The 120,501-nt window shown below is 33.7% G+C and overlaps 7 protein-coding genes and 1 non-coding gene across 10 annotated transcripts in view; 7 read left to right on the top strand and 1 right to left on the bottom strand.

The window, feature by feature from the left end:
* Nucleotides 1-35,321: 35,321 nt before the first annotated feature.
* On the top strand, nucleotides 35,322-37,244 carry LOC133031682 (CBL-interacting serine/threonine-protein kinase 5-like). The gene has a single exon (XM_061105211.1). The coding sequence runs from the start codon at nucleotides 35,723-35,725 to the stop codon at nucleotides 37,082-37,084; it is 1,362 nt and encodes a 453-aa protein (XP_060961194.1). The 5' UTR covers nucleotides 35,322-35,722; the 3' UTR covers nucleotides 37,085-37,244.
* A 9,906-nt stretch (nucleotides 37,245-47,150) lies between these two features.
* LOC133031681 (uncharacterized) lies at nucleotides 47,151-54,717 on the top strand. 2 transcript variants are annotated; one of them, XM_061105209.1, is made up of 8 exons: nucleotides 47,151-47,705; nucleotides 48,614-48,663; nucleotides 52,516-52,605; nucleotides 52,689-52,930; nucleotides 53,004-53,219; nucleotides 53,307-53,399; nucleotides 54,022-54,126; nucleotides 54,207-54,717. In XM_061105209.1, exons 3-8 carry the CDS (start codon nucleotides 52,518-52,520, stop codon nucleotides 54,567-54,569), a joined length of 1,107 nt encoding a protein of 368 aa, XP_060961192.1. In that variant the 5' UTR covers nucleotides 47,151-47,705; nucleotides 48,614-48,663; nucleotides 52,516-52,517; the 3' UTR covers nucleotides 54,570-54,717. The 2 variants fall into 2 exon arrangements, with proteins under 2 accessions (XP_060961192.1, XP_060961193.1); XM_061105210.1 differs by lacking the exons at nucleotides 47,151-47,705; nucleotides 48,614-48,663 and having other exon boundaries at nucleotides 52,509-52,605.
* LOC133032393 (uncharacterized) lies at nucleotides 48,894-52,422 on the top strand. Its single transcript, XM_061106322.1, has 2 exons — nucleotides 48,894-51,418; nucleotides 51,513-52,422. The coding sequence occupies exons 1-2, from the start codon at nucleotides 48,894-48,896 to the stop codon at nucleotides 52,420-52,422; spliced, it is 3,435 nt and encodes a 1,144-aa protein (XP_060962305.1).
* Nucleotides 54,718-66,599: 11,882 nt separating the features above from the next.
* LOC133032392 (uncharacterized) lies at nucleotides 66,600-69,517 on the top strand. The gene is made up of 8 exons (XM_061106321.1): nucleotides 66,600-66,982; nucleotides 67,109-67,429; nucleotides 67,528-67,710; nucleotides 67,796-67,906; nucleotides 68,012-68,355; nucleotides 68,452-68,578; nucleotides 68,723-69,108; nucleotides 69,316-69,517. Exons 1-8 carry the CDS (start codon nucleotides 66,746-66,748, stop codon nucleotides 69,515-69,517), a joined length of 1,911 nt encoding a protein of 636 aa, XP_060962304.1. The 5' UTR covers nucleotides 66,600-66,745.
* Nucleotides 69,518-82,763: 13,246 nt separating this feature from the next.
* On the top strand, nucleotides 82,764-82,870 carry LOC133032834 (small nucleolar RNA R71). Its single transcript, XR_009685422.1, has one exon. It is a non-coding gene; the product is annotated as a small nucleolar RNA R71 (small nucleolar RNA).
* Nucleotides 82,871-97,075: 14,205 nt separating this feature from the next.
* Nucleotides 97,076-99,294, top strand: LOC115712527 (probable WRKY transcription factor 40). Its single transcript, XM_030640816.2, has 4 exons — nucleotides 97,076-97,254; nucleotides 97,388-97,831; nucleotides 97,946-98,062; nucleotides 98,724-99,294. Exons 1-4 carry the CDS (start codon nucleotides 97,183-97,185, stop codon nucleotides 98,991-98,993), a joined length of 903 nt encoding a protein of 300 aa, XP_030496676.2. The 5' UTR covers nucleotides 97,076-97,182; the 3' UTR covers nucleotides 98,994-99,294.
* Nucleotides 99,295-114,528: 15,234 nt separating this feature from the next.
* LOC115701185 (probable WRKY transcription factor 40) lies at nucleotides 114,529-116,824 on the top strand. The gene is made up of 4 exons (XM_061105163.1): nucleotides 114,529-114,729; nucleotides 114,837-115,157; nucleotides 115,257-115,373; nucleotides 116,233-116,824. Exons 1-4 carry the CDS (start codon nucleotides 114,700-114,702, stop codon nucleotides 116,725-116,727), a joined length of 963 nt encoding a protein of 320 aa, XP_060961146.1. The 5' UTR covers nucleotides 114,529-114,699; the 3' UTR covers nucleotides 116,728-116,824.
* A 636-nt stretch (nucleotides 116,825-117,460) lies between these two features.
* The window catches only part of LOC115698823 (formin-like protein 18), a 7,954-nt gene continuing 4,913 nt past the window's right edge, over nucleotides 117,461-120,501 (bottom strand). Inside the window, exons 9-18 of one of the 2 annotated variants that reach the window (XR_009684750.1) lie at nucleotides 120,342-120,422; nucleotides 120,195-120,245; nucleotides 120,014-120,095; nucleotides 119,368-119,462; nucleotides 119,084-119,155; nucleotides 118,746-118,862; nucleotides 118,592-118,660; nucleotides 118,420-118,486; nucleotides 117,921-118,322; nucleotides 117,461-117,819 (exon numbers count right to left, since the gene is read on the bottom strand). Coding sequence is in view for 1 of the 2 variants with exons in the window: in XM_061105162.1 (XP_060961145.1) it covers nucleotides 118,135-118,322; nucleotides 118,420-118,486; nucleotides 118,592-118,660; nucleotides 118,746-118,862; nucleotides 119,084-119,155; nucleotides 119,368-119,462; nucleotides 120,014-120,095; nucleotides 120,195-120,245; nucleotides 120,342-120,422 (822 nt within the window). In the remaining variant the exon portion in view is untranslated. Of the gene's footprint in view, nucleotides 118,323-118,419; nucleotides 118,487-118,591; nucleotides 118,661-118,745; nucleotides 118,863-119,083; nucleotides 119,156-119,367; nucleotides 119,463-120,013; nucleotides 120,096-120,194; nucleotides 120,246-120,341; nucleotides 120,423-120,501 lie in introns of both variants that reach the window. The other variant, XM_061105162.1, reaches the window with a different exon arrangement.

Raw genomic sequence — 120,501 nt, 5'->3', positions numbered from 1 at the left:
ACTTTTACAACTTAAACAACTCATCTCAAAGTCCAAATTGTTATCTCAACTACATTTATAAGACTTCAAATTAACCATTCTATATATCTCCAGTGTAATCTTCCGTTCTAACACTTTCAACTTATTTTTGGCAATATATTTTATGGTCTATACACATGAATTAATAATTTGTATTTTATGGTTCCAATGACAATTTCTATTCCACTAAATCTGATAAACCAACCCCACTAACATTGCTGAAAAAACTTTTTTCCTGAACCTTGTCATCTTCACCCGTGAGATCCATCTCAAGAGACTAAGAGCATGTTTGGTATTGTTTTCTGTTTTTTGTTTTCAAAAAATTGTGTTTAGAAATGAGAACAAAAAATAGTTTTTGAAGGTTTTAAAAACAAGTCATGTTTGGTTAGTGTTTTTTAAAAACAATATTGACTAAAAGTGAATTGGTTTTTAAAACAGAAAACAACATTTTGTTGTTTTCAAAATTCTTGTTTTTTGTAACTTTGTTTTCTGAAAACTGTTTTCAAAAAACATGGCCAAACAAGCCAAATTGTTTTCAAAAAATAATTTTCTGTTTTTAAAAACAAAAAACTGTTTTTTAGTTATTATGCCAAACATGCACTAAATCTTAGAGTTCTTATACAGGTCATTACCAACTGTATAAATTTCCTAAAAAAGTTGAGAGCCATTAACATTTCTTCGATGAATCCCATTCTATCATATCATAAGCCTTCCACTATAAAAATCTTATTTATAGTCACAACAAAACTTGTCACTAAAAGTGAAAGTGTTGTGATTAATTATAAATTACCATTCCTATATTATCACTAAAAGGTCCATATATGCCTAAATGTATTAGTTACAAAAATCATAATTAATTGTAATTAAAAATATTTTTAGTTAGATTTGTTGTGAATATTTGAATACTATGTTTTAGTTATAAGTAACTTTTTATTGTAATTAAAAGTACATTTAGTTATAATTTTTTTTTTGTTGTGATTAAAATATATTGTTTACTAAAAGTAATTTTTTTCTGTAGTGTTCCTCAAATCAAGCTTTATAATACGATTTGACTTAGAAAACTTTCAGCTATAATGTTTGACAAGATCTTGACAAATATTATGTTTTACAATAAGCTAGCTAGTGTAACTCATCAAGTTTCCGTTCAGCTAGAAATTATATATAGAATAGTATTTGAAGATAGATAACATGCATGACTTATTTGCTTTGATATATATATATATATATATATATATATATATAAATGTATATATATCGATATGTTAGATATAAAAAATTCTTCAATAAGGTCTATATATCATTTTGTGCTATATATGAAAATTGAGTGATTAGTTCGTTTGGTAACAACAATGGCTTACTTGGAATAATCAAATTGAGTAATTTATGGTATAAATATTTAAATTTAGTTTCCGATTATAAAGAAATACTTAAGTTTAATTTTTGGCGATAATAATACCTAAGTTATAATTCTGAAACTTCTGTAGATACCTAGCTGTTAAGTGTTAAATAAATTGCTACTTGGCAACAAGGCCGGCCTTGAGTTGAAATGGACCATAGGCAAAAAATTTTTTTTGGGCCTTACTATAAAGATAAATGACATTTTTAAAAATTATTAAAAAAATATGTATATTTTCTAAAAGGTATTTTTTTTATTTAGGCCCCTAAAATGAGTGGGCCCTAGGCGCGAGCCTAGTCCACCTATGCCTAGGGTTGACCCTGCGTGGAAATCTCTAATTGATTCAAGTTCTCAAATTTTTAATTTTTTTAAAAAATTAATTTAAATATACCAATGAAAAATATGACACGTGAATAATGACTTGATATTTAACGACTAGATATTTACGGAGTTCTAGAAATATAACTTAAGTATTATTACCATAAAAATTTAAACTTAATTATTTATTTACAACTGAAAGTTAAACTTATTTATAGTGAAATTACTCAATCAAATTTGTTCATCGATCAAATAAATCTATATAGATTGGTTCTCTCACTAGAAGTCTATATATATAGAAATTAAATTAATATGCTGTAAATGTTGATAATATTTGTACAATATGGATTTTCGATCTTTTTCATTTTAATTTGTTTTTGGGACCTTGTCTGTACCCTTCATCATATTAATTGATGATATCCAATTAGTAGCTATGCATATTCAATATCGTGAAGCAAGCTTAACTAATTTAATCGAATATTATTTTTCTGTAGTCGAGATCGTGACAAAAAAATATAATTTTAATTGAATTAATTGCATGATGATTTTTGGTAGAATAAATATTAGTTAAACATCATTATATATATATGTTGATAGATCGATGAATAATGATATCTATATATATGTTGTTGTGAAGGTATTAGTAATTTGTGACAAAACTCCCTCAACTATCAATTTACTTGCAAAAAACCATCTAACCTCATAAGTCCTAATTTTGCCCACGTGGCAATGACAGGTCACTAAAAAATTATCCTACGTGGCCATATTTTACAAAATAAAAATTAAAATAAAAACAAAAAATTTAAGAGTAATTTGCGGCAAAACTCCCCCAACTATCAATTTACTTGCAAAAAACCATCCAACCTTAATGTTTTTTGGATGGTTTTTTGCAAGTAAATTGATAGTTGGGGGAGTTTTGCCGCAAATTACTCTTAAAATTTTATTTTTATTTTGTAAAATATGGCCACATAGGATAATTGTTTAGTGACTTGTCATTGCCACGTGGGCAAAATTAGGAGCTGGACAGACGGCACCTTAAAAATGTAAATGTAACAGTATTTTGGAGGATTTTCTCACCAAAATATGAGATTGGATGGTTTTTTGCAAGTAAATTGATAGTAGAGGGGATTTTACCGCAAATTACTCTGAACGTAATAATAAATAACATCATAGAGTGAAGATTGGGATGATATCTCATGATAACATTTATGCTAAAGTTAAACATTGATAATTTCAACATTTGTTTTATAATAGAAAAATTATATATAATTATTATAAAAAATAAGGCTTGTTATTAATTTAGAAGTTTATATATATAGTACAGTGTTTTCGATCTATTTATGAAGATATACATATAAAAATATATATAGATTCTCCAGTACTCCAGTGCAGTGTACCGTGGGAGGGGAGTCAATAGTATGTATTATTCAATGAATGGCACACGTAAAAATCATTTATATATATCTATATGTATAAACTAGTCTTTTTTTAGGCTATAGGAAAAAGACGATGCATTAGATTGTAGTACTACTAGGAAATTAATGTTTTTGATTATTAACGTAGAAGGAAAAAAAGAAAAGAAAAGAATGATGAAGGTACACAGTTACAGAGAATTTGATTAATTTACTTTCAGTTCAATTAATTGATCACATATTACAAATCAAACAACAACAAGTACCTCTACCTCTACCTATAGGCTATAGCTCTAGCTTAGATTATTTATATATATATTTATGAGTGATTGTGTCATGTCAAAACAACAGATTGGTAAGAGTAAAATCTGATGGATCTCTATGTCTCTGTCTCTTGCATCTAGGTTGATTGGATTTATAATCCTTCGTCCATTTCGCATTGCTATTAGATACCACTAGTGTTTAATACTTTTAGATATGTTGCTTTACGATTAACTAACGATATTCCTTAAAAAATTATTACATCGAACTATATAAGACCCGATACTTAATTAGACTAATAGTGATATTAACACATAAGAAAGTACTAGACACTACTGGTGCCCTTTAGCATTTCTCCTTCTTTTATACTCCTCTCTTTATTTTTTTTCATACAAACCACCATTTTTCGTTGCTTGTGCACTTGGTGAATACCACGACCTTATGCACCATGCGTAATTTTTTTTTATCGAGTTTACCTTTGTTTTGTTTTTTTTCTTCTTGTTTTCTTAAATTTAACTTTCCTTTTCATCCAAATAAGTCTTATTTGGCCACACAAATCACAACTTTTTGTTACTTGTGCACTCGGTGGATGCCACGACCCTGTGCACCATGGGCGCTTGCGGACCATGCAGAAGATTTTTTTTGACCAAGTTTACCTTTGTATTGGTTTGTTTTCTTATTTTCTTATTTTCTTAAGTTTAAGTTTTGATTTTTATCCAAATAAATCTTATATGGCCTTACAAACTACGAGTTTCTGTTGCTTGTACACTCGGGGTGTGTGTGGGCACCTGTACACACATGGGCGCCTGCGCACCATGCGGAAGATTTGTTTTGACCAAGTTTGTGTTCCCTTTGTTTTGTTTTTTTGTTTTCTTAAGTTTAACTTTTGGTTTTCATCCAAATAAATTCTATATGGCCATACAAATCACGATTTTTCGTTACTTGTGCACTCGGTGGATGCCACGATCCTATGCACCATGGGCGCCTGCGGACCATGCAGAAGATATTTTTTTAACCAAGTTTATCTTTGTATTGTTTTGTTTTCTTGTTTTCATAAGTTTAATTTTTAGTTTTCATCCAAATAAATTCTATATGGTCTTACAAACCGTGAATTTTCGTTGCTTGTGCGCACTCGGATGCGTGGGCACCTATGCACACATGAGTACCTACACACCATGCAGAAGATTTTTTATTGACTAAGTTTGCCTTTGTTTTATTTTATTTGTTTTCTTAAATTTAACTTTTAATTTTCATCAAAATAAATTCTATATGGCCATACAAACCACGATTTTTCTTTGCTTGTGCACTCGGTGGATTCCACGACCCAATGCACCATGGGCGCCTACATGCGTACTATGCAGAATTTTTTTTTTACTAAGTTTGTCTTTGTATTGTATAGGTTTTTTTTTTTATTTTCTTAAGTTTGACTTTTAGTTTTCATCTAAATAAATATGGCCTTACAAACTGCGAGTTTCTGTTGCTTGCACACTCAAGTACGTGGGCACCTGAGCACACATGGGCATCTGCGCATCATGCAAAAGATTTTTTTTTGACCAAAGTTTATCTTTCTTTTGTTTTTCTATCTTATTTTCTTAAGTTTAACTTTTAGTTTTCAACTCTCCCGACTATATATATATGTATATAACTTTCATTTTCTGTTTTTTTTTTTTAAAAAAAATTCCTTACTCTCCCTCGTCAACTCGTTACCACTCTCCATCGTGGACTCTACCTCTAACGATTCCATTCAGTTTGTTTAAGTCTTCTGCAATATCATCACCAACACCTTTCTTCTTCATCAGAAGCAGGATATCTTGTATATGCCCCAGTTACATTTTTATTGTTTGATGTGTTGCCCCACTACCAATTTTGAAACTTTTGTCCTCACCATAATTGGCAAGCACGATATATAACACCAATAACCTTTGGCTTGATTTGAAGTATAAGAAATGTTCATCAATTTTGCTGCACCATTATCAATTTTGACGTTAAAATTAAAAATTAAATATTAAATAATCTAATTAATTATTCACACTCTTTCTTCAAAGCATTGTTGAAAGAGGTTTAAGTAGAACACTATTGGAAATTAATATAGAAAGGCAGCAAGAGATGGAATGTAGCAATTACCCTTCTTACCTACCGAGTTGTCTTGCAATTTGGCTGATATAATTCTATACATGATAATTATATTCTACGGTGGTAAATGTTCTCATAGTAATTGGGCTTTTCTTATTTAAATTTCTAGAAAGTTATTCATATTTCACATCAATACTCAATTATGGGAATTTTAATGCTTTGTTTAGGCTCTAGAACAAAGGGTGGAAGTTTTCTGCGCTTTAAGGTAGTACTGTCTTTTTTTAAGATTTTGGAATAGTTGAAAATATATATTTTTTTGTTTTATTTCCTTTCTCTAAGAAATAAAAGATCAACCATAGCGATATTGACACATAAGGGGTACTAGGCACCACTGGTGCCTAATAACAATGAGGCGTTTGGTTGGGAGGAATGAAAATATAGGAATAGGAATGGGAATGGGAATAGGAATAGGAATGGAATGGAATAAAATTTAAAATGCATAAAAATAATTGATAAAAAAATAATTATTTTTTTTTCTTGTTACATTGGAATGGTCATTCTTTCCTTTTTAAAATGGAATAGTCATTCCACCAAAATGGTGGAAAGAGCATTCCATTGGAATGCCATTCCAATACTTTAAAATGCAACCAAACAAAGGAATGGAATGAAAATTGTTTCCTTTCCATTCCATTCAATTTCATTACCTCCAACCAAACGCCAAGAGTTGAAATGAGTCATCTCATGGGGAAATTGAAGCTCTTGGAAGAGATTTGCAATTGAATTCTTTTCTTCCCAACTTTCTATGTTTCCTTTGTTTTTTTTTTTTTTCACTTACTTCAGAACATCTGAGGTATGCTGTTGTAATATCTTGATTTAAGAATTTTAAAAATTTAGATGGATATTGTGCTCATAAATGAAGCACCTTTGTTCACTCAGTACTGCTTTGTTTAATTGGTCAACATAATTTTAGATAAATAATAACGGTACTCTGAAATAAAAGAGAAGTTATTTATGAGTTAGTATGCTATTCAGAAATAAGTTGAAGCACTAAGATGCATGCTTTTGATAAACAGAAACAGTACTAGTGTTTCTCAAATTAGTGCTTAGAACATTTTACGGTTCAAACATCTTCTATTTGAGCTATATGTTACGATGAACTTAAAGCTATGGTCTATAGTTTTTTTCTGCAAGTACTTCATCCCTTTGCACCTGAGTTGGATTGTTTAACGTACAGAAATATTCAACGCAATAGAATTACAACCAAGTTTTCTATATCCCAAATTAATCTGCACAATGTTGTACCAAATTTAGTAGAAAAGACAGAAACAATGAATTGACAGGCCATGTGCAAGCGTAATAAAGAACAAACCTTTAGCGATGAATATGAAAATCTAACAGCAACCAATGACCCAGTTGAAAAAGAAAAATAGGAATATAATAAATTGAGGGGTAAAACAACACCACTCAGCTGTACACCATTTCTTAAGTCATCAAAATACCCCATTAAATAGGAACACCATTTAAGAATTGAATAAGAATGTGTTGTGTTGGTCACTAATAGAAGAATGACACATCACCTGAATCAAAATCCTACACAACTAAACATAACTGTTTTACCTAACTGTCTGTTATGACAGTTAGGATCGAACCTTGTGGGATAAGGCTATAAATAGCCATCTGCTGCAACATTGAATGGTGTGGTTTTATGGGAACTTAGAGAGAGCTAGTTCAGTGTTTTCATAGAGATAAATTTTGTGTGAGATGAGTTGTTATTGAAGCATGGCTTCTTGAGTGTATGTGTGTTATGAACACTTTGTAAAACAACTTGTAATTCTCTCTCAATCTAGCATTAATAAAGACTCAAAGCCTTTGGGGCTGTTCTGGCCGAGGAGTAGGCAAATGATCAACAGATCACTTGTTCGAACCTCGTAAATCTATTGTGTTTGATCTCTCTTCTCTAAATCTCTTACTGTTAAATTGATTGTCCATTATTGCCATATTCAAGTTCTTGTTACTGGTTTTCTGCAACTGGTTTTACTGTTCTTGTTCACTGTTGCATTGATTAATTTTAGTTGCTGGTTCTGGTCTTAATCAAGTTCTTTGCTTTGTGTTATTTGCGAGGTGTTTGATCATGCATTGATCACATCAAATGGTATCAGAGCTCAGTCGAAAAGGATCATCAAAGAACTGAAACAAATAACATCAAGAACTTCAAGAACAGAACCAAAAACTGATCTGCTATGGCTTTTACCAGGTTTGAAGTTGACAAATTCAATGGGACAAACGACTTTGGTCTATGGAGAATTAAAATGAAGGCATTCCTGGTACATCAAGGAATATCAGAGGCAATTGATAGAGATGAGCTTGCTGCTCTAGGAGATGACAAGAAGAAACTTAAGGAAATTCAGAACAAGGCACACAGTGCCATTCTGTTGAGTCTGGGAGATGAAGTTCTCAGAGAAGTGTCAAATGAGGACAGTGCAGTAGGGTTATGGGAAAGGTTGGCATCGATTTATTTGAAGAAATCACTGGCCAACAAGCTCTACCTGAAGAAGAAACTGTATACTATGAGAATGGATGAATCAAAGGATTTAAGAAAGCATCTTGATGAGTTCAATCGAATAATCTTGGACCTAAGTAATATTGGTGTCAAGATTGAAGATGAAGATCAAGGAATACTGTTGCTCAGCACACTACCAAAGAGTTATGAACATTTTGTGGACACAATTCTCTATGGAAAAGAATCTCTGTCCATGATAGAAGTGAAATCTGCTCTGAATTCCAAGGAAATTCAGAAAAGAAATGAAGACAAGTCAAATGGCTATGGTGAAGGTTTGTTTGTCAGAGGTAGATCAGAAACTAGAGAAAAGAAAGGTGGATTTCACAAATCCAATCACAGAAACAAACACAGGGGTTCAAGTCAATCACACAAGTCAAAACCTAACTCAAAGGCAGGGAAACAATGCTACTACTGTAAGAAAGAGGGCCATTTCAGGGATGAATGCAGGGCTCTCAAAGCTAAACTTCAAAGAGACAAGAGTAAAGATAGAGGAGATGCTGGTGTGGCAACTGATGGATATGAGTCAGCTGATGTCTTGGTTGTATCTAGCCAAGAATCAGGTGATTCATGGATTCTTGACTCAGGATGTTCATTTCACATGACACCAAGAAGAGATCTGTTCACAACTTTCAAGAAATTAGATGGTGGATCAGTCCTCTTAGGAGACAACAAAGCATGCAAGGTTGCTGGAATTGGAACAGTAAGATTGAAACTACATGATGATCAAGTGAGAAGCATACAAGAAGTCAGGTATGTACCAGATTTGAAAAGAAATTTGCTTTCCATTGGTGAATTAATTGAGAAAGGTCATACCATAAAGATTGATAGTTCTTTCAAAGTCATGAAAGGGTCTTTAGTTGTCATGAAAGGGGAACTCAAGAATGGGATTTACTACCTTAAGGGAAAGACAATCACTGGTGAAAATGACATGGTGGTTAAAGGACCTGATATGGAAAGCACTAGGTTATGGCATCTTAGGTTGGGTCATGTTAGTGAAAGAGGCATGAGTGAGTTGGAAAAGCAAGGCATTCTCAAGGGAAAGCTTGGAGAAAAGTTGGAATTCTGTGATGACTGTGTGTATGGCAAGTGTTGCAAGTTAAAATTCTCACCTGGAAAACACACAACAAAAGGCAAACTAGACTACATACACTCTGATCTCTGGGGGGCTTCAAGAACTCAAACACTAGGAGGTGCAAGTTACTTCATGAGTATAGTTGATGACTATACCAGAAAAGTTTGGGTTTTCTTACTCAAAACTAAGAATGAGGCTTTTAATACCTTTGTCACATGGAAAAGGCTCATTGAAAACCAAACTGGAAAGAAAATAAAGAAACTAAGAACAGATAATGGACTTGAGTTCTGTTCTGATGAGTTCAATAGATTCTGTCAACTAGAAGGGATTGACAGACACAAAACTGTTGTGAGAATCCACAGCAAAATGGACTTGCTGAAAGGATGAATAGAACTCTATTGGAAAGAGTAAGGTGCATGCTAAAGGGTGCTGCACTTGACAAGAAATTTTGGGGAGAGGCACTGAAAACTGCTTGCTATCTAATTAATAGATGTCCATCCACAGCCCTGAAAATTAAAACACCACAAGAAGCCTGGACTGGACATGTTCCAAGTGTTGACCATCTAAAAGTGTTTGGTTGTACAGCCTTTGCACATACCAGACAAGACAAACCAGAGCCAAGAGCTCTCAAGTGCTTGTTCCTTGGTTACCCTGAAGGGGTAAAAGGATACAAACTGTGGTGTTTAGAAGATGGCCACAGAAAATGCATTATCAGCAGGGATGTAGTCTTCAAAGAACATGAAATGGCCATGAAAACTGGTGCTGCAAATCACAAGCAAACTGACAGAGACACAGCAGGTTTAGAAATTCAAAGCATCAGGGAAAATGCAGAAACTACAGATCAGGTAGATACACATGAGCATTTACATTCAGAAACTGAAGAGCATGCAACTGAGGAAGAGAACCTACCAGGTGATTCAGAAGGATACCTACTGGTTAGAGACAGAGAAAGAAGACAAATCAAGCCACCAGAAAGATTTGGTTTTGCTGATTGCACAGCTTTTGCTCTTGCATCAGCAGAAGAAATTGACACTACTACTCCTAGTTCATACCAGGAAGCTATCAACTCAAGGAATAAAAGGAAATGGCTTGCTGCAATCAATGAAGAAATGAATTCTCTACTCAAGAACAAGACCTGGAAAACTGTAACTAGACCACCAGGGCAGAAATTGATAGGCTGCAAGTGGATTTTTAGAGAAAAAGAAGGTCTACCAGGTGAAGAAATCAGATTTAAGGCTAGGTTAGTTGCAAAGGGCTTCAATCAAAGCGAGGGTATTGATTTCAATGACATATTCTCTCCTGTGGTCAGACAGACATCAATAAGAATAATGATGACCAAAGTAGCCAAGTTCAACCTAGAAATGGACCAAATGGATGTGAAGACAGCATTCTTACATGGAAAAGTTGAAGAACAAATCTACATGGAAGAACCAGATGGATTCAAAAGTAACAAACCAAATCAGGTTTGTCTTCTACAGAAATCTCTTTATGGTCTCAAGCAAGCTCCAAGGCAATGGAACTTGAGATTTCATGAATTCATGATGAGCATTGGGTTTACCAGAAGCAACTATGATCCATGTGTCTATTTCAACAATGAACCAATCTGGTTATTGTTGTATGTGGATGACATACTGATAATTGGTGAGAAAAGACAGGCCATTGACAAGCTGAAGCAAAATCTGAGTGATGAATTCGAAATGAAGGACCTTGGTGAAGCCAAGAGAATACTTGGGATTGACATCAAAAGAACTAGACCTGAAAGACTTTCACTATCTCAAAAGAGTTACATTCAGAAACTGATAGACAAGTTCTGTATGAATGAGGCTAAATCTGTTAGCACTCCTCTGGCTCAGCATTTCAAACTGACTCAAAATCAGTCACCAAAAATAGAGGAGGACAAGATGTACATGGATTCCATGCCCTATGCATCTTGTGTTGGAAGTTTGATGTACTGCATGGTGTGCACTAGACCTGATCTAGCCTATGCACTCAGCATGGTTAGTAGATTCATAGCAGACCCTGGAAAGGAACATTGGTCTGCAGTAAAATGGATACTCAGATACCTAAAAGGATCTATGGACATTGGTCTTGTCTATGATAACAAGTTTCAAGAAGGAATTGAAGTAAATGGATATGTTGACTCTGATTATGCAGGTAGTATAGACACAAGAAGGTCTATAACTGGTTATGCTTTCACTGTTCTAGGTGGATGCATCAGTTGGAAATCGAATTTGCAAAAGGTTGTGGCCTTGTCTTCAACTGAAGCAGAATACATGGCTGCTACTGAAGCCATTAAGGAAGCTATTTGGCTCAAAGGATTCACACATGAACTGGGGTTCAAATCTGAAAGTATAACAGTGCACTGTGACAATCAAAGTGCACTGCATTTGATGAAAAACCCCATGTTCCATGAAAGATCAAAACACATAGATATCAAGCTGCATTTCATCAGAGATATCATTGCTGAAAAGGAGGTTTGTGTGAAGAAAATTGGAACCAAGGAGAACCCTGCTGACATGATGACAAAATATGTTAGTTTAGCCAAGTTTAGGCTTTGCCTAGATTTGCTAAACATCCTCAATTGCTGAGTGAGGATTCAAGACCAGTTCAGTCCCTAAGCATCTTCAAATCTTTCTTTCTATTAATGACCAAGGTGGATAATTGTTGTGTTGGTCACTAATAGAAGAATGACACATCACCTGAATCAAAATCCTACACAACTAAACATAACTGTTTTACCTAACTGTCTGTTATGACAGTTAGGATCGAACCTTGTGGGATAAGGCTATAAATAGCCATCTGCTGCAACATTGAATGGTGTGGTTTTATGGGAACTTAGAGAGAGCTAGTTCAGTGTTTTCATAGAGAGAAATTTTGTGTGAGATGAGTTGTTATTGAAGCATGGCTTCTTGAGTGTATGTGTGTTATGAACACTTTGTAAAACAACTTGTAATTCTCTCTCAATCTAGCATTAATAAAGACTCAAAGCCTTTGGGGCTGTTCTGGCCGAGGAGTAGGCAAATGATCAACAGATCACTTGTTCGAACCTCGTAAATCTATTGTGTTTGATCTCTCTTCTCTAAATCTCTTACTGTTAAATTGATTGTCCATTATTGCCATATTCAAGTTCTTGTTACTGGTTTTCTGCAACTGGTTTTACTGTTCTTGTTCACTGTTGCATTGATTAATTTTAGTTGCTGGTTCTGGTCTTAATCAAGTTCTTTGCTTTGTGTTATTTGCGAGGTGTTTGATCATGCATTGATCACATCAGAATGCAAGAGTAAAGGTAAAGGTCTCGTAAGTGCATCATTTCAAAAGCTATTGAAGAATAACGGAGCTTGAAATGCAAATCATAATTACATAAGTGAATGATATAACAGTCTTTAAAATATAAGAAAAGAGTATAAACATTAATTTTGTAAAAGTATGACTCTTGAGTGAGGATAACTAACTAAATCTGCACTTCAACGGGAAAATATTAAGAAAAGGAGATCAAAGCATATAGACTATTGGACTTGAATCACACTATATAATTCACCAAATTAAGGTGGCTTAGTTGTGCCAGAGTGTATTGCATGGGTATGAAAAGTCATAATAATGATGTACCCAAAGTCAAAACCGTCACCAGCTTTTAACAATAAGAAACAATGTCCCCCTTCGAGTAGTGTAAACAAAACTATAGATATTACTTGCGTAAATACTATTTTGGATCTGTGTTTTGCAAAAGTTATTAACTGAATCCTCTGTTTTATTAAATGATAAAATGGATCTTATATTTTTCAAAATGGTAAATATAGGACATTGAGCTTAATTTAACAATTTTATTTTTTAATATAACTAACTTTAAGACAATTTCTAACAAGAACATGTACTGAAAATGTAACCAATTTTGTCATAATATCTCTTGATCAGATTATTATTATGTTTTATTTTGACAAAAAATCAGTTCAGGGTTCTATTTGTACAATTTTAAAAAATACAGGATCTATTTTGTCATTTAACAAAACAGAGAGTCCAATTGATAACTGTTGACCGAGATTTTCGGCAACCAATTAAATAATATATAGAAAAAGCTGTAGGAAGTTTAATGCATGGGATTTTTACGTGGTTGGGGCATTAAAGAGCCTTAGTCCACGAGTCTTTGTTATTAATGAGAGTATTTATTACAGAGAATGTTCTTGGTGAATTTCTCTCCTATTTTCTCTCTTTGATTCCTTTTTTCACCCAGAATCCTCGACCCTTGTCTCAGTGTGTTTGTGGGAGTATTTATAGTGTTTTTCTGGGGTGATCCCTAAGAATGAATCACTTGTCTTTCTGTGCAGGCTTAATAGGGGCACATATTCCCAGTAGATACAAAATAGGAAATACATGACCTATACTGTAGGTATCTTAGGGGTTAGGTGGATTTAATCTTTTATCCCCTCTGGATTGATGTGATTCATAAAGTAGTCGTCACTAGCATTATTAATCATAGCGTAATAGCTGAAAAAGGATGGCTACGCCATCTGTCATATCGTTTATGGTAGTTTCAATACGTCTTCCCCCATGCGGCATTAAATGCGAGGTAATTGTTCAATAGAGTCCAGTACCTCCCGGAGCTTCCTTAGTATGTCCATGGCCTCCGGGAGCGTAAGGATCCTTCTCATGTCTCCTCTGGGAGATACCTTCCCAGAGGCGCTCCTCTGTTGTCTAAGACTTAGTTGATTTCTTTGAAAGCTGGTCCTCTTAGGTCCATGTGTCATTCTTATCTAGGTCCACGTATTTTGGGCAAAATGAAGGGCAACATTTACCCCCAAAGTCTTGTTTGGTGGAGAATAAATGAGGCTTGTTTGGTGCCTCCGGGTGGCTCATCGGTTTAGCGGCACGTGCTTCAAGCGCCTGGGCTGTATTTATGACAGTCATCATTAATATTTATTTCCTTTTCCAAGCAACGATTCCCTTCTCTTCCATTAATGATCCGACGCATTTAATCGATGTTAGAAAAGGTACTCAAACGTTTTTAACTGCCCTGGTGAGCATTCATCCCAATCGTTGGATTTCTAGAATGCGAATCGATTACGATTCCCACTGTACGATGGCGCCTGATCACAGCTGCCTTGCACCTCTCCTGGTCTATAAAAGCCAGCCTTCTTCCTTCACTGGGTTACTTTCACTACTTCACCATTTCACCCCAAGAACACTTCCAAGAGAAAATTCCAGAAACCATAGATTTTTAATTGCTATTTCTCCGTCGCTGTCAATCTGCGTTTTACTGTCGATCAACACCAACCTCCAGTTTTCAACCTTCATGTAAGTCTTCTGGGTACTTTATGTTTTTGTTTGTTCATGTGCATGTTAGGGTAGAACTTTTGGTTAAGTGCTTGATTTCTGGGAAATGGCTTTGGCGAAAACGGTCTCATGGTGCATATGCCCTCTTCTTATTTGTGTTTTATTACTTCCTTTCTTCTATTTTTGCAATCGACTCCTCCGTCGAAAGATTACTTAGGATATGAGACAGTTTTTGTTCCCACGTTCTGTGTTTTTCATTTTCCCTCTGCTTTCGCTGCTTTTGAGATATTTGCACCCGATGTTTGCCTAGGAAAATCCCTAGAATTTCCATCTTTGGCAAACATCTGGAGGGGGCCTCTTTCCAGCGGTTAGGGGACCCCCATTCCCTCTTTTAACATTAGAGCTTGGTTTGGGGGCTAACTGCTGGATTTTTCCTTTTACAGAACTAAATGTCTACTTCTGCATCTGGAACCAAATCTTCCCGTAAGGGGGAAGTTACTCTTGCTACCCTGGAGGAAGTGATAAAGGGTCCTATCGTCCAGGAGAACTATACTTGTCGATCGAATGGCTGGGAGGCGGATGAGCTTCGCTCAACCTTGACTTGTGCCCACTAGTTGGAAAAGATTGTGACCGTGGCTGGTATCAAACCGTCCGCTTCTGGGGTTTTTCACCGTTTGTCTCGAGAGCAAGAGACGCCCAACCACAACTATGGTGGTTTTGGAGCTTGGAGCCAAACCCACCTCATGTCCGGAGCCATGCTCCCGCTTCAAGATTACTTTATAAATTTTTTAGTTTTTGTTGGTCTTGCGCCTTACCAACTCATTCCCCAAGCATATCGCCTGCTTTCAGGCTTGTTTATTTTTTATGTAGCCCGAGGTTGGGCTTCACCTAGCCCGGCCGAGATTTTATATTTTTATGAACTTGTGTCTGTCCCCAAGAAGGGGGATAAATTTAAAGACAATTTTTTCACACTCCGGGCCCATCCTGCCATTGAGGGTCCAGTCCCTTATAATTTCCAAAAGAATGTCAAGGAGTACCGTCATCGATTTTTCTTCTCTTCCGATTTTCAAGCCGTGGAATGCCCAGAGGTGCTCACGGAGTGGGTCAGGATTCCTCCGATGCACCGCACCGCTCCTACCCAACTCTTCCTTCAGCACGCCAACGTCTTCTCCACATATGACAAAAACGGTCTTAATGTGGGGGACTTAGTCACAACGGTGAACTGCAGGAATGCTAAGCTCATCACGGAGAGCCAATCGGTGGACGACTTCAGCCTATCCAAGGTCCTTTGCCCCAACACTCGCACCCCAGATGCTGAAAAGGCACTCCGAGCGGACATTATCACCTCAGCGGAAGACCGGTATCAGAACTACCTCTTTAGGAGGGAGCAGGAGTTAGCTTACATTAAGGCTCAAGCCTCTGCCGAGAGGACCCTCCGGGTAGAGGCTGGTAAAGAGCGCGTGCCTTCCCGGCCTAAGCTGCTGGTCCTGGTTCCCAACACTGGGGCTCTTGACGCCAGCACCTCCGGATCTGGTAAGTCTCCCTTAGTTGTTTGTCATGTCCCTTCTGCTCAAGATTATTCTCAATGTAGACCTATAGAGTTTGATGAACGTCTCCTTAGATTTAAGATGCCCCCTACCCGATGGGGTGATCATGCCAAGGACTTTTATTTTTCAAACCTAGGTCATTTTCTAGGCTGGTCCCGGATGGGGTCTGGGTCTCCCGCACCTATCCTTCTGGATCATTTAGCTTATTTGTCTTCTAGCTAGTTTCTCCCCTCGGATAACTTTCTTGGGGATGACGAAGCTAGTATTATAGTGCAGGACTTTGCTAGGGCTAAATTAGATTTTTTGGGTAGGATTAGTTCTACTCCTTTGTTCTTGTGTGCATAATTTCTTGTGACCATTCTCACACTTGTTTGTTTGTTTCTTGAAACAGCTAGGCAAATGGACGAGCTTTTGGCGACTCTTGCCCAGACTTTCAGTCCCGACCCCGCCTGGCCTCAAGCACCTGACCTGACGGTAACCCCAGGGAGGTCCTCTTCGAGCGTTCCCTTAGGCCAAATCATCTTGATCGATGAGGACGGGGAGGCTGAAGGGGAAGAAGAGGGCGGGATTCTGGCCCCTCTGGACCAGAAGCGCAAGGGAAAGATGGTGGAGGTTGAGTCTACCAAGAAGCCCAGGAGGGTCGATACTCTGGCTCCCAGCTTTAACTCAGGGATCCCACTTGAGGCGGAGGAATATACTGTGCCTCCCAGCATAGTCCTGACTCCCGTTCCTGCTGATGAAGAGAGACAACAGCTCTGGATTGCCAAGCATAACTATGTTATGGCCGAATACACAAAGGGGAACGCTGAGGTGGAGGCCTTGAAAAAGGTCTTAAGGGAGGCCCATGAAAATTCCTCACGCGGTGAGTACTTTGGGAACGCCTGGGGATCTAAACATGGACCCCCTGATGGACTGGTTCAACCGCTTCATCGGGCCTACCCTCGCTCCTTTTGCCTCAGAGCTGACAAGCCACTTTGTCTCCAATCTAACCCAACTCCCGGCCAAGAGATATGCAGCCTGTGCTTTTACGAACTCATTCTACCAAATTCAGGATATTAGCGCTGCCATGACCGCGGTAAGTCTATCTGTTAGTGTTCTCGGGTCTTGTTTTGAGGCGCATGTCCTCCCGTACTTACATATTTTCCCCGTATTTCCAGATTGCTGCCGAGACTGGTCGCCTCTCAAAGACTTTAATTGACCATGTATACATCATGTTCGAGTTTGGGGGCATGGATGAGGCCATGAAGAGTCTAAGAGACTTGGCGGCCGAGAGAAAAGCTATCAGGGAGGAGGCCCAACAAAGGGAGGCTCAGATGGAGCGAAGTCACCAGGAGGCGTTAAAGGCCAAGGCTGAGGAGTTAAAGGCAAAGGACAACGCCCTGAAGACCAGGGATGAGGCCGTGACAAGGCGTGAGCTTAGAGAGGCCAAGGAGGCGGTTGAGGAACTGACTGCCAGGCTAAAGTCCCTAGAGGAGTTGCACCAAGCTGATTTGAAAATGATAGCCAACCTAACTGTTGAGGTGAAGGAGGTGCGTGACTTCAGGGATCATGCTCAAAAGAAGGCAAAAAGAGATGCCCTCCTGGCCCCCGTTACCTGCTAGCACTGCAACAAACGTTTTGACGACGGTGTCTTTATGGCTTGGCAGACTAGTGGTTAGAACCTTAAGCTTGACTTCTATCCCAAGCCTGAAGAGGTCCTCGTCCGCTTCTGGAAGAAGAACAAGAGACTTGATGCCTTGTTGGAGGAGCGCAGGGGTCCTCGTCTTCCACCTCGAATTGATTAAGCCAGCTTTTCACTACCACTATCATTATTATTATTTTTCTTTTTCTTTTTATATATTTAATCCTTCTCCCCTCTTTAAGATAATTTACTTATTATTATTATTTTTAAGGGGAGACACTTAAGGCCCGTCCCCAGGCCCTTATCTTTTTTAGAGCTTCTCTTTGGGTTCCGAACACTTCATATTCATGTTTGAATACATACTTAGCTTTTAACTTTGTTAAATTTGGTATGTTTACATTTGTCTGTGTGGTATGCTTTACTACCCCCTGAGTGACATGAAATTCAATTTTAGGTCACTTAGTTTTATAAACTTTGGATTAGAGGTTGGATATATTTGTCCGGTACAAATTTACTTTACAGAACATAAACTTTTATTTTTTTCAACTATTGGTAATACTTTCGGAGGTGATCAGCATTCCAGGCCCTAGGCACCATGGTTCCATCCACCCTTTTTAGCTTATAGGTCCCAGAGTCGATTTCATCCTCAATTTCATATGGTCCTTCCCAATTTGGCCCAAGTACCCCCACTCCGGGTTCCTGAGTGGCTGGAAAGACCCTTCTTAGGACTAGATCACCAATAGTGAATTTTCTATTTTTGACTTTCGGGTTGAAGTGTTTGGCCAACTTCTTTTGATAAGCTGCCATTCGTATTTGAGACTCATCCCGGAGTTCGTCAATTTGATACAACGCTTCTTGTAATAAAGTCTTGTTTGCTGCTGGATCATAAGTTGTCCTCCTATGGGATGGGAATAATGTTTCCATTGGGACCATTGCTTCACAACCGTATGCCATTGAGAACGGCGAGTGGCCGATTGTGGTTCTTGGGGTGGTCCGGTAGGCCCATAAAACTCTTGGCAATTCTTCAGGCCAATTGTTTTGCAGGCCAGCAGCTTCTTCTTTAGGGTGACCTTGAGGATTTTATTGTCGGCTTCTACTTGTCCATTTATTTGTTGCCTTGCCACTGTAGAGAAGCTTTTTATGACTCCTTGTCCATTTATTCTTCGCAGTCAAACTGCTTCCCGTTGTCTGAGACTATCTTATGAGGCAAGCCATATCGACACACTATGTTTTTGATAACAAAGTCTAGTACTTTTTTAGCAGTTATAGTCTTCATTGGCTCGGCCTCCGTCCACTTTGTGAAGTAGTCTACTGCTACTATGGCATACTTTACCCCTCCCTTCCCTGTTGGTAGCGACCCAATAAGATCTATCCCCCATACCGCGAAGGGCCAGGGGCTAGTCATTAAGGTGATCTCGCTGGGCGGGGCTCTTGGTATGTTCGCGAATCTTTGGCACGAATCACATTCAGGACATAGTCTGTGACAGTCAGTAGTCCCGTGATCCGTAAGGGGAAATACCGGGTAAGCTGTACAATCTCACATCGCCTGGGGAAGGTCAAGTGGGACGATTCTAAGACTGTGTAGGTATGGGACTACACAGTTGAATAGAGCTTAAATGGATTGATTGGTACTACCTATATCAACAAGGTGCATCTTGTTTTTCGGTAGCCCATCTCGAAAGAACTTCACAGTTAAGCGTGCTTGGCCTGGAGCAATTTCAAGGATGGGTGACCTTCTGGGAAGTTTTCCCAGGAAGCGTGTGAGTGAGGACAAAGCATGCTGGAAACACTTGTGTTGGTATGTAGGGTCAGTCATCAATCCAGGAAGCAGCTAGAGTGGCGTACTCGTGTATAAGAGCCATGAGTCCGTGGGTGTAAGGGCCCAATGGAGGCTTGAAGTGAGGACGTTACAAATGGTATCAGAGCCTTGACCCAGCCGGAAGTGTGGTCGACGAGGACGTCGAACCCTGTAAGGGGGGGGTGATTGTGACAGTCAGTAGTCCCGTGATCCGTAAGGGGAAATACCGGGTAAGCTGTACAATCTCACATCGCCTGGGGAAGGTCAAGTGGGACGATTCTAAGACTGTGTAGGTATGGGACTACACAGTTGAATAGAGCTAAAATGGATTGATTGGTACTACCTATATCAACAAGGTGCATCTTGTTTTTCGGTAGCCCATCTCGAAAGAACTTCACAGTTAAGCGTGCTTGGCCTGGAGCAATTTCAAGGATGGGTGACCTCCTGGGAAGTTTTCCCAGGAAGCGTGTGAGTGAGGACAAAGCATGCTGGAAACACTTGTGTTGGTATGTAGGGTCAGTCATCAATCCAGGAAGCAGCTAGAGTGGCGTACTCGTGTATAAGAGCCATGAGTCCGTGGGTGTAAGGGCCCAATGGAGGCTTGAAGTGAGGACGTTACATAGTCTATACAATCTTTTTTCATTATTAGCCAGAAGTATCCTTGTCTCAATATTTTCTTTGAGAGACTCGGACCTCCGGTATGATCTCCACAGAACCCCTCATGGACCTCTAGCATAATTTGCTTAGCTTCAGTGTCCGATACACACCTTAAGTACGACATGCTGAGTCCTCTTCGGTAGAGAATATTATCCATCATCACATATCGGTACGCTTGGTATTGTATCCTTCTGGACAGCGCCCTTTCTTGAGGCAACTCGCCTTTGGTTATGTATCTGATGATGGGGTTCATCCATTTTGCTTATGGCTCAACTGCAGCCACCACGTCTTTAACTTTAATGCTTGGTTCTGTGAGGCGTTCAACGGGCACCACCCCCAGTTTCTCAACCTCGCTGTCTCATGCTAACTTAGCCAAACAGTCTGCGTGGGTATTCTTTTCTCTAGGGATTCTTTCCACTTTATAATCTGTGAACTCATGGAGTAGCTCCCGGACAATTGCTACATACGCAGCCATTTTTCTCCACGCGTTTGATACTCTCCCGAGACTTGGTTTACCACTAATTGTGAATTGCTAAAGACTTCCACTCTCGTGGCTCCCACGGTTTTTGCTAATTTCAGCCATGCAATCATGGATTCATATTCAGCTTCATTGTTAGAAGCCGGGAATTCGAAACGCAGAGCCGCCTAGAGTCGAAGCCCGATCGGAGATATCATAGCTATCCCAGCTCCAGATCCATTTTCGTTTGACGCTCCGTCCACGAACACTTTCCATGCTGGGGCTCGTGGTATTGGTACGTTTGCGCTAGCTTCTGCTTCGTTGCATTCTGTTATGAAGTCGGCTAGGGCTTGTCCTTTTATAGAAGTGCGCGATACGTAGTGTACGTCGAACTGGCTTAACTCCATGGCCCATTTGAGGAGTCTTCCGGACGCTTCCAGCTTCTGTAGGACTTGTCGAAGTGGATGGTTTGTTAATACCTTGATGGGGTGAGCCTGAAAGTAGGGTCTCAGCTTTCTTGATGCCATTAAGAGAGAAAACTAACTTTGCAATCAATGGGTACCGTATTTCAGCCCCTATCATACGCTTGCTGACATAGTACACAGGACGTTGGACTTTTTCTTCTTCGCGGACTAGGGCTGCGCTGACAGCGTTCTCGGAGACGGCCAAGTACAGTAACAAGTCCTCTCCGTGAACCGGCTTTGATAGAATTTGAGGTTTGACCATATGTTCTTTTATTTTTTTGAATACCTCCTTTCATTCTTCTGGCCACTCAAATTTTTGACACTTTCTTTAAAATGTTGAAGAAGGGAATGCACTTGTCTGTTGATCGGGAAATGAATCGGCTTAGGGAGGCAACTTTTCCGGTCATGTTCAGTAAAGCTTGATTTTTTTCATGATTCGCCTCCATTCCCCTTTGGCTGACGATGAATCCTAAAAATTTCCCTGATTTGACCCTGAAAGTGCATTTCTTCGGGTTAAGTTTCATTCCGTACCTTCAGACCACTTCGAAGCATTCTGTGAGATCGTCTGCATGGCTTACGCACACTTTAGACTTGACTAGCATGTCGTCCACGTAAACTTCCATATTTTGTCCCAAAAGGCCTTTGAACATTCGGTTAACCATTCTCTGATACGTTGCACCAACAATTTTTAATCCGAAGGGCATGACCAAGTAGCAGTATACCCCCTTATCGGCCCTGAAGCTAGTGCATTCTTGATCTGCAATATGCATCTTAATCTGGTTATAGCCGGAGTAGGCATCCATGAAGGACAATAGCTTAAACCCGGAGGTGGCGTCCACCATCTGGTCAATTCGGGGTAAGGGGAAGCAGTCTTTTGGGCATGCTTTGTTGAGATTAGTGAAGTCTATGCACACCCGCCATGTCCCATTTGGCTTCGGAACTAGTACCGGATTGGCTTGCCACTCCGGGTAATATACATCTCGGATAAGGCCATTGGTTAGTAGCTTGTCCACCTCTTTTTCCAGGGCCTCCGCCTTTATAGGATCAAGGGGACGCCGCTTCTGCTGGACTGGTGGCATGTCCAGATTGTCATTCAAGACATGGGTAATCACATGCGGACTTATGTCAGTCATATCTCCTTGGCACCACGCAAAAACATCTGTGGCTGCCCTTAGTGCTTTAACAATTTTATCTTTTTCCTCTGGTTCCAGGCTCTTTCCTAGTCGAAGGATCTTGGTAGGGTCGAGGTCACATACTTTCACTGCCTCGACGTCTTCCATAGGTTCTACAATCTTTTCGGATCCCACACGGGGATCCAACTCATCTTCTTCTGCCAATCCTGGCTCAATATTCTCACGGACCATTAACACCGGTAAATGGGCCGCGACATTATAACACTGCCTGGCCTCTCCCTGATTACCACTCACGGTACCCACCCTAGCTTCCTGGGTAGGGAATTTCAGACACAAGTGCCGGATGAATGTAATTGCGCCAAAATCCACCAAGGCCGGTCGGCCAAGGATTGCATTGTATGCAGTTGGGCAGTCTAGCACCACAAATGTACAGTACTTGAAAGTACTCTGGGGTGTATCCTGGCACAAAGTGACTGGCAACCTCACTTTTTCCATTGGGATAAGCATGGTTCCATTGAACCCCGTGAGTTGGGAACCACTTGGTGATAAATCCCGATCCGTGAGGCCTATTTCTGTGAAGGCTTCTTTAAATAACAAGTTCACGAAACTTCCATTGTCGATCAATATTCTAGCCACAATTTTGTTGGCAATGGGAGTCTCTATGACCACGGGTCATGATGAGGGAAACGCACCAGTTTCCCGTCTTCCTCCGTGAAAGTAATTGTCTGATCCATGAGTCGGGGCCTTTGAGCTGGAAGTTGGGTGACTTCCCCTACTTCGTCATGTTTGATGGCCCTGGCGTAGCATTTTCATTCTTTTAAGGTGGTCCCCCAAATATGGGGCCCGCTAGAGATCATGGCCACTCTTCCGTTGGGCCTAGGTGGCAGGCCAGGGGTCTGTTGAGGGATCGACCCCCCGAAGGGTACAGCTGGTGCCAATGCTCCGGGCGTACCTCCTGGTGTCCCTTGAGGCGCTGGACCCCCTGCTGGAACCAGGTTGAGATGAGGCAGCCAGTTTTTGATCAACTCATACAAGTGACCCAATCGGATCAAGTTTTCGATCTCATCTTTTAGATTCTTGCATTCATTGGTACAGTGTCCAATATCATTGTGGTATTCGCATCTCTTGCTGGGATCCCTTCAAGAACTGTGCCTGTACAGGGGTGGAGGCCTTCGGTAGTACGTATTTTTCCTCATGGCGAAATACACTCGCTCTTGCATGTCCATCAACTCTGTGTACTGGGTATATTAGGGAGTATACCCCCTTTTTTGGCGCTTGTCCTCCGTCCGGTTGCTGCCTTTTGAGGACCTCTTGCTCTGTGAGCTTTGAGGAGGTCCGGTTAGGCTTGCTGCAGGAGCGGAGTGAGACGGGACTTGTCCACTCATCCCTGAGGGGTTCCCGTAATGTGAAGATGCGGGAACCAAGGCTGGGCACTAGTTGTATCCTGGGGTAGCGGAGAACTGTATGCCGCTCATTGGTGGATTAACCGGAGGGAGGGCTCCCGAGAGCTGAACTCCGGGTGCATATCCGACCATTCCGGTTGGATAGTATCCTCCGTAAGCCACTATTTGGGCTTCTTCCAAGTTGATGTACTTTTGAACCCTCTTCTGGAAATCCTGGAGGTTAGAAGCTCCTTCTTGTTGCAATTTGTTCTAGAATGGGGTTCCTGTACGTATTCTGGCTTGAAGAAGTGCAAGCTGCTGTCCGTCATCAACTTTCTTGGTTTTCAAGGCTTCTTCCTTGAACCTCTTTATAAAATTCTTCAATGTCTCTGTGGGTAGTTGCTTGATGTTAGTTAGGGCGCTGACTTCAAGATTGATCTTTCTCGCCGCGATAAACTGTCTCCGGAAACTAACTTGTAACTTGTTCCAGCAATCCACAAATCCTGGTTCCAACTTCTTGAATCATTCTTCTGCGGAACCGCTCAATGTTAGGGGAAAGCATAAACATTTGGCATCATTACTGAACCTCATAACCGTCATTACTCGGTTGAATCGAGACAAATGATCGCTGGGGTCTGAGTCCCCAGTTTATGCTGCCATCTCGGGCATCTTAAAATTTTTGGGGAGTTCCGCTTCCAATATGTGGCGGGCGCATGGCTCCCGGTCCTCACCATCGGAGTCTGAATCATCCCTTTTTTGCCTCCGGGGGACCCGAGCGATGTCTTTGCGCAATGTCGCCAACTCTGCTAAAATTCCTTCGTTTAGCGTTCCTGCGGAGACTGCTGGTATATGTTTCTTTTTATCCAGGTGATCCCGCAAGTCACCGTGCTTTTCGTTGATTCGGTGTCTTAAATCAACTAGAGGGCATCATCGATTCCCTCTTCCTCTTTCTCCGGGTTCTTGGTGCACAATAACGCTCTTTCGATCCTCTCGATTCTGAGGGCCAAGACTCCCTTTTTGGAGTTTTCCCCTCTGCGGACCTTTCCCTTTTGGGAAATCTGAGCGAACCTTTCGCGGATCCCTAGGATGGAAGTAGGGTTTTTCTATTGATTTTCTTCAGAGGGATACCGTATAGGGCTTGGTTCCCTGGGCTTGTGTTTCTGAGTGCTTGGAGAGGACTCTTTCGACGTTTCCTCGAGTCCTGCTGGGATGGCCTTAGGGTGTATGTGAATCCCTGCTGTCTCCATGGCTTTCTGCATGGCGACCATCACCTCTTGGATCTTTTTATTTTGTTCTTTTTAGGCTGCGATCTCAGCTTCATGATCAGCAGCTTTTTGCCTTAAGAGCAGCAGCTCCGTGTAACTACCTTCGTCGTAGGCATCATACTCGTCAAAGTTTTCCTCGTACTCGTCATCGTTGGCCTCCTCTCGCTCCTCAGTGTCCACGTTGACTCTTGAGGCCACTTCCTCGTCTTCGAGATTTCGAGCATCTTGAGGAGGACGAGGCTGACGTGTGTTGTGAGTTTCTACCATTGCTGCTTCAATTTATAAGATTGTTGTCTGTTTGAAGACGCTTCCTTCAACTCTCAATGAAAGTACCAAAATGTTGACGGAGGTTTTCGGCAACAATTTAAATAATATATAGAAAAAGTTGTAGGAAGTTTAATGCATGATATTTTTACGTGGTTGGGGCATTAAAGAGCCTTAGTCCACGAGTCTTTGTTATTAATGAGAGTATTTATTACAGAGAATGTTCTTGGTGAATTTCTCTCCTATTTTCTCTCTTTGATTCCTTTTTTCACCCAGAATCCTCGACCCCTGTCTCAGTGTGTTTGTGGGGTATTTATAGTGTTTTTCTGGGGTGATCAATAGGAATGAATCACTTGTCTTTCTGTGCAGGCTTAATAGGGGCACATATTCCCAGCAGATACAAAATAGGAAATAGATGACCTATACTGTAGGTATCTTAGGGGTTAGGTGGATTTAATCTTTTATCCCCTATGGATTGATGTGATTCATCATAAAGTAGTCGTCACTAGCATTATTAATCATAGCGTAATAGCTGAAAAAGGGGGATTACGCCATCTGTCATATCGTTTATGATAGTTTTAATACGTCTTCCCCCATGCGGCATTAAATGCGAGGTGATTGTTCAATAGAGTCCAGTACCTTCCGGAGCTTCCTTAGTATGTCCCTGGCCTCCGGGAGCGTAAGGATCCTTCTCATGTCTCCTCCGGGAGACACCTTCCCAGAGGCGCTCCTATGTTGTCTAAGACTTAGTTGATTTCTTTGAAAGCTGGTCCTCTCAGCTTCTTGTGTCATCCTTAGCCAGGTCTATGTATTTTGGGCAAAATCAAAGGCAACAATAACTTTTGCAAAACACAAAGTCCAAAATGCTATTCACCCTTATTAATTAAACTTGATACTGCTCTTAACTTTCCCAAAACCTCAATCAAAAAAATGTAGTAATTCCCTCTCACATTTAAGTGCAGAGCTCAAATTCTATGAAAGTTTCATGTTGGAACTATTTCAAATTGAATGAATTTTTGATAAAATAAGAAAGTTTCCTAGTGTATTTAATAGGTGGAGTCTCACATGGGATATGTGCCATTCTTTACAAGGATATACAAGGTGAAATTATAGCACTTGGTATAAGACCCCAACTGTGTGTACATTCCTGAATAGTGTTGCGAACTTAGCTACCTAGTCCGCGACTCAACCTAAAATCTTAATTTCATAATATCGTTCTTCTTTGGATTTTTTTATAAAAAAATACCAGTTTTACTTTTGTAAACAATATAGTTATAAGAAGTTGTCACAAGTAAATAACTTTTGTAACTTTTCAAATATTTATTACATATTTACAAATAAGAATTAATTTTAATTTATTAATTTACGGTAAATTACAAATTTCAAGCACTAACAATTATTTTAATGGAATAGTTAAAATCTTATTGTTAACGCAGATTTTCGTCAACTAAATTTGAGCCTCACAGTAAAAATTCTGCATAGTCCACGTAAAAAATCTTGTGTTCAAATCTTTATTTCTATAGCTTTTATTTTTCTGTGTGAAATTTCTAGTGTGAGGCTCAAATTTAGTAAACGAAAATCTGCGTTAACAATTTGGTGCTCTCATTGAGAGCCTCCGTGAAAAAGCTAAGAAAAAGCCTCCTGACATAAAAGTAATGGATGACGCCAAAGATAATGATCCTCAAGAAGGAATCAGTCATCACCCTGGAAAAGAACCATGGAGTCCTCAGGGATCTATTGAATCATCGCATGAATAGACTGCAAGCCCCAAGAAAACTCGGTATTGGGGTCCCTAGTTTGATGGACCTTAGGACAACAACAACCAGTCACTTCCTAACCAGGTTGAGGAGGATGGCACCTACGGCACAACCAGATACATACCAATTGTGGAATTAGAAAAATCACCATCTTAGGCGTCGATTGGAGGAAGCAAACCGGCGTAATGCCGAGTTAGAGCGTGAAATAGCTGCAGCGAGGGTAGCGTATGAGAATGAAACCCAAAATCAACTTAACCTTAGGAGAAGAGATCCACGAGGCAAACCTCATGGCTCGCAAACCAAGGGGCAGGAGACAACCCAGAGATAAACTTAAAACTCTTAGGAGATGCAACCTCAAGAAACTGAGAAAAATCTGGGGATGCAGCCTGGGATATGCAGAACATCAGATGGAAATCGCCAACCCTCTCTTCAGATTCATCAAAAAGAAATTCGTGCAAACTGTTATAGGGAGAATAAGGTGAATCAAACCTTAAGAGGAAGAGCAGGGTCCGACCGCAGTCACAACAAGAGTGATCTACGAGAGCATCTGAACTTGAAGAAGCCTAATCTTCGTCAACAACTTGGTTTAAAGCAAAAGGAGTCACTCCCTTTGCGAATTGAAGAGTTGGAGAATAAGTTCAGAAGGCATCGAGTCACGAAACCCAGAAGACGACCGGGGCATGATACTGTTGGAAAATTTGATTCAGAAACCTCAAGATCAAAGAGAGAAGACGATTCCAAAAGGCTGTCCAAGGATAAGAAACACAACAAATATTTCATAGGGACGAAGCCAAGACCATTGTGCATCACTTTTCTATTGGACACATTGAGAGAAAAAGTAGTTTTCAAGCACTAACAATCATTTTAATCAAAATAGTGAAAATCTCACATTTCTGATTGTGGTACCCCTTTGTGAAATGTGGCCTGGACCCATCTCAGAATATTTTTTCCCACTAGTCACAATGAAATCCTACTACTAAGACGTGAATATGAAGATTAGTTTCGCGTTAAATTTGGTTAAAATGACCCTCTTATTCAGAAATTAAAAATGTTCTTCTATTCAGTTTAAATTTTAATAAGTTTTTTCCTTACACAAGAAGAACCTGGCAAGTCTACAAGACCTTGGAAGTTGTACGACAAGGTTGTACAAAGAAGCTAAACAACAAAGTTGTACGAAAAAGTTGTATAGACATGCCGGACAACACCCAAATAAGGTTTGGCTGGCCCAAGGAAGACATACATGCCAAACATTCCCTAAAAATATGGCTGTTTGGCCAAGGCAGACAAACATGCCGGACAGACCCTAAAAATAGGGCTAGCCGTCCAACTTGTGCAGATAGCGCCAAATAGGCTGAACAAATTACGAGGTCCACCACGAGCCTTCTAGAAGATTCTCAAGCCAAACTACATTTTCAAGAGAGGTTTAATAGCTCTTGAAGATAGGGATATTCTGTAACACCCTAAGATTATGAAATGGATTAGAAAAATCCTAACTAGTTAATTGAGTATTATTGTGGAATTATATTATTATATAATTTAATATATATGAATTAATATGAGATATGACATGTTAAGACCCCATTGGTGAGCTAAGGGCATTTTAGTAATCTTGACCCGAGAAAGGTAAAACTGTGAATTTAATTTAATACGTGCTTATGGATTATATTATTATGTAGTATGCCTATTTTGTCATTTTTTAGGTGTGTTCTGACAAGTTGGCGCGGTATAGTCACAACCGGGTATTTCGGGTAGAACCGGGTTCGGGACCGAAATACAATTTTAGGATTATTATTTATTGGCATTTTAAGTGTGATTAATCTGAAATTTTATTGGGTATATTTATGTTGGAAATGACTATGTTATCCTTGGAATGCTTTTATGTGTTATTTGACCCTAGGGGGCATTTTCGTAAATTTGCCTTTTGGATTAATTACAACAAAAAAGAATTATTTTGCATTTTAGAAAGAAAATTCTGGGTTGTTTTCTCAACTCTTGGTTGAACCCTATTCTCCCTCTCTCTTCAATCTTTCCACTTCAAATCTTCCTCTCTTCTGTGTTGTTGAGCTTGTTGGAACTTGGGGGATTTTGGTGTGCTTTGATTGTGAGAAGCTTGAGGTAGTTCTTAACTCCTCTATTTGTTAAATTTGTTGCTGAAATTTTTTGGGTTTCCTCCTCTCTTAGCTGAACCCCCTTTTCTCTTTTTAATTATTTCTTTCTTTGATTGAATGTGAGAGTTGTTGCTTTGATCAAAGCTTGGTTTGGTAATCTTTGTGCTTGTGTTGAGACAGTCATTTTAATTGGTTAATTTTGAATATTCAGCTGCTGTAAAATGATTAAAAAGTATGTGCTATGTGTGAATTTGTTCATATTTGCATGTGTGTTGGATTAAGGGGAAAATCTTGTTGTTCTTGGCAAGTATGTGTTGCAAAGGTATGGAATTGTTCTTAATGATTTTAAGGCATGTGTTTAAGTTATTTTGAGAGTAATTTTGTGTAAATTAATATGTTGGTTTTTATGGTTGTGCAAGCTCATTATTTGGGATTTTTGCTCTAGTTAAAGCTTGCTGAATTGATGATTTTGATGCATGTTTTGGTGTTATTGGAGAATGAATTAGGTGTAATTCTTCTCTAATTATTTTGTTTATGCTAGGTAAAAATTTATTATGGTTGTGGGCTGGTTTAGCATGAAAATTGGTATTTTTGGATGCTTTTTTTGTGGCTGGGAACTGGGTTTCTTGGGTTTTTAAACCCAGTGGTCGCGGCCATTTTGTGACAGCTTATTGTGTTATTTTTGAATTTTTGTTTTGGCTATAACTTTTGACTTGGGACTCTGTTTGTGACGTTCTTTATATCGTTAGAAAGCTCATTCCGAGCTCTATTTTGATATCTTTAAATGCCAATTTTATAATTTGTGAAAATGGATTTAGGAATTAACCCTATACTTGTGCATCTCGGGTTTGTGACTAGGATTACCGGCACTTGGTCAGGAGCACCCGAGGATTTAGAATCTCCATATTTGTGAGACATCAGGTAAGACTGTAGTTAGCACGTAGAGTTATGCGCAATGGCGCTGATATGGAATATGATATGTATGAGAAACTAGAAATTGGGATTAGAGTTATTACTCTAAAGTGAGCGATTTATTGGCTTAGGGTTATTACCCTAATAAATTATTAATATGTAATTGTTATGCCATGATGTATATTGAAATTAAAGGTTATGTGTTCAAGGCATAATCAAGTTGGACTCGGTAACTAAAACTGAGATGAACTGTTCTAAGGCCTTATTGTAAATAGAAGTGTGAGCGTAACACGTAGGTCTATGCCACATAGACATAAATAGGCGTGTGAGTGTAACACGCGGGTCTGTGTCATACAGACAAATGTAAAATGGCATTAATATTTATGTGATGTGATATTTATGATTATTGATAATTATACTATCTTCCTGAGCTTGGCTCATGGGTGCTCTACTGTGCAGGAAAGGGTAAATTTGTCTCTGATTAGCCATGAGTGAGAGAGTTGGGTGATGTATGTACATGTTCGGGCCACACTAGACCAAGCGGGTTGGGGTCTACTAGTGATGTATTTTTAAAACTCTGATTTTGCCGCCTAGGTCGGCAGTGAAAAAGGCTTGTAATATTTTGTAAAATACATTTTTGGGATCCCGAAACATGTAACTTTTGATTGTAAAGTTATGGTTATTACAAGTTTTATTTTCAATCTGTTTTCGATTAAAGTTTAAATTACCCGTGTTTATCTTTCTAGTAATCTCATGTAGGGGATTAGGGTTTCTTAATCACCATGGGTAACGTGCCTAATAGTTAGGGCGTTACATATTCCCTCAAAGGTATTATCCTAGATTCTAAGGATTTAATTATCCTTTTTTGTAATTCAAATTTAAGATAAAAAAGATGTTATTTTCCCTATTTTAAAGGGATATCTTTACCTATTTGAATTAGGATATTTTGTAAGCCCTACAATATATAAAAGGTATTAGATCAAATGAAAAAAGGACCACGAATCCTAAGCTACACACTTATAGTTCTCTCTCTCTCTCTCTCTCTCTCTCTCTCTCTCTCTCTCTCTCTCTCTCTCTCTCTCTCTCTCTCTCTCTCTCTCTCTCTCTCTCTCTCTCTCTCTCTCTCTAAGTTCCACAAGCATCTAAGCCCTCCTAGACTCTGTCTATTTTTTTCATAAGTTTTTCATAAGATCTTATCAGTTCTCGATGTGTAACACTTATTTCTCACGATTGTAAAGAGAATCATCGCTAAAAATTATAAAGTTTTAACCTGTGATGTGCATGGTATTATCTCAAGAGTAAATACAACTGAAAGGAGTAGGTCATTACCCATTCAGAGGGTCGAACCTCTATAAATTGTAGTAATAAATAATCAACCTCTGCAGGGTGGTTGGCTAAAAGTTGCATCAGACGAAAGTTTCTGGATGGTTGTTGGGTGGTTAGTCGAAGGTTGCATCAGATGAAGATTTCATCAGACGAAATAACTGTTAGTAAAATGTTTATGCAACTGTAATGCAACTATTATGAAACGTTAAAAACCAGAACAATATTTCTACGTACGTAACTCTATCTAAATGCCTATTTATGATTTAATATGAACAAATTCACCATTAGAAATTTGGAAAACAACAAAAATACACCAGGATAAATATTTTACTATAGTATTGATGTAATTTTTTTAGATTATACTTGAGTTAGATTGTTTGGGAAGTACTCCAGTTCAACTTTTTGAGATCTGTCTTTCATGGATCTCAAAATTGAAGTGAGGGTATTAGTTTTACACAAATTAAACTGGATTTTTGGTTGAATTTTAGTTTCGTAGTCGTTTTTCTACACTTTTTTTTAAGAATTCAAAACAGTTCTTGTTTTGATTGATTCTGGTCGTCTTCTCAGGTGAAGTCATCAAAATTAATGGTGGTTCTTTTTCTAGTTGAATTTTCGTTTCGGTTGCGTTAGGTTGCTGCATGGTTGCACGATAGTTGCCCAGGAAGCATGAATCTTGGATTGAAAGTGTGTGTAAGTGGTATGTGTGTAATTTTTTTTATTTGGGTTTTATATTTGTTTATTTGACTGGCTAGAAGTATTTTTATAATATTGTTACTTTTTTTTAAAAAAAAAAAACTTAAAAACCTAATATTTTTATTATAGTAGACTAGTGCTTGTTTCATTATAAAAAAATGTCATTATAATGTTTGATCAAAATGGAATGCAAGAGATGACTAATTTTGATAGATTGAAAGAGTGATTATCATTCAGATTTTTCTAAAATTATAAAAGTTTAAATTTGATATTTAACTAAAATATAGAAGGCCAATATAGCTTGTTCTCATTATTAATTGTGTAAGGTATTTTTTTTTCTTTGAATAAAGCTAATTATATTAAGTACTAACGAAATTAAATTTTATGGTCATTACAAATTAAACTAACTAGTTATTATGGGAAACTTACAAAAATACTGAAATTTGGATTAAGTTTTACAAAAATACTGTCACACGAAAATCTTTACAAAAATACCGTGTTTTTATAAAACATTATTTTAGTAGAACACAAAACAGAACAACTCAAAATAACAATAGAACAACTAAAAAACACTAGTAAAACACTAATGAAAACTTAACACAGTATACTGCAGTATGAAACTTATAAAAAAATACAGTAAAAAAGTAAAAAATATTGCCTGACAGTATTTTTGTAAAAAAATATCAAAAGTTAATATACCATGTAAATTTCCTTCTACGTCACATTACCGCTAAAAGTCCATTTAGCGATAATATGTACCTCGAATATTGACTATATATATACTACTTACTTAATTATCTATCTAGGTCGGCAACGGCCATATTGAATTTTATATTGAACTAATTAAGAAAGAAAATATCTTCACCAATCAAACACTAAGATCCAAACCATAAACTTAATTAATAAATTAAACTATATTTTAAATTAAGTAAATATCTTCATTAGTGCATGTGTATTTACTTTGGAACTTACGAGGTGGCCATTATTTTTTGAGATTAATATATAATATTAATTATTGTTAAAACAAAGTGTTTGTTAGGTGGATTTAAAATTTCTTAGTTCTAGAATAATGATGGGACATTTTAAACAAATATTAACGCAAAACGTCAAATATTTTTAGTGGGCAACTGAAGTAGGAGAGATAAATAATTAAAAATTAGGAATTATATTGAAATGTTAATGTTATTTTAGTAAAAGAAATAAAGAAAAAAAAAACTAAAAATAAGAAAACAAATTCTCCTGTAATATAATATATTAAAAGTTGCGTGTATAATATAAAACTAAATTTTGTATATTAATAAATATTTACTAATCAAGCAATTAGCTATTACTTTTTTGTTGGGATGTTTACGATAAATTAAATTCTAAAAAAATTACTATGTATTTATTCTTCTTTTTCTTCTTCTTTTTTTTTTTTCTGAAATAGGTAATATTATTAACTTTATTTTATATTTTTTTACATATAAATCCCTACTTTTAAATATATCAGATTGGTACAATAATACATAAAGTTGAAAATGCAGTATTAAATGTAAAATTTAGATTATTCACTAATTAATTTATGGGCATTCGTACGTCTGAATTTTAAAAATAATATAACTATTAGTGTCAACTTTGAGTTGATATAATAGATCACCCACTCACCATTATCTATGTATATATAAATATTATAATTCTTTTTTAATTTTCTTCCTTGATTTTTGCAATGCACTATTAAGATCATTATAAGTTTTGAAACTTATTTTTTCTTTATTAAAATGAAATTGATTAATAAGTATATAATTAGTGTAATCACATGTGCACAATTATAATCACGGGATTAGCCATTGCGTAAACACAACATATTGAATCATAGTCGAAACTTTGTCTATTTTGTAATCTTAAATGAATTTGAGATTTTACAAGCACTCTTCAAGTAAAATATAATAACTTGTGAACTAGATTAATTTTTTAACACTTTTACTTGTTTCTTTTCCTATAAAACTCTATAATTTTTTTTTTTTTATCAAAAACTCTCTAAACTTTCCTAAAGTATGGCAAAATGCTAAATATAGTGTGGTTTAATTAACACTAATTTCAATCCAAACGGAAGGTAAACACTAACCCAAATATAAATATATTTACAGTATTTCACTAAATTTGGTAAGCATTGTAGATCACGATAAAAGTTTTTTTTTTTAAGTTTTAATAATTAAATAATAAATCAATAATTAAGTTTGGTTGAATAATTATGTATTAAATTTTGATAAAATAATATAATAATAAAAAAATATGCAGTGTAATTTTTGGTGTTTTGGTTAGAATAATAAAAAAATTAGTGTTAAAATTATACTTTTTGAAATTAAACCAACACCATGTATGAGTTTTATCATTAAAGTTGCTCTTAATTAGTATATTATCTTTGGAAAAAAAACATTAAACAAAATAATATATTTATTACCTTTTTCATGTCAATTATATATATAGGTTAGTGATGTTGGTGAGGGAAGAGGGAATATAATTATATCAAGAGCCTTGCTAATATTCTTATAATTTTAATTTGAGTACCTGGCTACTTGTATTAATTTAGATAAAAACTAAATTAAACTAATTAAAACGAGTTCAATTATATTAATACGTCATATATTTTATTTAATGAATATATTCTTATAATATGAGAAATTATTTAGTAGGAGAATCATGACACAACTTAATGTGATATTGAGAAAATTAAATTAAATTTATATAATCACGATAATATTAACTTAAAAATTAAAGACTTCCCTTACTATTGTTTTTTCATTCTCTCTTTCCATTGATATAAAAATATTTTTTTCTATCATTATTTATTTTATTTTTGTATATTAGTGAAGTTGAATTTTTCGTATTATTGGTTGTAGTTGCATGACACTACTATAGTATAGGTCAAGTAGAAATTTCTTTACATAAATATCGTAATTTATTATTAAAGCATTACTGCCTAAATAATGATACCTAATATTAATATTTTATAATAATTATTAAATTTATATACGTAGAATTTGTAACTATATTATTTAGGGTGTGTTTGGAAGTAAGTGTGTAATTACTAGGTAGGGTAATTACTAGGGTGGTAATTACACAGTTTAGTAATTACACTATATTTTAAAATGCAAGGTCTGTTTGGATATGAGGTTGTAATTATATATGAATTCCTAATATCTTGTTTGGTGAAATAATTAGTAATTACATGGGAAAATAATATTTTTTAGTAGTTAATGTTTAATATGGAAAGTTTGTAGTAATTACACAGTGTAATTACATTCAATTCTCATGGGGAGCATGAGAATTGGAGAGTGTAATCTGAACCCCTCAATTACTTCCAATTATAAAGTTACAGTGTAATTACATAGTCAGACAAACATGTCAAATTGTGTAATTACCTTCAATTACACACAAATTCAATTACATCGTAGCTTTCCAAACGCACCCTTAATTTATCACATCTAATATTTTTCTGCATTAAATATGTTTAAAATAAGTAATGTCCTCTTTACTATAAAATTTAAAGTATTGTTATTGGATACTAGTAATACCTAATATCTCTAAATATTTTATCTTGTAAAAAATAATCATATTAAATTATATAGGACTAAAATTTTAATTACAACAATATTCATAATAATAAGATATATTTATGCATAAATATAAAGATAGCCATTTACATTCTATGTGCTTTCAGAGTCTAGTCAGAGCCAAAAAAAAAAACCAGGTGCTCCAACGGCTGCTGGCCAGCCCTCCTTTCTCTTCTTCATCACCTTTATATCTCCATCCGAATCAGTTAATGACCATCCTCTCTAACCTGTCAGTCTCTTTAATTTCATGGAATCCATTCAAATCAGTATCTCCTCTGTTTTATCTTGGATTCCCTTATTATTGATCATCGTAACTTCACTACCAAACACCTTATAATCATATTAAACAAAAAAGGGAAATTGAAGTATGGAAGAAGAAAGACATGTGTTGTTCGGAAAATACGAGATGGGAAGATTATTGGGTAAAGGAACCTTCGCTAAGGTTTACTACGGGAAAGAAATGGCGAGCGGTGAAAGTGTAGCGATTAAAGTAATTAAAAAGGAACAAGTTAAGAGAGAAGGTATGATGGATCAGATCCAAAGAGAAATCTCTGTTATGCGTATGGTTCGTCATCCAAATGTTGTTCAACTCAGAGAAGTTATGGCTACAAAGACTAAGATCTTCTTCGTTATGGAATACGTTCGTGGTGGTGAACTCTTCGCTAAAGTCGCCAGAGGAAAGCTCAGAGAAGATCAAGCCCGTCGATATTTTCAGCAATTGATCTCAGCCGTTGATTTCTGTCACAGCAGAGGTGTATCCCATCGAGATTTGAAACCTGAGAATTTGCTCTTGGACGATAATGGAGATCTCAAGATCTCTGATTTCGGACTCTCTGCTTTGCCGGAACAGCTCCGAAACGATGGGTTACTTCACACACAGTGTGGGACCCCTGCTTACGTGGCACCCGAAGTACTCCGGAAAAAGGGCTACGATGGTCCCAAGGCTGATATTTGGTCTTGTGGGGTTGTTCTATTCGTTCTTCTCGCTGGGTTTCTTCCTTTTCAAGATGAGAACATCATGAAGATGTATCGGAAGATTTTCAGGGGAGAATTTGAATGTCCGCCATGGTTTACGGCCGAGTCAAAGCGGTTGGTGTTCAAACTGTTGGTGCCCGACCCGAATAGAAGGATAACTATTCCGGGTATTATGCGGGTCCCGTGGTTCTATAAAGGATTTACCCGATCCGTTTCGTTCTCTAATTCGACCCGAACAGAGTCCACTCTGGTTTCTGAATCAGAAGAAGAAGAAGAAGATTGGGTTAATAAAACGACGTCGTCTTCCTCGTCATCTTCTTCACCAAAATTCTTCAACGCGTTCGAGTTTATTTCATCGATGTCTTCGGGTTTCGACCTTTCGAGCTTGTTTGAGAACAAGAGGAAAACAGGGTCGATGTTCACGTCAAAGTGTTCCGCGACTACAATAATGGCGAAGCTTGAGTTTGTGGCTAAAGGTTTGAGCTTTAAGGTTGCTAAGCTTAAAGATTTCCAGATAAGGTTGCAGGGAGCTTCAGAGGGAAGAAAAGGTAAGCTTTCTGTGACAGCTGAGGTTTTTGAAGTGGCGCCGGAAGTCTCAGTGGTTGAGTTCTCGAAATCGTCCGGCGATACTTTGGAGTACGATAAGTTTTGTGATGAAGACGTTAGACCGGCGTTGAAAGACATTGTTTGGACTTGGCAAGGTGACCATATCGACAACAATGATTATAATAAAAAACAAGCTATAACTATATAATAATTATATCTATATATTTATATATAATGGTAAATATGGGTTGTGTATATATAGTTTGCTTTGCATGCAATTACCATGTTAAAGGTCACTACACAGTTTTGAGGTGTTTGGCTTTTTTTTTTTTCTTTCAAATTAATGCAAAAATGATATTTTCTTATAATCTTTTGTATATCTTAAAAATCATAGTTATTGTTTTGTAATTACTATGATTATTTCAAAGTTTGAGTCTTTCTTGATATACGTACCAAAAATATTATAATGGAAACCCTAACGCTATGTTTGGTAGAGATTAAATCTTTTGTTTGGTAAGAGGAAGATGAGAGATGGATGGAGAGAGACATTCTCCCTCTAAACTTAAAAAAATTCCAATCCATCTAATTTTGGGAGGATTGAAAAAAAAGACAAAAGAAAAAAAATTAATACAACTAATTAATCTTTCTAAAAAGTGACTAATAATATTTATATTCACAAGGATAGTTTTTGTAGTTTTTATTAATATTTTTTCTATTCATCACTTTAACTTCACACCTAATACAAAGGAGTTCTACAATATTCCTCCTACAACCCATTCCTTCTAATTTTCCATCCATCTTACATCTTACTCTCCCTCCTTACCAAACATAGCCTAAGGGACAACAACAAGGAACATGTTATGTCAATGATAAAGTATATTAATTAAAAATAAAATTGCTAATTAATTGTCTTAACAGTATATTAGAAATTTTTTATATTATTTATTATTAAATCAAAATATCCAGTAATTAATATTAAAATACATCAATAACAGTATATCATTCCTATTAAAATACTTAACATCTTAAGATGTTAGAATTCTCATTAAAAAGCCTTTCCATAAAAAAAAAAATAATAATAATAAAATAAATATAGTATATTAAAAAATTGTAACATAATTTGACTTCAAATTGAAGTATGGTGTAGGCGTATGCATATGCTACCAGCTCCATACCATGCTACTTTGCACTTGAAATAATAATGCATGTAGTGCTGTACATGTTCACAAAATAATAATAATAATAATAATAATAATAATAATAATGCATTACTATAACAACAAATAATTAATATATAAAAATATAAAGGTATTAATTATGATTCAATTTAATTTAAAAATATCAATTCCGTCATATATAAGTAGAGTGTGATTAATTATTAATGTATTAAGCTAATTATTAAAATTATTAATTATTCTAGCCTTTTCCCTTTGGACACTTTTTATTTTTTATTTTTTAAAGAGACAGCCTCTAAACCCTAAAACAGGGAAAAGTAACACCTAAATTCATCATTGTTAATTAAGCCAGGTTATCTCCAACAAACCACAACAATAACATTTTTTTTTTATTTCAATAATAGTGCAACACCAAAATATGTACTATTTATTATAAGAAAATAAAATTATTTTTAATAATATATAATATATGTGTATACAAGATCATAAAATATTATGTACATTTACTCACATACACAAACTCATTTAAAAAATAAAAATTAAATGAATTTTAACATTTTTTTTTTAAATTAGAAAGTGCATTACATAAACAAATATTAATGAAGTATTTTCTTTGATAAAAAAATAAAGATTAAGTTGAAAACTACCTCTTTTTATTACACATTGATTAAATATATAATTTTAAAATAATTTTAATTAATAAATACTATTTTTTTTATAATTAAAGTACTAAATACAACCTCGCGTAACTTATTAAAATTAAAATTTGTAATGCACATAATGAAAATATAACTTATAAAATTAAGTATCAATTAAAGAATAATATAATTAAAATAAAGATAAAAACTAAAATAAAAAATAAAAAATAAATATACAATTTAATTTCATCTCTATAAAAGATCTGAAATTTCTATACAAACGAATCTTACTTATCCAAAAGATTCTCAAACCAAATAGCATCTACCAAACTCATTTTTTTTAGGCCAAATGGTAAAAATTATATTTTTTACAAATTCAACAATTTTTTCACACATATATTCAAATGTGTTAGTTGTTGGAGCCACAAAACTTTATTCCTAACTTTCCAAACCGAGAAGCAATTAATTCCTTCTGAAATGAATTTAACATTACATGATGAATAATAATTAAGACAGTATAACATTGTCACTATCTTAATTCCGTAACGAATGAAAATTTGGCACCAAAACGTTTGAAATCATAACGATTATTCATGTTAATACCTAACAGAAGAATTATTGAACACGTGTCGCTTTTACCAATTATGATTATTATTATTAGGCTAATTAAGATTTTTGTCTCTTGAAGTTTGATATGTACCAAATCATACCCCTGAACTTTTAAGATCGTTGAAAATACCCACTGAACTATTTAGATTGTTGGATTTAAGGATTTTTTTTCCAATTTTAGTAAAAAAGTCTAACATGGATAAAAGTCCAATGGTCATAATTTAGTACATGTCAAAGTTCGAGAAGCATGATTTGGTAGATATCAAAGTCTGGAGAACATGATTTAGTATATAAACAATCAGTGAAGTAGTAAAATTGTATGAAATTAGACAGAAGTCCTTAAATCTAACAATCTCAATAGTTCAGAGAGCATTTTTAACGAACTTAAAAGTTCAGGGAGCATGATTTAGTACAAATTAAAATTCATGGGCAAAAATCCTAATTAGCCTTATTATTATTATTATTATTATTATTATTATTATTATTATTATTATTATTATTATTAATTTGAGGGAATTAATTAACCACACCAATTAAATCAGTACTAGTATCATAAAGACAAACAAAAACATAAGCTGGTGATTGGAGAAGCGTGTAAACTTAATAGCAATTTTTGTAGTACAAACTTACTACCAATCACTTCAGGATTACGTTTTTATTATAGCTCATAATAGAATGTTTCATTTTCATCTTATTATAATTACTATATATATATAGTGAGACATTATCTTGGATTTAGATAATGACGTGTCATGCAATTGAATCATTACATTTAACCTTGCAAAAGTGAATAAGATCAAAACAAACTTATTGCTAAATTAATTTGTACGATATATTCCTTATTTTTAGAAACGAAATAAAGTTAATACCGCACAGTTGTTGCCATGTAATTGGAGCTAGCTCCACTTTAATACAAAACCAAATCAAATCCTATCTAAAAACTTCTATCACTTAACACATTATTTATTTTAAATATATATTTTTTTTAATATGGAACTTTAAACTAATTATAATTTAAAAATTATTTTTATTTATAATTAACTTAAATTGAGACATAATATTATTATAACAATTTATTTATTGGAGGTATTCTTGAATATACACTGAAGAAGGCAGTTGTGTTGAGTGTGAGTGGATCGAGTATAAATTTGAGTGAGATAGAGTGAATAAAATGATGAGATAATTAATATATATGGTCCCCATGAGATGATATATTATTGTTCACTGCATTATTGCACTTGTTATGTCCACAATATTGGCCTGCAAGAATATTGAGTTGACTAGAATTCTTGTCTTTAGAATTCCAATATATCCCTCTAAAAGGGCAAACAATCTAGGCCTTCTTTTTTTTTTTTTTGATTACTAATCCTTAATTGTTAAATTCTTAAATACAGTCACTACAACATTTTTACTACCGGCGGAAGTAATACCGGCGGAGCCAAACCGCCGGTATTAATGGGGTTATTACCGGCAGAAAAGGCATTCCGCCGGTATTACTTTTGAATAATTAAAAATTAATTAAATATTTATTTAAATTTAGTATTCCCGGCGGAACTTTAGTATTACCGGCGGAAAAAGACTAATACCGGTGGATTATTGCCGGCGGGTTCCGCCGATATTAGTCAGGGGATTCTGACCGTTTTATTAATACCGGCGGAACCCCTATTAATACTGGCGGGTCCTGCCGGTAATAAATGTCTATATAATCCCCCCCCCCATAACTCAGAAAACATTTTCTATTTCCCCACTCCATTTCACACCACCCCACTCCGACCCTTCTCCTCCTCCTCCTCCTCCTCCTCCTCCCTAAGCTCGACCCTCCTCTGCCATAGTCCCCTTCTTCGAGTCGTCCTCCTCCGCCATAGTCCGCCCGTTTGCCACCGTGAAGCGCCATTGCACCATCATTTTTTTTTGACAGGTAATGTGTTTTTCATTATGGTTTTTTCATTTTTTTCATTTTATTTTTATTTTTCTTTGATAGTTATTAGTTTTTTCTCCATGTTTGAAGTTTTGGGGGAGATATTTTGCTCGAAACAGTAACGGAAAGTGAAAACGAGGGAGTAGTAAAAGCTTGGCAGAAAAATTTACAGGTTTGTTTTTTTTTTTTTTTTTCAATCTTTGAATGTTTAGTAATTGGTATATTACATTTATATATCTGCGTATGTGTAAATTTTTATGCAAATGTATGTGTAAATATATAATTTTGTGTTTAGTAGTTTTTATGCAACTGTTTAGTAATTTTTTTGTGTATGTGTAAATATATAATTTTGTGTATGTCTAATATATGTGTTATATGAATGCATAATTTTTAAACAATATATTATATTATATATATGATATGTATATATGTATATACATATATATAATTTTTAAACAGTGTATATATTATATTATATGTATGTATAATATATTGTTAAAAATTATGAATATGTAAATTTATTTTAGTGTGTATATATAGTAATATATATAATGTATTGTTTAAAAATTTTAAATATGTAAATTTTTATATAATAATAAATATAATATATATTATATATATGCTTAAAAGTTTTAAATGTGTAAATTTGTAAAATTTTAGATTTTAAGTTTATATAGTAATAAATGTATTTTATAATAATAAATGTGTATTTTTGTTTAATATTTAGAATTTTGATAGTTAAAAAATTATAAGCTTGTTAAATAATTAATTTTGTAATGTTTTTTATTTTTTTTAAAAAAAATAGAATAAGAATATATTAATTACTTAAAAAGTTTATTATAATAAAATAATATTTTAAAATAATTATGTAATATTGTAGTATATAAATAATAAAGATTTAACATGAAGAAAATTATAAATTAAAAGTGCTTTGAAAAATAAATATACAAAAATATAATTAAGTAGAGTAATATAAAAAATCATAAATAATACATATAAAAAATTTGAAATAATAAATTTTTAAAAATAAAATAAAAATAAATTAAATTAGTTATAAATTTTTTAAATAAAAAAATGTAATACATATATAAAGTAATACTTATTTAGAAGTATAAATATGAAAAATTAATTTAATTAATTAATTGTAAAATAATTTTTAAATTATTAAATAAGTATTATTAAATATAATAATTTAATTTTTTAAAAAAAAATCCTGAAAATTTAATATGTCATAAATTTGAAAATTTAATGGGAGGATCTCCACAACAGCCTATGTATGGTTAGATTTTCAGTGCGCAGAGCCAGCAACAACAACAACAACCTATTTTGGTTCGCCCGCATCCTCGACAGTTTATGGAGATCTTACCTACACTGCAGACTGGACAACCTTATTATCCTGCCCCGCCAGCTCAATCCCGTGATAATCTTGATGGTTCAAGACTTAGCTCGAATGCAGATGAATTTTTAGAATATACTGATTTGAACAATGATAGTTAGGTGTTTTTAATGTTAGAGATATTATTACAATGGAAGAAAATCAAAATATTGCAACTCTATTGTAATACAATACAAGGACCAACAAAAAGATTAAATAAATGTTACAACAACATAATATACAATATATATACACTATATATATTATATATAAGAAATATAGAAGAAGATAAGAACACATGCAATATAAAATATGTGTATATAATAAGAGAATAATATATATGTATAAACACTCACTCACAACCTTGAGTACGTAGATTAGTGGGGATCACCATGACTTGAACAAGGTATTACACCTTTGTCCAAAAGCTTATTTCCCCCTATCTCTAAGCACTAAGGGAACTCTCTAGGAAATAGCTTTGGGAATTATCAAGCCTTTTAGGGTTTTCTAGCAAAGTGCTTTCTTGATAGAAAACTTCATCTCTCTCAAATGAGCACCAAAGACCTCCTTTTATAATGTATGGGTGATCACTTAGAATTCAAAATACACAACACTCATTTCTCTCATATAAATGAGTATTAATATAGTTTGTAACAACTATATTTCATACCATTTGAATCCTATCATCAAATTGTGTAACAACCCTTTTATTACACTAATAATGTGTGATCAACACATGAGTTACAAGTGACAACAAATTGTAACTCATCTTCAAGTTACAACATGTAGGTTACAAAAGTGTAGGTTAAATTATAGGTTACACATTTATTTACCATGCACTTAATATATATTATTCACATAATATTATATCATACCACATTTTAATCTACATATTATTATATTAAAAATAATATAACAATCCCCCACTAGATTAAAATGTGATACACACTTGTAACACACTTGTAACATTTATTTAATCAATCAAAATATTATATCAAAATATAACATTCCCCCACTTTGATTGAATAAATACACACTTTTAAAGAAGTCTTGCTTAGGTGCATTAGGTAAAATGTCTTTCGACTTGAATTTTACCTTAGTGTAGTTACCACAAAGTTTGATGAAATTTTGGTTGCCGTAGCATTGAACCACTATTTCTTTAGTACAAACCGGTGATAACACACACACCCTCGCTAATGCTCACTTGAGACCGCGTGTCTCGCTCTTGCACCGTTAATGGCCATGTGCAAAATTCCAATTCATAGACTCTCTAGAGAATACTCCCGATTCTCATAAGAGGCGGCACCACCTCTAGTCCATATAGGTGGAGTTTTAGTGTCTCACCACTCGTTAGACACTTCTTAAGCTTAAGTGAGTTTTCTTAAGCTTAAGCTCCATTAAAAAACCTTTTGGTTTTAACCCTCAATTTTACAACATGTACTCATCCATAGATGGGACAATTGAGTACCACATTCACTCTATTGACTTGTTATTACCTATTGAACTTAAGACTAGATTTTTACTAGTGTTAAGATAGGTTACCATCAATGAGCAAAACGCTAAGGGAGTTTAGGTCCCATCCCTCGAAAATTCATGCTTTAATCTTGTACGGAGATTAAGCGATTTGTTATAACCTCTCACTATTGATTCCATGTGAATCATGCATGCCAAAAAATATAGTGTTCACTTTATGACCACTTTTCTCCTTAAGTACTTAAGCTTTGAAAATTTAATCATAAAAGATTAATTTTCACTCAACTCAAATTCTCAATAATTTTGATACCAAGCATATCAAAAATACACTAATTTAGACACCAAATATGTCTAAATTCTCATATTTTAATTTTAGACACCAAGTATGTCTAAACTTTCTCATATTGGAGTATGCACCCCCACATTTTCACATTTCATTATCAAGACAATATCTTGATTTTAAAATATAGAAGACTACTTTGTCTCTATAATTCTTTTTTTTTTTTTTTTTTTTAAAAAAAATTTCCTTCTTGAAATTATTTTTACCAAAACTTTGACACTAAATATGTCAATATTTTCACTTATGCACATAGCCAAACTTGATTTAGAATTTGAATTCAAAATCAAATAAATTAATCAATAATGTCTCAACACATTTTGATTAAATTTGTGGCTCACCCCCACATTTTTACCATAAAGTGTATATAAAATATCACTTTTGTGTATTTTTCTCTTCAAATGACTCTTTAAGGCCACTTAATACCATTTGACATTTTTAGTTTTCTCAACAAAACTAAAATATCAAACTCACATTACTACTCATAAAATAATGTGATTATTTTTACTCATAATTTTAAGGTTATCTCCTTATTGAGATTAGCCCAAAATTATACCAAAGTTAACAAAATTCTCATCAATTTTGTTCACAACTTTGATCATTTAATATTCAAAATTGCTTCTCCAATTTTGTTATCTTTTCACTATTTTTGAATACACATTGATTCATTTACTTTTGAGTCCAAAATTGCTCTTCCAATTTATGGCTCATTTCACAAGTTTGGATTTACTTTTAATCCATTTGTTCTTGCTATGACAAGACAATTCTCTTAAGTGTAACTCTTATAGTTCACTTTTTTTTTTTTATCTCATAAAGTGAGATAATTATCACTTTAAATTCTCAAAGAATGTAACTTCTCACAAGTTACAATTTTTTTTTTTTTTTTTAAAATCACTATTGAAAAAAACAAAATTCAAATTCTCTTTATTCACAATATATATGATAATAATCTCCACATCAATAGTAATAAACACTATTATACTACTATTAATATTATTATCATATATATTATATAATTTGTATATTAATATACAAAATTAATATATATAACTCTCATGCATGAATTATAACTCTCAAATAATAATTCTATGCCAACTAATATAATATGTATGTTACTAATCAACATAAAATATGTAACCATACACATAATATCAATATTAAATTCACAATATATATGTTACATATCTCATATATATATAACATATATACTATAATATACATATATATATCATATACACATAATATATACATTAATTACACAACTATATATGTTACATACCTCACACATATATAACATATATATATACACTTTAATATACATGCATGATATATATTATATACACATATATACATATATTATATATGCATGTCTCACATAAATACATAGAAGTAATTATTTCTACATATTTAATCTCACTAATATATATTATATCACATGCTCTACATATATGTAATATATATTACTCATACATACATATTATATATTATATATCTCACATATATACATATAATAACATGATATAAAATTCAAATATCATATTATATACTACTATATATATTAATATGATATAATCACATGATCACATATATGTCACATACACTACAAGAAACTAGGTCTGTAACGAGGACATCTATACCGAGGACATGTCATCGTTATTAGTGTTTTCGCACCAGCGGGAAAAATTCGCGGTTTTTTGTGGGTAAAGTTTCAGTACCGTGGATAGGTCCTCGTTATTAGTTCTAACGAGGACACCTTTAATTCCTTTTTTTTTTCCAGCTTCGTCTTCCTCGCCAGAAATCCCCTTTTGATACTTGAAAACCCTCACCAGAAAAGGGCTTGGTCTTCCTCATCGTCCACCTCGCTCCGACGGCTTGGTCTTCCTCGGTCATCGTCCAACTGAAAGGGGCTGAAAAACACTCAAGCTACTCCTCTCCTCTTCGCCATTGGTGAGTTCTGTACCTGCAACTTATTTGATACAAGTTGAACAAAAATATGTATATACTGACATAATAGTGTAGAGTTTGTTAAATATACTGATGAGAAGAGAAATATTCATCATCGTTGGGTTGTTCTTCTCATTTTCGAAGTAAAACTCAGTTTCTTTCTTAGACTTTTTTGTGGTATTAGCCATCAAAACCAGTAAAAAAGCTTTAATACCCAAATATAAGGCACAACACAAAGCTGAACACTTCTTGTAGCTTCTTAAACATAGTGGTTTCACAAATTTTTTGGGAGATTTTTGTTTGTTTTTACTGTTTATATATTAATAATAATTAACAATATCTCATTTCCCATACATTAACTTTTGCTTTGAAACAGACACACTCTCTTCTTCGATTGGTGAAGCCCCTCCACTCTTCCTCTTCTTCCTTCTTTTGCTTCATCAACCAGGTATCTCTCTCTCCTTAGTTAGTTTGTTCTCTTAGTTTTGCTTGGATGTTTCCCCTGTTGGGATTGGCCGGTTTTTTTCTCAGTTTGTTTTCCTTGTTGCTCTCTTGTTTGGTGCTCTTGTGAAGCCCAGTAATCAAAAAAATAAAAAAAAAGAAAAGAAAAAAAAAACTAGGTATCTCTCTATATATATATATGTGCGTGTTGGAAATCTGTAGTCGGTTGAATGTTGTGTTTCTCAATTTTGAATCATTGCTCTGTTTCCCCAAATTGATTAGTGATGAGTGAGTCATTCATTCATCCAAATGCTGAGTTGAATTAAGCATTAGTTTTACTAATTCAATATATGAGTGATTGAAGTGGAACTCAAATTCATTCTTAACCTTCATTATGTATGTATAGTTTTACCATTGGGCAGAAACCATTGCTCGAAAGTACAAGCTATGTCTCTTCAGAAATCTTAGTGTGAAGTTTTTAACACAACTTAGTTGTTTTCTTCAGTAATTTCCTAATGAAAAGTTATACATTTGTACCCATTGTTTGAAACGCCTAATTTCTTAATGAAAAGTTATGGTTGTACTTATTGTTCAAAATGTAATTTGTTAATGAAAAGTTATAGCTATAATTAATAGTTATAACTTTAATGAAAAGTTATATTTGTGTTCACTGTTAAAAAGAACAATTATATTTGTGTTCACTTGTTGTCATTTTGGCAATTTTTTTTTCTAATATTTACTTAAAATGCATGAGCTAATGTGACTTGGAGCAGGTGTTTGCATTGATTCAAATTTCTTGTGTAGTCCTGAGTTTATTACTTTTAACTCTTTGGGTTCTGTTTTCTTGATGTCTAGATTGTTGGCAGCATAACGGCAGTGTTGTCTTCTCTTCTTGTTGGGAAGGCAGGGCCAATGGAAGGTTGGCTTTGATTTTTATTTCTCTTTTCAGTATGAATTGTACAAATTTAATTTGTTTTATTTGTGTTTTGGTTACATGATGTGAATACTTGTTCTTATTATACTGTATGAGCCCTTCTAAAGATAATTTCTACTTTAACTGAGAAAAAACTAAAAAATTCCCACCAAGGAAATAAATAGACCAGAAAGCAAAGAACAACTATTAAAAGCCTTTCTCTTTCTAAATTGTCAAACTGAATGCAGAGAAAGAGAGCTACTTACACTGTCTTTGATGCCCCTTTACCAAGAATCTTATTGTAGTTAGAGGAAAAAGAGAAAAAAAAAACAGTAAAGATTGAACTTTTAAAACTAAGTTTGATCAACATGTCCAAAATTAGATATAAAAGAGTCCTAAAATTTAATAAAATTTAATTTTACTTTTATGTAAATCAAATAATTTTTTTTAAATAAACAGATTGAACTTTTAAAACTAAGTTTGTTCTCTTTCCCTTTTCTTTCTTATTCATGTTTAAGACTTCCCAGTTTTATTTTGAGTGGGGCAAAAAGAGATTAAATAGATTGTAGAGGTAGGTCAAGAGAGCCCATTCTCTGACTCCACTGAAAAACATTTACTATCCCATGTCCAATTGAGCAAGACACTTGTAATGTTAGGTCACTGTCATTTTTTGTAGACATTCAGACTAAAGCCCACAACAATCAGTCATTCACAAAAGCATAATTTGTTTTAGACATAGAATTTTTTTACTTTGGACTAATATGGTGCTAAAGTTATATATATATTTAGACTTATAGCTGCTAAATGTGTCAAATATATATAAAACAGATGGCTATTTTTTTTGAATTTCTGTATTAATATTTTTATGTTCATAATTATTAATTTTTTTTTTTTTTTTTGAATTGTTGAGCAAGGTTTGGAAGCTTAAAGGCATAGCAAGTTAAGGTTATCTTTATTAAAGTTGGTAAGCTACTAAACTCTTATTCTTAATAATTTAAAAATGTTATATGAGTAATATTTTAGATATTATCTGTAGTGAAGTAGGTTCTGCGAATAAATATACTGCGGTCGGATGGGTGGAATATATATGCATGTTAGAGGAGTTTGAATATCTTAAATATTCATCCATAGTGATAGTGTTTTAGCTATATAATTGGTAATTAAAATTATTTTGTGCAGTAAAATACACACATAATGTCGATAGACAAGAGTTGGATTAACAATTCAAATCGATTGTCTAATGATTATGAAAGTGGGGCTTTGGCTTTTGTTGAGAGAGCTAGACAATTCGTAGACTCGAGGGGATTGGTGAAATGTCCTTGTAATAAGTGTGTGAACGTCGAATTTCAAACGATTGATGTCTTAGAAAGTCATCTCTTTGTAAATGGCTTTTTACGGAGTTATACCAATTGGAATTGGCACGGTGAAGAGGAAATAATACCAACAAGAACCGCAGATGTAATAGAGGAAGATGAGATGATAGATATTGTTAGTGACATTATGCAACATGCCAATTGTGTAGATGAAGAGAACGAGCATGAGGAGATTCCTGAGCAAGGATTTAATAGTAGAGTAGATTATAGTGATTTATTTGAGGAGATAGGAGCTCCATTATTCCCTGGATGTCAAAAATACACATCATTAAATTTCATGGTGAAGATGATGCATTTCAAAGTCTTAGGAAAGATTCCTGAGAAAATATTTGATGGAATATTGGAGTTATTACATGATGCGTTTCCAGCCCCGAACAAACTTCCCAAAACGCATTATGCAGCAAGAAAGTTGATGCGTAAATTAGGGCTGGGGTACGAAAATATCCAAGTTTGTCCGAATAATTGCACATTATTTTGGAAAGAACATGCTGGAAAATCAAAATGTCCTATTTGTGGGGAGGATCGATGGGTGGACAATAACACCAAGGGTAAGAAAGTGCCGCGTAAAGTGATGCGTTATTTTCCTTTAACCCCTCGGTTAATGCGAAAATATGCATCGAGGCATATTGCTCAACACATGAGATGGCATCATGAGGAACGTATCAAAGAAGAAGGTGTGTTGCGCCATCCTGCAGATGGGGAGGCTTGGAAGGATTTTGATCGAAATAATCCAACGTTTGCAATGGAACCAAGGAATGTGCGTTTAGGTTTGGCTGCTGATGGATTCAATCCTTTCGGTAACATGAGTCAATCTTACAGTATGTGGCCAGTTGTGTTGACGACGTATAATTTGCCGCCGTGGTTGTGTATGAAAGAGACTAATTTCATGTTGAGCCTATTGATTCCCGGTCCTAATTCGCCTGGAAAGGACTTTGATGTTTTCTTAAGGCCATTGATTGATGAATTGAAAGAATTATGGGTGTCTGGTGTACGTACTCGAGATGCTGTTGATGGTAGTTCCTTCAATCTTCGGGCGGCCTTGTTGTGGACTATAAATGATTATCCAGCAAGGAGTAGTCTCTCTGGATGGAGTGGTCAAGGCTACTATGCTTGTCCTACATGCAATGTGGCAACACCTTCTATTCGTTTGCATAAAAAGATTGCTTATTATGGCCATAGGCATTTTTTACCAATTAAACATCGTTTTAGAAGAAACAAGAAAGCATATGGCACTGTTGAAAAGAGACCACCACCGGAGGAACTAAGTATGGAAGATATGTTCACACAAATGAGTTTTATACCAGAATCTCTTCCTGGTAAACATGAAAGTTATGGCGGGCAAAAAAGAAAGCGTACAGAAGAACAAGTTGGTTGGAGAAAAAAGAGTATATTCTTCGAGCTCCCATATTGGGCCAACATGAAGCTACGTCACAATCTAGATGTTATGCATGTTGAAAAAAATGTGTGTGATAGTTTAGTAGGCACAATAGTTGGGTTGGAGAATAAGACCAAAGATACAATTAATGCTAGATTAGACCTCGAAAAAATGAATATAAGACCAGAGTTGCAGCTGAAAAGAGTAAATGGCCGATTCCAAAAACCTGCTGCAAAGTACACCTTCACACCAAGGGATCGAAAAAAATTTTGTCAATTTCTTAAATCAGTCAAGTTTCCAGATGGTTTTGGATCCAACCTAACAAAAAATGTGATTGATAATGACAATAAGATCACTGGTTTAAAATCACATGATTGTCATATCATCATGCAACGCCTTTTACCAGTTGGTGTGAATGCATTTTTAGATAAATCATTCAGCACACCAATTATCGAGTTATGCACTTTCTTCAAACTTATATCTGCTAGAACTCTACTAGTCTCAGATTTGGAAAAAGCAAAAACATCAATACTTGAGATTGTTTGCAAGTTAGAAAACATTTTTCCTCCAGCTTTTTTCGATATTATGGTTCATCTAGTCATTCATTTACCACAAGAAGCAATACTTGGAGGCCCAGTTCACATGAGATGGATGTATCCATTTGAGAGATACATGAAAAAGTTAAAGAATTATGTTCGTAATAAAGCACGCCCGGAAGGGTCAATAGCAGAAGGATATGTGATGGATGAGGCATTAACATTTTGTTCAATGTACTTGAAAGGAGTGGAGACACGATTTAATCGTCCAGATCGAAATGTAGATGTTGTTCCATCACTTTCAAAATTATCAGTTTTTCGGTCTCAAGGTCGTCTAATCGGTAAGAAACAATTGAGACCCCTAGGTGAAGAAGAGAAGAAAACAGCTGAGTGGTATGTTCTAAATAATTGTGCTGAGATCGCACCATATATTCAGTAAGTATTTTAAATATTAATATCCAATTCAATTTGAACCATTCAAATAGTCAAATTTTTTTAAATAATTAATAATTTATTATCTTTGATGTAGAGAACATATGAATATTCTTCTTTCTAGAGGGGTTGAACACTTAGAACAAGTACAACGGAATGAATTTTCTTCTTGGTTTTATAACAAGCTTTATGATCTTCGAAGATTAGGATCTCCAGAGGCATCTGATGAGTTATTCTCTTTAGCATCGGGGTCCTCCAATCTTGTTGCCTCGTACCCTGGGTGTGTTGTAAATGGAGTTAGATTTTTGTGTCTTAAGAGGGACGAGAACAAGAAAACTCAAAACAGTGGTGTTTCTGTAGTGGGAGTTGAAAATAAAACTTATTATGGCCAATTGGAAGAAGTTATTGTGATGTCATATCTCAGTGGATTTTCTGTTGTATTATTTAAGTGTAAATGGTTTGACACTAGTCGACCCTCAGGAAGATTAAAGTCTGAACAAAACATCATTAGTATCAACACTAGTTTTGAGGGATTCAAAGATGATAAATTCATTTTAGCAAATCAGGCTAACCAAGTTTTCTACATTGAGGATCTCAAAAACAAATTTGACTGGAAAGTCATCCAAGAAGTTCATCATCGAAATGTGTGGGATATTCCGCAAATTGATGAACATTTGGAGGATATTGAAGTGGATGTTATGCATGATACAACTTCATCTGATTTCCAATTGTTTGTTGATCTTGGTCCATTACCAGAGATTAACTTTCAACGTATAGGGGCTCCAACAGAGTTTGTGGATATCGATAATAATCCACTTGATGAGGATGACACGGATGAAGTGGAGGAGGAAGACATAGATGAAGTAGATGGTGAAGAGATGGAAGAAGTAGTGGAGGAAGACAAAGAAGAAGCATATGAGGAAGATGAAGATGACAATGAGAGCAACACTAAAATTGATAATTCAGAAGAAATTTATAATGATGATGATTATTATAGTGATGAATAAGTGGTAATCTATTACATATATATTGTTAATTAGTACTTTATTATATTATGATATTAAAATTATTATAATGTTTCTAATATTTATATTTCTCAGATATGACAGATATTGCTCGTTCTCACGGGGGTGATGGAGGAAGTGATCCTCCTCTTGGTCCGACAAATATTGGAGCTGACTGTGTGCGAGGTTATATAATTTAAAACATTTAAGTTATGTTATTAATATTTATGGGAATATACTAACTTATGAATATTTAAACATGACAACAGCTCCTCCAAAGAAACGTGGACACCATAAGGGATTAAGCACACGAGAAAAGCGAGAAAACCTCAAACGTCCACTGCCTATTGAATGGGACATCAAAGGAAAGACATACAAGGAGATGGGTCCGTATTGTTCAGACTTTTCAAGGGAGTTAGGATTGCTCGTACGACAGTACACGGATCCAAACTACCTAAGTTGGGCAGAAGTACCTGACTCTGTGAAGAAGAGGATATTGTCTAGAGTAGAGGTGAATTATTTTTAGAGTTAAATTGCTTCTTATTAATTATATATAATATTAACTAATGAAGTTTTTTTTACAGGATAATCTTTTCGATATCGGTCGAGAAAGATATGGATCAGATCATCTCTTTGGTATCTTAACAGGCATTGATAAATCTTGTGCCAAAAAATATAGCGAATTCAAACATCAACTCAAACAACACTTGGAAAATAATGGTCCTACAACTCCATATGCTGGATGCACTTTAGACCAATGGAAAAAGGCCATTGAATTTTTTGAACTACCTAATGTGAAGGTGTTTTATTTTTATTCAACCTCAATTGAATTTTTACTAAACTATCTTCATTTCACATATTAATATCTCCATATTTATTTTTGATAGAAACGTTCGGAGATCAATGCATTAAATAGGAAAAAATTGAAGGAGTTGAGCCATGGAGGATCTCAATCTATACCTGCTTTGCGTTATAAAAGGGTACGATTAATTTATAATATAATTACCTCCTTACATTCAATATTTAAAGTAATGAAGCTTAAGACGAATGGTACTCTTTCTGCTTATTGAAACATTACTAGCTATAATGTAATTGCAAACATTACTTGTTGTATTGTTCTTGGTGATTATTTAATACTTCATTGTGCTATCAAAATGAATTTACTTGATACGTATAGGCCTATGTATTTTAATATAGATATAACTAGGATTTTGGTGGACTGGTATTTATGTTGCTCTACATCTAGTTGTTGCCTTTTTCCTTGTTGAAACTTAATTTGAGGCTTTTAGCTATGTGTTTATGTTTGTGACTAAGCTGTTTGTAGCTACACGTAAATATAGCATAAGATGGTAGATTGTTGTTTACATTTTCTGTAAGGATAATCAGAATGAAGATTAGGAGAAATCTTAACATAAGGGTATGTTATCTCTGTTTCTTGTAGCTTGGTTTAGAAAATATGTGATCAGAAATGTTAAGTACTATCGGTTTTAAATGTGTGTATATGTAAAAATGGTATTAGGTATTTTGGTAGATTTTTGAATTATTTGTGTTTTGTTGTTATTACTTTGAATAATAATAATAAAAATTACATCTATATCACAGCGTGATCCGGAGTCTGGGCGATTGGCACCGATCCCAGATGCTTGGCAGGCCACTCACCATAAGCAGGGCAAAGGATGGGTGACCGACACTGCTAGAGAAACATGGGTATATTTTAAACAAATATTATCTTTATATTTTTTGTCTAAATAAATTTTATAATTAATTTAAATATTATTGTTTAATAGGAAAAAATGATTGCCATACGTGAGACACAACAAACACAGTCCATTCCAAATACTGAAGTGTCAGGCAATGTCATTAATCCAGAAGACAAAGATTTATCACTTGTGCAATCTGTTTTTGGAAGACATCGTGGGCACCAAAAGGGTTATGGGCGTCTAATTAGCACAAGAGAGATGACAGGACCACCTACATTTACCCAACCTCCTCCACCTCAGACTGGTGCATATGTTGGAGCTGATGTCATAGCTGATATGCAAGAGCGGATTAGACAGCTGGAGGAATTGGTTAGGACAAATGGTGTCACTCCGAGAACGCAGAATCCACCTCAACAATCTGATCACTCTGATGATGGAGGAGCGAGTTAGTAGTTGTGTTTATATATAATGTTTATTTTTTTTACGAACCATTTTATTAGCATGTTAGGTAATTAAACTTATAACTTTAAAATTTAAAAAAGTAAATTTACGGTATTTCAATATTAATGTGAAAATAAAAAAAAATATGATATATTTATTATGAAAATTAATAATGAATAAAGAAATGTGCTTTACAAAAAAAAAAAAAAAATTGTTGTCGGAAAAAGTCTCTATAACGAGGACAATGTCCTCGGTATAGATGGGTTCGTTAGGCCAAAATGAAAGTTTTTACCGACAACATGTCGAAGCTTGTACCGACAACAATGTCCTCAGTAGACCCTTTAACGAGAACACCACTATTGTCCTCGTTGGAAACCAGTTTCTAACGACGAGGCTCTAACGAGGACATTTTAGCGAGGACAAGTCCTCGCTATAACCTTTTAACGAGGACATCTAAAGTTCTACCGAGGACATTTGTCCTCGTTATAGACCCTGTTTTTTGTAGTGATATATATATCATATATATATTACTATCATATAAAATAGTAAATCACATAATATACACCACCATGCTCACCCATGAATGGTTTTCACATAAAATCTCTTATCCTTGTATTCTCACAATCTTGATTTATCTCCTCTTCCATTGAAAAGGAATAAGCTTTTGATTGTTAGAGATATTATTACAATGGAAGAAAATCAAAATATTGCAACTCTATTGTAATACAATACAAGGACCAACAAAGAGATTAAATAAATGTTACAACAACATAATATACAATATATATACACTATATATATATATTATATATAAGAAATATAGAAGAAGATAAGAACACATGCAATATAAAATATGTGTATATAATAAGAGAATAATATATATGTATAAACACTCACTCACAACCTTGAGTACGTAGATTAGTGGGGATCACCATGACTTGAACAAGGTATTACACCTTTGTCCAAAAGCTTATTTCCCCCTATCTCTAAGCACTAAGGGAACTCTCTAGGAAATAGCTTTGGGAATTATCAAGCCTTTTAGGGTTTTCTAGCAAAGTGCTTTCTTGATAGAAAACTTCATCTCTCTCAAATGAGCACCAAAGACCTCCTTTTATAATGTATGGGTGATCACTTAGAATTCAAAATACACAACACTCATTTCTCTCATATAAATGAGTATTAATATAGTTTGTAACAACTATATTTCATACCATTTGAATCCTATCATCAAATTGTGTAACAACCCTTTTATTACACTAATAATGTGTGATCAACACATGAGTTACAAGTGACAACAAATTGTAACTCCTCTTCAAGTTACAACATGTAGGTTACAAAAGTGTAGGTTAAATTATAGGTTACACATTTATTTACCATGCACTTAATATATATTATTCACATAATATTATATCATACCACATTTTAATCTACATATTATTATATTAAAAATAATATAACATTTAATTATGTCAATTTTTATGTTTTAAACTTTATTTAATTTTATTTAAGATAATAAAGTTTATTTTGTAATGGACAAATTAATATTAATGTTTAATTTCTTAATATTAATGTTTTATATTTAATTAATAATATATTTATGAAATAATTATTATATATAATTATAATTAATTTAATTATGAAATATATTAATTATTATATATATATTAATTTAATTATAATTAATTTTATTATATATATTATATTTAAGATAATATATTATTTTTTTTTAATTTATAAATATTAATATCGGCGGAAATTGATTGTGGTCCGCCGGTATTAATGCATCTGCGTGGAAAAGTGCAGATATTAATACCGGCGGACCCCACCGCTATTAATCTGCCGGTATTAATATTATTACCGGCGGAATACCATTTTCGTCGCTAATAGTAACTTATAGCGACCAATTAATACCGGCGGATAATTACCGGCGGAATCCGCCGGTATTAATTAATGCCGGCGGTCTCCTCTATTATTACCGGCGGGTGGCTCCGCCGGTAATACCAATATTTGTTGTAGTGAGTGTTAAAATACTCAAAGTTACTTAAAATACAAGTTTTGTAGCTATATGTTAGTTACCTTAAAAAATTAACTTTTCGGGCGTAGCACAAAATGGACTTTTTGCGTTAGTGATAATATAAAATTAAGAGAAATTACTTCATATATTATTTTTTTTTAATCTTTTTTTTTCTAAATTTACGGTTTGGGTTTCTAAAGTGGTTGCAGCGCTAATTGCAATAGGGGTTTCTGTATGATTTTTTTTACAATTTAGGTTGCAATGTTAGTACGCAATAGGGATTTCTATGTAAAATTTCGCAAAAATACAAAAAAAATTGTTTTGAAGTGTAAAATGAAAAAAGCCCCTAAAATCAATATAATTTGAAAATTTTACTCAATTGCGTTAATTTTTAAAATGATGCTAAATTTTTATTAACTGCATCAATTAATGATGTTATTAATAAAGTCGATTAGCTTCGGGTATACGTAACACTTTATTTAAAAGAAAAAAGACTAACTAGTACTATTACTACGACAAAAAGAGTATTAAATCGACATGCATATCAACCTATTACGTTGGTTACAACAAACGACGTATATTCTACCAAAAAAAGTAAAAATAAGTAAAATTTTATTCCTAATTTTCATATATACCTACTCATTTTAAGTATAATAACATAAAACTACTTATTCAAATCAACCAAATTAAAATACGAATTAGTTCAATTAGATATTGGATTGTATTGGATTTTTAGACGTCCCATCTAACATTCCAATTGGATATTAAAAAATAACATCTCATCTAATTCGTTCATAATTGGATATCTAATGTCTAGTGATCGTTTATCATTAGATCGGTCTATTATAATTGAATTGGATTGATTTAAATATACTGGTATTTCTAACCAAAATTGTTTAAGTGACTCTAATAATTAATTATAATAAACTGAAAATCTTAGATAGTTTTGATGTTAAAATAAAAAAAGAAATATAATTTTCTTTCAAAAAAAAATAATTTTATGGGAAAATTATAGAAGAAAGATAAAATTATTAGAAAAAGAGGAATTAACCTCTTAGTCAACCTCCACGTCCGAAATCACATGTCGAAATATTTTTTTTCATAGCGGTATTCGTTATAGTTACAGTATCATCCCTGTAAATTTTTGAAAAATTCTGAATAGTTTACAGTACCGAAAGTAAAGTTCCTGATATTCCAGTTTACCACGCGCGTTCAAAAAACTTCAAACGTATTTTCGGCATTGTAAACTATTCAAAAAATTTCAAAAATTTACAGGGATGATGTTGTAAGCATAACGAACACCCCCTTAAAAAAAATTTGAAAAAAAAAATATTTCGACATGTGTTTTCGGACGTAAAGATTGACTAAGAGGTTGACGGTAGCCCTCCTCTTTTCAACTTTTTCTTGAATTTTTTTCCATAAAATAACTTTTTTTGAAAGAAAAACTATATTTTTGCACAAGTATAAAAACTCATAAAATTTGTATTTATTATACTGTATAGTTTTAAGAAAATGTATAGTTAGGCTATTTTACAACATAAGCTTATTGTCTCTTTCTCGCCGTCTTCCTCCCTCTCAGCTCGATCTCTATTTCTTCTTGTCTCTCTCGTCCATCGATCTCCACCCACCCCTCCTCCCGTCGGTCTCTCTCTACTCTTCGTCGCATACGTCGGACCACCACCACCTCCCGTCAGTGTCCCTCTCATCTTCGTCTCATACGTCGGACCACCACCACCTCCCGTCCGTCTCCCTCTCTCTCTTTCTCTCTCTCCAAGCTCAATATAAATACATTCATTTATTTATATACTTTTTTATTTATTATATATATTTATTTTGTTATTGTATAAATTTAATATATTTTAAAGTTAGTTGTTATTGTAACAAAATTAATTAGTTGTTTTATTTTAATTTAAGTAAAATTATAAAGCTAATGGAGGAAAAATAATGGGGGAAAATATAGATTTTTCTGCCATTATTGTATTTTTTTTCTTTGTTTTTTTATAAGGCACGGTTATAAACCGTCGCCTATACCCAGTTATAGGCGACGGTTTTAAACCGTTGGGAAACCCACATTAGCGACGATTTTGAACCGTCGCTTATTATGCCCATTTTACGACGGTCGTATAGGCGGCGGTTATAGAAACCGACAGGAATACTTTAAACGACTATTTAAAAACGTTGGGATAACCCATTTTTGTAGTAGTGAAGAGAGAGAAAATATGTGCACCTCCTTATTTAAGAGCAAAGTACTAGTGGTGTACAATACCTTTTATAGGTAGCGTCTTATAATAAGTCATATAACCTAAAATTTATTATCTTAAGCTATATGAGACCTGATACTTAATTACACTATATGACACCAAAGAGGATACTAGGCACCAAAAAGAATATATTTACGTATCCACCTAGTTTGTCAACCTTGTTGGAAATGATACAAGAAAAAAATGTTTCTATTCACTACAGAGAAACCCACTTCCAACAAATTATATAATCATGGAGTTTTTACACCACATACTGAAATTTTTAATTTTTTTACTTTTTTACTGTGGGGCGGAATTTTTTTCAAAAATATTGTGTAAGTTTTATGCTGTGTATTGTGTTAATTTTTTATGGTTGTTCCACGGTTGTTTTTTAATTGTTCCACTGTTATTTTAATTGTTCTGTTTTGTTGTTTTACGGTTGTTTATAAAAAGACAGTATTTTTGTAGAAAATCTATGTAACAGTAAAATTGTAAATTTTTATTCAAAATCCAATATTTTTGTAAAAATCTCTATGATCATTGGATTTGGAGCTATAATAATGAAGAGATGACTTTCAGCATTTCAATGCTGCTACGTACCAAAACTCATGTGCCTATATAAGGCCCATTAAATGAGGCACCAAATTTTGAAAAATATCATCCATTTTACACACAAAAAATCTCCTAAATTTGTAAAATTTTAATTTTATATACAAAAATACAAAAAAAATAGTTAAATTTGTCTTTGGCTTCACTTAACTAATAACTGACCCTGACTCTAGCCCCCCAAGTACTCTTTGGGATAAATTGAAAAATACTTTTTTTTTTGTATTCATTAATCAAAAATACCCTCATATTATATTTTATTAAAATATACTTACTTTTTGAGTGGGTTACCCAATATACCATCACTCTCTATTTAAGTCTAGCATATAATTTATATTAACCTAAGGGGTCTAATGGGAATATCATCTATAAAAGTGAGTATATCTTAAAGAATATAAAAGTGGAGATAAAAATTAAAATAAATAAAATAAAATGAATATACTATGTAATTTCCTCCAACTCTTTAGTTGCATATTTAGTTGTTTTACTTTCATAAATATTTATCTACAGTTAACAAATTTGTTCGTTAATGTTAGTTTAAAAAATATATATAATTTTATTTTAAAATTAATTTCGTAAATGATCAACAAAAAATGTATTTTTTTTTTCTTTGGGAAATGAATGTATTTTTAATTTAAGAAGTTGTATTAATGTTATATACAAAAGAATCTGATGTTGGTAGAAATAAAAAAATATTCAGGGCATTTTTGTAAGTTTTCAAAATTAAAAGTTGAAACATTTTCTTATTTCAGCCCATCCCAATTGGGGACTTTAGACATTCATATGTATAAGAGAAAATAATAATATTTTTGTTAAATGAAAAAAAAAAAATTTACCCAAATCACATAATTCACTACAAACAAAAATTAAGTTTGGTGACATTTTTTAGTCACAACATAAATTTTTTATAATTAAAAATGATTTTTAGTCACAACAAAAAGTTACTTGTGACTAAAACATAATAATTAGATACAAATTGTCACTAATTTATATTTAGTCACAACAAATTATAATTTTTGTGACTAATACTTTCAGCCAACGACACTGAGTCAATTAAAGTGATAAGAATAATAGACAATAATTAATAATAATGATATGTGAGAAAAGTGTACTCAAAATATAGAAACCAAATCTCAAAGCAAAAGAGATGAACAATGCATACTGAAAAACAAATGGTGTTATACATATACACATATTATTTTTCTTTAAATTATGGAGTAATTAATCAGTCAAATAATCTTTTTATTTGAGACAAATTTTTATAAAAAAAAAAATAAATAAAGGGTTTTCAAGAAACAATTTGTTACAAAAAGATAAAATTTTAAAACTATTCAAAAACGGTATAAAATTTTAAATGAGTTTATTAAAATTAATTTCAGAATTTTAAAGAGGTCATCAACCTCACAAAATATCAAAATTTCATAAAAGGTCATTTATCTCGAACTTTTTCTAAATTTTCAAGCAGCAATAATTTGATTTCTTTCAAAAGTAGACAACCTAATTGCTAAGATTAGGTACGATCACAAACCAATAAAAATTTCTAAAGAGGTTGTCATTCACCTCAAAAATTCTAAGTGAGATCTTTTACCTCAAAAAAACTCAAGTGAGGTCTTCTACCTCAATTTCCAAATGAGATCTTCACCTTAACAATTAAAATCTCATCTAAGATCATTTATTTCAAAATATCAAAGTATGTTAATTCTTCACAAAGTTCTCAAAGATATAAAATTAGTAGACAAACTATCACCTATTGAACTACCTTTTTTTAATTACTATAAAAGGATACATAGGTAACTTAATTGCTAAGATTAAGTGCATCGCGAATACCACAAAATGGTATAAAGTACAAATCCTAAAATTTCACAAAAGATCATTCACTTAGAAATTATTAAAAATGTTTAAAAAGTAAATAATTCTTGAAAATGCTCATATACCAAATATCTTATATTCAAATCCTAAAATACCATATTCTGAACTACAAGTGGATTGATCCTTCATAAAAAAATGTATATAGGTAGATGTTAATTAAATTGTACTGAGTTCAGATACAATTCAAAATTCACTCTAATTTTCCCCAAATTGTTTCAATTTATTTATAATATCATCATAATTGAAAATAAAAAGTGTTTCCTTTAAATAATAGGATTTTAATTAAGTTGTTATTCTTATAATCTTCGATGAGTCGAACTTTAAATTAATAAACTCTTATGCTATGAATTTGACATAAGTGAAATTGTATTTTGTATTTATTTTTATATTTTAAATGTGAATTTTTTGCTTAACAATGAGAATTACCAAAATTTGAATAGAGTTTTACACTTGAACAGACTCTCTTATTGTCTTAAACATGACACATATAATTAATGCTCAAATTCTAGATTATTGGGTCTAGACAAATATGCAGTATCAGTTACTTTCAAATATTCTTTTAATAAATTCAAAACGGAGTCTTTATTGACGAAATTAAAAAAAAATTACAATTTTAAAAACATTAAATACTTATGTCGCTAAAAATAATCATTAAATTTATATGACTTACAAACTCAAAATTTAAAATAGTGGTATCCTATTGACCCTATTATTGATTACATATGCAGCAAACGTACTTGGGATGACGTAATGATTATTATGTTATGCGTTTGTAATATTTATAACGAACCCAAATGGGATAGATGGATGTGTGGTTCATTCACATGAGTGGAAATTATTATTTGCTTGACTTTGACTAAGTTCAGTCTTCCACGTACGTAAGTTAAAGATATTTTATCCAAATTTCATATGATTTGTGGACATGTATTATAACAATATTCACTCCGTCGATTAATAATAATTTCAAAGTTTAATTAATTTATTTACTATAGTGACATATAATTGAGAGCACAGTTTAATCTTATTAATTAAATTTGTTGACTAAGTTTTGAATTGAGAAATTGAAAAAGTTTGATACTTTATGTCTGCTGATCATGATATGTAAAGAATCTTCATCTCTCTCTTTTCCAAGTTTTCTTTTTATTTTAATTTCTACTTTTATTTTTTTGCTAGATGTATATATTATTATTGATGTATTTTAATTTAATAAATAATACCAAAAATTACTATACATACCAATTATAAAATACTATATCATTAGTATTGTTGGGGAAATTTACACAGATTACTGTATTTTCCTATTTTTTTTTCTTTTATACTGTTACACGCCCAAAATAACTTTTATGCTTTTTTTTTTTTTTTTTGAAATTAACTTTTATACTGTTTTTTTTTCGGCAGTGTACTGCCAACAATTTTATGTTATTGTTTTGTTTTTTTTTTTTTGAAATTTTTACATGAAAAATCCTTTTTACACACTTTATTACATAATTACCCTCACACGCCTATTACTACATTTATACTTACAAACTTATTTTTATTACACATTTACCACTTACTCATCATACCATGCATACACGTGTTCTCTCCCCATGCATCATCAATCAAATCATACTCTCTTCCCTCTCTTTTTTCATTTTGTTTTCATTTCATTTTCTATTCTTCATTCACTACTACAAAAGTGTCTTTTCCCATCGGTTTATAACTGTCATTTATACTATTTCCCAACAGTTTCTAAAACCGTTGGCTATGTGGGTGTCATAAAAATGCAGAACTTTAAAAGACAGTTTATAACTGTTGGGAAAAGTCACTTTAAATGACGGTTTACAAATGTTGGAAAAAATTACTTTAATGACTATTTATAACTGTTGGCAAAAATATTGTGTAGATTAAATTGAATTACTTTTTTATACATATTTTTTAATATTAAATATATATAATAATATTAATTTTCATCAAAAAAATAAATAATATTAATTAAAATAAATGAAATTAACATATATTTTCATATTTCACAATATACATGCATTGAGATACAATTCAGAAAAATATACTACAAATTCAAAATAAATTGTATTTGAAAAATAAATAATAAATATCTATATTACAACCAAAAGTGAAATTGTTTAAAAAAAACCTAAGTGAAATTTATTTTCAGCTTCCAGGCCAAAAATGATCTCCCTCTTTCTCGTGCCTTCTAATCTTGAACTCCTAAGGCTCCATATAATGAGTCAATGATCTAACATCAGCAACAGGAGGATGCCCTGTGATCAGTAAATGAAACAAATTAACCACAAGTAATTGAAAACAGTCCACATATATGCACAATGTCTTTATGTTTGAATTGACGTGGGACTACCAGTAGCTTCAACCCATAGACTCTTTTTCTATCTAATTCTAATGTAAGGCATATAATTCAGTTTACGATAATATTTTTTTAATAAAATCTATTCCAGCATCTTCTTCCACCTATAGATTTATTTTCCAATCAATAATCATATCTTTTTTAAAACAAGAACAACAGATAGAAAGAAAGAAACCATTAAAATTGTATATTATGAACAAAAGGCTAAAGAAAAACGTACTCCAATAATCAATCAATGAATGGTAATTTATTATTATTAGCCTGGCTACAATGTTGCCTATGAACACATGTGTTAGAAGAATGACCTGTTGAAATGGAGCAAATTTCAGCTACCAACTGGGTTTTGAAATCCTTTGCAGCTCCATCCTTCACAATACAGTCTTGAGAAATGAGAAGAGAGGGAGGGAACAGGTTGTTTGCTTCGACACAAGTCCGAGCTCCCCCTGCATTCAGAAGTCATCAAGTTCAATCAAAATTTCATTGATTTCATTCTTAAATCTAGAGTGAATCATCCAAACTCTTCGAAGAATGCATTTAAAGGTCACCCAATAAAGCTCCCCTTTTTTTGTGAAAGCCATACATAACAAATAACACACCAAAATCTAATTGCCAAGAAGACCATTTCCCATTTCTATTATATCAAGAATGTCTAGTTACCCATTCAAAATAACACTTTACACAATACAGTAATTAACCTTAAAACATGAAACCCTTACCTTTAGACGTTTGATTTTGAGCTCTTTGTCGTCCTCCGATGACTGGAGAGTCGGAGCCAAAGAGAGAGATGTAGTAGCAGCAGCAATAGTACTAGTACATTTGGAGTCGGTGGCATTGGATGAGCTGATCCATTCTTCGAATCCATCTTCGCTCATTGCAAGCTGTTCAAGGGAGGCGGCAGGTTGTTTGTTAGGAGAGGGAAAGAGATTTTTAGGGTTTTTTATTTTATATAATAATAATAAGAATAATAAAATAAAATATATGAGTAGGAGAGTGAAATAATAATAATAACAATGATAATAAGTCTTTATTTTTTACATTCTAACAAAATCTTTCTCAACATTTAATAACTGTTGGGAATACTAACTATTCCCAAGAGTTATAAACTGTGGAAAATATTTAGTATTCCCAACAGTTATAAACTGTTGGAATTTACTATTTTCTTTTAAAAAATTTATTTAGTATTGCCCACGGTTCTCCACTGTTGGTATTAGCTTTTCCCAACAGTTTTTTTGCTTCGGTTCTAAACCGTTGGGAAAAACTTTCCATTACTTTTTCCAACGGTTTTCATAATTGAGCCTTTTATTAACCGTTGGGAAAAGCTAATTTTGTAGTAGTGATTTCTGTTCTCTAAGTTCATTTTGAATTCAAGTAACCTCCATTAACCACCCATAATTTATCACGTTTTTCCCTCTTATTTTTGGTTCATCCACGAATTTTCAACTTCCTCTTAGCCCACGATTTAGCAACTGTTTTTCCCTCTCTGTTTCATTTTTTTTCAATCTTATTTATACCATGGCAATCACTCGGTCATCTTCATCCCCTTCTCCAGTTCTCAAAAAAAAATCAAAAATGGGCAAGAAATCTTTGGCCAACAAATCCAAGGGTAAACGCCCAATCAATGATGATTTTGATTCTGATTTTGAAGCTCCCATGCCGAAGCGTGTGAGACCCCATTCTTCGAAGAAATCGAAGCTGAACTTGGAGGAGCCCACGCTTCCAGAAATTTCTGGGAAAAAATTTCAAAAATCTATTACACATGCTGAAGATCGGACTGAGGTTGGTTTTTCGTTTTATTTTCGTTTCCCCCTTTCTTCCATTTATGCTTTACCCAGATTTTGGCGTTTTCATGTTCATTATGCTTTGTGTGATTTTAGGGTTTCATTTGCGTATTTTGTTTTATGTTTTTAAATTTTTTAGTTATTTATTGTTGCTTTTGATCATTTCATTTGATTCTGGTCTGGGTGTTGTTCTTTAATTTTGTTTTGTTTTCTTTATTTTCAGTGTTTTTTTGTGCTTACAGGTTATGTGTTTTGTTTTCGTTTTTGGTGTTTTCAATCATTCTTCGGTAGTTTCTTTTCAGTTTTTTAATAGTTTGTTACTGGTATGTTTTGATGTGTTTTCGATTTTCATTAGGTTTAGTTGTTTGCTGTTATATTTTAGATTTCAAAACGATTTTCAAATCTTTGCTCTATATTTTTCTATAGTTGTATATGTTTTTTAGTTTGTTTGTTGTTTTAATATAGTTTTGTTGTTCTTTTTATACTGCATTTTTCGATTTCTTTTAGGGTTAGTTGTTTTACTGTTTTTTTTATGTTTCCAAACGATTTAAGGTCTTTGCTGTTATTTTCTGTGTAGTTGTTTGCCATTGATAGTTTGTTTTTAGTTTGTTTGTAGTTGTATTACAGTTTTCATACTGTTTAACTCAGGATTTATAATTTATATTGGCCCTTTTTTGTTATGTTGCAGGTTTGGGACCGTAAATTTAGTCCTTCTGATTTTTACAGATCTAAGTGTGTGTGCACCAGTGTGTATTCTGTGATAAATAATATTAAAAACACTTTATCTGTTAATTTGCTTTCTTTGTTTCGTCAAACTCAGTTTGGGCATTTTTTGGATATCCCTGAGTTTGTTTTTCACCCACAAGTCGTTCATAGTTTATTACTAAGGGAAGTTTTACAGCCTAATCCTAAGGAGTTTTGGGCTAAGGTTGCTGGCCGTTGCATACGGTTTAGTGCCGAAGAATTTTACCTTATTTCTGGTTTAGATTGTTTCGGTGATTGCAACAAGTTGTTGTTTTCACAGGAAACAAATCAATTGGTAGAAACATGTTTTCGTGGTGTAAAAACTATTGACAACAAAGCCATCGAGGATGCTTTTTTGGGTAGTCGGTGGGGTTTGGATGAGTCTATTGGTTTGAAAATGGCCGTTTTGTATTTCATTCGGTTTTCTTCTTAGCAATACTCCTGACAAAGAAGTGTCTAGGTTTGTTCTAGATGTAGTTGATAGCGGTCGGTGGGATGAGTATTGTTGGGGTAGGGAATCATTTGAATTGACAATTGACTCATTCAAAGGTAGGATTGAGCATGGGATCATTATGAAAAATAGAAAGGCAGAGAAGGGAGGCCAATATGATGGCTGGTATAGGGCATTGGGATGTCCTTGGGTTTTTACTGTTTGGTTTTATGAATGCTGTCCTGCAATGGTGAACTCTTTCTGTAAGAGAGTTTCATCTTCTATTCCCGTGATTCCGAACCGGAGCAACACCATCGTCACCAAAAATCCAACCCTTCGAGACTTGAAGGGCAAGATTTTTGATTTACCTTTGGAGAAGGTACTTTACGGTTCTTTCTTTACCGTTTTTTTCCCGTTTCTTTTCGCCTTTTATATATGTTGTTGTTTTTTGGTTTTTCCAATTGTTTTAATTTTTTTTCATATTATGTTTAATTATGCTGTTCAGTTGAAGATAAAAAACATGCGTCCTACTGATGAAGAGAGGCAGCAGCTTCAACTTGACGGTCTATTTCTCGATGAATCTATTGATGAACGTGGTGTAGCGAAGCAATCCTTCGAGGGTGGCTCATCTTCAAAGAAGTCTGATTCAGCAGATATTGATTGGATGAAATCTAAGCTGGAGATGCTCAGTTCGAATCAATCATCATTGGCCGAGGACTTCATTTCGTTGAGGTGTTTTGTTGATTTTAATTTCAAATCCGTAATGACTGTAATTAAGGATATCCAAGAGAAGGTTAATGCCATTCATCGTCGTCCTTCTGACGAGGTATTTATTCTTATTTTATTGTTTAGGTTTTTTTATATTTTTTTTTGTATAGTTTCTTTACTGTTTTATTTAAGTTTCATTTATGTTGGTTGATACAGGGAAAGTCATCGGATGAATTAGTAACTCAAGATTCTGATGATGATCCTGATGATGATGATGATGATGATGATGATGCCGAGGATGATGAGAAGCAATTGCCTGATCCAGAAAATATTGATTCCGACTCCGACGATGGTGGTGAGTTGGTTAAAGTTGGTGGGGATGCTGATGATGCTGACAAGGTCATTCGCCGTCCCTTCGCCGATGTGAATCCTTCGAGGATGTTGGAGGGAGTGATAAAAATGTTAAGGATGTTGAGAAGCGAAGGGCGATGAGTCTCGATTGAAGGGGGACGATTTCTTTGATGGGTTGAGCCAGCTTGTAATAGATGATGATCAAGTTGTGTTGGCTGGCTTGGAGGCTGTTGCTAAAATCAATGTAAGTTTACTTTTAATTGTTTTCAAAAAAACTAGGTTTCTTTTTGGTTGCTCATTAGTTTCTAGTATGTTTTGCAACTGTTTTAATGCATTCTTTATTTTTTAGGTCCCCGCACCCAATCCAGATGTTGTTGGTGAAAAGTCAGATGCCCTTCATACTGATGAAGAAACTGAGGATACTGTCTCTGATACACCTCTGTTGGATAAGAGGAAGCGTGCTCCGGCCTTGAAATCTCCATTTGTTGATTTCGGGTCTGCTGATGTCGGGAGCACTCCAATGGAGCTTATGTCCTCAGGTTCTCAGTCTGCTGGGGATGATAGGGATTTCAAAATGGTGACTTATGTGAAGGGCCTTTATGCTCTTAATGATGCTTTTGCTGATCCCGTATCTACCGAGATTGAGGCAAAATTTGACTCTTGGATTGGTGAAGGATTGCTTAAACATCCCAGGTGACTGTTTTTTATTAAATCTGTTTTTGTATTATTTTTTTTCCAGTTTTATTCCTGTTTTAACGCTATTTTTTTGCTGTTTTTTTGTTGTTGTAGGCATTATAATTGTTATGAAGACGGCGCAAAGAAATTTACCCCGGGTTTTAGGCTAGGTGTTGATTATGTTGAGGATAAAACTTGGTTTTACCATTTGGCCACATGCGACATGTTTATGAACGACTCGGTAAAGTTTCCAATTTATATTGTACTTATGGTAGTTTGTTTTTAGTTTCTTTATAAATGTTTTTTAGTTTTGATACTACATTTCAGTTTTTTTACAGTTGTTAAACCTTTTCATTTGTGTTTCTGTGTTGTTTTTTTTTCTCAGCATATGAACACCATATTCTATTACCTTCGGAAAAAAGGTAAGTATTCTTCCGCTGTGACGTTGAATTTCGCAACCACTGATTGTCTTTTTGATGATTCCATCCAAGCATTGTACCACAAATTTAACAAGGCCAAGTCAATGAAGACTAAGATGTCACACATTCACGCTGCCCACCCAATTGCGCATTACATCCGAGGTATGCGCATTCCCTGTTCCAAGCCTTGGTATGAAGCCGATCACGTGCTTTTCATCATCAATTTAAGAAGGGAAAGTCATTGGGTTTTTGGGCGTCTTGACGTGCACGAAAGGACGTTATTTCTGTACAATTCTTTGAGAACCGCGAAGATGAATGCCGCAGCTAGGAATGCGATGAAGGCTTATTCCGTGTTCTTTGCCTTTGTTTTTCGATTTACTTGGGTTACGGAAGAATAGAGCACAAGTTCTGCCTCGGTTTCGACCCTACGGCCTCCATTCGGAATCGTGGAGCTTAGTGGTCTTGCGTCTCGGCGAAGAAGTGAGTGTTTCTTTTAAGTTTCTTTTATGTTGTTTTTTAGTTTCTAATCTGTTTATTTTTTCTCTATGTTTTTTAACAGTGATTGTGGAGCATATGTTGCTGCCTTTGCTGAATTCTTTATACACGGAAAGGATGTCCCTGCAGACTTTGACATCGAAGCTTATCGAACCCGACTTGCTTCACTTTTCTACTCGTACGGACAAAGGAAAATTGACGAAAGTATTGACAGCGAGGATGAGAAGCAAACCAAGTCTTCTAAGGCATCTAAATTGAAGAAATAGGAACTTTTAATTTGGTGGCTCTATTATGTTATTTGTTGAATCTATTTACTTGACAAGTTTTAGTGTTGTTGTGTGTTTAAAACTATGTAGCTGGTTTAAAACTTTTAGGATATTTGACATTCACTCCTTATAATATCTTTATTGTATAGGTTTGTATTTCCCAAAGTTGTGTGTTTTTTTAATTGTTCAAGTTCTTATATACGGTCGCACAACTATGGAGAAACTATTAACCAACTAAATACAAACTATGTTTTCATTTTTCCTAAATAGTGCTATGAATGTATATTTATTCTTCGTATTCCATTAACTCTTTTCCCTTATTCAAGTTATGTTTTATCAATTATTGACTGACTGCCTTTAAATCTGTCAAGAATAAGTCATTCCGGTACTTAATATTTTACAAAGGGTCGCAACTGTAACAAAACGATTTTGAAACTATTAAAAAACTGTTTCAAATTTCATAAAAATGAAATCCCATGTATTTAGAGCATCACAGATCAACCTGTTTGAATTTGCACACAAAATTAAACAATTCAAATATTTCATATGTATCTATTTTATTGCTTGATTGTTGCATGTCTTTCGATTGTGTCCGTGTTGTCCACATTTGCCGCACCTGTTATGTTTTTTTGTATCCCATTCAGATAAAAACCTTCGTTTCCTTGGTCTTCCGGATCTTATTTTTTGGTTTGGTGGCGTAACAATGATATCTTTTATGTTTTGTGGCACATCCCAAGTTGTGTGATTGTGTACGGATATGTTGAGCCGCTGTATGTTTCAAGCCATGTTCGCGTGGTGTAATAACCCGAACAGATAGTTGTAAACATTCAAGTTCATCTCTTTTATAACGGCAAGCGCATGAGCACACGGTAACTCATCAAGTTGGAATCGTTGCAACCGCATGTTTTCTCCTTGAGGTTGATGACCCATGATACTGGTTAGTTCAATGACTTCGAACATGGTCTCGTTTATTGGTTTTACTGCGGATTAAGTGTAAAGCTCGTTAATATGTATAACAACGAAAAACAAACTATAAAGAAACTAAAATGCAACTAAAATATTTAACATGTCATTACATTTTCTGTCAATGATTCCACAAAGTTGTCGACGAATTTCTTTTCTGCTGTAGGTGTTAAAAATGTTGTTGTTTTACGTGCTTTTTTCTGTTTGTGTATGTCCATTGTTGAATCAATGCTCTCAATGACTCCATCAGTGTTGTGATTGGTAGCTCTCTAGCTGCCAAGTTTGCTGCATTTAGAGATTCAGCAATGTTTGAAGTCATAGTTGAATACCTGTTGTTTTTGCAGTGGTATCTTGACCATTTGTGGTATCCAACTTGTTGTAAATATGGTCTTACACGGATGTCCAAGCTGTCCAACTCGCTCATATGGTATTCAAATTTCCTCTCGGTGTATGCTTTCGGCTGCGGCGAAGAATGGTTTATCCGGCTTTTGCTTGCATTCTTCTTGAAGGTTGCTTTTAGGTTGCTTAACGAGGTGGTATACACAATAGCAATGTGTGATTTCGGAAATACTTGACAAGCCGCCTTACTTATGCTCTCATGTCTATCCGAGATCAAGCATCGTTCCTCTCTAATCCCATATGTTTCTCTCACTTTTGTGAAAAACCATTGCCATGAGTTGTTGTTTTCGAATCCACAACGAGAAAAAGCTAGTGGAAAAATGTGCCCATTTGCATCCCGTGTACAAGCGAGAGAGCAGTTTACCTCCATATGTTGATTTAAGGAAAGATCCGTCAACAACTATTATAGGTTTGCATTTCTTCCATCCTTTTATTGATGCATCCAAAGGCGACAAACAAGTACTTGAAGCTGTTGTCATTCTCTGTTTCCATGTCCACTATTGTTCCGGGATTAGTTTTTTGCAACATGTGCAAAAAACCGGCAAAGCAACTCCGTATGATTCGTTGGCTTTTCCTCGTAATTCTTCTTGCGCGTGCTCTTTGCTTCTCCATGCTTTCATGTAGTTCATTCTGACCCCATACTTGTGTTTCATTTCTCCTCTGATGTCTTGTGGCGTTTGAGTTGTTTTTATGTTGGTGAACCGTGGTTTGATGTAGTTTCCAATCAATTTCGTTGTAGCTTGTCTCTTGTCGGCAAATGCGATGTTTAGATCACAAGTGTGTATCACCTTTCTGTCGTACTTTCGAATGATGAATGACTTTGTTGGACCGTTTCTGGATGCTGTTAGTGCCCACTTGCATTTTGGATCCAAACAACAAATCTTGTATGTTCTTGCACATGATTTTTTAACTCTGAATTGGAAGTTGTTCCTAATTGCATAGAAACCAAGCACACTCTGCAGTGTTTCTTTGTCTTTGTATATTTGTGCTTCTTCTATTTACGGATGATGCGGATCCGTGATTAGTAGTTCGTCATAATCTGTGATTTACGGTTCCTTTTTGTTGTTTTCCGCTTGCTCAACCATTTCCTCTGCCACAAGTTTTGCATAGTCCATGAAGTCAAAACTTTCTTCCCCAAATTCCAGTACTCTTGCTTCAATTATATGTTGTTGATTTGTTGAGTCTTCTGTTGTTGCTGCATTGTATTCGATTGGTTGGAAGGCGCTTCTATGTGTAATTAATGAATTGTCATTTCCAAAGAATGTTGCATCGATGGTTGTTGTTGGGTTGTTGATGACATTCACACACATTGGGTATGTTGTGAAGTCGGGGTCTTTCAGTTTGAGTTGTATGTAGAAATGCAGGCTTTGATCATCCTTTATCCTCAATGGTTGGTATCCTTCCTTCACTTGATATTTCAGTTGCAAAACAGTGTTTTCTTGGTTGCATTCCAGGGCATCTTTGAGTTTCTGTTGCAAATCTTCATAGTTACAATTGGCAGAAATGTAGTGTCCACTGGCTTCATAATTTTCATAATTCATTCGATCATCGAATTTTCCATTGTAGAAGACTAGGAATGGAATGTCTTTCCTTTCCTGTGTTTTTGCAATGGTTATTAGTCCGAGGCAACGAATTTTAAAACTGGTTTTATTATGTTATGAAATAGAGTACAAACTTACTTCTATCTCTGTTCCTTTGTTCAAGCATTGTATTTCCTGTCCTGATTCCTGATTTTGCCATTTTTTTGGTTGTTAATAAACTACAAAGAAACGAGAATAAAACTATTAAGAAACTTCATTTAAATTTTGGGAAGCTAACCATGTCTCAAACTGTTCTGTCCTCTATCTTTTCCACAATAAATTCCTGCAAAAAACGTAATGAAACTATTATTAAATGATTATGCAACTGTAAACCAACTGAAAAACCACAATTATATCCCCAAAATTACATAGTTCTTACGCATTGTCATTTTTCATCATGTTTATTCGAATCAGATCGATTCACAACTATTATAAAACTAATTTGCTACCATTAACATAGATCTTACCTTGTATATATGCTAGCTCTTGGTACTTGTCATATAACACTTCTTCATGATTTCTAAACCATTTTCAAACGATAATGCAACTGTAAGCCAACGCAAAAAAAAAATAAAAAAAAGTTATTAGTCCCTTGTTTCCGTAATCAGAATCAGTTCTTGTTTATGGGTTTTACCATATGAATTTCCTGTTGCACACCAGTGAATCAACCAGAATGCAACTAAAAATGCCGTGTATCATTGTTGAAAAAAAAATTCAGTTCATACCTTTTTTTTTTGGATTTGAGGGGGAGCTCCAGATCTGTTCAATACAGATTTACATTGCTTCAATCTGAATTTTCGACGATCGTTTGAGTGATATTGCACTATAAAAACCGAAATCAAATGTTGAAATTCAGTTTCTCCACGGTTGTCCTGCTCTTTTTTTAAAAAAAAATTCTGTTTAGATCGTTGGATTTGTTCGTTTCCTATTGAAATTCGACGGGATTTACAGTTGTTTTACGTTGGATCTGGTTTCATTCTGGTTGTGTGGCCGACTGCATCGATGGAGCTTCATTCATCCTCTCCGTTTGTGACGTGCGGCTGAAGGTAAGGGCAAGTGGTATTTTTGTAATATTTTCATTTTGGGCTGTACAAATGTTCATTGGGCCGGCCCACAGTATTGTTGTAATATTTTTCCATTTTTAGAATATTCCTGTTGTTGCTATATTTTTAAATGCTACGCAAGTATACGCAATCAAGTAGTAAATCTCACACAGGTGAGGTCGATCCCACAGGGAATTGGATTAAGTACCACTAAATTATACTTATGATTCTATTCGGTAAATCAAAAGCAATTACGGTTTAAAAATAGTAAACTTTGAAAGAAATTCAGAAAACTTAATAACACAGTTTAAAGTTAAGCAAGATGAGACAATAGGGAGGAGAATCCTGTTGTTGTTTAACCAAATTGTTAATGATTAATTACTATCCTATTCTTGGAGTGAATGACAGATTATAAAATAACCTAGCTCCTTTCAGATCTTCTAGGTTCTAAATCACATGTTATCTAATTAATTCCTTAATTAAACTAACATGAAATCAGCATTAAGTAATAATCTACTCGTCACATAAGTCATGCAAATACTTTCGTTTCACATAGAACATCGATTATCTTAATTTTAGCATTCTCAATTCTCACTTTTCAGATTTTGAATTGAGATCATAGAACATGCACAAGGTGATCAATCTTAAACATGAAATTAAGAACAAATTAAGATAATTTCACACACAAGAATTGAGGAATGGTAATTAAACATTAACTAGGCAAAACATTAAACAACAATCATCATCCTCCCTAAATGGGAAATTTAGTTCAGAAACAAATCCATAACCATTCCTATAGCAATATTCAACATAAATAAATTAAAGAGGAATAAAGAAAAGAACTGTTTGAGGATGAATTCTGGATCTTCACTTGAATCTCTACGCTCTTCCTGCCGCTCTCAGCTGTGTTTTAGGGTTCCAAATCGCTCTCCCTGACTTCCAATCGCAGTTTTCTATTTATACTTGAAAATTAGGGTTCGATGGACGAAAATGCCCCTGGTCCGTACGGGATCTCGTCGCGGCGAGAATGTGCCAAATTTAGGCACTCTCTGTTTCTCATAACTCGCCGCGGCGAGCCTCTTCATCGCCGCGGCCAGATATGCAAAAACTCAAAAATTAAGTTTTTCTTCGGCTCAGCACGTCTTTCAATGAATTTCTGCACCCGAGACCTCTTTTACTCCAAAGAACCTGAAAACATAGAAAACAAGCGTAATTCCGTCCCAACACAGCTAAGAATGCACATAAATTGGATCCAAAATATCGGCTAAAAATAGCCTAACAAACTCCCCCAAACTGAATCTTTACTCGTCCCCGAGTAAACTAAGACTAAACTAAGAAAACTGACAATGATAGCTGAACTTTCCAACAATTTAATTGTTACCACCACCTGCACAACTTCAATCCATCAATAACCAGAATTTCAACTTGCCAACTCTAAGAACTAAGTTGAATGTGCAATTTACAAGTAAGTAATTCATACAAACATAAAGCATCGCAATTCCCATCAACATCACAACTGTTCTAACTTTCCAACTTCCCACTAACACATGATCAATAAGTTTGAATGACATACTCCTCTCCACTAATGTTGACAAACTTCTATCTGGAATCAATAGGTCTTTTTCGGTTAAAATCACATGGCTTAGGTACATGGGTAGGTGAGAAGTCATTTAGGCTATACTATACCATAAGCACAATTATACCAAACAAGCCTTTTTATTTTGCTTTCTTTCCATATATCCCAAAAACAGAAATAAGAGATTACAATTTCTTTCCTTATGTGTGCCTCATAATTTTCTTAACTTTTTTTTTTTTTCTTCTTCAAGAAGACACATTTTTTTTTTCTCTTTTTTTTTATAGGCACAACACACAATATTCTTATTTTTTTCAATCCCTCATTCCTACACTTTATATTTTTTTTCACTTACAGCACTTATTCCCCCCCCAAACTTGTTTCAAGGCTCATGGCATAATAAAATATGTTCAGGGTGAAAAGAGTTTAGAATAACGAATTCAGCTCCGTGAAGTGGTGAAAAATTTTAAAACAGGCTAAGGCTCAACTTTGGGTATACTATGGTGAAACTTTTTTAGGTAGGCTTGAAAGGCTCAATCGATCCAACGAAAATTTGCCTAAATCATTTTCCAAACAAAAATCATCAAGGATTTCGCTTCAAGAGAGTATGTCAAACAAATTCTATTTCATGTTCAATCAGTCATTCCACAATCCAAATAGAACAAAAGTGATATGTGAGAATAGCCAATGTTTTAAATCTACATGAATCACTTCCTAGCACACATCCAATTTAATTCAAACAGTTGCAAATCAAGCACACAGTTATGTTTCAATCCATTGCACAAGTGAATAACAACAATTCAATTTATTTTTCAATTTAGCTATCACGCAAAACTACCTAAAAACTAAAACTAAAACAAATAAACGCGAAAAAATAAATTAAGTTTCCCCCCCCAAACTAAAATGCACATTGTCCCCAATGTGTGAAAATAAACCAAGGTGAGAGAAACTTACCTGAGCCCCTTAGAAGGGGTTTGGCGGCGGTGGCTGGTCATAAGGGTTGAAACGGGGTGGCATGGGAAAATAGTTTGGATCATCCACACCGATATTCATCCTCGTGACAAGTGTGTTCAATTGAGCCACCTGCTGCTCATCGAAGATACTCCTCTGGGCCATGTAATTTTGCATATGCATGTTCTGCTGAATCAGATAATGCAGCTGATTGTGAGTGTACTGCATGGCAGGGTCAAGAGGCCCGACAAGACGTGGTGGTTCGATGTCCTCACGTTCCTCTTCTTCTCTTGCCGGAGGACCTCCTTGAACTGGCGGTTGACCATGAGGATGAGGAGGTTTGAAGCGAAGAACAGTCGCCAGGTTAATAGGGCGCTGGGGCGGTGCCTTTGTGTCATATGAGTACTGTGGTACTCCATATTTCTCACATAGGTCAGTGATTATTCCAGCCAACCCCAGTCCTCCACCGGAAGATCCCTCAACCATAATGTCAAAGGTTGTTCGAACAATATCCCCCACATTCAAATTATACCCTTTCATAATACCGTAAACCCATTTAAGTCTGTCCATTTGAGCATCAGAAAAATGCTTGTTGGGGAGCATCCTTGCACTAACAAAGTAAAGCCAAGCCTTGGCCACTGGGTTGAGTTCACATCGGTACAATTGGTATGGTTCTCCACTAAGCTCATGGAACCTAAGGCCAGGATACCCTAGAGTCTCAGCCATATCCACATAATTCGTACTTCTATCATAAAATTGTCGTTTCAATGGTTGTTCTTCATAAGTGAAAGTTTAGAGATCATAAAGGGCATGAATAGCGTCTGTGGTAGCAGGCACTCTAACCCCCCTAACTTTAACTTTGCCCTCTTCTCTTTCAGGCCAGTTAGCTAAAAATTCCAAAGCTAGAGTTTGATTACCACGCTCAGTGACATCTACGAACTTAGTCCACTGCCTCTGTAGGATTTGATCCCTAATGGATGCAAAAGCAGGGGGAATGTTGGCAGTTTGGCTTAGGTTGACAATGTCTATTCCTCTATCTTCAATGAATGCCCTATCTTTCAATTTCAAAAACCGCTCTTGAGCCTCAATGTTGGTAAACCTAACTCTATCTAGATTAGGGCGTCCCCTAGATGGGTTGGATGATGAAGCTCCCTCTTCATTAACCCTTGACCTCTTTGGACCCATAACTCCCAAATTTTTTTCTAACTCTCAAGATTTTTCAAAATTTTGACAGCACTTCCCCTTAAAAATCGACTTCCCGGGATTTAACCCTTTCACAATCACATTCAATTGACTCACCACAATAATGTTCAACAATGTATGATCAACAATTCCAAAAATTTCAACACAAAGTCTAATATTCTCTAGCAATCCACAAATAATCCAATCAAACTTGTGTAGAGAAATTAAAATTTGTTACCTCAATGAAAATCACTCTTTAGTCAACCTCCATTGATGAGAACCTTGAAGCTTTAGGGAAGAAGAAGATGAATAGTGATTTTTCTGAAATTTGGGTGAGGTTTAGGGATTTTGGAATGGATTTTTAGAGGAAAAGAGTGTTAGATGAGAGAAATAAGGGATTATGATGATTTAGGATGAAAGTTTATGGATAATTTTGAGGAAAATTGGTTTGAATGGGGTTAGATGAAGAAATTAGGGTGAAAAGGGTGGTTTTCGGCGTGGAGAAGAGAGAGTTTGAGTGTGGGGTTTGATTTGAAATGTTAGGGATTTGGGATTTAAAAAGGGAAAACTGACCCATCTCGCCGCGGCGACCTGTAGCCTCGCCGCGGCGAGAATCCGTGAAAATATGGCCTATTCTGTAAGTCTCATCTCGCCGCGGCGGTACATACCCTCGCCGCGGCTAGAATTCGCCAAAAACAAGGACTTTCTGTAAGTCCATTCTGGCCGCGGCCAGACATCTCATGGCCGCGGCCACTGACCCAAAAAATATTTTTTTTTTTTTTTTTTTTTTTTTAGTAACGAAACAGAATGAACATTCAAGAAAAATAACAGTAAACTTAAAAAGAGTTCAACTAAATCAAAAGAACACTTGGGTTGCCTCCCAATTAGCGCTAACTTTATCGTCGCTCAGCTAGACGTTGATCGAGATCTTTAAAGTGGCGCCAGAATCATGGCGGACTTGGTTTGATCAAATTGACCTCCCAAGTAGAGCTTTAATCGTTGTCCATTCACTTTGAAAGTATTAGGACTTTCACCTTTTAGTTCCACTGCTCCGTAGGGAAACACTTTGATCACCGTAAATGGCCCTGACCACCTTGATTTTAATTTACCAGGAAACAACTTTAGTCTTGAGTTAAAGAGTAGAACTTGTTGACCAGGTTGAAACTCCTTTCTGACTAGATTTCTGTCATGCCATCTCTTAGTTCTTTCCTTGTAAATCTTGGCGTTTTCATAAGCTTCATTTCGAAATTCTTCCAACTCATCCAACTGTAGTAGTCTTTTCTGCCCAGCAGCTTTTAAGTCCATGTTTAGAGTTCTCATTGCCCAATACGCCTTGTGTTCTAGCTCCACCGGTAGATGACAAGCCTTTCCAAACACCAACCGATATGGTGACATCCCTATTGGCGTCTTGAACGCTGGTCTATAAGCCCACAATGCGTCATCCAACTTTCTTGACCAATCTTTCCTTGATCTCTGCACCGTTTTCTCCAGAATCATCTTTATTTCACGGTTAGAAATCTCAGCTTGGCCATTACTTTGCGGATGATAAGGTAGAGTTGTTCTATGACGAACACCATATCTCGAAAGGAGTGCTTCGAATTGTTTGTTGCAAAAGTGACTCCCTTCATCGCTTATGATTGCTCGGGGAGTTCCAAACCGAGTGAATATGCTCTTTTGAAGGAACCGAAGGACTGTTTTACCATCATTAGCTGGTGTGGCTGCAGCTTCCACCCATTTTGACACATAATCCACAGCTAATAGGATGTATAGATTGCTAAACGATGAAGGAAAAGGACCCATAAAGTCTATCCCCCATACATCAAACAACTCTACTTCCAAGATTCCTGTCAAAGGCATTTCGTTTCTCCTTGAGATGTTTCCTGTACGCTGACAACGATCACATGCCTTCACAAAAGTACTAGCATCCTTGAAAAGCGTTGGCCAAAAGAATCCACTTTGCAATACCTTGGCAGCTGTTCTAGTTCCACTGAAGTGTCCCCCACATGGTAAAGCATGACAGTGATTAAGAATAGAGTACATCTCCTCTTCAGGCACACACCTTCTTATTATCTGATCTGCACAGTGCTTGTAGAGGATTGGCTCTTCCCAATAGTAATGTTTCACCTCAGAAAAGAACTTCTTTAGTTGTTGTCGAGATAGCTCAGGAGGAGTGATATTGGCAGCCAAGAAGTTAACATAATCAGCATACCATGGTACCATCAGACTTTCCCTCACACTAAAGAGTTGTTCATCGGGAAATCGTTCATTTATTTGTACCTCTTTCGTATTCTGACTTTCTTCCAGTTCTAGTCTTGACAAGTGATCTGCCACCAAGTTCTCAGTACCCTTCTTGTCTTTTATGTCTAGATCAAATTCTTGCAAAAGAAGAACCCATCGAATCAGTCGTGGTTTGGCATCCTTCTTAGTCATCAAGTATTTGATTGCCGAATGATCTGTATACACTATCACTTTATTACCAATTAAGTAGGGTCGAAATTTGTCACATGCAAACACTATGGCGGCATCTCTTTTTACGTAGTAGCGTAGTTTAGTTGGGCATCATTCAAAGTTTTGCTTGCATAATAAATGGTTACGAATACCTTGTCAACCCGTTGTCCCAAGATTGCTCCAATAGCATAATCACTTGCATCGCACATGATTTCAAAAGGTAATTCCCGGTTGGTGTAGTCACAATCGGTGCTGAGATTAACTTCGCCTTGAGAATTTGGAATGCTTCAAGACAATCTTTCCCAAATTCAAAAGGTACTCCACTAGCAAGAAGATTGGATAGCGGTTTGGCCACTTTGGAGAAATCTTTGATAAATCTTCTATAAAACCCGGCATGACCCAAAAAGCTTCGAACTCCCTTCACTGAAATTGGAGGAGGCAAGTTCTCAATTGTAGATACTTTGGCTCTGTCAACCTCAATACCTTCTTTTGAGATTTTATGTCCCAGCACTATTCCTTCTGTAACCATGAAATGACACTTTTCCCAGTTCAGCACCAAATTAGAGTCTTCACATCTTGCTAAAACCAACTCCAAGTTACTCAGACATTGGTCAAACGATGAGCCAAACACTGAAAAATCATCCATGAACACCTCGATGCACTTTTCTATTAAATCTGAAAATATAGCCATCATACACCTCTGAAATGTTGCTGGAGCATTACATAGCCCAAATGGCATTCGTCGAAAAGCAAAAGTACCATATGGACATGTGAATGTTGTTTTCTCTTGATCCTCCGGTGCTATAGCTATTTGGTGGTACCCTGAGTATCCATCAAGGAAACAATAGTACTCTTGTCCTGCCAACTTGTCTAACATCTGATCAATGAATGGGAGTGGAAAGTGATCTTTTCTTGTGGCCTTGTTGAGTTTTCGGTAGTCAATGCAAATTCTCCATCCCGTGACAGTTCTAGTTGGGATGAGTTCATTCTTCTCATTCTTCACCACTGTCATCCCTCCTTTCTTTGGGACAACTTGGACTGGGCTCACCCATTTACTGTCTGAAATAGGATACGCTACCCCTGCATCTAACCACTTCAAGACTTCTTTTCTGACAACCTCCTTCATTGGTGGATTTAATCTACGTTGTGCATCAATAGTTGGCTTCACTCCTTCCTCCATTAAGATTCTATGCATTACAGTTGAAGGGCTGATCCCTTTAATATCTGCCAAAGTCCATCCAATGGCTTTTGAATGCTTTCTTAGAACCCGTAATAGCTTATCTGTCTCTACAGAAGATAGGGAAGAAGCCACAATAACAGGAAGTGTCTTATTCTCTCCCAAATATTCATACCTGAGATGTTCTGGTAGGACTTTTAACTCTAGTTGAGGAGGCTTTTCAGTAGATGGGGTAGGCTTTGTTGGTATGACTCCTAACTCTTCATAATATTTTCTATTCAGCGGTCCATAAGAATCGAGCCACATAGCATATTCATAAGCTTCCTTACCATCTTGTTCCACCACCTCTTCTTGTACCAAGGTCAGATTAAGAGGATCTTCAGCATGTGTCTTTGTCTCCACCAACTGGTCCACCACATCAATTGCAAAACAGTTGTCACTAGCTGTAGGATAGGTCATTGCTTTGAGTACATTAAATACAACTTCATCTCCTTGTACCCTTAGCTTTAACTCTCCTTTCTGAACATCAATTAGTGCTTTCCCTGTTGCCAAGAAAGGTCTCCCCAGGATGATAGGAACATTACTGTCTTCTTCCATATCCAGAACAATGAAATCAGCTGGGAAGATGAACTTGTCCACCTTTACTAACACATCCTCAATGACTCCTCTAGGGTGAGCTAGCGATCGATCTGCCAATTGAAGAGTTACAGTAGTTGGCTTTGCTTCACCTAGCTGCAATCTTTTGAACACTGACAAGGGCATTAAGTTAATACTGGCTCCCAAATCACATAGTGCATTTATCCCTTCAATCTTACCAATAGTACAAGGAATAGTGAAACTCCCTGGATCTCTGAGTTTTGGAGGGAGTTTCTTCTGTAGAATAGCGCTACACTCTTCAGTTAGAGCCACGGTCTCATAGTCTTCCATCTTCCTCTTCTTTGACAAAATTTCCTTCATAAACTTCACATAACTTGGCATCTGCTCTAGAGCTTCAGCAAAAGGAATGTTAATGTGAAGTCTTTTGAAGACTTCTAGAAACTTGGTGAACTGCTTGTCTAAGCTTGACTTTCTCAGCCTCTGAGGATAGGGTATCTTTACATGATGATCAATACTAATCGGTGGAGACTGTTGTGGTGGTGCTGGGCTATCAGTAGCCTTCTCTGCTGTCGGTGTTGGTGTCGGCACTGGTTGAGCATTTATTTCTACATCTACCTCAACTGGTTGTGGTAACTCAGGCCCATCATACTTCTTACCGCTCCTCAGGGTAATTGCCTTGCAGTTTTCTTTAGGATTAACTTCAGTAGTGCTAGGCAAATTTCCTTGAGGGCGGGTTGCTACCTGAGTTGCTAGCTGGCCCATCTGAGTCCGTGTGTCTTTAATTGAAGATCTAGTTTCGCCATGAATTGGAGCAAGAAATGTACGCAAACTAGAACTTCCACCAGAGGATTGTTGCTGATTAAACTGTTGGTTCTGATTTCTTTGTTGATAGAACCCACTATTTCTTCGGTTGTTATTCTGGTTGAACCCATAATTGTTGTTGTTGTTGTTCTGTGAAAAATTCCCCATGGCCTTAGCTTCATCCATTGGCAAATCATCCACATCTGCTTGGCACTCCGAAAAGTGATGACTTCCTCCACATAACTCACAAACAATTTGGGCTTGCTTAGCTTGCCCTGCAATGATTTTAGTCAATGCCTCAACCTGAGCTGTTAACTTTGTAATGGCATCGACTTCTAACACACCAGCTACCTTCTTGGATTGACTCCTTTCAGTTGGCCACTGCTGGTTGTTTAGAGCCATCTCCTCTAATAGATCATATGCCTCATTAGCACTCTTTCTCATAAAAGCTCCGCCCGCTGCTGCATCTATTAAAGTTCTAGTATTACCAACCAACCCGTTGTAGAAGTTATGAACCAGCATCCACTTCTCTATACCATGATGGGGACACCTCCTGATCAGATCTTTAAACCTCTCCCAAGCCTCATAGAGAGATTCATTATCTTGTTGGCAGAAATTATTGATTTCTCCTCTTAGCTTTGCAGACTTAGCTGGAGGAAAGAACTTTGACAAGAATTTTGTTGCCAGATCATTCCATGTAGCAATAGAATTCGGTGGCAAAGAATTCAACCAACTCTTGGCTCGTTCTCTGAGTGAGAATGGAAACAACCTCAATCTAATAGCATCGTCGCTAACTCCATTAACTTTAAAAGTTTCACAAAGTTCCATGAAGTTAGAGAGATGCAAATTAGGATCTTCAGAAGGGAGACCACCAAACTGAACTGAAGACTGCACCATTTGAAGGATGGCAGGTTTGATCTCGAAGTTGTTTGCATCCACTGCCGGTGGCCTAATACATGACTGCACTCCCGTCAGAGTAGGGAGAATGTAATCTCTCAAGCTACGGCCATTAGCTTGATCTTCCACAGCGCCACCATTATTACGCCCATTGTTCCCAACATTATTGTTCACATTGGCAGCCATGATTTCTGATGTTTCAGCAGTTGCTGAAACTCTTTCTTGCCTCTTGTTCTTTCGATTCTTCCTGCAAGTTTTCTCAATTTCAGGATCAACTGGTAATATGACTGATTGTCCTTGACGGCGCATGCACTTAGGATTCCTGAAATAAATCAAGAAAATATTGCAAGAAAAAGGTTAGAAAAATCAGCAAGAGAAAATATACCAAAGTAGAAGTTAGTATAATTTTATGTAATATTAATCTTTACAATTCCCCGGCAACGGCGCCAAAAACTTGTTGCTATATTTTTAAATGCTACGCAAGTATACGCAATCAAGTAGTAAATCTCACACAGGTGAGGTCGATCCCACAGGGAATTGGATTAAGTACCACTAAATTATACTTATGATTCTATTCGGTAAATCAAAAGCAATTACGGTTTAAAAATAGTAAACTTTGAAAGAAATTCAGAAAACTTAATAACACAGTTTAAAGTTAAGCAAGATGAGACAATAGGGAGGAGAATCCTGTTGTTGTTTAACCAAATTGTTAATGATTAATTACTATCCTATTCTTGGAGTGAATGACAGATTATAAAATAACCTAGCTCCTTTCAGATCTTCTAGGTTCTAAATCACATGTTATCTAATTAATTCCTTAATTAAACTAACATGAAATCAGCATTAAGTAATAATCTACTCGTCACATAAGTCATGCAAATACTTTCGTTTCACATAGAACATCGATTATCTTAATTTTAGCATTCTCAATTCTCACTTTTCAGATTTTGAATTGAGATCATAGAACATGCACAAGGTGATCAATCTTAAACATGAAATTAAGAACAAATTAAGATAATTTCACACACAAGAATTGAGGAATGGTAATTAAACATTAACTAGGCAAAACATTAAACAACAATCATCATCCTCCCTAAATGGGAAATTTAGTTCAGAAACAAATCCATAACCATTCCTATAGCAATATTCAACATAAATAAATTAAAGAGGAATAAAGAAAAGAACTGTTTGAGGATGAATTCTGGATCTTCACTTGAATCTCTACGCTCTTCCTGCCGCTCTCAGCTGTGTTTTAGGGTTCCAAATCGCTCTCCCTGACTTCCAATCGCAGTTTTCTATTTATACTTGAAAATTAGGGTTCGATGGACGAAAATGCCCCTGGTCCGTACGGGATCTCGCCGCGGCCAAGCTTCCTCTCGCCGCGGCGAGAATGTGCCAAATTTAGGCACTCTCTGTTTCTCATAACTCGCCGCGGCGAGCCTCTTCATCGCCGCGGCCAGATATGCAAAAACTCAAAAATTAAGTTTTTCTTCGGCTCAGCACGTCTTTCAATGAATTTCTGCACCCGAGACCTCTTTTACTCCAAAGAACCTGAAAACATAGAAAACAAGCGTAATTCCGTCCCAACACAGCTAAGAATGCACATAAATTGGATCCAAAATATCGGCTAAAAATAGCCTAACACCTGTTTTTTTCCCTTTTTTTTTTGATTGATTGGGACTTGGGCTAAAGTTATTTATTTAATTTTTTATTTTAATGGATGTAAAAGTTATTATTTATTATTTTTAATATTTAATAATTATTATTTTTTGAGATAATTTAATAATTATTATTTTGATGAAAAGGTTGATGGGATGTGTCATAAAAGTGACATGTTTTACTTTTTCTTTTATTTAAATAAATTTAAAAATCACACCCCATGTCTCACTCTTTTTCTTTTATTTAAATAGATTTAAAAATCTCACTCCCATTTCTCACGATTCATCTTCTTCATCATCTTTATCTTCTAGCTTTTCACATAAATCTCACCCCCATGTTCTAATACTCATCTTCTTCTTCAAGTTTTTTTTTCTTCATCTTTACCGTTGTTTTAGTATTGTTTTACTGTTGTTTTTCATGATTTTTATTTTTTTTTCATGTTCAGTTCTTCTTCATCTTCTTTTCTTTTCTTTTTTTTTTATTTTTTTTAAATTTTTTGAAGTTCTTAGTTATGTTTTTTTTTTGAAAATATAAGAGTTAGTGTGGTTTTTTTTTGTTCTAATTTTCTAGAACTTTTCTTGCAAATATAGTGCATTTAGTATTGAGGATGTGCACAACATAGTTAATTTTTGATCATTTTTTTCTTTTTTCTTTTTTTGTTTTAGTATTGTTTTAGTATTGTTTTACTGTTATTTTTCATGATTTATTTATTTGATGCCGATTTCACTGCCCTTGCTCCATCTCGCTGGAATTAATAGGTATTTTCTGGGTGTTCTCGTGTTGTTGTGATGATTATGTCTGTGAGTGTGGAAGATGGAGGCTATAAATACATTTCTTCTTCGTTCTCTTTGGCTATTTTTGTGGTTTTTTTCTTTTGGTTCTCCTATAAATATATTTGACGAGCTCACTCACAAGAGAGTTTTGAGGTGTGTGTTTTTTTTATATTTTTCTAAGTAGTTATATTTGCTTCATTTGTTTTTGTGTTGTTTCAGTGTTGTTTTAGTAGTTTTTTTTATTATAATTTTCTAGGAATAGACTTGCAAATATAGTTGATTTTGCATCTGGTGTTGAGGTTGTGCAGCAGATTGTTTGTTTTTTTTAATCATTTTTTTTCTTTTGTTTTGTTTGATTGTTTTAGTGTTGTTTTACCGTTGTTTTGCCATGATTATTTATTGACGTCGATTTTACTGCTTTTGTTTAATCTTGTCGGAATTAATGGTTATTTTCCGGTGTCCTGGTGTTGTTGTGGTGGTTATGTCTGTGATTGTCAAAGATGGAGGCCTCATACTTTTGTTTTGGTATTGACAGTATAAAAGAAAAAAAAAGGGAGGACAGTATAAATGTTAATTCTGCCGTGTGGCAGTAAAATTGAAAAGTATTACCCCAAATCCAGTATTTTTGTAAAATGCCCTATTGTTGTGTTGAATATTTTAAGTACCAAATAATAACAATGCTATATATGAAACACTTCTTAATGGGTAATACTCATTGATGGGAACTAAAAAAAATTAATAAGGTAATAATCTAATAACATTTTATGGCAAGTTTCTAACAATTATTTTTTAAAAAAAAATTATATTTATTTTTTATAAAATTGAAAATAATAATTACAACTAATAGTTTGAAAAAAATTATAAATTATTTTTAAAAATTAATTAAAATTACTACTTTATTATTTTATGAAATTGTGAGTTTATTAATAATTTATTATTGTAAAACTAAAAATCATTTACATGTACATTAATGTGTTTTTTTTATTAGGAGAATAAGAGCTTGATTGTGGAATCCAATTGTCTTAATAATATTCATACTCTTAAAAATAAAACGCTACAATACTTCTTAGTTCTTACTTAGACTATCATTGTTAGAGAAATATTATTATCATCCAATGATTTTTTTGATATTACCATGCATCATTCTCCTAGAATAACTAATGAGGTGTTGTTCATTATTTATATTTTTAAGATTGGAATATGATAATCTTGTCTAGGGGTCGAATATAATTTTTGTGTTGAAATTCTTGTGTTGGCAATTGCCATTATTCAATAATGTTTATGACACTTTTTTCTTCCTTTATTTTTTTTTGTTAAAATTTTCTTCATTGGTTTTGTTCTTATAGATTTGGTAAGCTCAAGTATTTTAAAAGAATAAAAACATCTAAATAATTGTTAATTATTATAAAATTAAAGATTTTAGGTTTAGAAAAAATCTTATACATTTTATATGTATTACAGTTTAAAGCTTAAAATTATTATTTTTTTTGTTTTCAGTAATGCAATTTAGAATTCTAGTTTGAAGAAATTTTATAAAAAAATAAATATCCACTTTTTTCTTTTTAATCTTTAAAATGATTTTTATTAAAAAAAATAGTTTGTTAGTTTTTTTAGTGTGTTATTTTTTAAATAATAATTCCATTTATAAATTTTTTTATTTCTATTAATAGTTTTATCTATTTTAGGAATATAGAGAATAACAAAATAGGAAATATTAATTTTTTAATATTTAATTAATGATTATAAATATCAACTATTAGATATTTGATCCAATGGTCAAGAATAAAATACCCATACATGGGTAATACCCATTAAGAGCATACCCATATATATAGTTAAATATAAAAAATGGACCCAAATTAATTTTGTGTTTTTTGATTTTTTGTCCAAAAATTAAATTTTAAATAATCTGCATTTTCTTTCATTTTTCTTTTCTAGTTTTCAAGTTTTTTACGATATTTTGTAATGTATTTATAATGATAGATTAAATTTGTGGTTAGGGATGAAGTTTAGTGATAATTAACAATGTTTTGCGTAATGTTTAGCGGTGATATTAGCGATGTATTTGCGATATGAGACTAAAAGACACAAACCACACATCGCTAAATATCGTGAAAATTGGAGTGTGATTAATTTAGCGACATTGCAAAAAATTGGAAAACTAAAAGAAAAAAATGCAAAAAACGAGCGATGGGTTGAGAACTTCAACGACTGGTGGGGATTTCAGGGGTTTCGAATTGATTGAGCTCGTAAATTTTGGGGTTTCAGAGTGGAGAGGGCGAGACTTAGAGAGAGAGAGAAACTATGAGAGACGACAAGAGCTTGTGACTGGGATACTAGGTCTGGCTTCAATGGCAGGGGTTTCTGGGTCGGGATCCAACATTGGAGAGTGAGAGAGTGAGCAAGTTAGAGGGATTTTTTTTTAAAATGTAAGAATATTTCTAATTAGGTGATATATTAAAGACCATACTTTTCATTTAAGTATAATAAATCAAATTTCAAGAATCATACGTGGTGTACGTACAAATTTGTGGAAATTTACATTTTTCTTTAGAATAAGACCGGAGCTTACTTGTACACAATAATATATTATATATATATATGCATGAATTTCTCTGTTAATTAATGAAGACTAATTGGAAATCTTGATGAGTATATAGGAAAAGTCTTGACATGTATCATAAATAATCAAAATTTAATTTCCAACTCCAATTCCGTGTGGATTCTGTGTGCGACGGCTTCATGCATGATCATCGTGTATCATGTCATCATATGATGTAAGAAACCCTATCGTCATATATTTATGAATAGAGTATTGTCATAAAGTACTAGTAGTGCCCAACACTTTTTATAGGTGATACTTTACGATTAGTTAGTGATATTTTTTAAAATATTTTCTTAAGTTATATGAGACCCGCTACTTAATTACATCAATAACAGTATGATACTAAAGATGATATTAAACACCAATAATACATTTTGACAATTTTTTTTTATATGTATTGTCACTTCAATTAATAATTAACTATTGTTTCATGTTTGGCTTTTTTTCACACGAAGTTGCTGAGAAAACACTGCTATACTTTTTTGAAATATTAATTATTTCAAACTTGATAGAGGTCACTACGTAATTTATATATATATATAAATATATATATATATATATATATATATATATATCATGCATCGTAGTCAATTTGATGAATTTTTAATGATGAGTTATTATATATACAACAACAAAGTGCACATAGAGTGTATATATATAGGTGCAATCTTGAATAAGTAATATTAGAAAATTTTTAATTTTTATAATTAATTTTTTATTTTATTAGAAAATTTTCTCATTTTTACATTATATGAGTTAAGATTGGTCCATCAGATAAAAAAAATAATAAAAAAAAAAAATTGACAAAAAAGTGATAAAAAAATTTAAATTTGACTTAAATATTTTTTCATATAAACATATTTTTGATGTGTAAAAAGAAGTATTTTTTGATATTTTCCTTAATTAAGTAGTTAAATTAAACATAGAAATTTAAATTTTTCTTTTATTATTTGCTATCGGACCAAAATCTAATGGTTTAATATTTTTAAAATTAATATTTATAGTTAAATTTGTTTATTATCCATTAATGAGTAATAACCATTAAAAAGTATTCCATATCTATTCTATATAAAGTGTGCCTATATAACTGAATTCTTGGTTTATGAGAAATTCATGGGTGACTTTTTATTTATATTTAATAAAATAATAAAATATTATTTATATTAATAAAATAATAAAATAAAAATAAAACAAATCTCATTAACATTTGAACTGATATTTGAATAAATTATCATTTATTCAAATTAATTTATCTGAGTTTGAGTTTACTGTGCGGCCTATCTAACAAAGATTCTCTCATAACAAAAAGCAAGTAGTGCACCATATTAAATTATCAATTCTACATGACTTACTGCAAACTTCTCTATAAGATCAAGAGAACAAATAGTATATAATTCAATTTAATACTTCAAAAGAGGATTCAACTTGTGAAATTTTTGTCAACTTTCATAAAACAAAAGTTGAGCATAACAAATTAATAATAAAGATTAACATAACAAAGAGTAACACTGATTTTAAAATTAAAATTTAATATTTAGATATTAATGATTAATAATCACACTCAGTAAAAGATTATTTAATTTTAATCACAACAAAAAAAATTAACATGTAACTAAAAATAAGCCATCACTAATATAATTTTAATCACAACCTATCATATAAAAAGCTAAAATTTATGATGACTAAATTGATAAAATACATGTAGTCACTAAAAAATTGTAATTTTTGTTTTCTTAAATGTCATAAATTTATATATAAATGACAGAGAGATAGATAAGAGATAATAAAGAATAATTATTTTTTAAAATTTAATTTTTTTTTTCATATAGTTAAAAAATTAAGTGAGATATTTTATGATATTTATAACTAATTAGATTAGATGACGATTAAGAATACAATCGGTATATAACTCATATTAATTTGTTTTATACCAACTAAGAATTTGATTTAGCTAAGTAGGTAAAAATTAATCCCACTCATAATTCTTCTATTTCTTCTCATTATCTATGTTATTGGTTTTATAATTTATTGAATTTTGGTTTCACTTCTTTTGTTAATTAATTACACTTGTTGGAATCGTTGCTACAATTAATTTGTCCCCGCATATTTTATTTGCTTTAAAGTTTCTATCATCTAAGGTAAGTGTTTTTTTTTATTATTCATGTTTGGTTAATTCGTTCGTTGTAGAAAGATTAGAAAAGCATATGTATATATATATTACATATTATGTATTTTATCCGTCGTATATATACACATATGTGTGTATTTAAATACATATGTGTGTATATACATATATTTTAGTGCTGCCCAATTAATGGATTATATTGCTGCCCAACTAATGGATTATACTGCAGATGTGGAGTTTTAAATAAAAAAAATAATTTTACTTGCCTTTCATAAGTAGATTTTTTTTAATTAAATTAATTATGCACACCATGTCTAATCATCTTAAATGAAAATAAATAACTATTTGCAGGAACACTGCTGCTTTGTCGACACTACCAAATTAAATTTATCAACGAAAAAATGGACAATCCAATTATATGCGAACCCTGCTAGAATAAAAAATACAAAATATAAAAATTATACTATTGTCTCTGTCGATGCAAAGGAAGATTAAAGTCCACCCATGAGTATCATTATTTTTTGTTATCTACAATTTTTAGACAGATATTATCTTCAATTATCAACAATTTAGAGATCAATTTTTAATATTCTTTTGGCAAAATAAAATGCAATCTACTTTTAACATCATGCCCTATACACCTAATCATTGAGGATAATGTTAATACTTTATTATACCACAAAACTTCATTTCTATTTCTCCAAAGGTGGTACACCACTGCACCATACTAATTATTTGCTTCTTAAAACTTGACCAGATCGCTCTTGAAATCGATCTTAATAGCCCATTAACTTGCCGCCATGATGTTCTCCATCCCAGCCACTATTTTATGTCATCTACACAACACTTGCTGTATCAAAAATCAAAGAAAAGATTATTAGGATTTATGCTCTAAAAATAAGTATTTAGTGGATAATATATTAGACAATATATGAAATACAAGTATATATAAGATTGTTAACTCAAAAAAATTTCCTGGTAACGTGGATATCAATGTTTGGCACGTAGCAAGAAGGATGAGATCACAAAGTTGAGTAGACTAGAGTCATAGCAGTCGACCTAGGAGGGGACCCTAGCCCTGCTCCCAGATTGACTTCGGGAGCTCCGGGATGGATGTTCGGACTTCAATAACTTAAATCCAACTCACTATCTTTCAATATTATATACCATGAAGACATGAAGCAATCTAATCCAAATTTTTGGAGCTGAAATTACACGAATTTGCAACTTGGAAGCCAACCTGGGCAACTAAAGTTTCACCCAGCGCCCAAGTTAACATTCCTAACCACGGTTTTAGTTTTTGGGACCGTCTTAGTGCAAATGGGTCAAACTTTGCACTGGGATACCAACTAGACATACCACGGACATATTTGAGATATCAGGATCAGATTCGGAGCAAATTCATTTTTTGAGCACCCGGGGCCCTGATGTCTAGGCACCCCAGTGCATCTTCCAAGTATCAAATCGACGATCCGAATTTTGCATCTTCTTTGTCTTCATCAAAAATAAAGAAATAGATAATTTCAGGGAAGAAATAAGGACCAACGCTTAGATTGACACATAGGGCTGGCCCAACGCCCAGGTAGACATTTTGTCAACTTGGGCCGATTTCAATGATATTTTCTGAGAAATCTTCTCAGCATTTTCTCTATTTTCAGGAAATATTACGATTCAACTATTTTTCGGAACCAAACAAAATTTCTGGAGGGCCATAATTGGGACCTAGCGCACAGGTTGACATATTGTCAACCTGGATTGATTCCAATCAAGTTCACCAAAACGTGTTGAGTATTTTTTTCCTCCTCAAAAATAATGAAGATTCAAACAAACTGAGGGAGAAAACTACAAACCTAAGCCCTTGGAAACGGGGCCCAGCGCCCAGGTTGACCTAGTGCTGGGTCCAGTGCCTAAGTTGACAATCAACCTAGTGCTGAGTATTCTCAAATGCCAAATCTGATTCGATCAATGAATTTAGAATAGTCCAAAACAGAGTAGGAGACCTTGTCCTCAAGTTCAAAAACCTTAAAAGTATCAAAACAGACAATCAAATGACTAATGTCGCCTGATATAGAACCTTGTCCAAAGAACAGTCGCACAAATATAAAGAAATATCGGAGTTAATAATCAAGTCCTCTAACCAACAAAAATGTTGGAAACCCTAAGATCTCTTGAGAGAAATAATAATAATAATAATAATAATAATAATAATAATAATAATAATAATAATAATAAAATTAAAAACTTTTTTTCTTAATGGAAATCTCATTAAAAGTGGGTATAAGCTTGTTCTCCTCAATAATTATCTTCAAATATTTCCATTAGAATCATTGTGAATTACCATTATGGATAAGAACTCCAAATTAATAAAAGGATTAAGGATATTAATTAATTTTCCCCTATCAATTCTTACTCATCTCAAAATTACTACATTAATTATAATTATTCTAATTACAAGCCGAAAGATGAATGAGATTGAGATGGGATTATTATTGTTTATTAATTAGGTGTTCTAGATGGGAGTGGAGGTATAGAGTCCATAATATCTGCACCAAAAGTGTTCACATTATGTAAGAGGTTTCCAAGAAACTTCCCAAACTGTGTTGATATGTCCAATTTCAACTGTGCTATTAAATAAGGGTAACAGCTGTCAACATCTGATTGGGTAGAGTGTCTTGGTGGAAAATTTACTATCAACTAGGTCTTGGTCTTGGTCCTCTTGTGCAGAGTCAAGGACCCAGCATGAGTATCATTATTTTATTAAGTTCAATAAATTTTAAGGATCAATATCTCAATAAATTTCCAATTATCCACAGTATTATCATGCCATCAAGAACTCTTCATTTATTTAGTTACTATTTATATTATTTTATAATTTTATATATTGTTCCACCACTTTGATAGTTGTAAGTATATGATGAGGCAGATTTTTTGACGCTGCACAAAATTGATACGATGTCAATCGAGAAAAAAAAATATAAATTTAAGTATGATATAATACGATATAATTTCACAAATTAGCATAACAACACTAAAAATGTGAACTTAAATGTCACAATATGTAAACATGAATAAACTAACTTGAAAGCACGACACCATAACAAATTTTATATTAATAATAATAAATATGTATTTATTAATTATAAATAATATAATAAAAAAACTAAAATATCATATCTCTATAATTAAACCTATTAGATATTTTAAAACTAAAACTATATATCAATTTATATGCAAAGTGTAGTGACTTGAAAATTTGAGTATTCAAATTCTAATAATTTTATTTATATGATTATTTATAAAATATTGTTGAAATTAAAAAATTATACATATAGTAATTAGTTCATTAATTGTTAAACAAATGTAAGAAAGTAGAGCACAAATCCGATCGAGCCCATATAAGAAAATTAGTTGGCCTATTTAAGAAAAATGGGTCGACCTGATCAATAAAGTATAACATAAATTTGAGCACGACACGAAAATATCAAGTCTTCTACCTTTAAAAATATTGGCATGACATAACACGATATATTACTTCACGACACGACACTACATAACTCATATTTAAAAAAATAAGGAGGAAAAAAATATGGATCGTATGCATTTACAACATGTATACTCTATAAATTTATTTAATATGTATATTATTTTTCTAAATATATTTTATTTAATATAATGATAAATTAATATCCTAAATTATATTTACATTTGTTATATAATATATATTTTCTCATTCTAAATTTGAAGTAAATAATGATAATTCTACGTACGGACTTAAATTTCTGCAAGTATAGATAGAGTAGACACACTAAATTAATAATTTGAAATATTGCTTTGTTGGAGTATGCGTTTATATTATATTAGTATTGTTATTGGGCACTAGTTTAGTACCTTTACATATGTCGTCTTGCGGTTGGTTAATTAGCGATACTTTTTAAAAGTTATTACATTAAACTATATAGGACAGATACTTAATTGGATCAATAGCGATAGTCACATAGGAGGGTGCTAAGCACTACTGTACCTTTTAGCATTTCTCATATTATATAGAGCATATTGCTATAATTAGGCATTTTTCCCAACACCATATCAATATACATTACAAATTTTTTTACTTTTAGTCACAACAAAACTTGTGACTAAAAAAGAAAAAATTGTGACTAATTATAAATCATCATTCTTATGTTGTGACCAGGCCCGGCCCTGGGCATAGGCGGGCTAGGCCTGTGCCTTGGGCCCACTCAGCCCAGGGGCCCAAAATTTTTTTTTTCCTCTTTTAAAATTATACATTTTTTTTACCGATTTTGAAAACTATCACATTTTTTCTAACATAAGGGCCCAAAATTTTTTTTTTCCCTATGGCCCACTTTGTTTCAGGGCCGGCCCTGGTTGTGACTAAAAGATCTGTGGCTAAAGATATTAGTCACAAAAACTACAATTATTGTGACTAAATGTATTTTTAGTCACAATATTTGTTGTGACTAAAATTAAATTAGAGACAATTTGTATATAAATACTATATTTTAGTCATAAATAATATTTTAGTGTGACTAAAAGTTACATTTATTCAAAAAAAAATATATTGTAACTAAAAAATTATCAGTAAATGTAACAAATTTTTATAATGATATATTAAATTATCTAAGACTTCATATTAACTTAAACTAATAGCAATTTACTATTTTTTGTACCACTTAATATTTCTCTATTATATATGTTATATATGAAAAATTTAGTTAATTATTACGAAATATTTTCTGTACTGTACTATGATGACCCTTGAGAAGTACAATTATCAACTGAAGATTCTCAAAGACTTTTTTTTTTTTTTTAAAAAGAAGTCTTACTATGCTGCCACAAGAATTTGAGGACGCGTAAAATGTTTACTAACTAATATTATTAAGTTTCTACATAATATAATATATTAAAAATTTATACAAATTTATATTTTTATAATATTAAATATAATTAAAAATAAAAAAAGTAACAATAAAATTATTAATTTTAATAATTAAAGCACTAAATATAAATTAGAATTCAAATCAAATATCATTTTCTTGTAAACTATGCACGAAATTGTTTCCTAAGTATTTTATCAAATCCTTTATAACTTTCCAAAAGAAAATGAAAATTAATAGTGAAGTAATAAAGTATAGAGTGATCTCTTGATCTCATGAACTCCTTATATAATAATATAACAAAGGAAGAAAGAAACTATATAGTTATAGTTAACAACAAATAATGTTCAAGGAAAAACTTAATTAATTGAATTTTAATTACACTTGGATTTAATTAAAAAAAACTGAATAGAAAAAAGACAAGATGAGAACCAACCAAGTTTGAACAAGTTGGCATATTTATGAGTGTGGGACAGAGAGAGCTATTTATATAATAGTACAATAAAAATAAATAAATAAATTAAGGGCGGCTCATATAATTAGATGAAGCAAATTACTAATGGTGTGGTGACACAGAAACAAAAGAGAAATAAAGTCTAAGGTTAGTTGAAATTAAATTAAAAGCTTTAATTGTTTTCAAAACCGTGTGTAAATTCACTATCATTTATGTTTTTGAGTCAACAATTGACCAAGAAATTCCTTATTCCAACGAAGGTGATTGGATATGAGAGCTTCTACGTCTAGAAAATTATATGAAAAAACATGGAAATCATACTCATTTTTCCACCTTCATAACTCTTAAAAAAAATAAATAGTACACATAGCATTGCTATTGTGTTTAACGATTTAAAATAAGGTGACACCTTTCAATTTAATTTTGGAGAATTATATTTCATATAATATTTTTTAATTTTTTTTTTAAATTTATGATTTGGATTGTTCTGATTGTTTTTACAATAATTTTAATGTGGATTGATATACGAATTTTGGTTGCGATTTAAGTTGCTCTGTTAATTGTTATAGTTTTTATGTGAAATTCTATAAAAATACAAAAAAAAAATACTGTTTTAAAGTGTAAAAATAAAAAACCTCATTTATTTTATACCAATAATATTAATTACACCATATATTGAAATTTCTAACTTTTTTACTTTTATACTGTGAGGCGGAATGTTTTTCAAAAATACTGTGTAAGTTTTATAATGTGTACTGTGTTAAGTTTTTACTGTTGTTTTACGGTTATTTTTTAGTTGTTCCACTGTTGTTTTTAGTTATTATGTTTCGTGTTTCACTGTTGTTTTATAAAAATACAGTATTTTTGAAAAGATTTTCGTGTGATAGTATTTTTGTAAAAATTAACTCAAAATCTAGTATTTTTGTAAATTTCTCTAATACTATAACATGTTGTATGATAATTTTTTTATACTTTTAATATAATCAATAACTAATTTTAAATTATAAGAAATAATATATAGGAAAACATTATGAGTAAATTTATTCTTTAAAAAAAACATTAGAAGTATACAGTGGTACTAAATATAATTAATGACCCTAATTATTGAATTATTGTAAGAAATAATAAAAAAATTAATTTTAAATTCAATCACGCATGAAATAATATAAATAAATAAAGTAATTACCTTATTATATAGAGTATTAATTAATATAATAATAACAGAATTAAGACTAGCTAGGGTTACTTTTATCCTTATACCAAAGTACAAAAAAACAGATTAAAAAATTAATTTTATAAATATATAATAATTAAAGACTAGATACAAATTAGGAGAATGACGTGTTGAATGACTTTTAGGTTATTTCCTCATACTTTCCTTTTTAATTCATATTTATCTATTCTCTTCCCCTATAAATATGACAATCCTTTCTGTGTTTTCCTTTCAATAAAAAAGAAAAAGAAAAGATTTTAATAAATTTTCTTTGTGGGGATCGATCTTCATCATCCAATTATATATATACATTTATATATATATATATTTATGGAGTCAAAGTGGACGAAAAATTCTTTAGATCTCAATCTTAAACCATTTCAGCATGTCACCGAAGTTACTGTGAGTACAAATAATATTAATCATTTCTCATATTAATAATAATATTCATGTATATTATATAATAATCAAATTTGCTAATTTTTTTGAATGATCAACCTCTCATAATGTTTTTTTAAATTAATTAATTAATTAGGATGGTGATGATGATGATGAAGATGTTGAGCATTATAATAATAAGAATGATGATGAAATATTATTGGCTGAAGAGGTAAATAGGATGAGCTCAGAGAATAAGAAGCTTAGTGAAATGTTAAGTGTTATGTGGGAGAATTATAACAAGCTGCAAACCAAAGTGAGAGAGTTGATGATCAACAATAATATTGATCATAATCATAATAATAATTATGAACAATATTATTCATCCTTATTAACACCAAGGAAACGAAAGTTATTATTAGATGGAGAAGAAGATGAAGATTACTACAAGAGCAATATTATTACTACTGATGAAGTTAATAATCAGTACTATTATAATTACTCTCCTAATAAGGAGATTAATTATAAGTCTAAGGTTTCAACCATTTATGTACGAACTGATTCTTCTTCTGATGATCATCATGATCATAATAAGACCCTGGTAAGATTATTATTATTAATCTTCATCTAATTCTAATTACTATTTATTAATTAGTAGATGTAATTAATTTTTAATGGTTTTAATTTAATTATATATATATATTATATAATGAAGGTTGTGAAGGATGGATATCAATGGAGGAAATATGGTCAAAAAGTTACAAGAGATAACCCTTCTCCTAGAGCTTATTTTAAATGCTCTTTTGCACCAAATTGTCCAGTTAAAAAGAAGGTACGTACCTAACTATTATTATTATTATTATTATTATTATTTAATTAGTAATTAGTGTATTATGAGTGTAATTATGTTTTTTAAATACATTTTTCACTAAAATAGGAAGGGAGTCTAAAAAAAATGATATTCTTATAATAGAGAATAGATAGATTGCTATTGGGCATCAGTGGAGCTAGCACCTCTAGACATGTCGCGCTAACGATATTCTCTAAAAATTATTATATTAAACTATATAAGACTAGTTGGACCAATAACAATGTTAACACATAAGAGGATGCTAGGCACTTATAGTGCCTTTTAGCATTTCTCGTTTTTAAATATTATCTTAATCAAAAACATTATTACTTTTTCATTATTTTAATAAATTAATTTATATTTAACAAATTCAATTTAAAAAATACTATCTTTTAACTTTTTTGAAAAAAAATTTACAGTTTGGGCTATTCCGGTAGTTTCTCGTGTGATTTTTATGTAGGTTGTTATGTGAATTTTAGTTACGATTGATGTTGCTCCGTTAGTTGCTATAGGAGTTTTTATGTGAAATACTGTAAAAATACAAAAAAACAAAAAAAAACAAAAAACAAAAAAACTGTTTTGAAGTATAAAATAAAAAAAAAAACTTCCTAATAACTAATAATTAATTAATTAATTTGATCAGGTGCAAAGAAGTGCTGAAGATCCATCTCTGTTGGTGGTTACATATGAAGGAGAGCATATGCATAAGATTAATAGCCACAATATAAAGAAGTCATCCATGGTGAGATCCTTTGCTAATAATTCAACTATAACCCTTGATCATCATGATCATGGCCCAGTTTTGCATCAATTTTTGGTCAACCAAATGGCTTCTTCATTGACAAAGGATTCAAATTTCACAGCCGCTTTAGCTGCTGCGCTATTTCAGGAAAAAAAGTCGATTATTAATTAGACAATAATTAATACATATATATATATTAATTATTACTACTAGCTAGGGTTTATATATATATATAGTATGTTTTACAATTATATAAATGGTAGAGAAAAATGAAATTGGTGCGTGTGTAACGTACCAACTCGACTCGATCGATCTACAGAGGCTTTTTGTCATGTTATTTGAAAGAGGAGATTAGCTATGAATATATAAATATATATTATGTAGGTCCATGTAAATAATATCTACTCAATCCTTTCGGCAAACTTTTGTGAATAAATATTAAAACAAGAATGAGTGTAATTATTTGCGATGATTGTTTGACATTAAATTTTTATTTTTGAAAGTAAACATATATACATGAATTATTGTGTGTACATGTATAACATCTTTGTCTCACTCACATTCACCATCGCCTCAAGGGCTCTCTCTAGATTTGATATTCGAATATTATGGTTCCTGGGTTTTTATTTCAAATCTTGCTATCATGAGTTGTTCGTGGTCAGATCTGAAAGTTTTTTTCATGGATTGTGTCATTGCGAAATCGAAGCAAATAAGTGAAAAATAAGATTTTTTTTTCGTGTGTCAGTTTAAAATCGACACACCGTATTAGAGCATTTTCAATGAAAATGCAAATGCAAAATATAGTTGAATTTATTAAAACTCTACTCTAAGAGCATCTCTAATAGAGATGTAAATAAGTGATGCCATTACAAAAAATTTATTTTTAGTCACAATAAAACTTATGACTAAAAGTGATTTGTAATTAATTATAAATTATCATTCCTACGTTGTGACTAAAAAATCCATGATTAAAAGTATTAGTCATAAAAATCACAATTTATTGTGACTAAATGTATTTTTAGTTACAATACTTGTTGTGACTAAAACTAAATTAGTGACAATTTGTATCTAAATACTATATTTAGTCACAAATAATTTTTTTGTTGTGACTAAAAATCATTTAGTCAAAAAAAAATTGTTGCCACTAAAAATATATAGCTTTTTTTGTAGTGTGCAAATGCAAATATAGCTCACTTTGTTAAAAAGTCTACTCCAATAGTGTGCTAAATTATGATACAAAAATTTTACATAATCAAAAGTGATCCAAATTTACATCACAATATAGCATAATGCAAAATTTACATCATAATAAATACTATGCTTTTATATTTACCATTATGCTATTTTTGATATTTTATTATTAAATTTTAACTAACATACTCATTTGCATTAAATGACTTGCATTATTATTATTATTTTATTAATAAATTTTACATTTAATTTTGCATTATTATTATTTTATATTTTTTAATAAATTATTAAGTGAACAAAAAATAACATATTAAATGTCGGTTCATGATACTGTCACTATTGAAAAATATGTTAGTTTATAATCGACGCAAATAAACTTTATTTTAAGTAATGTGTAAGCAAGTTCACAAATTCTTTGATATTACAAAGACATCACTCACACAAGGAAGCATATGGAAAGAATTCGACGGGAGGAGTCTGGCTAGGGATGAGTTGATACGCGCACGCCTCTACGACAAAGAAAGATTTTGATCAACTTTTCATTTATTTTTATCGCGACAACATATATATGTTGTCATAATATGGTATTAGCATCTTAGCAATTTAGGCAACGATAAGTCTAGTTTATTTTCTATGAACACAATATAAATATTACTCTATGATAATTTTGTAACGAAAATTTACTTTTCCAATAGGGGAAACGAGGATTACGCCAAGGAGATCCTATGTCTCTATTACTTTTTGTCCTTAGAATGGAATACTTGTCAAGAATAATGACTCAGATCGGGGCCAAACCAAAATTCAAATACCATGATCGATGTAGCTTAAACTGAATCATCTAATGTTTGATGATGACGTTATCTTATTCTGTCATGGAGACTTCAAAAGCATTCATTACATGTTACAAGGCTTGAAACTCTTCTTATGCTCATCCGGTTTACAACCGAATTCATCCAAGTCTACCATTTACTGTTGTGGAATGGAAGAAAATAAAGTTCAACGGCTTATTGACAGATCTGGATTCAGCAAGAAAGAGGTACCCTTTAAATACTTAGGCATTCCTATATGTGCTAAACGTATCTCTGGAAAAGAATGTATGGTGCTAGCTGAAAAAATGACAGCGAGAATAAGATCATGGAATTCAAGGAACTTGTCTTTAGCAGGTAGAGCAGTGCTTGGGAACTCCGTCTTGATGTCCATTCACCCTTACTGGAGTCAAATCATGATCCTATACCAAGGAAGACAATCAAAGACATTGAAACTATATGTCGTGCCTATCTTTGGAAAGGGCAACATATGTCACTTGGCTCTGGGCCAATTGCATGGGAAAATGTATGTCAACCGAAAGCTGCAGGTGGAATAGGTCTCAGAAGAATAGCAGAATGGAACTTGGCAGCACATGACAAAATATGTTTGGGCGATAGCAAACAAGGAGGACAACTTGTGGATCAAATGGATACACCGTGTCTATATAAAAGGGGAAGATTGGTGGAGTCACCAAGCTCCACAACAAGCGAGCTGGTATTGGAAAAAATTGATATGTGTTAAAGATCAAATCAAGGAGAAAATGAATGTACAACAGTTCATTAGCACACAATACAAAATCTCTAATGGCTACAACTTATTTTGTCCTCCTCAAAGGAAAGTAAATTGGTATCATGGAGTATGGAATAGACAAAATATTCCACGGCACAGTTATGTTTTGTGGGCTGCTATTCAGGATAGGCTTCGAACAAGAGAAAGGTTGAAGCACTTCAACATAATTGCAGAAGATTATTGTTTATTCTGCAGGCAACAACCAGAGACTAAGTCTCATTTGTTCTTTTCTTGCTCCTTTTCTCTGCAATGCTTAATGCAGATAAAATTGTGGCTGGATTGGAGAATCGAGACAACAGATTTGAATGCAATTTTGAGGTGGATTGAGCGATCAAAGGTTGGCAGATTCAAGAAAGGTAACCTGTATGCTGTCATAGCTTCACTCGTGTACCAGGTCTGGAAAACAAGAAATGCGGTGTTGTGGGAATCAGAGGACCTGAAAGTCACAACTGTAATCAGATAGACTAAAGAAGAAGTGAAGAGAAGATTCACCTATATTTGGCCTAAAAATGTATCTACAAGTGATAACCAATGGTTTTTGGAGATTGCACAGTTATAGAAAAATCAAAACAGAGAAGGAAAGAAATGTAAAAATGATTTATTGTATAGTTTGAAAATATATAGTGTAAAGATCGCTTAATTTTAATTTAGAAATTAGCAGATAATTATGGTTTAATTATGAAACTTGTATATTAGTTATGAATTATTAATTTACGGAGATTTATTTTAATTCAGAATCACTACAACAATTTAACTCTTTAGCGGCAGACCCCCTCCGCCGCAAATAACAGGGGTATTAGCGGCGGAGAGTGGGGTCCGCCGCTAATAACAGGGGTATTAGTTATGAATTTTATATGTTATATATAGAATTTTATAATTTTGCATGTTTTGTGTCTAGCAACATTGGAACGCGGTGTTTGACTATTAGAATCACATCTTAGTAATTTTAGTATAGCGAGGCAGTATAGTTAGACATTGGGAATGTTGGGAATAGTCGAGATTTTAGAAGTGACCAAAACACCCCTAAGTGATGTTTATGACTTTTAGTGTGGGCAAGGGCAAAATGATCTTTTTGCCCTATATTTATTTTGTCCTTTAGTGGAGTTTGAGTTGATTTATTAATCTAATTTTATGTTGTATTAAGCTGATATTAATTGATTAAAATCAATTTTATTTCATTTATTTTACAAAAAAATAGAAATTAGACAAAAACACATCTTCTCTCTCAAGCTTTCTCTCTTTCTTTCGAATCCTCCTAGAACCAGCTAGGGTTCTGATTTTCTTCAGCAAATGTGCCAGGTCTCATTGGAAAGGTACGCCTTTTTATTACTATCTAAAAAATACGCATAATAACAAGTAATTCCCTCATATTAGGCATGGCAAAAAGATCCATTCATTTGGATCGGGTCAGTGATCCGATCCGACGGATCATTACTGATTCGAAACATTCGGATAGTTATTGGATCTTGGATCAGATCCGACCCGCCCCACTCAATTTTTTTACGGATTGGATCTGACCCGATCCGTTTTAAAAATATATAAAAAAATATATTTTTTTAAAAAAAAAAAAAATTGAATCTAGCCTAAATTAAATCCCAATTTCACCAAATCTCATTTTCTTCTCCTCATTTTCACGAGAAAATCCAAACAGCCTCCACTCTGATCAAATTTATTTGGAAAAAATTTTTTGGCCCTGGTAGTTCGACACCGAGTGGCCAATAAGTATAACTCTTACACATAACTTTTTCTTTATTCTGTAAAAATGTTATTTTTAATTTGTAGTTGTGCTTTTAAAGATTATTGACTTGCTATAACTTTTTGTACCATCTTTATATATGAGCATTTTTATAAGGCCTATTACAATTAGGTGCAAATTAGTAGAGAGTGTGTCCCACATATTTCAAATAAATTTACACTGAGATTAATTAATATTGATAAATTATGAAATTATTAATCAAATATATATTAAATAATATTTGTTATTATTTTTTTTATATATATATATAAAGTGCTGACTCACAGTTAGAGAGTAAAATTGTTCATGTGGATTAGTTTAATAAGTAATCATTTGGAGAAAATTTCTACCTATCAAACTGTTTCATGTACTTGAAAATTTTATTTTCATATTATCACATTTGAACTATATATTATAAATTTAGATCTCAAAATTTTTTTTTTTTTAAAAAAAAAAAAAAAAGTTGGGTCGGATCAGATCCGATCCGAGTATCTGATCCAGCATGGCGGGGCAGAGCAGATCCGTACATGATCTGGATCAGCTCGGATCATATCCGACCCACTCCATTGACATTCCTACCTCATATGTTACAAAATGATACAATTAATATATATTGTCATATGTTACATATTATTGATTAATTATATATATTTAATTTATATATTATATTATTTATAAATAATATAACACTTTCTGATTCATGAAGATCAACTAGCTAAATCCGCAACATAAAGACAAATATTGTAATGTTAGCTTGACCAAACCTTAGATGGACTGATCTCTCTTCTAATCTCGAGCCAGCAGGCAATCTTGCAAGTCTTCATCTCTAGTCTCATCTGTTCTATGTTCAGTGTCATCTGGTTGAGTTTCATTAGGATCTAGGTATTGAGCTCCACCTAGCTAATATATATGATCGAACAAATTGAGACTAAGATAACATGTAGTATACAAAACACATTTTACCTCTATAGTAAACTTTTTAGTATTATATATAAATATACACATAATGTTACAACAAATAAGTGGTCCATGCCAAGGATTGAACCACTATATAACTTCTTATTGAATATACTAAGTTATGTGATTGAACTTTAGTCCACCAACATTGACCTGGAGAAGAGTACAATTAAATTAATGTACATGTTTTGATTTTTTTTATTATTATTATTATAATTGTTAAGAAAACTTGATTTTATCCTAACTGATCATTTTATAATTTTGTTTTTTTTCTGATCGACTTTTTATATTTACTTTTTGAAAAGAAAACGTTATAGATGTAGTTTATAATTTGGTGTTTCTAGCTAAAGCCGTAAGCTAACGGAATTCTATGTTCGATATAAATTATTTAATTGATTAAGTAATTATATTAATCATGCATATATCTGACTTTATATATAATAAAGTTATTTATTAATCATGCATATATCTTTATATTAAGTACTATAAATATATATTGCATATAATATTAAAGCAATTGTTGGATTGATACATTTTAACAAATTAAAGGGTTGTGTGATGTGTGGTTCATAATTTAAAAATTGTTTGTAATTTTGAAAAGCAGAAAACAATTTTTAAAAATTAATAAGATTCGTTTAGTCAAAATTTTAAAAAAACTAGATTATAGAAACATCAAAATATTATTTTCAATTTTCAAAAATAATTTTTCTTTTGTCTAACATATTATATTTTATATTTTTGCTCACATACTCGGACCTAGACTCGCAACTAGACCCGGACCCCGACCTAGAGACCTGGACCCCGACCCAGAGACTTGGACCCCAAATCCTGACCCAAACCCCAGATCCCAGACCCGGACCCTAACCCGGACTCGGATCCCGAACCCCGACCCAGACTCGAACACTGGACCCAGACCTAGACTCGGACCTTGAACCTCAGCCCCGACCCAGAACCTAGACCCAAAACCGAACCCCGAACCTCAAAACCTGACCCAGACCTCGAACCACGACCCAGATCTGGATCCGAACACCGAACACCGAACTCGGACTCGAACTCGGACTCGGACCCGGACGCCGACCCTGACCCTAGACCCAAAACCCAGAACATGGACCCGGACTCAAACTTGGACCCCAGACCCGAACTTGGACCCTAGACCCCGGATTCAGACTTAGACCCCCCACCACAAGAAATGTCACTTTTACCAGCACAGTTCGCTGGCAAAAAGGTCAAAGTTTTACCAGCGCACATTTGCCGTGGCTAAAATCTAACTTTTACCAGCGCATTTACGCACTGAGAAAAGTTATTTTTGCCAGTGCTTTTCATTTTGTGCTGGCAAAAGTTCTAATACCCCGTACCCGAACTTGACTTGAGACCCCACACCCCACACCCCACACCCGGACCTGAGACCCCTGACCCAGACCCAAGCCCAGACCTAGACCTGGCCAAGGACCTTCGACCTAGCCCCAGGTTTGGGACCCGAGTTCAGGTTCGGGTCTGGGGTTAGGGTCCGAGGTCTAGGGTCCGGGTCGGGATTTGAGTTCTGGGATTTGGGTCTGGGTCCGGGTCCAGGTTGGGGTCTAGATTCAGGCCGGGATCCAGGTTGGAGTCAAATCTGGGGTAGAATGGGTTCATATCATGATACAGTGTAGAATTTTGAATTTTTTTTTAGTAAAAAAACATCTAAAAATAGTTATAAAAAATTTGTGTCAACCACTATTAAATTTTTAAAATGATAAAATTATTTTTTATTCTCATTTTTTTCAACAATTTTTTATTCTCATTTTTTAAAATTTTATTTTGAAAACTAAAATCACAAACCTTTAAAGCTTTCAATTGTGATGATTCCTTTAATTTTGAAAACTAAATATTTTCACAATAAAGCGACGGGTAGGAAGAAGAAAAATGCTATAGTAGAGATTATGACTGAGGATGGCCGTAGACTGAGTACGGAAGAGGATATTGTTTGTGAAATTGAACGATACTTTGGCACCATTTTTTCCTCGGCTTCTCCTTCCATGCAGCAAGTGGCGGATGGGATTACCAATATTGAAACAAGAATTTCTCCGGAAGAGTGCGACATGCTTAATGCTCCTTTTACGGGTGATGATGTGTGGGCGGCGGTCAAAGTCATTGGGTCTACGAAGGCTCCGGGTCCGGATGGGTTTCATGCTATCTTCTTTCAGAGATATTGGGATATTATTGGTCCAATGGTGTCAGCTGTGTGTCTTGCAATTTTAAATGGTCACAAATCTGTGAGGAAGTTCAACAAGTCTAATGTTGTGATGATTCCTAAAATTACAAAGCCTTCTTTTGTTAAGGAATATCGGCCTATTAGTCTCTGCAGTGTTATGTATAAGATTGTGGCGAAGGCCGTGGCCTTGCGATTGAAAGGTACTTTATCTCCGCTGATCTCTTCATTTCAGAGTGCATTTGTGCCGGGTCGAGCTATTCATGATAATGTTATGGTGGGGTTTGAATTGCTACATTCCCTATTTAAGAAGAATAATGGTGTCCGGGGATTTATGGCGTTGAAGCTGGATATGAGTAAGGCGTATGATAGAGTGGAGTGGAGTTTCTTGCGGGCAATTATGTGTAAGTTCGGGTTTCCTTGTCGATGGGTGGAACTGATTATGGATTGTGTTACTACGCCGGAGTACAGCTTTTTGGTAAATGGACGACCTAGAGGTTGTGTGGTGCCTTCGAGGGGTTTAAGGCAGGGGTGTCCTCTTTCCCCATACTTATTTCTATTTTGTGCTGAGGCGTTATCTACCATGCTTCAACAGGCTGAGGCTGCTGGTGATTTGATGGGTTTTCGGTGTTCCCGGGCTGGGCCTCGGGTGTCTCATCTTTTCTTTGCTGATGATAGTTTAATTTTGGGGCACTACAAAAAAACCCCAAATTCCCGTCGGTTTTACACTGTCGGCCGAAAAATTCCCGACAGTCCATAAAACCGTCGCCTATACGAGCGTCGCGAATACTGGGTAAAATTGACGATGGTCGAAAACTGTCGGGAAAAAAGTATGGGCTACGGTTAAAAACCGTCGCCTATAGTGTTCACTATAGGCGACAGTTTTAAACCGTGGCCTATAGTACAGGCTACAGTTTAAAACCGTAGCCTATACTATAGGCCACAGTTTAAAACAGTAGCCTATAGTGTTTTAGGGACAGTTTTAAACTGTGGCTATAGTATAGGCCACGATTTTAAACAGTAGCCTATACTATAGGCCACGGTTTTAAATCGTGGCCTATAATGTTTTAGGCACAGTTTTTAATGATCGCCTATATTAAAAGTTTTCAGTTTAATTATAAATTTCGTATTTTTCAGCGCCGGTTTTTGCCAGACATTGGATTGCAAAAAAAAAAAATAAGGATAAAGTATATATATTGTCACTAATAAAACAGAAACTGATTTATATTTAGTAAAGTTTTCCCTACATTAATTAATTTTTACTAATTTATATATATATATTGTCACTAATTAGTTAGGATAAAGTATAAACAAAAAAAGAAACTGATCATTGATTTAGTCTTTGTCGCACTGTCTGTGCTCGGACATATTCAATCCACTGATCACGCAGAATATTCATCTCGTTAATTGAGTACAAATCACTCTTGCCCTGCAAAAAAAAAATAGAAAGAAATTATATATTAATTAGTAAAAAATCTTGTACACTATCTACATCAGTGAAAGAGAAGCTTACAACAGACTATCATTACTATATTTACATATTATTGTGTAATATATAATGACTACCAGAACATAAGTTTTACCATTTCTCTCACTCGGCATATTGAATCTTCTTCGTTCATGAATCTCTCAATAAATTTCATGACATAATATCCATATTGCTTCCCGTCTAGTTGTTGTGGACATATCGGAGTTATCCACTCGATGGGACGATCATTGCGGTTAGTTGAGCTTTAACTAACTAGGTTGAGCAACCTACACAAAAAGTGAAATTAGCATATAAAATATCACACACTTATATATTGTGATGTTTTTTTTGGGCAATCTATTGTTTCTCTCATTAAAAACTCAATTCAGAACACCTACAAATGTATTTAACATGTATATAAGGAAAAGAAAGAAAGAAAAAAACAAATAGGATGGTATAGAGAAAAATACATTAAAAAATGTATAAGCATAAAAAGCATAAAGAAATACCCAACAATTGCATTTGCAAGTGTCCTTGCTTGCCCCATTTTTCGGAAACCATAACTGGAACTCAATAAACGACAATACAAGAGAGAGAGAAAGAGAATGAAATCAATGAGGATCCATAAAATAAATAAATGAGAGGTCTGCATTCTTTTCCCAAGGTAAAATATCTATTCTAAGTCTTATATTTATGTAATTTTTCTCTTCATGTTCTAAAATGGTAAAACGCAATGCACACAAAACACCAAAACTAAAACCCATTAAACCTTTTCTAGCAAACAACATAAAAAAACATACAAGTTAAAGTAGTCAATTATTTCCAAGATATTCAAACTCCTCTAAATAAAGAATTTTAAAGTTTTAGCTAGTGATTATACCTTTCCCCAATAAAGCTAGCTACTTGTATACTCTTCAATCAACACAAAAATATAATTGACAATTAAAAAATATAACAAAAATAAAATATGTGAATAGGGGAGTTGAATCAAAAATTAATTTTAATTCGATAAACTTTTGTATCAATTATCACAAAACAAGCCTTTATATTAAAAAAAAACTTCTTACCTCAACAATAAAATGAATATAGAGTGCTTATAAACAAGACAATATGTATCAAATTTATAAGAGACAAAAGAATGACCCATAAAATAAGTGGGCCAAAATAATCCTAATAACTATCATTTATTGACTTAAATATGTGCCTAAATTTTGAAAACTCAGTTTTGACATTAAATATTTCTTCAAAAGCATCAGTAAAAAAAAAAATCTCAAACAAAGTACAAAGGAAAACTCAAGTCCAATTTTTTCAAAACAGAGCCACGATTTACAGCAGGGAATAAAAGAGGGCCAGGGCCATGATATATTATCTCTGATCTAACAAATTAATGACAATCCAAGATTTTAGTAACACTTTTTATATAAATTACTGTTGACCTAATTCACTGTCCATTCCCTGCTCATACTTCTCAGTTTTTTCTTTTTATTTTTGGTTCTGACCCAAAAAAATTATAATCTTTTTTTCTTCATCACCACACACAAAACATTGTATCTCATCTCTCTCTTTCATCCTTTTGTTTTCTTATTAATTATTCCTTTTTTTTTTTAAGACAAGTCTGAATATATATTCACAACAAAATTGTTCTCATCAATATCAGTACTACTAATTACAATGTCATAATTTATATCTTATTTGATTAATTATTCCATATACAAAATAGTTAGTTAAATACAAACATAGGTGAGAAAAACCTTGATGAGTTGATAATGTATATATAGTAGTATAGTTTTGTGCTTATGATAAATCACTTTGTTGATTCGTTTAAACTTGAATAACCCATTTAGGGAAATCAATCATATACAAAATTGGGATAAAGTAAGTAAGTTTCTTTTTTCTTCCAAAGAAAAGCAAGTATTCCTTTTAATTTTTATCCTACACTCCCTACTCAAAAAGCACTTCCAAAGATAGATAGCAATGACACAGTAACATTATTTTCGAATTATGCCACAACCTCTTCACACCAATACGTCTACGATCATTCAAATTTCCCTAATTTTAAATCTAAAACCAGAAGCAATCTAAATCCACCAATGCCCCCTCTAAAATTCAATATTAATACAAACATGACTCTTCTACTAAGTGCAGCTACCAAAAATGTAATATTCAAAATAATGTATAAAGAATGGTGGGTAACTACATAAATTTGAGTAAATTAAATTTTCATTACATACACCAAACCAAAAGACATTGCATATTCGATTTCTAAATATTACAAGTACTTCTAAAAATAAACGGATATCAAAGAAGGAATTAGAAACAAATCTTAAAGTTGTATGCAAAATTGACGAAAATAAAAACACCAAATCCACTCAAATCGAATACTTAAGAGTGGATTTCAAACAGACCCAGTCTTTTGGCAGGAACCAAACAAGAAGAACGATTACAAAACTAACTAGAATCTATAAACGTTGAACTCGATTTTTTTTTTGGTATACTTAAGATCATATCATACATACAAAAAAGAATAAATAAAAGATTAATTTAACCACTATTATTTGGTTCTATCCATATATATATATATAAATACTAGAGGCAAGGAGATGAAGAACATACCTGGAAGGAAGGAGCGGAGGCCTCTGAACCCGATGGGATATGGGTTGTTTTGAGCGGATTAGGCCTTCAATCACGGGCGAACAACGGAAGCTTGAAACCGGAGCTGGCCTGGATGGGTGGAGTAGTGGCAACAAGTTGAGATGGAAACCAGAGATAGGCTCGGCAGAGAAAAAAAATGGAGAAAGAGAGAGAGAGTCTTACCGGAGATAGGCTCGCGACTCGCGGATTGGGGGCTCGTCGATCTGATGGAAGGGTGGAGCAGAGGGAAACCGGAGATAGGCTCGTGGGTTGGGGAGAAGCAAAAGAGGGGTTAGGGTAAATCGTGCATTGGGGAGAAGCAAAATAGGGATTAGGTCTGAGGCGAGTTTTTATTTTGAAAGGGTATTTCCCGACGGTTTAGAACCGTCGGGCAAAGTATAAGGCCGACGGTTCTAAAGTGTCGGCAATAGTGCATCAATTTTGTTTTTTAATTTTTTTCTTTACATTTATGAACCGTCGCCTAATGTATACGAGTGTTAAAAACAGTCGCCTATAGTACAATATAGGCGACGGTTTTTAACACTCAGATAATTTTTTTAGCGACGAGTCCCAAAAAAAAGCGTTTTTGGGACCGTCGCGAATTTGGCCTTTTGTAGTAGTGGGGAGAGCTAATGGGAGGGAGGCGGAGTCTCTTCGTCGGATTCTTCAGTGTTATGAGAATGCTTCTGGCCAGCAAGTGAATTTTGACAAATCTGCTATTACATTCAGTCCGAATGTTTTACCAGTAGATCGTGCGAGTGTATTGGGAATTTTAGGCTTAGGGTCAGTTGCTACTCATGATAAGTACTTGGGGTTGCCAACTGTTATTGGGAGGAATAAAAAGCGGACCTTTGCAAGTATTTGTGACAAGGTTCAGAAACGGGTTCGAGGTTGGAAGAGGAGCTTCTTTTCTGCGGGTGGTAGGGAGATTCTAATCAAGGCTATTCTGCAGGCGGTTCCAAACTATTTGATGAGTATATTCCAGTTACCGGTGGCCACTTGTGATAAGCTTCGCTCAATTATTTTGCAATTTTGGTGGGGTACTCATAATGATAAAAAAAAGATTGCGTGGGTCAAGTGGGAGAGTGTCTGTCAACCTAAGTCAAAGGGGGGATTAGGCTTCAAGGATATTCGGCTTTTTAATCAAGCTATGGTTGCTAAACAAGTTTGGCGTCTGCTCCAATCGCCGGATTCTTTGGCCGCCCGGGTGTTGAAGTACAAATATTTTCCCACTCTGTCCATTCTGGAGGCTAAGGATCGCCCTGGATCGTCTCACTTGTGGTCGAGTTTAGTGTGGGGGCTGGAGTTGTTGCAATCGGGTATGAGGAAAGGTGTGGGGGATGGTCAGAGTGTGCATGCGTTCCGGGATCCTCGGCTTCCCAGGCCGAGATCGTTTCGTCCTATTTCGCCTGCGCCTAGTGTTGATGTAATGGTTTCTGACTTGATTGGTGCCAATGGGGCGTGGGATATCACTTTGCTATCCAATTATTTCTTGAGGATGGATGTGGATGTCATTCTTGGCATCCCGTTGCGGGGTGGGCGGTGTGCAGATTGGTGGTGCTGGCACTATTCTCCGAATGGTTGTTATACTGTGAAGAGTGGTTATGCTCTTGCTCTTGATCTGGTGAGGGATAGGAATGGTGGCTCTTCGGTCGATCAGGCACATTGGTGGAATGGTATGTGGAATTTACGGGTTCCACAAAAGGTCAAAATTTTCTTATGGAGAATGTATCACCGGGCTCTCCCGACCAATTCCCAGCTTATCAAACGAAAGATCCCGGTTCAGCCGCTTTGTCAGAGATGTGGTGAGGAGTCGGAAACTCCGGAACATGCATTGGTTTTTTGCTCGTCGTTGCGGCCTTTATGGACGAAGCTTAGGATCTGGCCTTTGCTCCACCATGGGCGGACTGGGTCTTTGGCGGAGTTGCTTATTTATCTATTTGTTGTGCTTGATAACCAAAATTTTGCTTTGTTGGCTATGATTTGGTCGTGGTTGTGGTATGATAGAAATTCTGTGTTGTTTAGAAAGAAACAATCTCGATTAGAGGTGCTTGATGTTCTAGCGTTGGAAGCCTTAGAGGAGTTTCATGGGGTGGGGGTGAGTGCGGGCGGTCGTGTGTTGGGTGACCCGGGGCAGGGGGGCGATCGGATTGGGGGTGGTGGTGGTGGGGTTGGGTGGCCGAGGGGGGATGGGGGTGGTGGGGTGAGAAGAGGTCGGTGGTGGCCTCCCGGAATGGGTGAATTTGTGCTCTCTGTAGATGCGGCTGTCACTCCGGGCCGAGGCTTTGCGGGGTTCGGGGGGTGGTCAGGGATGGTGAAGGGGTTGTGTGGGCGGCATGGGCAGGGGGTACAGTTGGGGACTTTCAGGTGGCGGTGGCGGAACTCCTGGCTTTATGTGAGGGATTGAAGCGGGTGGCTCGTTTGGGGTTCTCTTTGACGCGTGTGGAGACAGATTCTTCTGTGGTGTGTTCTTGGATTACTTTTCCTGATAAAATTCTTTTGTTTAAACCAATTGTTGAGGAGATTATTTCTCTTTTAGCTGCTGTTGGTGGTGGTTCTTGTTGTGCCATTTCGCGAGATGCGAATGGTGTGGCCCACGCACTAGCTAAGTCTGTTACTAGTTTTAATGGAGGTCATATGTGGGCAGATGCTTGTCCTAGATTTATTAGTGATCCTGTAACAGCTGATTTGATTTGAGTTAATAACATACTTTCTTTAAAAAAAAAAAATAAAGCTTTCACTGTTATAAATTGATGATGTGACACAAACAAACAACAAAAATATTTCACGATGCAATAAAAGTTGTGGCTAGCTATAGCTCTTGGAAAAAAAAAATGTTATGCGTATATAATTACGTGTGTGATACAAATATAATTACTAATATATTTTTCATATATGATATATATTATATAATTCCACTATACATTTAAAGTGAAAATATTAATTAGTGACTATATAGCTAATAATAACTGACTAGACTCTTTAATTCAAGTCAAGTTTGGTTTGAACTCTTTATAAACACGTTGGACCCTTTACAAAGATATTTATGGAAAGTTAACAAGTTAATTAAAATCGTAATATATGGTACGTAACGTTGCTTACGATATCTGTAGTGACATCACACAACGAGCGTGCGTGTGGTGGAATTTCCAATATCTAATTCAAAGGTCATCTTTCTGATAAATGTATATATAAATATATTGAAAAATATTAAAACGTACCACTACTAATATTTTGTTACTCGTCAAATATTATTATTAGTGTAATTAATTATAAATTAAAAAAATACCATTAACTAATTTTAAAATGATACATTTAAAAAGTGTTAAACACTATTAGTACTTAAGAATGCTCATATATATAAGTATTGTTACGACGCCAAAATGCATGGCACCTCTACGATATTATATATTATAATTGATTAGTAATTTTGTATAATATTTATTAAGTTAAATAAATAAGATCCCATATTAAATTAGACTTATAACCATATTACACTTTATAAAAATATTAGTCACCATGTAACCTTTACATTTCTATATATATATATAGTGTAGTTAGTGGGGTTTGAACCTTTACCCTCTAACCTATTTACCAACTACCTTAACCATTACACCAAGGTTACTATTATGTCTATTAATATCATCTTTTAATACAAATATATGTTGTAACTAATTAAAATACATATACATTTTTCTCTCGATTTTTTTTTTATATATTATTCCAATTATGAATATTATTTTTGGACAAGAATTTCCAACACGTGGATTTGATTTCAACGTTTTTCCAACCTTAGAACTGTGACCAAAACCTACTTTTCTGCTCTTTGTTATTAATTTAGACTGAGTTGACTCAATAGACTAGCTAGCAGCCCACAAAACCACACAATTAACTTATCTTTTTTTAACAACTATAAGTTATAATCACTATATTCCTATATGTTGATCATGACTTTGGCCTTGCTAATTATATGTACTTTATTCTTTGTATAAATAGTACGTACCTAGCTAGCTTCTTCTCTCATAATTATGTTTTCATGATTAAATATCACTACACCTATATATAATTCTCTCTCTATATATATATATTGAAGAGAGAAACTGATTCAGTTATGGATGCTCACACTTCTCACAAGAACAAGGTAAAAATACTTATTATTACTGTATAAATTGATCATAGTTTTTTCTTTTCATCTCCATCTTATAGAGTTTATTATTAATTATTAATATGGTATCATCATGTTATTAGGTGGAATCGCTGGAAACAGAATTGGAAAGTTTGAGAAAAGAGAACAAAAGATTGAGAATGATGGTTGAAGTAACGAGCAGCAAATACAAAATGTTGGAAGACCATTTCTACAAAAGATCAAGCTTTGATTATTCTATCAAGAGGGCAAGGACGATGATCAGTAGTAATAATAATAGCCATCATCATCATCAATATCATGATGATCAGTTGAATAATATTAATAGTACTACTACTAATAATAATAATAATAAGACTACTACGACAAAGGTATCAGTCAAAACAGATCACAACTCATCGTGTGATAAAGACAATACTAGCCCCGTAAGTAATACATACATTTACATTACATTAATATTATATTATATAGGCTTAATTATGTATATGTATTATTTTATAATTTGGATATATATTTTCATGTAGACGGTGAAAGATGGTTATCAATGGAGGAAATATGGTCAAAAAGTTACCAAGGACAATCCATTCCCTCGAGCTTACTTTAGGTGTTCCATGGCTCCAGGATGCCCAGTCAAGAAGAAGGTATATATATATATAAATATATATATAGAACACTTTTTAATGGTAATAATGGGTATTACCCATGAATGGTTACTAAACAAATTTAACTATAAATATTAATTTTAAAAATATCAAACTATCGAATTTTGATCTAAGAACGAATAATGAAATCACAAATTTGAATTTCTATACTTAATTTAACTACTTAATTAAAAAAAAATATCAAAAAATATCTCTTTTTACACCATATCAAAAATATGTTCATACAAAAATATTTAACTCAAACTCAACTTTTTCTTTTCTTATTTTTCTTGCTAAAAAACTTTTTTTTAAAAATTTTTTTTACCGATAGAACAATCTCAGTGCATATGATATAAAAATGAGAGATTTTTTTAATTAGATAGAAAAATTAAGCATTAAAACTCAAAATTTTCTAATTTTATACATTCATGAGTAATACCCATTAAGAGTGCACCCATATATATATTTAGAAATTTCTTTGGTATTTAGAGGATTTTTAGGGGATGCACTGATGTACATCTATTTATTTTGGTATTTAGAGGATTTTTTAGTTTAACTTCTTTTATGACTATGTTTAATACATTCTGCAAATTTTTATAAAATTTAGAAAAATTTAACACGCTAAAAACACAATATGTACTGCACGTGTAACTCTTACTGTTTGGATATTATTTTTTATATTGTAAATTATTTTAAATATTTTCAAAATTTTACAGAATGTCTTAAATAATTATAACACTAATAGGAGAGGATGTCCCGGTGTACTCTTCTTTTTTAGTGGAGGACTATATATTATATTTAAATATTTATTAAGCTATAATTTTTTCAAATCAATTAATTAAATAATAATTTGTATTAGGTGCAAAGAAGCATGGAGAACAAGTCAATCATTGTAGCAACATACGAAGGAGAACACAACCACGAATTATATGATGATGATCAATATCGCATCAAAAATAATAATAACAATACTATGATGATGATGATGAGAAACTATAGTACTAATACTACTTCTACTACTTCATTATCTCCAAGATTAAATAATAATAATAGTAGTAGTAGTTGTGTAACTACAACTCCTCATCAACATCATCATTCCATAATCTCCCTGGATCTCTCTCTTTCCAATATTACTAATGATAATCAAGATGATGATGATCAGAGTGATTATAATAAGATGAACATGATGAATAGAGAAGATGGGAATATTGATACATATTTAAGCAATAATAAAGAATTATTTCCTGCAGAAATGGAAGAGTACGTAGCTTCTTTGACCAAAGATCAAAATTTCACTGTTGCTTTAGCCGCCGCAGTTGCACGATCCATTACAGGCGACCCAGATTATATATAACTATTTAGAATATTCAGTTACATATATATATAGACTGTAGTGTAAACGACGAGGATATATTAATATATAATAATTAATTTCTCTTTCTTTCTTTTAACATGTGTTTAATTTTTTTTAATATTATCATTATTATATGTGTTATTACTTAGTATTAAGTACATTTCAAGATTAAGAATGCGCAAAAGTAAAATAAAAATCACAGAGAAACAACTCACTGCCATTCATTGATATTTAACACATTTCTCTTTGGAATAAAAGACCATAAAAAAGAGTTCTATTTTAAATAAATTTGTTCAACTAGAAATGGAGATAAAGTGGTGCAATCATACCAGCACTAATATGCAGGATCTCATTAAAACTTCGCAACTAAGTGTGTTTGGGCGAAAGTAATACTAGAATAAGCCACCTCTTGAAAAATCCTCATGTTGCATCTCTAGAATAAGAGAAACTTCCTATGGCCGGCGCTTAAAGAGTGAGCTTTTTCTCCAAGCTTCACCCTTTAGTTTTGGTTCAAAACTACTCTTTCTTTTATTTGTAATCATTTTATTTTAATAATTTTGTTTTGTTTAATCTTGTTTCAAATTCAAAATCCCTTATCTTTTGATCTCATTTAGTTGTGTTGTCTTGTTCCTGTTGTTTTCAGGAGAACTTGTATTATATATATTTACTTGGGAGCAAATTATGAAAGCAATAAAATAGTCATTTACTGCTTTTACATCACAGCTAATTTAAATGATCAATAATGCTTCTTCTTCAACAAATCATTCATGTCTTGAAAACTGATTGGGTAGTAAACAGGTCCTAAGTTTCTGATTGACTTGCTAGTTTTTATTCAATCTATTTCACCATAATCAACTACTACAAAAAAAAAAATGAACTACAATAGCCATTTACATCCCCATATACTTGGATATATACAAGATTACATAAGAAATATAAATATATATAATAGGAACAAAAAGAACTAAAAAAACAATAAACTTCTGGTATGAAAAAAAAAATGATTACATCTAGTTAAGCAACTGAAGATATCTTAGGAGTGAGTCACTTATGATTAGGCCAACAATGCTTCCACAAAATCCTGCATTGTAGCTTAAAAAACAGCAAATATACCATGTTATGTTTAATTCAACAACACAAAAGATAACCCTTAATTGAAAGCTTAAAAAAAATGCAATAAAAAAGATACTTACTGTATGTGACCAGAATTATTAGATGCATGATATTAACATTGTCATCAGTCACCAGAAACCCTTTTTTCTATTTTTATTTTTTCGAACTTTCAAGTTTGTTCTCGCTTATATTTGAAGATGTTTTCATTCATAGACCAAATATTAACCAATTGGAGAACGGTTTCGGTCACTTTTAACTGTGTAGAATCTAAATCTAAGAACTCAGTTGCTATTTCTATTTGATATTCCCACTCTTGAGAGAAGATTGTATCAGGTGTTGAGGTTCCCTTTTCGAGGCACCCAACTTCAGCTTTTCATTCTCAGCCTCCTTTTGTGCCTTTCTCTTTTCGAATTCAAGATGCTTGCAGTTCTCGTTGTGAGCTCGGATGAACATCCGAACAAAGTTGAGCATTGTCGATACCACTGCAATACAATTTATTATCCATACAAAGACTTGAAAATAGTAAAGATATTACACACTTTAAAAGACATGTTCTCTTTCCCTTTCTACTTAACATACCTTGCTCAAATGGGCAACGAGCTGGATCTTCCCCGAAATAAAGAGCCAATGCATCTGCATTTCGTCCCTGCAAAAACAAATAATGTTGAATTTTGTAATGATTTACTTAAGAGTTACAAGTACACCATAGAGATGAAAATTCAACTCCTCCAAACAAAACTTAGATACATACCACACCAGAATAAAGTGAAGCCAACGATCTCACTTCAGCTTCGGCATGACTGAGGAACTCCTTTAAAGACTTGAGAATTATCAATGAAAATTATGTTAGTATTATAATTAGATTATTAAACTGTCGCGAGGATTTCACACGATGTTCAGAGTACCTTGCAAAAATTTGCTGAGATAGGACCGTCATTTTCAGAAGCGGTCAACTCTTGTACCACCTTTTCCAAACCTTTACTAATGGCTTGCATTTCTTCTGCCAAATATTTCAACTGTATCTGCATTATAATAAGATATTTTACCAGTAAGTTCATTGATCAGATCCAAAGCTTGCTACCACCAGGGTTAGGATTTAGGATTTGATTCCTAGGACCTACATGAAAATATGCTTAGAGTTTCCAACCTTCTAAAGATTTTAGGATTCAATGATAAGACCGCTATAGATAAATAGACGATAATATATCCATATACCAAATGTCGAAATAATACAGCAAAATACCTTTGTTGAACTTTCCAAACTAACAAGGTCTTTCGGGAAATCAAGGAGATCCGGTAGCTTTTCAGCTAGAACCTACAGCTTGCCAAAAACATGAAAATAATCATTATCATAGATATAGATGAACTATAAAGATAAGTATGAAAGAAGCTCAAATCAATACACCAATACAAGAAATCAATTTGAGACCCAACTAGATTAATGTTTATAATTTCGTATTATCTCTTCTCAGTTCAATCACAGAAATGAAAAGAAGTCCCAATATAAGCTCAAAAGAGGCATTTTACCTTACAAAGATAATGCATCAGAGTCATCTTGTTGTTCCGAGCACGTGTATCAGTTAGCTTCAGCAGACTATCGAGTCGAAACCCAATAGCAGAACCTACAATATTACATATCATAAATTAATTGCTGCTCTAGCAGAAACAAAAAGGGGCTGGGTTGGGTGGCCGTCAGAGAATTTGAGCTTGAAAGTTGCAGGAATAATTACAAACATGTAAAAGTGTGGGTCCTAATCAAACTGCAGTTTTCGGTGTATAGTTTACCTTTTGGTTCAGTGTTCATAATGAACGAAATATCACACCACGTAAATCACAAAATAACATGAGTGAAACTGGCCAAAAGAGAGTGTGGTTTCTGTAGGCAATAATGATGTCTATTTTCTACTCAGTGAAATACCTACAACTTTCTTTTATGTCAAAGCATGCATATTATTCAAAACTTTAACCAGGTGAAAGCTATTTATTGCCAACAAAGCCCTGGCTAATGGGATTTGCAGACCATAAGAAAAGGGCAATTCTTTTTAAAACTAAATAAGGCCCCATTCTAATCATGCCTTTCACTGGTGCAGTAAATTTCTTTACTAAGTGTTTTCCATGTACACTACAAATTGCACGAGTATGAGTACGACGCAGTAATCAATTATTCACTCACCTCTTGCAGTTCCATGGTTTAAGGCATTACCAAGCGAAAGAATGGTCTGCATGATCCTTTTCAACTTAACAGAATTTCTGATCTGATATGCACAACCATAAAATGGTTTCATTGAATATGATTCTGATAAAAAGGACAAACTTCCGAAAGAAAAAAAAAAGGACAAAAAAAAAATCCTCACCTCTTCTGCCACAGAATTGACAATATTCAAATCACTTCTAAGGTCGGATACCTGAAAAGGGGAAGACAATGAACAGACATGTAATGACAAGAAAACACAAATCATAAGTATCTGAGAACAAATAAAGCAAAGAGATTGTCCACTGACCTGGGAACTAAATTGTATTTTAAAAGAGAAAACCCTTAGCTTCGCCTCTACCCGAGGCACTTTCATCAATTCTAAAAAGAACTGTTACAGATATTCACAGGTCAATTAATTAAAACACATGGTTAAAAAGGAAAATCCAATCCAACAAAAATCCATATTA

Source organism: Cannabis sativa, chromosome X, assembly GCF_029168945.1.
Source record: "Cannabis sativa cultivar Pink pepper isolate KNU-18-1 chromosome X, ASM2916894v1, whole genome shotgun sequence".
Lineage (NCBI taxonomy): Eukaryota > Viridiplantae > Streptophyta > Magnoliopsida > Rosales > Cannabaceae > Cannabis > Cannabis sativa.
Note: the sequence above shows the minus strand (reverse complement) of the source record. Positions and strands in the feature narration are given on the sequence as shown.

Coding starts and splice junctions, on each gene's coding strand:
- LOC133031681 (XM_061105209.1), top strand. CDS start 52,518: ATGACAGATATTGCTCGTTCTCACGGGGGTGATGGAGGAAGTGATCCT. Junction 52,606..52,688: donor TGGAGCTGACTGTGTGCGAG/GTTATATAATTT, acceptor ACATGACAACAG/CTCCTCCAAAGAAACGTGGA. Junction 53,220..53,306: donor TTGAACTACCTAATGTGAAG/GTGTTTTATTTT, acceptor TATTTTTGATAG/AAACGTTCGGAGATCAATGC.
- LOC133031682 (XM_061105211.1), top strand. CDS start 35,723: ATGGAAGAAGAAAGACATGTGTTGTTCGGAAAATACGAGATGGGAAGA.
- LOC115701185 (XM_061105163.1), top strand. CDS start 114,700: ATGGATGCTCACACTTCTCACAAGAACAAG. Junction 114,730..114,836: donor ACACTTCTCACAAGAACAAG/GTAAAAATACTT, acceptor TCATGTTATTAG/GTGGAATCGCTGGAAACAGA. Junction 115,158..115,256: donor ATAAAGACAATACTAGCCCC/GTAAGTAATACA, acceptor ATTTTCATGTAG/ACGGTGAAAGATGGTTATCA.
- LOC133032393 (XM_061106322.1), top strand. CDS start 48,894: ATGTCGATAGACAAGAGTTGGATTAACAATTCAAATCGATTGTCTAAT. Junction 51,419..51,512: donor GAGATCGCACCATATATTCA/GTAAGTATTTTA, acceptor TCTTTGATGTAG/AGAACATATGAATATTCTTC.
- LOC115712527 (XM_030640816.2), top strand. CDS start 97,183: ATGGAGTCAAAGTGGACGAAAAATTCTTTAGATCTCAATCTTAAACCA. Junction 97,255..97,387: donor AGCATGTCACCGAAGTTACT/GTGAGTACAAAT, acceptor TTAATTAATTAG/GATGGTGATGATGATGATGA. Junction 97,832..97,945: donor ATGATCATAATAAGACCCTG/GTAAGATTATTA, acceptor TATATAATGAAG/GTTGTGAAGGATGGATATCA.
- LOC133032392 (XM_061106321.1), top strand. CDS start 66,746: ATGAAAAATAGAAAGGCAGAGAAGGGAGGCCAATATGATGGCTGGTAT. Junction 66,983..67,108: donor TTGATTTACCTTTGGAGAAG/GTACTTTACGGT, acceptor TATGCTGTTCAG/TTGAAGATAAAAAACATGCG. Junction 68,579..68,722: donor ACATGTTTATGAACGACTCG/GTAAAGTTTCCA, acceptor TTTTTTTCTCAG/CATATGAACACCATATTCTA.